Source organism: Leptinotarsa decemlineata, unplaced genomic scaffold (genome assembly GCF_025532065.1).
Source record: "Leptinotarsa decemlineata unplaced genomic scaffold, Ldec_3_MD MMD2_P_RNA_scaffold_2, whole genome shotgun sequence".
Classification (NCBI taxonomy): domain Eukaryota; kingdom Metazoa; phylum Arthropoda; class Insecta; order Coleoptera; family Chrysomelidae; genus Leptinotarsa; species Leptinotarsa decemlineata.
This window is the reverse complement of record NW_027412529.1, coordinates 3,298,288-3,442,466: the sequence shown is the minus strand read 5'-3', so window position 1 is coordinate 3,442,466 and position 144,179 is coordinate 3,298,288. Positions and strand designations below refer to the sequence as shown.

The 144,179-nt window shown below is 35.4% G+C and overlaps 1 protein-coding gene across 1 annotated transcript; it reads left to right on the top strand.

Annotated features, from left to right (window-relative positions):
• The first annotated feature begins 43,295 nt into the window (after positions 1 to 43,295).
• Positions 43,296 to 143,813, top strand: LOC111506920 (uncharacterized). Its single transcript, XM_023162140.2, has 5 exons — positions 43,296 to 43,470; positions 89,315 to 89,459; positions 96,771 to 96,881; positions 136,732 to 139,733; positions 143,113 to 143,813. Exons 1-5 carry the CDS (start codon positions 43,296 to 43,298, stop codon positions 143,424 to 143,426), a joined length of 3,747 nt encoding a protein of 1,248 aa, XP_023017908.2. The 3' UTR covers positions 143,427 to 143,813.
• The last annotated feature ends 366 nt before the right edge of the window (positions 143,814 to 144,179 follow it).

Here is a 144,179-nt window from a genome sequence, read left to right as displayed (position 1 = left end):
TCGTAACTACTTCATTAATAATATTCATACGCTCATTTGATTCAATCCCAATCATCAGAAACTGATTAAAAATGAAAGAGGCATATTTTTGAGAGACATTAGTTTTTATCAAAGAAAAGTTTTGTCTTTCCACTTCCCTATCTTCATACATAGATGTGGGAAACCAAAGCAAAAAAGAAAGAAAATTATTTCAAATCGAACTCCTCACAAAAATATGTAGATCATGCATAGAGGTTTCCCACATTTTGTATATGAACAAAGGACAGGTAAGAATCCAAAACCTCTCATTGAGTCAAGGTCGTGACGTGGCATCCCTGGTAAAAGTTTTTAAATTCAGAAATATCCCTGAGCTATATCCGCATTCGTAGGATCAAAGACGCCCACGTCAGCCGTCTAGATTGTTTCACGACTTCATTGCTGCATCAGGAATGTCGAGAATGCCGGGCTTGTACTCGTTTTCTTTCATATTAAGTAATACAGCAAACGAGGCAATCCGATTCAAACTCCAACTTTGCCGCTTTGCCGGGACAGCCATATTGAACGAGGCCATTATGAAACACCGACGTCAAAGGAAGTCTGGTACTTTGTATTTTTCCTCAGACAATATCAAAGGTATGTGTGTCAATGAGAAACGAGGCCAAGAAATGCATTTCAGGGAGAGATTCGGCAGTTCCGCTGGAAAATTATTTCGAAGTAATATTTCGATATTCATCTTCCCGCATGAATTATGTATAACTGTCGAATTCTTTTTATTTTTTACTCCTAATGGGTTTCCTGGATCTTCTGCAAGTTGGAGACGTGAATTATATCCAGTGTTTCAGAAAGTAATTATGTTTCTACACAAACTTTCGATTTGATACAGTCCATAATGGAAAAAATCGAAAGGAGTTAAATCCGGTTAACGACCAGGCCATTCCAACAGACTGCGCCCACAAATCCACATTCCTGGATATGTCTAATCCAACCAATCCCTTACAGACCTAACACAATGTGGAGGCACACCTGTTGGAAAACGATAGAATGTTTGAACTTCCCGTCACCATTTCTTAAATTCGTGGGTGAATTAGGATTTGACGCGAACCATTTTTTTGGAAATCAAACCAAATGAAATAAAGCGAATTCTTAGTATCAATTATGACAGCTATCAAGCTAACACAATAATCTCTGTTACTTGGGCAACATGATGTTGATTTTTAACTAAACAGACGATCACAAAAAAATCCATAAATCTAATACTTTTTCATTTGTATAATAAATAACTATTATGACAGTTTTATATGTGTTAAACAAGACGTTTTCTTTCAAACTGCGATTTAGTATATTGTAAAATTTAGGCCCGAAAGAGAAAATTGTTGCTTGTGTATGAGTTTTTCGAAAATGGGAATCATAACATTTGAATTTTCGATAAATCTAGCTGTTCTGTTGAGTGAAGTTTTTTTCGTAAGAATTATTTTGATCATAGAATTTTGCATGGCTTGGAGACTGTACAGGTTGCAGTTAAATGTGCCACCCCACCCGGAGTGGGGTGGCACCTAATAACTTAAGATATATATATATATATATATATATATATATATATATATATATATATATATATATATATATATATATATACTTATATATATATATATATATATATATATATATATATATGTATATATATATATATATATATATATATATATATATATATATATATATATATATACTTATATATATATATATATATATACTTATATATATATATATATATATAAGTATATATATATATATATATATATATATATATATATATATATATATATATATATATATATATATATATATATATAAATATATATATATATATATATATATATATATATATATATCTTAAGTTATTAGGTGCCACCCCACTCCGGGTGGGGTGGCACATTTGACTGCAACCTGTACAGTCTCCAAGCCATGCAAAATTCTATGATCAAAATAATTCTTACGAAAAAAACTTCACTCAACAGAACAGCTAGATTTATCGAAAATTCAAATGTTATGATTCCCATTTTCGAAAAACTCATACACAAGCAACAATTTTCTCTTTCGGGCCTAAATTTTACAATATACTAAATCGCAGTTTGAAAGAAAACGTCTTGTTTAACACATATAAAACTGTCATAATAGTTATTTATTATACAAATGAAAAAGTATTAGATTTATGGATTTTTTTGTGATCGTCTGTTTAGTTAAAAATCAACATCATGTTGCCCAAGTAACAGAGATTATTGTGTTAGCTTGATAGCTGTCATAATTGATACTAAGAATTCGCTTTATTTCATTTGGTTTGATTTCCAAAAAGTCCGCATCAAATGGGATTTTTTTTTGTTCATCTCTCCAAGCAACTTTTGATATCTCCATTAGGTTGTGCTTTAAAAATGATGCCTAATGACATGCATATGACCGATCAAGTGATTTTTCTTCCCTGTCCAATTTGACATTTTTTCCAAAAAATGTTCAGTAAAGCAGTCATTGCTCGAAATTTCGAAAATCGGTAAAAAGAAAAGATGATTGTTTTTTCATTTTTTACCCACATACCATTTTTTAGCTCTCTAGTACAAATTCAGTTTTTTACAGTTTTTCGAAAATTTGACATTTGTCGATTTCTCAAATTTAGCCAAACCTCAACAAAGTTAGTGCTTTATGCCTAACTTATCTTTCCAACGCATTTTTATTACCAATTGCAATTCTAAATACAACTTATTTCGCAAAAATTTAAAACACCAGAAAAAATTATGCCAAAAATGATGCAAAGTTGATACAGTTTTTAAAAACAGATTAATATTTCACTTTATTTCTACTTTTCGCGAAATAGCTTGATACATGAGCATAATTAAAAAACAATATCAATGAAAAGTCAATAATTTATTCTTTACTGCACTTTTCAAACAGTTAAACTTTGATTTACTAATTACGAAAAATTACAACGAAATTAAACCAAGGGTACTGTGGAAACAATTGAACTAAACTGAATAAGCAAAATATTTTATTGTCATATGACATTTGTTGAAAAACTCAAAATAGTGTTTATCAGTTTTAGATTTAAAATAGTTTATTCGTTGTCTAGTGTGTTATTAAAAATGCTGAATCTTCAAGAGAAAATTGAAATCGTTTTAATATGCGACGAGAATACCGGTCGCCGACAAGTAGCTGATATTTTCAATGCCAGACATCCTGCAAGAAATATTCATCAGTCAACAGTTAGTAGGATAATAGCTAAGTTCAAATCTACTGGCTCGGCTGAGAGTAATTTTAGAAAAGCACATCAGCCTTCTAGACATACTGAAGAAGTGGGATTTGAAATATGTTTGGATGTCGTAGAACATAAAAAAACAAGTATTCAAGATATTGCAGATAGAACAGATGTTAACCGAGAGAGTGTACGACGTATTTTACATAAAAATAAATTTATGCCCTATAAACCGAAATTTATCAATACATTAAAAGAAAGAAAGGGACTTCGATATGCGCTTGTATTTTTCTTTTTGGTTTCAAGGGGAAAAAAAAGAAAATTATCATTTTCCTTATCAAATTTTATGAACAGATGAAGCGACCTTCTCTTCAAATGGCATTGTGAGCTCGCAAAACTGCTAGATCTTTTTGTCTGTCCATAATATTTTGCATCGCAGTCCTCACATTCAATTTCGTAAATTCCAGACTTTTCCGAATTCTCGACTTTGTCTTTTGGACTTCCCAAAAGGCTCTGTAGTGTGTGACTTGTTTTAAAAACCACCTTCATACCTAGTTCTTAGAAAATCTTTCCAAAGTTCCTCGTATATTGGTGGTATGGAACTGAGATGTATTTATCTTGATTTTTGTCCTTTTTGAAAGTCGGGATTTCCTTCATTCTTAACCTAAACTTCTTTTTCCTTATTATGTCATCTACAATACCCCTCGAGAAACCGTTAGTGGCTGCTATTTCCTGTATTGTACGTCTTTCTTTTGTGAACCTATCATGTGTTAGAGGGAAAGTCAAAAGACGATGCACTAAAAAATTCAACCCAGCACGTCCGCAGTGATGTGAACTGTCAGAAATATACCTGTACATATATATATATATATATATATATATATATATATATATATATATATATATATATATACATACACATATATACATATACCGTACAGGTATATTCCTGACAGTTCACATCACTGTGGACAGCAAACACGTGCTGGGTACGTCATTATCATTTTCATTTAAACTCAATAAATTAAATATGTTACAAAAACTACAAAATCGAGGGATGGGAGTAATCTTGAAAACAAATTGCCGTACTCCCATAAAAAGTATGCTTGATTGTTTGAATTGGTTATCAGTTGAAAGTAGATCTACTATTTTACAATAACTCTAATATACAAAATTGTAAATTGAATGACACCAGAATATTTTGAAGATTACATCAAATTCAATAAAAACATTCATAATTATAATACAAGAAATTCCAAAAATATACATATAAACAGACCGGCAGTCGGAAGTACCATGAATTCGTTATTTTTTAAGGGCTTTCACGAGTTCAATGAATTACCGGAAGAAATAAAAAATACCCATTTTAAAAGATTTTAAAAGAGCTCTTAAAGATTTTTCAAAAAACTAATAGAATACAAATTGTATAGTTATGTGGAATTATTTGGGACATTATTGGCTATCTATTGTTTTTAATTGTTCACTAGGGTATTTGTATCTGTAATGAAACCAAATATCACTGTTTCAATAAAAATTTAATGTATTTTTGGGAAAAAAAGTTTTTGGCTTTCTACTACTCCATCTTGATACAAAAAAAAGAAGGATGAGGGAGTCTTCCAAAGAAAGAAAGGCAGTAACTCTATACATGGATGTGTAGATCATGCAAAGAAGTAACTTTCAGACACAAACTGAAAGAAAGTCCTCCTGAAACGGCTACTTTCATATAAACATTGAATTATACGAAAGAAAAAATTCTTTCGATACAAATACTTCTATATGAACACTGAATTATACAGAAGATACTTTTCTCTACTCAGTTTGTATTTCAAACATACGTTGTGGAATAAAAATCAGATATCATTCACATGAGTTCTACTTCAAATGAATGATAACAAATTGCACTTACATAGAACACTGCCATCCTCACTGGTATACACCGATGTTTCGCTTTAAGACACTTGCCCTAAGGCTATTCAGTACCAAATTGGATAACATTATAGAAAATACACACACTTCATTCATCCTTCTATTTTTTTTTTGTATCAAAATGTTTCCCAAAAATCAATCACTCCTAAAAAATATAACCCCTTCAATTCAATTGTATGTATATGATACTGAAATCTTTATATGTGATTTTCATTGTCTGGCTACATGCTAGTTTAAATCTCAAATTGTATAAATTTAAAATGTTTTACATACATTTTTTTATATTTCATTGTGCTAGTGTTATTATTACACTCATAGATATGTATATTAGGTTTCCTATTTCAATAAAGATTATTATCATGAAACTTATTTTCACGATGGAACAGATTCCGTAAATCCACGCGTGCGGTCGTAAATTACATAAAGAAAACCACGGAAACAAACAAAACAAACACATATCGCAATCTCTTCATGGATGGAAGATTCCAAACTTCGAACATCTGTATATGCACATACATGCATGAAATATAAAACCGGCAACGATTTACGCCGCACAAGCACGCTCCATCTCACGACTGATGTTTTTCTTTGTTCTTCCGCATGGGGATACGGAAAAGCAGGGTTTTGATCCGATTGGAAGAAACAACCGAACAGGAACAATAATTACGTTTTCTTAGTTTTTCGCAGAAATCAGAGAATAATAATCAGAATAGTGAAAAAATAATAATAACAATAATACGTTAATCACAAGAGGTAACCGTCACCGAATAGGATATTATGAGCGGGATTGATTTTTTGAAACCTTCAAACTGTTCAGATGCCCAAAATTTGAACGCTCGTATCATCAGGAAAACCCTACATATTACAATTTCACCTTTAACAGGACTGGTTAACCTCATATTAGGGACAGGTGTTTTTCCTGACGCTTTCAAATATGTGATTACTTCGAAAGTTACAACTTCTTTTCTCAGGGTCGATATGGGTTTCGCAAAAATCTTTCTACTTCTCTAGTTATCTTTGATGTCGTGGGATCTATTGTTGAAGGATTCGAGAAGGGTGTCATAACGCTTTTTGACTTGTCCAAGGCTTTTGATTGTGTATCACACAGTATATTCTTGTAAAAAATTATTATTATGGAGTTAGAGGGGTATTTATGTCACTCATAGAATCATACCTTTCAAATAGGTATCAGGCGGTTTCGTATAATGGTGTTACATCAAATTTTGGACCTATTGAGCATGGTGTTCCACAAGGTTCAATATTTGGGCCCCTGCTCTTTGTTATTTATGTTGATGACATATGTAATTTCATGTCTCCCTATAAGGCCATTCTCTATGCAGATGATACAACTTTAATATATAGCGATCAATCATCATTTAACATTCCACAAGTGATTAAAGAAGTTGAAAATCAAGCCAACACTTATATTTCTAGCAAATAAATTGAAGTTGAATAGTGACAAAACTCAAAATCTTGAGTTCACCACTGTAGGTTCAGCTAACAAAAGTGTAAAATTACTTGTTATTACTCTCGACAGTACTTTATCTTGGCACCAACCTACAGATCTTCTCGCAAATAAACTATCTAGTGCAATATTTATTATTCGTCAACTGGAAAACATCACAAGCGGTGAGATTCTGAAAATCACGTACTTTGCATTATTTCACTCACACATCAGCTACGGTGTTGTTCTTTGGGGGAACTCTCCTGGTTCGATGAGAATTTTCAAACTACAGAAAAAACTTCAAGAATACTAGCAAGTGCAGATTTCCGGGAGCACTAATAATAATAATAATAATATTTATTTTCCAAAAGACATAGTACAATATGTATAGGAATAGTCGGGACGACAAAAGGTATAAAAGTAAAAAGATTGATAAGCTAGACAGTAACAGGCTTATCACCAACTACATATTAAAATATTCATCCAATGAATAAAAACATTTTTCAATTAAAAATTTTTTCAGTATCTTGTTGAATTTCCTACATTTATTGACATTTTTTATATCGTGGGGTAGTCTGTTATAGATTTTCAGCCCCATATGATCAGGTGAGTTATAAGTGATTTTATATTTGCAAAATGGAATGTGACGAGTGTTAACGTCATGCAGGTTTGCATTTCTGTTGAATTTAGTTTTATTTTCATGAACATAATTACAAAGTTCATATACGTAGAGTGAAAATAATGTCAATATGTTATATTTAACAAACAGTCCTCTAGCAGAGTTCGTGGAGGAAACGCCGGCCACAATTCTTACAACTCTTTTTGCATGATAAAAACGTCATTTATTGAAGTGGAGTTGGCATACAAACAAATTCCATACCTGATTCGAGATGCTACTTGGGAGTGATATAAGGATAGCAGTTGAGGCTCCTCCAGGACCTGCTTGAGACTTCTGAACATATAGCATAAAGAATTCATATTTTCATCGACAACTATACCGAGAAATTTTACTTCGTTTATGTTACATATTAGTGTGTCACTATCACAAACATTTAATGAAAGACAATTTTTTTGCCAATTATGAAATTTGACGATTTGGGTTTTCGTTGCATTCAGATATAAAGAATTTAGGCTACACCACTCGTTTAAAGAACTGAGAACTTTTTCGCATTTCTGTTGTGCTGCAATTTCATCCTTGTCCGACCAAGGAGACCACTATTCAAAACATTACGTTGTCAAAACATGCCGTTGTCAACATTATATATTCATCAGATGCTACTGGAAATCATAAAAAATGCTCATTTGCTAGAGAAACAGTCTGACATACACCAACACTTCAGGAGAAATGCGTTATCTTCAGGAGACATGCACAATACAAAATAACTTCAAAGAGCTTAGTATCATCAAATTCAAAAGAGACATCAAGGAAATGCTACTCAGCCAATGTTTTTACTGAGTCTACGATAATTTTATTATTTATTTATTTGTAATACAATACTCTACAGGACATAGCTCAATTACAGAGCAGGAAATAACAGATTATAATAAATACATCACAAACAAGTGACTGTAAAGTCTACAAACAAGTGACTATAAAGACTACACATTTCATATTTATTATAGGTGACAAAACAATTATTTTAGGAAGTGGGATTTTATATTTGCAATTTGCAACTGAATATATCTAAATCATCGCTAACAGAGTTTGTCACTTTACACATGGTATGGATCGGAGAATTCTCCAGAACATTTTACGACAGTTCACGTCAGCTATGTCTACTCGAGATGAAACATACTCACCGGTATAGATTGTACTGTGGTACTTTGCAAATACCCCTATTATCATAAGTGAATATTTATTTGTTTATATATGTACGTAGGCAACCCCTGCGTTCCTTAATATTTTTACAATTTACTTTCTTGTTTTATATGTTCATTCAAGAAAGACTTTACACTTGACTTGCACCAAACATTCTATTCTATTCTATTCTATTCTATTCTATTCTATTCTATTCTATTCTATTCTATTCTATTCGGTTCGGTTCGGTTCCGTTCCGTTCCGTTCCGTTCCGTTCCGTTCCGTTCCATTCTATTCTATTCTATTATATTATATTATATTATATTATATTATATTATATTATATTCTATTCTATTCTATTCTATTCTTTTCCACTCTGAACAGCAGTGGAGAACTGTCTCCGCGGCAAGTATCACCACAAACTCCGACAGATCTAGTCATCGGAACTGTCGAAAAAGAACAAGTCACTGCTACAAATATGCTTCATTTTGAGACAAAACACAAGCACTACAGGAAAATCTTTGTACATCTTTTGTGAACGTATCTATAAAAGAGTGACAAATCTCTAACACCTACCTTCATGTCTTCAATCAGGCGGATGGCTTTTTTCTGGATAGAATCCAGCAGCTTCAGAGTATGCTTAGGGGCGGAGCTTCATACATGAGAACAATGAAAAGAAGGTCTGATCTGAGCTTCATTAAGCATCAAAACTTTAATAATAATAATCTCTTTATTTACTCAGATTGATTTGTATAACTACAGAAGCAGAACTATAAATGGAAAAGAAGAAAACGTCAATGTACAATATTGAAGTCTTTGCTGACTAGTTACGAACAATTCCTTGGAGTTATGTGGGATAGCAGCGAAGCGAAAGTGTACTCTTATAACATTATATTTCCAATATTTCGACACTGGTTATTGTCATCATCAGGGAGCTAAGATGATAGATTTTGAATTAATACAGAACTTAAGTTAACAGACGATTACTTACAATGTTAGTGAGATTGGTCGCAATTGAGTTGAGTTAAAATTAAAATATGAACGTTGTGATCATGATAAAAACACGTAACAACTGTAAAATTACAAGACATATGAATTAAGTGAAAGCTACAATATATATACGTTAAATGAGGAGTAATCATGAAAATTTTTTTATTTGAGAATGAACGTGGTGATCTTAGATTAGAAACACATCACTTGTCAATTTATTAAAATTTTGAAGAAGAAGTAGACTTGGCATTTGCCGCTGGTGCAATTAATCAAAGAGTTACAGTTGTCTCCAGAAGAAAGAGTTTTGTTGTATAATTTTTGTTAATAGGTTGATAAATGAATTTAAGTAATGTCAAATGAGTTGTCTTTGAAGGAATTCCAATTTTTGTCTATAAAAAGTAACACGTACAGTGAATGGCCGAGTTCTTGTTTAGGTACACTGAGAAGTCATTGGCAAAAGTGAATACAAGAAGGGTCCTAGAATGGATCTCTGTGGTACCCCGTCCTCAATATATCTTTCAGTACTTAGACTTTTTCCAACTCTGACTACTTGCCTTGAGAAAATTTACTGCAAATTCAAACCCGAAATCACTGATGTATTCTGGAAAGTGAAAGGGAAAGTGTAGCCTGTTAGAGATGAATAGAGACCAGTTTCAGAGTAAAGGAATAGTTTTCTTCATCTCCTGAAGACGCCAACTTGGTTGGTGAAACACGTGTCGTGAAGAGTTTTGTAGTTCTGATGTTTGGAAGGAGTGCTTGTTTGTAAATTGATTATTCGCCACAGGTTGCAGTTCTACTCATCATCTCTGTTGAATGCTTGTTATATCGTTTTGAATTCACTTCAAGTCTCTGTTGGAAGACCTGTTATAATCCCTTCAAGCGGGCTTTTAAAATTATCTATTGTCGGTACTTTATTGACAGAATGTAAGTTAAAAGTGATTTGGCTACCATACTAAATGAAACAAGTTGGATTATTCTTGGTTGTTTCTTTCATCACCTACAAACTCATACCTCTTCATTTCATATAGCTCGAAAATAACCATGTGCATCCACTCTTCCGAGAAGGCGGATTTCCGTTGAAAACCTAATAGGAAACCAACAACTCGCCATACAGATTCCAACTTCCTCCGGTATAGTGGCAATTGCCGGCACAGTTATTGCGATATTATGCAACATTTACGATACCTATCTACACCCACTACTAAATATTTAAGGATTGTAGATCGTCTGTGTGTCAGAACTTCGGGGTTAACACGAAAACTATGCTAATTCGGTTCATTCGGTAAACCCAACATAGTTAAAGGGGGTTTATTAATATTTAGTGGTGAATATTTCGGGGTAGTTCATCACTCGGGGCTCTCCTATCTGGTTTGATGTTTTTGTTTGAATAAATTTGACATTGTGAGGATGTGGCCAGAACTGTGTTTCCTTCTATTGTTGCCTCATTTTGAATGAACTTGTCGTTTTGATACGGATCTTGCTGAATTGCTAAATTCACAGGGAGGTTAGATTAGATTAGATTAGATTAATATGGGGCTTCTGTGCTGAACATCCACTACACTGCGACCTTTGCAGGACTATTGTGTGCGCCCTCATGTATGCTAGAGTTCCTTGTCTAGACCCGTCCTTGAAACTAGACTCCATAGGCCAGACCTCATATTGAGAGGGTTGTGGTTTTTCCTCTCCTAATGTTGCAAACCTTATCCTTGACAGAAGTTCGCAATAGCATAGTATGTGTACGGAGGTTTCCTCACCCTCTTGGCAAAGCCTGCATAGGGCTGTGTTTGCCAGTCCGATGTTGTTCATGTGTTTGTTGAGTCTACAGTGTCCCGTCAATAGCCCGACCAGAACTCTAGTTGATCGCCTATTCAGACTCAGTGGTACTCTGTGAATTTTGGCTTCGTTGCTCTTGTATCCTGTGTGATCTGGTACCCAGGCTGGTGACAGTCTGTTCAGACTACCTAGTTCTTGTAGCTTTTCTAGGCAGTTCCAGACCAGTTTGGAATTGATCTGCATGGAGCTAATTGCTTTTATAGCCGCTTGGCTATCAGAGTATATTGCAATAGTCTTTCTCTTAAACTCTTGCCTTAGTAACTCTTCTGCGCAGTGACGTATTGCTGCCGTTTCTGCCTGGAATATCTTCACTTTTTTACCTTAGCTTAGTGAGACTTTTGTGTTTGGTTTAGTTATATAGATTCCTGCTCCTACACCTTCTTCAGTTTTTGATCCGTCTGTGTAACAGGCAACCTCTGCAGTGTCCCGTCAATAGCCCGACCAGAACTCTAGTTGATCGCCTATTCAGACTTAGTAGGTACTCCGTGAATTTTGGCGATGGCTCTTTAATGAACTTTTTTGCCTGTCTCATACCCTTATTCCACCATTTTTGAGATTGTTTTTCCTTCCAGTTGCTGTTACAAGTTTTTTGCATCGCTTTTGCTGTACCACAAAAGGCTTCTGGACCAATGGGGGAGCATCGTGCTCCTTTTCGTGCTAGTGAATCAGCCTCTTCGTTGCCCTTGTATCCTGTGTGGCCTGTTACCCAGGCTAGTGACAGTCTATTTTGACTACCTAGTTCTTGTAGCTTTTCTAGGCAGTTCCAGACCAGTTTGGAATTGATCTGCATGGAGCTAATTGCTTTTATAGCTGCTTGGCTATCAGAGTATACTGCAATAGTCTTTCCCTTAAACTTTTGCCTTAGTAACTCTTCTGCGCAGTGACGTATTGCTGCCGTTTCTGCCTGGAATATCGTCACTTTTTTACCTAAGCTCAGTGAGACTTTTGTCTTTTGTTTAGTCATATAGATTCCTGCTCCTACACCTTCTTCAGTTTTTGATCCGTCTGTGTAACAGACAACCTCTGCATTCATTGGAGGTTCTCCTTTCCATGCCTCTTTTCCTGTTATAATTGTTTTGGAGTTTTTTCCGAAGCTATACTGGGGAAGCATCTCTGCCGATGGCATTCCCATTATGGGGTCGTTTTCCAACTCTTTGTTTAGCTCGTTGTACCTCTTACCGAGCAGCATGCTTATAGGCATTCGCCCTCTGGTCAATCTACTGATGACTGACCTCGCTTCCCCTTGAATATATAGATGTAGTGGCGTTAGGTTCAGCAAGACTTCTAATGCGGCTGTTGGGCCTTCAAATCGGCCTCCAAATCGCCCCAGCCTGCTGAGTCTTTGGCCACCATACCACCAAGCCTTATGCTTGATAAGATAATTTGAAGGTGATTGACAATGTTTCATGATGAATTCCACTAATTCGGACTTCCATTGTCTACTATATAAAATGATTTGAAATCCCTGAAACAACTAAAGAAGAAGAATTAAAAAATGAATAGATGAAAACAACAATTATATTAAGCGAAAAAAAACTGAAATGAAATAATAGATAAAATACAAGTAGAATAGAGAAATTGAACAAAAATAAATAAAAATATAGAAATGAAAAAAGGAAAATAAAAATAAAAAGTTGAGAGATTTCAAGTCACGTTAGTTCACGACGTTTCGATTATTAGTATCTACAATCGTCTTCGGGTGATGAGTAGACTGATTCCTCCGAGAGATGACTATTTCTAGGTCGTTCGAGTACTTTCACTAATTCACGCTTTCCATTTTCCGCTTCACTGGTTCCGTGGGAGATGACCGTTTGGCGGGAGTTGGCCATTTTTCGCTTGATGATGGGTTTCCATATGTTGCGTATTTCTACGCTGGCCTGGCTGAATACGTTGTTGGACAACATGTATGCGGCTTCCTTGAATTTTCTCCTAAACTAATGTTCCTCTCTGTGCAAGATCTCAGCTTGGGACCGCTCGATGTTGTGTTGATGAGTCCAAACATGGTCTGCTATTCCTGATTTGCTGGTTTCCCCTCGCTGTGTGTGTTTCTTGTGTTCGGCAATGCGAACATTCAATGGCCTCCTAGTTTTACTTGAATTTATGTAGAACTCGGAAAACTGTAGAAGATGAAACACCGATCGCTCTACTTATTGTTGACAACGATTGGGGTTGTTGCCACTTGGATTGCTTCGTTATTTACGAGTCCCTCTCGCTTATGCACTTTATTGCAAACAGACCCTGTTGTGGTAAATTTCTCCATCAGTTGAATTACATACTTCTGAGTTGCATGTCTTCCGTCATGTAATTCGTTAAATATTCCAGCAGCAGCTCTTGCACAATTATTATTTTGGTAGTATAAACCTACAATTTCAATTCTTTCTTGCAAAGAGTAAACCATTTCAGCGAAACAAAATAAATAACGTATCAGAGTAGGTACACTATCAATAGTGACTACAAATTCTAGTTGACAATGTCAAACTTCAATAAAAAGTAGAGTTTTTTGTTGTTTGGATTTTTGAAGTAGAATAAATAGCACAGTTAAACAGATTAAAGAGTTTGAACTGTTGTACAACCCATTTTAGTACAGGCAAATAAGGTGAAAGTAAAAAATAAGTAAAATTTGTGCTATTAAAAGAAAAATTGTTTATCTCATAAACTAACCACTTTAACCTACAAGTATTATACATTTTTGAAATCAGCTCAAAGAGGAGTATCCAAATTTTACATAAAAAATATGAGAAATAATTTAAAAAAAAAAGGATGATGCTAGGGGTGAGGGAGTGGCTTTTCCAGTAAGTTCAAATAAGCCATAATGCTTGCCCCTTCCAACATAAATTGACGTGTTTTTGGATTTTTCCTAAATACCAGTATTACAAAAGTTATTAAAGGTGGATACTTTTATCTGAAAAGCACTGTATATTAAACTCATTGGGAGTTATTTTTTCTGTAATTATGTGCCGTTTGAATTTCTCATAATTAATGAGCTTCCAGCTGTCCCTAAGTGATTCTGAGCCTAAGTGTACGTGTTTTTATGAAAATTAACAAAATCGAGTATCGTAATGTTATTAAATATTTGACTTTGGAAGGCAATACGCCTACGCAAATCAAAGATGAGTTAGATTCTATATATGGGGAGTCTGCACCATCATTCATCACAGTGAAACTTCGGGCAGCTGAATGTAAACATGGCTGTGAGAGTTCTGGACACGATGAGCATTTGGGACGTCTGATAATCTGACTGGAAAACCTGCCTCACGTTAGCCAACAATTCATCCTCTCTCAAAATCACTAAGTTGAGAAATACGACAAAGTTTTCGCACTCGAAGCATCGTGTTAACAATACTAAGCACTGTACAGCAAATTCTTTAACAGTTGAAGCACAAACAAGAATAATCATTGGAGAAATGGTGAATGCTCACAAAAAAACAACAGATAAAAAACTAGTCAGAATAGCTTCCGATACGGCTGAAATTTTACTGGCTTTTTACTGACCTCAACATAAATACACATACAAAACATTATTGAATTATTTTCAATATAAATGGGTTTTTACATTTCTTTGTCACTCAGTGTATTTCAATCTGAAAGTAGTTGATTGAATCCTACCTGAGGAAGCTTTGTGTAGCGAAACACGTGTCGCGTTTTTCTAAACCTCTCATAGTGAAAATCTAATTCAATCTCATTAATCAACTTGATTCCGTCTTTTTTTTGATTAACCTGGTACAGCTCACTGAATGTGTAAAGAAACTCCTCACCCCCTCAGCCCCGCGCTTTTCGATCTGACGGGAAAATCCCACCGTTTCATAAAACCTATATTTGTATGTAAGCATTCACTTCCTGGTTTGCGACCGAAACGTACTTTACGACCTTATTTTCGCGGGCTCAAGGAGCCTCGCAAATAATTCACACAGCGCGTCCCTAGGGATTATACCTTTGGAAATATCCCGCTAGGTGACCGAACGTATGCACCGGAGTTTAATATAGACCAGGAGAACTGATGAAAAGATATTGGGAAAGCTTTCAGGTGCAGCCAGATTGAAAAATACACTTGATTGGGCATTATTTCTTTCAATGACAAACTTTTGAAAGAGTCTTCTGAGTTCTGAACGATGGAAAAACAGATTGTATCATGTTTAAAATCAATAACAGTATAGAAACACCAAAAAATATAATCTTTTGCAACACTTCAGTAGAGTTTCTAGGTATATACAGTGATGACATTTCAAGTTGAAAAGTGTATAATAGAATATTCGCTGAAAAACCCGGAAAAACCTGCAGCACCACATCATCTGAAGATCTTGATCTAACAATGTCCTCTCTCTTATAAAACAAAATGTAGGGTGTCTCCAGAGGCTCCAATGAAATCAATACATCACCAGAACACTTCGTGACACGACTATCGTCAAACTTAAACCAGTCCATTTCTTCTTCGACCAAGGCGTAATAATGACCAAATTCAACGCCAGAACCACAGTGAACAATGACTGCATGAATATTATATATATATATATATATATATATATATATATATATATATATATATATATATATATATATATATATATATATATATATATATATATATATAACAGAATAATTAGTGACTGGATTAACTATAAATCGATTTAATTCGTGAGGTTGCAGTCAATAGCTGGGCTGTTACAAAGAAAACTCTTTGTTATATGTCAAGCTTTCGGTATATTTCACACCTTCGTCAGGACAACTACAATAATAAGATTATATATCTTGTAGAAAATATATAAATATGGAGAACTTACTAACGTGAGAATAAAATATAAAATGGTTCAAAAACAGATAGAAAAACATTAATAAATGACAGTTGATAAAAATTTTGGCTGACAATGTCAAGTGGGAAAATTCTGAATGATACTCGAATTACTAGATTTTTTATTTTCTTTATCATATTTCAGTAGGTATGTGTAAATTTTGCTAGGACTATCAATATCAGTTCGTTTATTCATTGAATGTTCTTCGTTATTAATATTTATCATTTCCAAAAATATTCTTTTCGTTGTATTGGTTTCTCTATCTAAAATATTTGGATTTTCAAAATTCATTTTATGATCTGTTCTGTTAATGCACAAGAATTAGCATTTCGTCTACAGTCGCTCTTATGGGAAGTGATGCGACTACTTAGAGGTATTATTAATGTATTCCGAAATGATAACCTCAAAATATCTAAAACAAATGTCACTTCTATATCTAAATTATACAGTAAAGTAAAAGCTCCAATTTCAAATAAACAAAAATCCAATTTAGTATACAAAATTTCTTGTATGGATTGTTCTAAAACATATATAGGACAAACATCTAGACCTCTAAGTAGTCGCATCACTTCCCATAAGAGCGACTGTAGACGAAATGTTAATTCTTGTGCATTAACAGAACATGTTAATTCGGAGGATCATAAAATGAATTTTGAAAATCCAAATATTTTAGATAGAGAAACCAATACAACGAAAAGAATATTTTTGGAAATGATAAATATTAATAACGAAGAACATTCAATGAATAAACGAACTGATATTGATAGTCTTAGCAAAATGTACACATACCTACTGAAATATGATAAAGAAAATAAAAAATCTAGTAATTCGAGTATCATTCAGAATTTTCCCACTTGACATTGTCAGTCAAAATTTTTATCAACTGTCATTTATTAATGTTTTTCTATCTGTTTTTGAACCATTTTATATTTTATTCTCACGTTAGTAAGTTCTCCATATTTATATATTTTTTACAAGATATATAATCTTATTATTGTAGTTGTCCTGACGAAGGTGTATATATATATATATATATATATATATATATATATATATATATATATATATATATATATATATATGTATCGTTTATTTAGCACAAGCTAATGCAGTTACAATATTAGTCTTAATCTAATTTAAAAATTTAAATGTCACAATTAAAATTTAAAATTTGAAATCATATACATTGAAACATATAAATAAAAACAGCACAATAAATAAAAAAAAAACTGTATTAGCAGGTTCCTATACTAAACACTTTGTAGGTCTAAAAGGTGCACTTTTAATTTTCTTTCAAATATATTTAGAGAGGTAGCATTCTTAATATCCTCCGGTAGTTCGTTGAATGCTTGAACTCCTTTAATGAAAACTGTATTATTTGAATTGACATTACTAGTCTGACGTATATGAAAGTTATTGCGATTTCTTGTATTGTATTCATGATATTCAAAGTTATACTTTAATTTGTCACGTAGATATACAGGAACATCACCAGTTTTAATTTTAAAAATAAATATTAATGCTAAATAACGAAAGTAATTTTTTACTGATAACCATTTTGATGTATTCAACATTAATGTTATATGTGTTCTTCTATCACAAGATAATATTACTCTCATTCCTCTATTTTGAAGTTTCTGAAGTCTTCCAATTTCATTTTGGTTTAGTAAGTACAAGATGGTTCCACAATATGATGGTTCCACAATATAATAGTGGTCTGCTAGGTTGAAATGTTCATCTATTTCGAACCTTCCAAAGAGTTTCTTGCTTCCGTTAGAGGTTGAGTCTTGTTTGAAAATCATCAGTGTTATTATTAGATTGACTGGAGCCTCAGCTATACTTGTTTCCTTATGACAGTCAGTTAGTTTGGCGCATGTTTGACAGTACAGTCGATCATCACCTGTTAAAAATTCCATTTTTAGATGATGTAACAATAAGCTTTGCACGAACTGGTTATTAGTCGTATTAGGAAAAGCTAGATGAAGTTCCAGAAATTCACATAAATTTTCAGTACTTCTTGAACATTTACCACAAAGTAAACCAGTGAGGATTTTTCCAGCAAAAGATTTACAAACACAAGACGAGATGGGTTGTACGGAATCATTCAATCCAGAGCGGCTGGGAGTATTGATTTTGCTATTGTTTTGCTCACGAAGAGTATTCAACAAGAACCCCAAGAATTCAGAACAATCCTCTTGTTGTCCTAACTAGTATCTAGTGGACTTCAAAGACTCCACGAAATAGGTTGGAGGGAAAGATGATACCTTCTTACGAAACTGCAGCTGTATGAACAGTTGTTTGAGTTTGACCCAGCCGAAGACCTATTGGAATTCTAAAATTGTATCATCTGAGAGGGTACCCAAAGAAGCCACAGAAAGAGCATTTAGCCATGTACCAGATCTTTGGACATCATAACAGCTTTGAGTCTAGCCATCTGAACATCGGAACGTCAGCTGACTCAAGAAGATGATTATGAACCAAATTGATCATTGGATTCCTCAGGCTTCCTAACACTTTTTATTTTCGGTAAGAGTATTTTGAAACAATCTAATTGAACGACCCGAACGCTACAAAATCTTTCATTTGCGACCCGTTTGCGATTCAAAAATAGGGTGCACCGGTAAGGTATAAACTCGCTTATAGCTGCTGTGGCAAATTATAACAAAATCACAAAAAAATTAGCATTTTGCATGAGCATTGCTGTGAACATTCAATATTTTTTACAATCAGGTAACAGAGCATAGAACATGTCGTTCATGTTACGAACAAGTTTTTTCTTCTAGGGAAATATATCTTGTCGGAAATAACATCGCCTCCGGAAAGACGGTCCCTCCTGACCGCCGTAATCGCAAAAGATGGGCGGCAAGTGGAACACAGATCGGGCTCACTGACTCGTATGATCGAAAATCCTGATTCGGCGGCGCGTGCATTTTATTATGACTGTGGGAATACGTTATGTATGTTCGTAAGAGGAAAAAGCGAAAGTTGCGCTGACTTATTCATGAGTGCGGCTTTATTATACGGGAAACGAGGAGATATGGACGCGCAGGTATCGAAGGTGCGATTATGGAATGGCCGAAGAATCATGGTAGGTGGGTATTAATAACGGCAGGATCATCTCTTGGGTTTTCAGAAAAAATTGGGCCTGAACACAAATAATTCACGGTTTTGGCGGACGCAGGAGGGAATTAATTTGACTGTTTTATTCAGAGGCTGGAAAAGTATTCGACAGAATAACCAAAATACAGAGAGACAAGTCAACAACAAAATACAATATATGAATAATATAAAAAAGCGATTCATTTCCAGCAGGAGTACCCAGTTACAGGAAATGCTATTATTACAGAGAATATATGATATAAATATTAAAAATAATGGAATATAGGAATGTATGAAAGTAAATGCCACATTTTATGTGACAGGCAATATCTGGTTTGTTGAAGGAGATACACAAAAATGTTTCATACAAAAGTTTTAGGAGTTCATGAGAGCTATATTTTGATATAATATTTGAATATACAGGGTGTTTGGTGTAGGTGCTACAGACCAAAATTCCATTTTTGAAAATAGGACGCCCTGTATATCATTACATATTCAGATGCTACGTTGAATTCTGATATCATTTCATGTTTGGTTTTTGAAATTTGGTTACGGCGTTGTTGAGTTATTGCACTTTTCCTTAAATATATTTACTCGTACACGAATCCAGTCTATATCTTTTATTGAATTGAACTAGACTACTACTGAATACAAACCATTATTCTCACCTCTACGATACGATATCAGTTGAATATAATATAGAAATTCTTGAGAATGTGACTAACTTGAGGGTGAATTGCTTTATATTGCACAATTTCATCAAGTAGCTTATGCTTGTTGATGCCATAGTAACAAATGTTGTTGAATTGTATCTACTTGTCAGTTCGATTCAGTGATTCTTTGCAAAACAGTAACTGTGTTCTTTGTGCGAAAACTCCAGTATGCCTTTCGCGTTTAGTCCAAGTGATTGCATTGATATGTTATTAATTTTTGGGGAATGTCAGAAAAACTGCCGTCAAGCACAACGTCTATACCAAGAACGTTTTCCAGACAGACCCATTCCGTCACGAATGACTTTTTCGAGAGTTGTAGAAAAATTGCGAACTGGGTCATTTCCTTCTACTATAAAGCATCGTCATCATACGAGATCTGTTAGAACTGAAGATTTAGAGATCAATGTGTTGGCTTATATTATTATTCATCCACATGTTTCTATCCGTACTCTTGCAGAAAAAGTCGGTGTGAGTAAATCTAATGTACAGAGAATTCTGAAAGAAAATAAATACCACCCATTCAAAATTCAGTTGGTACAAGGTTTGAAACCCACGGACTTTGAACGACGACTTGAATTCATTGCTTGTATTCAGGTAATATTACATGGAAGTCCTAACATATTCAGTCAAATTTTGTGGAGCGATGAATCGCGATTCCACAATAATGGAGTTGTGAATCGACATAACAGTCACTATTGGTCTCAAGAAAATCCCCACTGGGTCCGCGAAAGTAATTTTCAAACTACTTGGGGTATTAATGTATGGTGTGGATTGTTCAATGGCCGCATCATAGGACCTTACTTTTTCAATGAAAATCTCAATGGATTGCGATATTTACATTTTCTAGAAAATGATTTGATCCAGTTGATGGAAGATATTCCCATAGCAGAACGACAAGGAATTTGGTGGCAACAAGATGGTGCTCCTCCTCACAATTCACAGGTTGTTACTGAATATCTGAATAGAACGTACCCAAATAGATGGATTGGTAATAAGGGTCCAATTCGGTGGCCGGCTCGTTCCCCAGATTTATCACCGCTTGATTTTTTCCTATGGGGTTATTTAAAAGATATTGTTTTCACTACTCCCCTTTGAATGTGGATGATCTGAAAATGAAAATTCGACTAGCGTGCAGTGATATTACGCCTGATATTATAAGAGCGACTTGTACGAGAGAAGTGATTCGACGTTTCGAATCCTGTATAATATCTAATGGGCATCACTTTGAACAATTTTTATGACTTATTTCTAGGTACCTACCATTCTTATGAAATGATTTATCAAGTTATATTATTTACATTGTTATTAATTGAAGATTTCTTTTCGAATACACCTCTTTCAATTTCGCAATTGTTTCATATTCAAAATGATTCCTGACTGAATTCCACAACTCAAAATTGCAACCATTACTTCGAACACCCAAAATTTTGACTGATTTTCATGTGATCTGATGCAGAGAGAATAATTGTATGAGATATTTTTAAAAATAATAGTCGTTCTCAAGACTTTACATTTTAAGCAATAACTCAACAACGCCGTAACCGAATTTCAAAAACCAAACATGAAATGATATCAGAATTTAACGTAGCATCTGAATATGTAATGATATACAGGGCGTTCTATTTTAAAAAATGGAATTTTGGTCTTTTGTATGAAACATTTTTGTGTATCTCCTTCAACAAACCAGATATTGCCTGTCACATAAAATGTTGGACACCCGGTATATAAAATATCGGTATACGTAGAATTTCAAAATAGGAATGAAAAATTGAGTAAATAACACAAAAAGTTACAAATCATGTAATGTAGCAGTACTGACACAAATGTTATTTATAGTATCATTAAACGTGATTGTGTATACATGATATCAAGGCGCAATATTCACAGATTTCATTGAAGCTACTTCACATAAAATTCGATGGTGATCGTAGAATAAGATTTGTGCGTGATGCTTCGCAATAGAATTTCAGATTGTGTCGACCCTCACTTCTAGGTACTAAGAAATTGATCTCGGGTAAAAGAACCGTACTGTCAATATTGTTGTCGAGTAATTTATGCAGGAATTTTATACCAAGGATAACTCTCCCATTTTCCGAAGATGTTATATCAAATCGTGTCAACAACACGTTATGATCGATGCCTCTCGTGGGGTATTGACCATCAACTTTTGGATATAAGTATTTTAGGAACTTCCTCTGCCAGGCTCTCAATTGATGTTTTTTGGTAGTCGTAAACTGGATTCTATAACACAGAGCCATACTCTAACTCAGATCTGGTTCGCAAAATATAGCAATTTTTAAGTGGCAATACTTTTGAAGTTTTTGCAATTTCTGTAAATGAATCCAAGCATCCTATTTGCATCTGCAGTCATATTCCTTATATGTGTTGTGAATGTTAATTTACTGTCGTATGTTATACCAAGATCTTTCATCTCATGTACCCGGTTGATTGTAGTATTGTTGATTGAATAATCGTACATCATAGCTCTCTTTTTTGTTGTGAATCATATCATTTTACATTTGGATACGTTCAGTTGTAGACGATTATTATTACACCAAAGGTTGATTACATCTAATTCATGTTGTACACGTTGGCAGTCAGTAAAGTTGTCGATTTAATAATATAGTTTCAGGTCGTCTGCAAATAGTAGGCTAGGAATAGTCAAAGAGGTTGCCAAGTCATTGATAAAAATTGAAAATAAAAGAGCGTTTAGGCTTTCAAATTCTCTGTCATTAAAGAAAAATGTGAGACACTTGAGACACTTTCATAGAAAGAGAATAACCACGATACTCATCCAAATTGAAACTGAAAACAACTTTTGAGGTCGACAAGTTGGAAAAATCTGGAGTTGATAAGCTTAAGTGTCCGGAGTGTAATAGTGTTTATGTGGGACAATGCGGACGAAATTTCCAAAAACGGTATGCTGAACATGAAAGGTCCTTCAGACTAGGAAAAAATGATTCGACGTTTTCAAACCATTCCGTGGCATGCAACCACAAGTTTCCGAATCTAAACGATACGGAAATTCTGCGCTATGCAAGGAAGGGTTGCAAACTCAATTATTTAGAATCCTTGGTAATTTACAAGCATAAACATTGCGGGTGCAACCTGTTAAATGATCAAATCGATTTAATTTACTCTCCGGTTTTTAAATTGGCACATTCGCATTGTGAACTGTAAATTCAGGTACTCAATCAAGTACCTGAATGGTATACAGGGCTTTTCATGATGAGCGTTAATTAGCCGTTTCTGACAAACTATCCAACGTATCAACCTGAAAATTTCACAGTATGCATAAATCACTATGACCTACACGCATAAAATATTTCAGACGAAGCGGCGTTGTTGCTTCTACTATAAAGTATAGGCTTCTTTGATTTTTCAAATGGAACACCCCGTATATAATATCATATTATGATTCATTATCACTTTGTTAATAAATTCATATAATATTTCCCTATACCTATCTATTACCGTTCAGAAGATATAAATCAATTTCGATATTTTTTTTACCAAACATGAACTTTTATAAATGCTGATAATCTTGATCTCTCTTGCACTAAAACGATCAAATTTGAAATGGAGTGGAGTGATACAATGAGGATCTTCACACTGAGTCATATTTTCAATTGCCTCATACAGGGTTTTCAAAAAATGCAAATTCTTTGATCTCATGAAAAAATGCGGGGAACTCAATTTTTTCAAATGGAACACCCTGTATATTTCAACATTTTTGAGCTTTACATACAATTTTAGATTAACTTTGTTCAGATAATACTATTTTTATTTTGAACCGTTTTCGGTTCAAACGGAAACTGACGTGGTTTTCTTGCTCGTTTCATCACTTATTTTAGATATTCAACATTTTTTTTCATACTTAGTAATATTTCTTTTTGATCCTTTTTTTTAACTGTCAGATTATTCAATTCAAAATTGGTATGTACCTACCTTAGAAAAAGTTACAGTTTGTATACATTGAGGTATTGGTCTCTAACGTACAATAGTACACATTAATATTTTTTAATAATGTGCTTTGTGAAAATAAATAAACCAATTATTTAATGTCAGACTTTCGTTGGTGGTTTTGACTGATTGTGATAGCTACCAATTATAATAGAATAATGTCAAGATTAGGTTACAGTAATGAAGATTTCTTGAATTTATTAATAATTTATGGTGAGTCCAATAGAATTGCAAGTAGAACATGCCGAGTATTTCATGAAAGATATCCACAACTTCCGAAGCCGAATAATAATGTGATAAATCGACTACTAAAAAACTGTAGGTTGAATGGAACTTTCCGTCCAAAAATCATTCGTAAGAAGACTGAAGTGGATGAAGATGACAATGGTATAACAGTTTTGGGATACTTTCATGCATTTATGTTTCTCTGCACGAGGCTGAAAGGGAGATAGGTATACCCTACGTGACAATTTGTCGAATACTTAATAAGCATAAATGGCATCCCTATAAGTTCTACGTTTGTTTGAAGGTGATTGACAATGTTTCGTGATGAATTTCACTAGTTCGGACTTCCATTGTCTACTATATAAAATGATTTGAAATCCCTGAAACAAGTAAAAAAGAATAATTAAAAAAGAATAGTTGAAAATAACAATTATATTAATCAACAATAAACCTGAAATGAAATGATAGTGAAATAACCTACAAGTAAAAAATATAATGATTGAATAAATAAAAATTAAAGGAAAAAAATAATAAAAAAATTAAAAAGTATAGAGATTCCAAGTCACGTTAGTTCACGACGTTTCGATTGTTGGTATCTACAATCGTCTTCGGGTGATGACTGGACTGATTCCTCCGAGAGATGACTATTTTATAGGCCGTTGAAATACTTTCACTTTCTCTACTTTCCATTTTCCGCTTCACTGATTCCGTGAGAGCTGACCGTTTTGGCGGGAGTTGGTCATTTTTCGTTTGATGATGGTTTCCATATGTTCCGTATATCTACGCTGGCCTGGCTGAATACGTTGTTGGACAACATGTATGCGGCTTCTTTAAATTTTCTCCTGAACCAATGTTCCTCTCTGTGCAAGATCTCAGCTTGGGACCACTCGATGTTGTGTTGATGGGTCCAAACATGGTCTGCTATTCCTGATTTGCTGGTTTCTCCTCGCTGTGTGTGCTTCTTGTGTTCGGCCATTGAATGTTCGCATTGCCGCAAATACTTAAAACAAATAACTAAATATAGACAAAAATAACAGCAAATTTTTTATTTGGACGAAACTTGGTATGACTCTCACGACACAGTTACGAAAGGGTGGACTGATGGTTCGAAAATATGTACGCCTAACATGCTTGCAAACAAAGAATCGCAACTAATCATCATGCATTGCGGAAGAAGTAAAAGATGGGTTCCAAATTCTTCGAAATTATGTGGAAAAAACTTGAGGACTGCAATGTTGACTATTATAAAACCATGGAAGCTAAATTTGGATGCGAATAGTGTAATAGTTCTTGACAACGATTCCTATCATTCGCGACAGCTTATCAACGTATTGAATATAAATGCGAGGAAAGATGGAATACAAAGTTTTTCAATGGATCACAATTTGTATTCTGAAGATTAGATACTAAAACAAAAACAAACTACTTGAAGTTATACAGACAAAAACATTCGAAAAAGTGTATGCCCTTGAGAGTATTGCTGAAAAGTATGGACACACCATACTGAGACTTCCCCCCTATTATTGTGTTTTCAATCCCATCTAATAGATTTGAGGAAAATTGAAACAAAGCATCAGGCGTAAAAATAATTCTCCAAAATTTGATAAGAAGGTTATAGAGCTAATTAAAGAAGAAGTATCTAATATTACCAAAGAACACTGACAGAAAGGGATTAGAAATGTAATTCCAGTTGAAAAAGACTATATGGAGATTGGATACTTCCATATTATTGGTGGAAATGGATTCACTTTTGATTTAAATAACGACAGTGATAGTGAAACATAGAACATGGAAATGGAATTTTCGGAATCTTTCGAAGAAAGTTAGCAGAGTGTTTTTGAAGCGATCGATTGTACATAAATGTATTCTCTCATCCCTTTTTTTTGTATCAGATGGAGTAGTAGAGAGCCAAAAACTTTCTTTCCCAAAAAAATTAATCACTCCTAAAAATATAACCCCTTCAATTCAAATATTCAGTAGTATTCAGAAGTATTTTCAATTATCACCCTGTTATTCGAATCCCTACTATCCCACTCACCTATATAATAATAATAATAAATAATAATAATAATCGTCTTTATTCATCGACATAATATAAAAAATGGAATACAAAAATTTAGAACAATAATTAAGGGTCAATGAAAAGGTGAAGTATCAGCCTAGGCTGCTTTTCAACTTAACCTAGGGAAAAAAAAAGAAAAATATAGGCGAATCATAGAAGACTATAAAAATATAAGTGAATCATAAAAAATATAAAAGTAAAATTTGAGTATTAGCCTATATAAAATCAAAAAAACTTATTTCCAGAACAATTCAAACTCCTGTGAGTATAAAATATAAAAGTACAAATCAAATAAAAATTGAATTTTCAAATAATAATTTAAATATGAAAAAAAGGAATAATTTAATTCTAAATATAGATATAAATATGTGCCTGAATTCTTGTAAAATATTTTCACCTTAGTAAACACTTATTAACATTCATTTATAACCCTAGCGTAAACAATAATAATCATATACCGGTCCGTCTTAAAAGCAACTCTATAGTGACTGAAGTAAGATTTTCAATTTCTTTTTGAAATTGTATAAAGAGAAGTTCCAAAACTCCTTGGGAAGAGTGTTATAGAATTTAGGTGCAGAATATGACAAAGAACGTTGGTACAGTGCAGTTGAGTGTTTGGGAATAACTAGCATATTATTTTTCCTTGTGTTCACCCTATTGAGGTTTTTGAACATAGTAAGTTCATTGAGGAGATACATAGGTTTGCCAGACGTTATAACTTTGTGTGTCAAAGTAAGTAAATGGAGTTTTCGACAGTTATCTAATTTGAGCCATCCTGTTTCTTTAAATTTCATACTATCTGGACCATAAATACTGTCGCAATATGATAATTTAGATATCGCCAGCGATTCGCACAACTCAAGTTTCATTTTAGTATATAGCAAATCACGACTAGGATACAGCTGTCTCAGAATATTGAACGAGCTCTGACAGAGATAGCTGACGTGCTTGGTAAATCTTAGGTCAACATCAAACCAAATACCTAGGTTTTTGATTTCACTTACAAAGATTAACGGCATACCTGCTAACCTGATTTGAAAATTTTGTGTTAGCTGTTCACGTTTTGATTTCGTTCCGAGAAGCATAGCTACTGATTTTGAAGGGTTGAGTGTGAGATTATGTGCGGTTGAGATATTGTATAAAGATGTTAGGTCTTCTTCAATTTGAGAAGTTGCTGAAAGAATTGAATTGCTCGTAAAGTCTAGGTATAATTGAGTATCATCGGCATAGTGGTGGATAGTACAAAATTTCAGACACTCATGAAAATCCGAGATATAGATGGAAAAAAGAATAGGTCCCAAGATTGATCCTTGAGGCCCTCCGTAATTCACTATTTGGGCATCTGACTTTAATGAACCCACTACTACCGACTGACATCGTTCCGATAAATAGTTACGAATAAGCCCACAAGCTTCCTGAGAAAAACCGTAGTATAGAAGTTTATCACACAAAACATCACGATCAATAGTATCGAACGCCCTACTATAGTCTAGTAGAATCAGGTAAACTAGTTGGCCTTTATCAATTGAATATAAACGTAATATTCATATATTATTACATATACAATAGTTATTGTGATTCTTATACAATAAGAAATGATTATTGAATAACAAAATTAGTTAGCTCCCTAACTATATCATTGAAGGGGAGCTGTTGAGATGTACGTTGCACTATACCGTTTACTTGAACTACACTATCAATGTTTTTCTGAAAAATTCATACGTATTGGTTCGATTATGGCTGCAGTTCTTGTTGGCCTTATGCATTATATTCCTAAACAATTATTATGAGGATATTATACCGGTGGAGAATTCAAATAGAATCGTCAATTGAAAGCAACGGAACTTTACTCAATTCTTAATATTTTTGACATGATTCTGTTTTTACTCCGCATCACCACAGAAGTGGAAAACATCTTTGTTTACAATTTGACGATAAGAAGTTTCCAACTTTCAGTGGGAAAAAAGCTCGGCTTGGTATTTACTTTATAACTTGCTTGGAAATCTGCGTAGGCCCCTAGAGCCTCAAAAATACCTACACACTCGCCCACAAACTTTTCGAAACAAATGAAAACCTGAAATAATACATCCCTGTGTATTTATGTAGTTCAACATCACTCGTCAGACGCAGAATCTGGCTTAATTTTATTTGACTTCCGCCCTCTGGCACATTCAGTTTATCAACCCGAAATATATTTTCCCGCCCTTCGCATACAAGATATGTAAACATATTGTGTTTGTTGAATAGTTGCGTAAATATATCGCACTTGCTTGATATGTTATTAATTTTTGGGGAATGTCAGAAAAACTGCCGTCAAGCACAACGTCTATACCAAGAACGTTTTCCAGACAGACCCATTCCGTCACGAATGACTTTTTCGAGAGTTGTAGAAAAATTGCGAACTGGGTCATTTCCTTCTACTATAAAGCATCGTCATCATACGAGATCTGTTAGAACTGAAGATTTAGAGATCAATGTGTTGGCTTATATTATTATTCATCCACATGTTTCTATCCGTACTCTTGCAGAAAAAGTCGGTGTGAGTAAATCTAATGTACAGAGAATTCTGAAAGAAAATAAATACCACCCATTCAAAATTCAGTTGGTACAAGGTTTGAAACCCACGGACTTTGAACGACGACTTGAATTCATTGCTTGTATTCAGGTAATATTACATGGAAGTCCTAACATATTCAGTCAAATTTTGTGGAGCGATGAATCGCGATTCCACAATAATGGAGTTGTGAATCGACATAACAGTCACTATTGGTCTCAAGAAAATCCCCACTGGGTCCGCGAAAGTAATTTTCAAACTACTTGGGGTATTAATGTATGGTGTGGATTGTTCAATGGCCGCATCATAGGACCTTACTTTTTCAATGAAAATCTCAATGGATTGCGATATTTACATTTTCTAGAAAATGATTTGATCCAGTTGATGGAAGATATTCCCATAGCAGAACGACAAGGAATTTGGTGGCAACAAGATGGTGCTCCTCCTCACAATTCACAGGTTGTTACTGAATATCTGAATAGAACGTACCCAAATAGATGGATTGGTAATAAGGGTCCAATTCGGTGGCCGGCTCGTTCCCCAGATTTATCACCGCTTGATTTTTTCCTATGGGGTTATTTAAAAGATATTGTTTTCACTACTCCCCCTTTGAATGTGGATGATCTGAAAATGAAAATTCGACTAGCGTGCAGTGATATTACGCCTGATATTATAAGAGCGACTTGTACGAGAGAAGTGATTCGACGTTTCGAATCCTGTATAATATCTAATGGGCATCACTTTGAACAATTTTTATGACTTATTTCTAGGTACCTACCATTCTTATGAAATGATTTATCAAGTTATATTATTTACATTGTTATTAATTGAAGATTTCTTTTCGAATACACCTCTTTCAATTTCGCAATTGTTTCATATTCAAAATGATTCCTGACTGAATTCCACAACTCAAAATTGCAACCATTACTTCGAACACCCAAAATTTTGACTGATTTTCATGTGATCTGATGCAGAGAGAATAATTGTATGAGATATTTTTAAAAATAATAGTCGTTCTCAAGACTTTACATTTTAAGCAATAACTCAACAACGCCGTAACCGAATTTCAAAAACCAAACATGAAATGATATCAGAATTTAACGTAGCATCTGAATATGTAATGATATACAGGGCGTTCTATTTTAAAAAATGGAATTTTGGTCTTTTGTATGAAACATTTTTGTGTATCTCCTTCAACAAACCAGATATTGCCTGTCACATAAAATGTTGGACACCCGGTATATAAAATATCGGTATACGTAGAATTTCAAAATAGGAATGAAAAATTGAGTAAATAACACAAAAAGTTACAAATCATGTAATGTAGCAGTACTGACACAAATGTTATTTATAGTATCATTAAACGTGATTGTGTATACATGATATCAAGGCGCAATATTCACAGATTTCATTGAAGCTACTTCACATAAAATTCGATGGTGATCGTAGAATAAGATTTGTGCGTGATGCTTCGCAATAGAATTTCAGATTGTGTCGACCCTCACTTCTAGGTACTAAGAAATTGATCTCGGGTAAAAGAACCGTACTGTCAATATTGTTGTCGAGTAATTTATGCAGGAATTTTATACCAAGGATAACTCTCCCATTTTCCGAAGATGTTATATCAAATCGTGTCAACAACACGTTATGATCGATGCCTCTCGTGGGTATTGACCATCAACTTTTGGATATAAGTATTTTAGGAACTTCCTCTGCCAGGCTCTCAATTGATGTTTTTTGGTAGTCGTAAACTGGATTCTATAACACAGAGCCATACTCTAACTCAGATCTGGTTCGCAAAATATAGCAATTTTTAAGTGGCAATACTTTTGAAGTTTTTGCAATTTCTGTAAATGAATCCAAGCATCCTATTTGCATCTGCAGTCATATTCCTTATATGTGTTGTGAATGTTAATTTACTGTCGTATGTTATACCAAGATCTTTCATCTCATGTACCCGGTTGATTGTAGTATTGTTGATTGAATAATCGTACATCATAGCTCTCTTTTTTGTTGTGAATCATATCATTTTACATTTGGATACGTTCAGTTGTAGACGATTATTATTACACCAAAGGTTGATTACATCTAATTCATGTTGTACACGTTGGCAGTCAGTAAAGTTGTCGATTTAATAATATAGTTTCAGGTCGTCTGCAAATAGTAGGCTAGGAATAGTCAAAGAGGTTGCCAAGTCATTGATAAAAATTGAAAATAAAAGAGCGTTTAGGCTTTCAAATTCTCTGTCATTAAAGAAAAATGTGAGACACTTGAGACACTTTCATAGAAAGAGAATAACCACGATACTCATCCAAATTGAAACTGAAAACAACTTTTGAGGTCGACAAGTTGGAAAAATCTGGAGTTGATAAGCTTAAGTGTCCGGAGTGTAATAGTGTTTATGTGGGACAATGCGGACGAAATTTCCAAAAACGGTATGCTGAACATGAAAGGTCCTTCAGACTAGGAAAAAATGATTCGACGTTTTCAAACCATTCCGTGGCATGCAACCACAAGTTTCCGAATCTAAACGATACGGAAATTCTGCGCTATGCAAGGAAGGGTTGCAAACTCAATTATTTAGAATCCTTGGTAATTTACAAGCATAAACATTGCGGGTGCAACCTGTTAAATGATCAAATCGATTTAATTTACTCTCCGGTTTTTAAATTGGCACATTCGCATTGTGAACTGTAAATTCAGGTACTCAATCAAGTACCTGAATGGTATACAGGGCTTTTCATGATGAGCGTTAATTAGCCGTTTCTGACAAACTATCCAACGTATCAACCTGAAAATTTCACAGTATGCATAAATCACTATGACCTACACGCATAAAATATTTCAGACGAAGCGGCGTTGTTGCTTCTACTATAAAGTATAGGCTTCTTTGATTTTTCAAATGGAACACCCCGTATATAATATCATATTATGATTCATTATCACTTTGTTAATAAATTCATATAATATTTCCCTATACCTATCTATTACCGTTCAGAAGATATAAATCAATTTCGATATTTTTTTTACCAAACATGAACTTTTATAAATGCTGATAATCTTGATCTCTCTTGCACTAAAACGATCAAATTTGAAATGGAGTGGAGTGATACAATGAGGATCTTCACACTGAGTCATATTTTCAATTGCCTCATACAGGGTTTTCAAAAAATGCAAATTCTTTGATCTCATGAAAAAATGCGGGGAACTCAATTTTTTCAAATGGAACACCCTGTATATTTCAACATTTTTGAGCTTTACATACAATTTTAGATTAACTTTGTTCAGATAATACTATTTTTATTTTGAACCGTTTTCGGTTCAAACGGAAACTGACGTGGTTTTCTTGCTCGTTTCATCACTTATTTTAGATATTCAACATTTTTTTTCATACTTAGTAATATTTCTTTTTGATCCTTTTTTTTAACTGTCAGATTATTCAATTCAAAATTGGTATGTACCTACCTTAGAAAAAGTTACAGTTTGTATACATTGAGGTATTGGTCTCTAACGTACAATAGTACACATTAATATTTTTTAATAATGTGCTTTGTGAAAATAAATAAACCAATTATTTAATGTCAGACTTTCGTTGGTGGTTTTGACTGATTGTGATAGCTACCAATTATAATAGAATAATGTCAAGATTAGGTTACAGTAATGAAGATTTCTTGAATTTATTAATAATTTATGGTGAGTCCAATAGAATTGCAAGTAGAACATGCCGAGTATTTCATGAAAGATATCCACAACTTCCGAAGCCGAATAATAATGTGATAAATCGACTACTAAAAAACTGTAGGTTGAATGGAACTTTCCGTCCAAAAATCATTCGTAAGAAGACTGAAGTGGATGAAGATGACAATGGTATAACAGTTTTGGGATACTTTCATGCATTTATGTTTCTCTGCACGAGGCTGAAAGGGAGATAGGTATACCCTACGTGACAATTTGTCGAATACTTAATAAGCATAAATGGCATCCCTATAAGTTCTACGTTTGTTTGAAGGTGATTGACAATGTTTCGTGATGAATTTCACTAGTTCGGACTTCCATTGTCTACTATATAAAATGATTTGAAATCCCTGAAACAAGTAAAAAAGAATAATTAAAAAAGAATAGTTGAAAATAACAATTATATTAATCAACAATAAACCTGAAATGAAATGATAGTGAAATAACCTACAAGTAAAAAATATAATGATTGAATAAATAAAAATTAAAGGAAAAAAATAATAAAAAAATTAAAAAGTATAGAGATTCCAAGTCACGTTAGTTCACGACGTTTCGATTGTTGGTATCTACAATCGTCTTCGGGTGATGACTGGACTGATTCCTCCGAGAGATGACTATTTTATAGGCCGTTGAAATACTTTCACTTTCTCTACTTTCCATTTTCCGCTTCACTGATTCCGTGAGAGCTGACCGTTTTGGCGGGAGTTGGTCATTTTTCGTTTGATGATGGGTTTCCATATGTTCCGTATATCTACGCTGGCCTGGCTGAATACGTTGTTGGACAACATGTATGCGGCTTCTTTAAATTTTCTCCTGAACCAATGTTCCTCTCTGTGCAAGATCTCAGCTTGGGACCACTCGATGTTGTGTTGATGGGTCCAAACATGGTCTGCTATTCCTGATTTGCTGGTTTCTCCTCGCTGTGTGTGCTTCTTGTGTTCGGCCATTGAATGTTCGCATTGCCGCAAATACTTAAAACAAATAACTAAATATAGACAAAAATAACAGCAAATTTTTTATTTGGACGAAACTTGGTATGACTCTCACGACACAGTTACGAAAGGGTGGACTGATGGTTCGAAAATATGTACGCCTAACATGCTTGCAAACAAAGAATCGCAACTAATCATCATGCATTGCGGAAGAAGTAAAAGATGGGTTCCAAATTCTTCGAAATTATGTGGAAAAAACTTGAGGACTGCAATGTTGACTATTATAAAACCATGGAAGCTAAATTTGGATGCGAATAGTGTAATAGTTCTTGACAACGATTCCTATCATTCGCGACAGCTTATCAACGTATTGAATATAAATGCGAGGAAAGATGGAATACAAAGTTTTTCAATGGATCACAATTTGTATTCTGAAGATTAGATACTAAAACAAAAACAAACTACTTGAAGTTATACAGACAAAAACATTCGAAAAAGTGTATGCCCTTGAGAGTATTGCTGAAAAGTATGGACACACCATACTGAGACTTCCCCCCTATTATTGTGTTTTCAATCCCATCTAATAGATTTGAGGAAAATTGAAACAAAGCATCAGGCGTAAAAATAATTCTCCAAAATTTGATAAGAAGGTTATAGAGCTAATTAAAGAAGAAGTATCTAATATTACCAAAGAACACTGACAGAAAGGGATTAGAAATGTAATTCCAGTTGAAAAAGACTATATGGAGATTGGATACTTCCATATTATTGGTGGAAATGGATTCACTTTTGATTTAAATAACGACAGTGATAGTGAAACATAGAACATGGAAATGGAATTTTCGGAATCTTTCGAAGAAAGTTAGCAGAGTGTTTTTGAAGCGATCGATTGTACATAAATGTATTCTCTCATCCCTTTTTTTTGTATCAGATGGAGTAGTAGAGAGCCAAAAACTTTCTTTCCCAAAAAAATTAATCACTCCTAAAAATATAACCCCTTCAATTCAAATATTCAGTAGTATTCAGAAGTATTTTCAATTATCACCCTGTTATTCGAATCCCTACTATCCCACTCACCTATATAATAATAATAATAAATAATAATAATAATCGTCTTTATTCATCGACATAATATAAAAAATGGAATACAAAAATTTAGAACAATAATTAAGGGTCAATGAAAAGGTGAAGTATCAGCCTAGGCTGCTTTTCAACTTAACCTAGGGAAAAAAAAAGAAAAATATAGGCGAATCATAGAAGACTATAAAAATATAAGTGAATCATAAAAAATATAAAAGTAAAATTTGAGTATTAGCCTATATAAAATCAAAAAAACTTATTTCCAGAACAATTCAAACTCCTGTGAGTATAAAATATAAAAGTACAAATCAAATAAAAATTGAATTTTCAAATAATAATTTAAATATGAAAAAAAGGAATAATTTAATTCTAAATATAGATATAAATTCTAAATATAGATATAAATATGTGCCTGAATTCTTGTAAAATATTTTCACCTTAGTAAACACTTATTAACATTCATTTATAACCCTAGCGTAAACAATAATAATCATATACCGGTCCGTCTTAAAAGCAACTCTATAGTGACTGAAGTAAGATTTTCAATTTCTTTTTGAAATTGTATAAAGAGAAGTTCCAAAACTCCTTGGGAAGAGTGTTATAGAATTTAGGTGCAGAATATGACAAAGAACGTTGGTACAGTGCAGTTGAGTGTTTGGGAATAACTAGCATATTATTTTTCCTTGTGTTCACCCTATTGAGGTTTTTGAACATAGTAAGTTCATTGAGGAGATACATAGGTTTGCCAGACGTTATAACTTTGTGTGTCAAAGTAAGTAAATGGAGTTTTCGACAGTTATCTAATTTGAGCCATCCTGTTTCTTTAAATTTCATACTATCTGGACCATAAATACTGTCGCAATATGATAATTTAGATATCGCCAGCGATTCGCACAACTCAAGTTTCATTTTAGTATATAGCAAATCACGACTAGGATACAGCTGTCTCAGAATATTGAACGAGCTCTGACAGAGATAGCTGACGTGCTTGGTAAATCTTAGGTCAACATCAAACCAAATACCTAGGTTTTTGATTTCACTTACAAAGATTAACGGCATACCTGCTAACCTGATTTGAAAATTTTGTGTTAGCTGTTCACGTTTTGATTTCGTTCCGAGAAGCATAGCTACTGATTTTGAAGGGTTGAGTGTGAGATTATGTGCGGTTGAGATATTGTATAAAGATGTTAGGTCTTCTTCAATTTGAGAAGTTGCTGAAAGAATTGAATTGCTCGTAAAGTCTAGGTATAATTGAGTATCATCGGCATAGTGGTGGATAGTACAAAATTTCAGACACTCATGAAAATCCGAGATATAGATGGAAAAAAGAATAGGTCCCAAGATTGATCCTTGAGGCCCTCCGTAATTCACTATTTGGGCATCTGACTTTAATGAACCCACTACTACCGACTGACATCGTTCCGATAAATAGTTACGAATAAGCCCACAAGCTTCCTGAGAAAAACCGTAGTATAGAAGTTTATCACACAAAACATCACGATCAATAGTATCGAACGCCCTACTATAGTCTAGTAGAATCAGGTAAACTAGTTGGCCTTTATCAATTGAATATAAACGTAATATTCATATATTATTACATATACAATAGTTATTGTGATTCTTATACAATAAGAAATGATTATTGAATAACAAAATTAGTTAGCTCCCTAACTATATCATTGAAGGGGAGCTGTTGAGATGTACGTTGCACTATACCGTTTACTTGAACTACACTATCAATGTTTTTCTGAAAAATTCATACGTATTGGTTCGATTATGGCTGCAGTTCTTGTTGGCCTTATGCATTATATTCCTAAACAATTATTATGAGGATATTATACCGGTGGAGAATTCAAATAGAATCGTCAATTGAAAGCAACGGAACTTTACTCAATTCTTAATATTTTTGACATGATTCTGTTTTTACTCCGCATCACCACAGAAGTGGAAAACATCTTTGTTTACAATTTGACGATAAGAAGTTTCCAACTTTCAGTGGGAAAAAAGCTCGGCTTGGTATTTACTTTATAACTTGCTTGGAAATCTGCGTAGGCCCCTAGAGCCTCAAAAATACCTACACACTCGCCCACAAACTTTTCGAAACAAATGAAAACCTGAAATAATACATCCCTGTGTATTTATGTAGTTCAACATCACTCGTCAGACGCAGAATCTGGCTTAATTTTATTTGACTTCCGCCCTCTGGCACATTCAGTTTATCAACCCGAAATATATTTTCCCGCCCTTCGCATACAAGATATGTAAACATATTGTGTTTGTTGAATAGTTGCGTAAATATATCGCACTTGCTGAACATCGTTCGCTAATATTTGGAGGAAAGTTATCTTGTTACGCACATAATCAGGAGTATAATGACTAACCTTGTCGATGTTCGTTCTGCTTAAATTATTATTCGACGTATTTCCCAAACTGGCCTTGCTATACACACAGGTATATGCCTGAGTATCGCGTAGTTCTAATAGCAGGGGGGCCCACGATGCAAAATGAGGATTTACTCGAGCGTCTGTTCAAAAAAAAATCTGTTTTCCTGTTAATCAGCTCTCGCCCCCATACGACAACTCTCAGAAGTTGAGAAACTTGTGCTAGCTAAAGACTGGCGAGGTCTTACCTTTCAACGTGTGATTCCTAACACGGTTGCAGAATCATCCCAGCTTCAACCAGATAAAGTCCCCCGAGAAAAAATATCTGATCGAGACAGGAAAGGAATCGAACCCACGGTCTTCCGATTGTGAGTCGGGCGTCATTGGGGCATATTAGGTTGCAAAGCTTAGATGACAAGAAGAAAAAAATGTTACATAATATATACCTTTTCATCGGTGGGGGAAGCGGCTATAGATTTTAAAATATGTAAAAAATACTGTTACATGGACTCGAGCGCGTCAGATAGCGATAGCATCAATGTCCTACGTATTTTTAATAATGTTAATATGTTAATCTGATCGTTTGCATGATGTGGGTGGTTGTACGTAAGGGTTGAAAGTGAAAAGAAAAAAAATTTTCTAAGGGGGTGTTGAGTGCATCAGCCAAAAGGGTAGGGGAGCTGGTCTCCAAACCTGGATGAAATCACGATGACATTCTGGGTGTTGAGTGCAACAGAAAAACTCTTATTCAATAATCTGACGATTTCTATCTGACGCAAACTCGCGGCCATTATTATGATGTGCAAAAAAAATTCTTCATTTTGAAATACTCAAGGGCGTCAGATTAAAAAATACAGTGTCACCATTAAAATGCGCACCATATGGAAAATTTTTTTTCGAAAAGTTTCAATGAAATTTAACTTTGGCACTTGTTTGTGCTTTAAATTCAACTTAAAATGATGCGGACAACTGCGACCCACTGACGTTCAGTGTTTGTCAAATTCAACTTTTTTTTTCAATTGAAAAAGTGCATTTTTAGATCGAATTTAACAAAGAATTACTTGAAAAAGTTGTGTCCACGGCCAAATTTAATGCAACTAGGATGAAGTTAACGTTTTGCTTATTTTTGACAGATATCCCCTTTATTTTCAAAAACAAGTTCGGTTAATTGTCATCAATTCATGTGTACATAACAAACCCATCATGGAGTTTAACTTTTCTGATGAATTTTCACTTATACGGACATTTTTAGAGAGATATTAAAAATTTGCTATAAAAATTTTAACATGACTGGTGCAAAGTTTCAATCACTTAGCTATTTTCTTAAACAAACCTTTGATTTCGAAAAAGCAGAGGCAACTAAAAAAAAATGCAGAATAATTTCGATAGAACTATTATTATTATTATAAATTTTAAACAACAATAATATTATAGAAAATACAAATGGGTACAAAAAATTACTTATTGATCTAAATGAGGTTGTCAAACACTTATAGCCTACATTTCAGTATGTCGTTCTCCACGTTCAATACAAATTATGGTCCTTCTACTGACATCTATAACTACATTTTTAATAAATCGGGGATTTATATTTGCACAGCACTCGCGAATGGTATTTTCCAGATGTTGTATGTCAGTAAATGGTCTACTCCGGTACAATTTTTGTTTCAGGTAACCCCACAAGAAAAAGTCTAAAGGCGTCAAGTCGGGTGATCTAGGTGGCCAATAATGTTCCCAGTTACATCCAATAACTTTGCCTTTGAACATTTTCTGGAGGGACTGTTTTACAGCAACCGTGTGATGTATTGGTGCGCCATCAAGCTGATACCATAGGTCGTATTTGATATTTAAAGGCATATTATCTAAAACTTCACAAACCTCAATATTTGAAAGGTTGAAATAACCGATGGATGATAAATTTTCCCTAAAGAAAAATGGCCCAATTATTTGGTCGTTAAGTATCCCACACCATACATTAGTTTTAAAGGAATACTGATCACCACATTCAACTGTGAAAATGGGATTTTCTTGGGCCCACCATCGGCAATTTTGAGAACTAACCGTTCGTTCCATTTGAAGAGAATGTTGCCTCATCTGTCCATAAAATTTTATACGTAAACTTTACATTTTCTTCTCTCTCTCCTTGAAACCAGAATGAAAACCCCAAACGGACATCAAAATCTCGTTCTTTCAATGTGTTAATAAATTTTGGCTTGTAAGGCCAAAATTTATTCTTTAATGAAATTTTTCTAACACTTTCTTTCTTGTAATCGGTATTTTTTATAATATCGGTTATGCTCGTTTGCCCGTGTTCAATAACTTCCTCCTCATCATATTTACTTGGAGTGTGCTTTTTCTTAAATTTATTTGCTACGGATTCCGTTTCTCTGAATTTCGACGTTATCCTTGACAAAGTAGTATTTTGAACATTGTTTCCTGGATGCCGTTCATTAAAAATGTTAGATACTTGCCGATATGGTGTATTCTCACCACATATTAAAACTATTTCTATTCTTTCCTGAAGAGACAACATTATTGCAACAACAACTGGAAATACTGAAAATTTAAATTTTAATTTGATTTCAACTCTATTAATTTTATTAATACGTATAACAGTTTTTGAGTTGTGTCTGCTTTTTCAAAATTGAAGGTACTGACGTTTGTTTAAGAAAATAGCCAAGTGATTGAAACTTTGCACCAGTTATGTTAAAATTTTTATAGCAAATTTTTAATTTCTCTCTAAAAATGTCCGTATAAGTGAAAATTCATCAGAAAAGTTAAACTCCATGATGAGTTTGTTATGTATACATGGATGGATGACAATTAACCGAACTTGTTTTTTAAAATAAAGGGGATATCTGTCAAAAATAAGCAAAACGTTAACTTTATCTGAGTTACATAAAATTTGGCATATGGATATAAAATTGCCGTAGACACAACTTTTTCAAGTAACTTTTTGTTAAATTCGATCTAGAAATGCACTTTTTCAATTTTTAAAAAAAAAAAGTTCAATTTGACAAACACTGAACGTCAGTGGGTCGCAGTTGACCGTATCATTTCAAGTTGAATTTATATATATATATATATATATATATATATATATATATATATATATATATATATATATATATATAAAGATAGAGGGATATTGAGTGAGATGGTATTATCAATGGAAAAAGGTTATTGGACATAGCACTCATAGGAAGGTGGGCAAACCGCAGACACGTGTTTCTGGCTATTTAGCCAGATGACAACGATGACACGAAATCACAGTTGGCCCCTGATGATGAATCCGCTTGCTTTGTTTGGTGGTGGTGGTGTAAAGGATAGACAAGTGTTGTCTATCCTTTACACTTGGCTGTACCGTACTGACGAAGGCTAAATAGCCAGAAACACGTGTCTGCGGTTTGCCGCATATATATATATATATATATATATATATATATATATATATATATATATATATATATATATATATATATATATATATATATATATATATATATATATATATATAGGAAAATTACTAAAAAAATATATTTTTTCTCAAGAATTTCATCTCAGCTTTCGATGTACTCAAAAATTACATTATATAATTGTTTGTATAATCCAACCCTATGTTGATTATCGTGCTAGTCTTTTATACTCATTTAACCAAAATAAGGTATCGGCATTACAAAAGTTACAGAATCGTGGAATGAGGATTATTTCACACGTAAATAGGTTTTTTAGTATATCAAACATGTTAAGTACATTGCAGTGGATGTCTGTTTCCCAGAGACTGTACGAGTTAGCGATGATATTCATTTTCATACTAACACATAACTTGCTTCCAACTTATTTTGAAGAATTCTGTATATATAAATCTCAAATCCATAACCACTCAACAAGAGCGAGTAGCTTCCAAAAATTCCACCTTCTTCGAACTAATTTATCAAGTACGATGAAGTCTTTATTTCATAAAGGTTTGAATGAGTATAACAAACTCCCACTTTCGTTGAAAGATTCAAAAAATGTTTTCCAATTAGAAAAAAACTCATGAATTATATAAAATATCATCCTTGATTTTTTTTCTGTTTGGTTATATATTTATTATGTATATCCTCATGCTGAAACCATTCTGGAATCATTGAAAAATGGTTTTTATTATTATTTTTTTCTATCATATCATCATTTTTGTCATTTATGTCATTTATTTAAATATTTTTGAAATAATGTATGTATATTAGGATGTCCTAAAGAAATCAATAAATACGGGACTATTCAAATTCGTTTCCGTACATGGGGATCTCGTAAACAATAAGAGATAGAGTATCAGTTAAATCATGGCAAAGTTGCGTGTTTTGGAGACCTATCCAATGATGTAAAGAAATCGAATATAGCTCTTTTGATTCTGGAGATATACAGGAAAATCTCAAATTATTTTTTTGTCTATATCTTCTTTATTCGCAGACATATTGAAAATCTGTCAACATTTTGCTATTGGCACTTAATGTGGGCTCTCAGAATGTATCCTTGAATATTTTATACAGGGTGTCATCTGACTTGGGCCACCCCCATCTTTGAATTTTTAAATACAGACCTGTATTTTGTTGTATTTTTTTGATCGTAGACGTTCACTTCATACTGAGAATTTAAATTCAATTTTATGTTTCTGGATTTTTCGGTAATATTCGATTATAATTGTGTGAATTATTCCCTTTCAAATTACGACCCTGGATATTGGTTGACTGAGTTGAATAAAAACATAATAGCGACTTTCACGTCTCCCTATGTACCATAGAGTTTTTTTTTTCATTTTCAGATACCTATTCATATTTTTTCCATTGCTCTGAGTGTTTTCTACAATGAACTTGGAATAAGAAAACCTCTTATGATTATCTGAAACATGTCTACAACAAAAATATATTATATGTGTTTTGATGAGCAGAAAAAAAAATGGTAGCAATAATAACATCCGAAACGAACACTATGATTATAATGAGAATTGAAATGAAGTAAGTAATTTATACACACAAAAAAATTAATTGTGCAATAAATGTTCGAATTGGAGTCCTTCCATTTCGAGACAAATAATGGGACAATAAGAGATGGTCTGCAATAAATAATATGAAAAACCGAGTTCAAAAATGTCTCGAAATGGAAGAACTCCATTTCGAGACATTTATTGCGCCAATAATTTTTTTGGGTATCTATATAAAGTACTTCTTTTCAATTTTCATTACAATTATAGTGTTCGTTTCGGATGTTATTATTGTTATCATTTCTTTTTCTGCTTATTAAAACACATATAATATATTTTAGATGTAGATATGCTTTAAATAATCATAAAAGGTTTTTTTATTCGAAGTTCATTGTAGAAAACGCTCAGAGCAATGGAAAAATATGAATATGTACCTAAAAATGAAAAAAAAATCTCAAAAACCTCTACGATACATAGGGAGACGTGAAACTTGCTATTATGTTTTTATTCAGCTCAGTGAACCAATTTCCAGGGCCGTAATTAAACAGGGAATAATTCACACAATTATAATCGAATATTACCGAAAAATCCCGAAATATAAAATTGAATCTGATTTCTCAGTATGAAGTGATCGTCTACGATCTAAAAACTACAACAAAAAATACAGGTTCGTATTTAAAAATTCAAAGATGGGCGTGGCCCAAATCAGATGACACCCTGTATAACTGTTGGTTTTTTTCTGTGTACCTACAGAACCCAAAGGGCTATATTCGATTTCTTTACATCATTGAATAGGTCTCAAATATACACAACTTTGCCACAATTTAACCGACGCTCTATCTCTTATCGTTTACGAGATCCCCATGTACAGAAACGAATTTGAATAGCCCTGTATATTATTAATATATTACAATTACATTTTATAAACTACAGTTTTGATATTGCGACTCATCTTTGTATTCAACAACGAGAAAATTCCGGCAAGTGGTAAGTTAGAATTTATTATGAATAAGAATAATCAATTTATTTCATGTATCAAAATATGACATTTTTTCCAGCACGTACTATCTAAAATTGATGAAAATTAGGTTAAGTATTCATTTTGCGCGAGAAATGATTATGGAATCATGTGTGATACGTTGCTGTATTCACAATGAAAATTGAGTCGTATACAGGGAATACTTCAGTTTCGGCCCATATAAAAATACAAAGTTGATGATGTTTTCTAAAAGACGAATCACCGCTGAAAAATTCTGCCTACCTTATCGGCCACGAAAGACTGCTATTTTTTTTACATTCACTTTGGAAATAAAGCCAGGAGAGAATAAAAACGAAATTCTCAAATTTCGGTTCTTCTCGGATATCTCTGAAACTACTAGGAATATTTGAACTTTCTGAATGGCATATTATCAGGTACATAAATGCGTTACTTTTCTCTAATTCAATCGACCTCGTTTCATATATCCCCATGCTGTTCATTCCTATCTTGGACACAGGGTATAATTTTCAATACGGAGGATTTGCTCAGCTATCCTGCCGGAACCGAACAAACAGTTTCCTATACAAAGTTCATCTTTCGTTCCAGATACAATGCTTCCGGTATGGAGCATCCTAATTGTCCTGTCCCTCCGATGTAGCGGGCTGACATCAAACAGTTGCGGTTTCAGCTCGATGTGTTCGTGTTCCTCTGGACAGCAGGACGCATCAGCAGTTAGGACGATACACAGCGTCGCATGTATGGCGGTTCCGTTCTACAAGTTTCCCAGTGAGTATTCGGATTTTCCTTCATTCAATATTCAGAAAACAAATTTGAATTGAATCATCTGAAGCAACAATATTTCAGTTTATGCGGTGTAGCAATTTTCAGAAATGATCACATCATATGAAAAATTCCTCCCTAAATATAAATCACTCAGAGTTATTTTGAACAATGGCAAAGAGGTCAATGTGTCCGCAGCACAGAATACTAAGTACTTGGGCATAATCATTGATCCACATCTCAAATGGCATGATCATATAAACGCCACAGTAAAAAAACTCAGATTTGTGCTCTATAGAATGAGACATTACTGTAATTGTTTGAACCTAGAACAAATGAGGACAATATACTACGCACTTGTACAAAGTCATATCAACTATGGTATCATTGCCTGGGGAGCTGCCTATTCTAACCATATAATACCACTGGAAATGATACAGAAGCGGATACTCAAATTTATCTATAAAAAACCATATGATTACTCGACTGAAATTTTATATCGACCAAAATAATGGACGTCAGACAGTTATACTTTGTAAAAATCGTTATAAGACAGCATTTGAATAAAAACATGTCGACCAGTAGAACACACACATATGAAACGCGAAATAAACATTACACACTCACACTACCAAGAACCAAGAAAAACACATTAATGAGAAATTATAACTTCCTAGCACCCAGGTGTTACAATATGATACCCAACGAACTAAAAATAATCATATCAATGCAATCATTCCGAAAACATCTCATCGCCTGGATTAATACGTTGCCACGCTTAAAAATCCATCAATATATTGACCTGAAAAACACTTATTATTTCTAAACACTCATTATTTCTAGATAAAATGTAAACCATGAATTTGAAAATATAATTTTATTATTGAATATTAAATTTAATTTTATTGTAATACTCCATGATCTCAATACTCCTAGGCTTAAGTTAAATATACCCTTTTCCACACACAGGGGAAACCCTCATGGAATCTTCTTGTTTTACTTGTATATGGAAACTTGCCGTCGAAATAAATTAAAAAAAATATTATATTATGCAATATACCCCCACTTTTCTGCATATATATGTATATATATATATATATATATATATATATATATATATATATATATATATATATATATATATATATATATATACACCGGAAAAGTCTAGGGATATTTTTAAAAATGGCAATAATTTTTTTTAAATCGCTTTAGGGAAAAAAAAGTTGACGGGTGATTATTAAACGAATGTTACTTACAACAAAATTTATTAAATGGTCAAAAATACTGAGTGCGCATACAAGCAAAACTAAAAAAAAAATATGGCTCCTCTTTGGCATTCCGAAAAAAAATCATAATACAAAAAAAATTGGAATCAGTACAAAGTATGGCCTCCACTACCGCGATTGCCTCTCGACAAAGGTGGACATCTAAGTGGCCTTCTGTTGTGGAGATCTGCTTCATGCAGTCGATTTCTGACAGTATCACGACCATTGGTTACCTGGTGCGTCTGCTGCAACACGTTAACCAACTCAGGTACTGTGATTGTCGGTTGTCTTCTTGCGGTTAAGACCAAAAATCGGTCTTGAACTGCAGTTGTAGCGCGTCCTCGCCCTGGATATTGTTCGGCTGGACTGCCAGTTTCACGGAAACGCCGCCACAATCGACTGATAACACTTTGGGAGACCCCCAAACGTAGAGCTACATCATTTTGTCGCATGCCACCTTGAAGAAGCCCTACAGCTCTATTCATCTCAGCCAATGGTAAGTGATGGCGTTCCATGTTAAAGCACAATATTTCCAGTTCAATTGCTGAGCAAGAACTGCATAGAATGGACAAACTCGACACTTTCAGATTATTCATTTCAGCCGAAAACCTACAGTTTGTATATATATATATATATATATATATATATATATATATATATATATATATATATATATATATATATATATATATGTTATATATATATATATATATATATATATATATATATATAATATATATATATATATAACATTCTTGCCAATGTTATATTATCCAATTTGTATTCATATACTTGTACTGATGATTTCCTTGTAAAAGTCATAATTTTACATTTGCCTATGTTTGATGATAGTTCATTTTTCTGACACCAATCATGTAACTCAGTAGCAGTGTTTGTCTCGATGAGACAAACAGACAAATACTCAATTTTTTTTATGATGGGATAATTCTTCCCTTTTGGTCTGATATTTCTTTGATATTCAACGTGAATTCATTGACTATATCCAAAATCATCGAAACCAAGCTTTTAACGCTTCTTTTTAACAATGTAATCATTCATCATCATGATCTGCTGTCAGAGAAACATCGAAGACTACCGTAAAGTGAATCTTTCGTTGCACAAACACCGACTGAATGGAAAATAACGATAAAACTCAGACATCACCTACAATTCGCGATATATCGGCTTCCAATCGAATAGATCGCACATTTATCAACCGTTTATCTACACTTTATGAAGTCATATATAGCATCGAAATGTATTTTTTACGAATTACAAATGGCAGAGGATATTGAAACATTATTCCGGAAGGCATAAATAAAAAAGTGTCGTTTAAAACGAGCGTAAAATGCAAAGCCGTTAAAATATGAATAAATGGAAATTTTAGTGGGCAATAAAAATGTAGAAAGCGGCTATTCGCAAAGGCGTCCGTGCAATGATTAGGAAGCGGAATAACAGCGTTCCAGGCTTTGGTAGTTTCTGATAGTCCTTAATTTGGTTACCTGATTTAATGAGCTGGAATCCTAAGCCGCGTTATTACGCTGGATTTACGAAGAGGTCGCATGTGATCCACATACGTGTTGGACTGTAGGTCAATGCGAATGATATTTTATAGTTGAATAGATACATGATTTTCCAACAGAAATTAGTTTCCTCTGTAACTCAAAAATGGATTTGAGGTCGGGAACTTGGTCTCCAATCACCCATTGAGAAGAATAGACATCACACAATAATGACGAAATAAAAATATTAAATTTTGACCTCTACCTACATAAGTCAGTTGATTTTCTAAACCTTTTCTTAAACAATGTTTTAAAAATGCCAAATTCTTAATGTATGCTGATGATCTGAAAATTTATCTTCAAATAAAATCATTGTCAGATTGCTTCAGAATTCAGAGTGACATAAATAATTTATTTGAATTTTGTAAACAAAACGAATTATATCTCAATTTTTCCAAATGTAGTTGTATATCATTCACCCGCAACAAAAATATTCCTACATATTCATATCACATAAATAATATCTTGCTGTCACGAGTTAATACATTTAAAGATTTAGGAGTTATTTTTGACTCCAAACTTATTTTCGATAAACATATAGATTATGTAATAAATAAGAGCAGTAGAGCTCTGGGATATGTCAAGAGAAAATGTAAATTCTTCAATCAAACAAAATCAATACAAAATCTCTATAATGCTTTTGTATTAAGTAAGTTAATCTGTTTTAAAAATCTGTTTTAAAATCTGTTTTTCCGTTAACCAGCTGTCGCACCCCTACGAACGACAACCCTCAGAAGTCGAAACTTGTGCGAGCTAAGGATTAACGAGGTCTTACCTTTTAACGTGTGATTCCTAACACGGGTTGGACGATAGCAAGTGAAGATCGATCGTTCAGACTAGGGCTTGAACCACCGACCAACACGGCAGTCAATTCGAGTGAGTGAACAAATCACCCACGCCGAACCGCTTGGCTACCGACTGACCATCAATCATCTGGAGTCCACAGTATAATATATACATCGATCGATTAGAACGTATTCAAAATCGATTTTTAAAACTCGTTGCTTACAAACAAGGTATTCGAATTACTGAAAACAGTGATACTTTGCGAATTAGACGAGACCTCCAGTTAGTATCGTTGGAACATAGGCGTAACATATCAGATATTTTATTTTTACAAAAAATAATAACAAACAAAATAAATTGTTCATCGTTATTATCAATCATTTACTTAAATGTTCCAAATAGAACAATGAGAGCACATGAATTATTCAATTTACCTTTCAAGAGAACAAACTGTTCGCAGAACTCTCCTCTATGTCGATGCGTTAAATGGGGTAATTCTCTCGCAAACTACTTCGATATTTTTAATACTTCTTTGCTTACTGCCAAAAAAATATTGAAAGATTATTTTCATAAATTATAACTAACACATTTCGTCAATAACTATTAATCAGTTTTTATTGTTATTGTATTTGATTTTAATTCATCCCTTACTTTAGACACTGTGTACATGTGTAGTATATATATTACTCTAATTTAATATTATTTTAATTATGTGGATACTGTAGTGGATTTTTTTCTGTTTGTATCCCGAATATATAAATAAATAAATATTAGTGTAGTCATAAGGGGATTGTAACCCGCATTACCTACAACCACTTTCTGATGATGATGAAAAACGAGTTTTTTTGTTGCCATTTCTTTTGTTGAAATGAAAATTACAATTCTATTGGATTTTTGCTCTCGGAGAACAACCCAAAACACACTCTCTGTATGATGAAAATAAAATGTATTCATTTCTCTTCGAAATCCTAATGGTTCACATTCTTGAAGACTAAACCGCAATATTTTTCCAACAAAAACGACAATTTTTTTTTACATATAGTAAGTGGGCATACTTGAAGACTGGCTGTAAATCAAATTATCTAAGAACAATTCGTTCAGGCCAGTCTCAACTCCCTACACAGTAGATTACTTGACTGACACCTATCAGAAAACAACTACTTCCCTGGCTAATACAACGAAGGGCGTTGGATTATATCCGACAAGTGTCAGTGCAGGATTCTCCACAGAAGTTATTCCTGCATATGCTGTTGGCGATACAACTGCCGCAATAGATTTTCAATTATTGGAACACACTTGCAGACCGGTTTCGGGCTGTTTGGCCACTCGTCAGTGCAAGGTAGTGTATATCATCAACATAAAGTCGATAATTTCCGATAACTGAAAATCGAATTCCGTCAGAGTATCATTCCTCGAACTAAGCTGAAGCATACAACAAACAACAGGTTTGTCGTCGCCCCATCTGCCTGTGAACGAGGTAACCAACTGCATATCCGAAATTTGCCCAATTCCTCGTATAAGGAAAGAAAACTTTCGCATATAGTCAGTGGGCATACTTGAAGACTGGCTGCAAATCAAATTATCTAAGAACAATTCGTTCAGGCCAGTCTCAACTCCCTACACAGTAGGTTAATGGACTGATACCTATCAGAAAACAACTTCTCCCCTGGCTAATACCACAAAGGGCGTTGGATTGTATCCGATTATCGGAAATCATCGACTTTATGTTGATGATATACACTACCTTGCACTGACGAGTGGCCAAACAGCCCGAAACTGATCTGCAAGTGTGTTCCAACAGCATATGCAGGAATAACTTCTGTGAAGAATCCTGCACTGGCACCTGTCGGATATAATCCAACGCCTTTCGTGGTGTTAGTCAGGGGAGTAGTTGTTTTCTGATAGGTGTCAGTCCATTAACCTACTCCGTAGGGAGTTGAGTTTGGCCTGAACGAAATGTTTTCAGATAATTTGACAATTTTTCTTCGAACCCAACAAATCAACCCAAACTTCGAGTCCATCTACCCCTGATAATATAACCCAACAAGTCACCAATCTAACCTCGTCCAACCCAACCTCGTCCATCCCAAATGGCTTAACCCAAGTCAACCTCACATCGTCCACCACAAATGGCCTAACCCAACAGGTCACCACCCTAATCTCCAGGTCCACCCCAAATAACCTAACCCAACAAGACTACCCAACCACCAAGTCCACCTTAATACGGTGGTTGTCTTACCCAAACTCCAAGTCACCACCCCAACTTCCAAGTTCATCTACCCAACTAACCCAACTAAAAGCCATCCTTCTCTTTCCTCCTCCCTAGTCACTGTCTAACCCAAAACCTAACCTAACCTAACTTATCCTTACCTAACCTCAACTGACTCAATTCCGCTATTTCACATCAGATGGCACTCTGATCGAATGACAAATCCGCTATTTTACATTGAATGGCGCTATGATCGAATAATAATTACGCTACTTCATTTCAGATGGCGCCATCTATATTTTTCCATTTTTCACCCCAAAATGCAACTCTTTCAACATAACCTAACCTAACCTAACCTAACCTTAACCTAACCTATACTAACCTAACATAACATAACCAACTCGATGAATTTCATTAGTTCGGACTTCCATTGTCTGATATTATATAAAATGATTTGAAATCATTGAGAGAACTAAAAACGAAGAATCAAAAATGAATAGTTGAGAATAACAATTATATTTAGCAAATTGACCAGACCGAGGCAGAAGAATTCAGATAAAAAATCAGAGAACAGCTGGATCGAGAATCAGTTCCAACATCTAACATCAGCAATGAAGAACGTATAGCTCTGAACGGCGTACTTAGAGACAACACTATCAAGATCCTACCTGCAGATAAAGGAAACGCTACTGTGGTGATAGACACTGTTCTGTACAAACAGAAGATCGAAAAGGTTCTTCTGAAGAACAATACACCAAGATCTTACGGGACCCTACTGCATCAATTGAAAGGAAGTTGTACCAGATTTTTAAAAAACACCGAGTTTATTTTTCGGACAAGGAGAGACCGTCGTTAACACCACACCACAGTAAGCCCCCTCACTTGTATGAACTACCCAAAATTCACAAGAAGGACGTTCCCCTCAGACCGAACATCAGCTCCAGAGGTTTCACTACCCGTAATACAACCATTACAAGGACAAACATCGTTTTTTGTTAAGAATTCAAGGCATTTTGTCGAACTACTAGGGGCAATTGAAGTCACACAGGAAGACCAAGTGATTAGTTTCGACGTGGAAGACCTTCACACCAACGTTCCAGTTGAAGAAGCACTCCAAATCATAAAGAGGAAGCTATCCGAAGACGAGAACCTGAAAGATGGAACGAATGTACCTATAGAAGTAATTATGGAATTACTGGGATGTTGTGTACTAAACTGTTATTTCCAACTGAAGGACGAATTCTTTACACAAGATAAGGGAGTGCCAATGGGAACGCAACTCTCACCAATCATAGCCAACATATATATAAAGTGGTTGGAAACTCTGGCCATTGAAGAAGCCTACAAGAATCCTCATGTCTGTTTGAGATATGTTGACGACACCTCCATGATATGGAATCATGGGAATACTGAACTACACGCGTTCCTGAAATACAACTACAGCGTAAGACTTTCCATCACTTTCACAATGGAGAAGGAATTCCACAACGAATTGCCATTCTCAGACGTATTGGTGAAGAGGACCGACACTAAGTGGGAAAAATCTGTATATCGAAAACCTACCCACACGGGATAGTACCTGAAAAAGGAATCCAACCACCATAAATCGACTAAAAGAGAAATCATTAAGACTCTATTAGACTGTGCTTTCAGGTTCTGTTATACGAAGGAAGGTCTCGAGAAGGAAATAGACATCATCAGAAATGATCTTCAACGGTATGGCTACTCCAAAGCGATGGTAAAACAGACTTTGGCTAAAAGACAGCAGGAGCCTCGCAAGCAAGAGAAGCCATCGCAACCAGTGCTTGCACTTTCCTACATCAGAGGCCTATCGGAAAAAATAAGAAGAATTGGATCCAAGTACAACATCAAAACCTGCTGTAGATCCGGAAACACTATCCGCAGCAGCCTCACGAAAACCAGGCCACCAAACGCGGACTGCGATGCCAAGAATTGCATTTACCGGATACCCTTTGAGTGCGGAAAATCCTATATCGGTGAATTACTGTTACTGAAAACGCGTCTAACAAACTATTTAAAAAAATATGAATTGATATCGGAAAAACAATTTGGCTTTAGAGAAAATAGATCCACGCAAGACGCCATAGTACACGTCACTTCCAGAATATCTAAATATGTTGACAAAGCCAAACCAACATTGGCCTCGCTAAAGCGTTCGACACCGTCGACCATCATACATTGCTAAAGATATTGGAAAGTATTGGAATAAGAGGAAAACCTTACGATCCGATGAAAAACTATCTACAAGAAAGAATTCAAAGAGTAAGGTTAAATGATAGCCTTAGAGTAAAAAACAGTAATAAAATATGGTGTTCCACAGGGCACAGTCCTGGGGCCTATACTTTTCGATGTTCATCTCAACGATTTGCTGAAACTAAATTCAGAAGGAGATGTGGTAAGTTATGCTGACGATACAGCAATTATATATGTAGACGAGGATAGGCAATCTTAAAAAGAAGCTGAAAGAGACTTAAAAATAATCCAAGAGTGGTTTAAAAATCGGCTTTTAACAATGAACATCGAGAAAACACATTTCATACCTTTCACCTCATACGTGAAGAACTTACCAGAATATGACACCCTTCAAATAGATGGCAACCAAACAATATCGATGGTCCAACATATCAAATATTTGAGAGTATCCATAGACTGCAATTTGAAATGGTACATCCATATCAAAGTTCAAATATCTATCGAATATTTTGAAAATTGATCAGCTTCGGATATTATATTATGCCCTAGTTGAACTACACTTGAATTATGGAATATTAGCCTGCTGTCGCAGTTATGCGACAGCATAGTCACAGAACTACAGTACACGTCACAAAATGAATTCTGTTATACCAAGACCAGAAAAAAACACCCTACAAAGAAGTTTTGTCTACTTGGGACCCAAAGTATATAGCTTGATCCCTCATGAAATGAAAGAATATAATTCCCATCCTTTATTTAAAGCAAAAATTAAGGAATGGATAAGCGCCCAGTCACGCCTTTCCATCCATCAATATATTAATTTAAAAAACATATATTACAATTTGTTATAAAAAAAAATCAAATTGAAAAGAAAAAAATAAATTCACATAGAAATTATTGCTCTATAATATAAGTATTCTTTCATTATAAGTATTCTCTCGTTACTGTTTCCTTGGTATTTATATTAAATATATACAACATTATTCTCTCTTCATTCAAAACTTCTTCTTCCATACATTACTTTTAATTTTATATTTGCAACACCGTTTTTACATTTTATATATAAAACACTATTTTTTCTATATTTTATATACTTTAGACTTCAGATTTGAATTTTATATCAACAGCACTATTTATTACTCTTCCGATACTCTTTCCATGATATTTTATTCAGAGTGGTCCAACGAAAAGTATGCACCTTGCTTTTCCCCTTTTTTTGTAACTTAACGCAAAAATGCTCGGACAGGTCAATTTTGCTTTTGAGGGGGACACATTTCACATGTATTTTTCTACTCGTGCCTTCAACCCCCTAGCGAGGGTAAGTGACAACCCTAAAATTTCAAATGGAAAGTGGGGTCGAGTGATATATCATTTGAAAGGACACAAAATTATCTTTTCAATGATACCTAATTTGTTGTATTTCACTCGAACATGTAGGTATTATGAAAAAAAAAAACAACTACAACCCAGTACTTTGAAATGTGTAATTGACTTAGTAGAATCCTTCTTCAGCAAGTGCTGAAAATGTGACACATTTACTTCCATACAATAATACAGATTTTGTTCAAATCTATTCCTAACATTCTGTAGCATATCAGGTGTTATACTTCTGCACTCTGCTGTAATTCGTTGGCGAAGATCTTCTATAGACTCGGGCTGCGTAGCAAAACATTTATTTTTCAAGTGTCCCCAAAGGAAAAAGTCTAAAGGCGATAAATCAGGTGACCTGGCAGACCATTCGATGGGGCCTCTCCTTCCAATCCACCATCCAGGAAACCGTCATCTAAAAACTCTCTTACCGGAGCAACATAGTGAGGAGGTGCTCCATCTTACTGGAAATGAAGCCGATCATCATTATGATTTTGGTCATTTTCAATTATTTCTGTTATGAGAGGATCAATTATATTTTCGAGCATGTTCAGGTAGACCTCGCCAGTTAAATTCCCAAAAATAAAAAGTGGCCCTACGATATGACTACCTAATATGCCACACCAGACATCGATTTTTTGAGGGTACTGGGTATGGACCTCTCGGAATAAATGTGGGTTACTCTCATCCCAGTAACGGCAATTATGCCTATTCATAGCCCCATTCAAAAAAATGTACTCTCATCGGAAAAGCACGTGTTGAATGATAGGTACGGATCACCAATTAGTAGCTGGCTCAGTTGTTCACAAAATTGCAGCCTTCTATCAGGATCATCTTCATTGAGTTCCTGTACTAACTTAATTTTGTACGGATGAAATTTATAGGCTTTTAATATCCGTATTATGGACGAACGGGAGACATCTGAGGCTGCAGCAAGCTGACGGGTACTTTGAGTATGATCCATTCAACATGTCCCAAAACAGCGACTTCCACTGCTTCATTTCTGATTGGTTTCCGTGGCTGGTGTTTCACATTACAGACAGATCCGGTATCGACAAACTTTTGGACTAACTTGGCAACGTACGAATCATTCACATTTTTCCCGGGATGACTGTTATTAAAGAGGCGAGCAGTAAGTCTAGCACAACTATTATGTTGATAATAAAGTTTAACAATTTCAACTCGTTCAGGAATGGAATAAACCATTTTTACAGTTATTATACAGTATGAGCCATTTTTAATGGAAACACCCCCCTAAAATTTGAAGTTGTAAATCGAGTTTAATATTTTTTTTTTAAATGTCGAGTACTGAAAGGTCTACCTTGGGACAACCAGGGCACACTACGATATTTTTTCTTAGTCGAAAATCGGGATTTTTTATTAGCGATTTTTCCATTGAAAAAATTACTACGCTACTGGATTCAGAGTGCCTCTAAACAGGTGTGACCAAAATTTCATGAAAGAATATTCATTATTAACAAAGTTATGACAACTCAATAATTCGAAAACTCACACAGCTAACAGTCACAAAAAACACCCTATATCAACAGATATAGCCATGAGAATATTTTTGTTATGATTTCAACAATAAAGTGCCGTCAGATGAAAAAAAAAAAAAATAGCGTAAATATTTTTAATGAAAATACCGGAATTACATTCAAGTTTTCACGTAAATTAACTAAAACTAAGACCTAATATTTCAATTTGAATCTTAGTTCCCATGGAAATGATATTACAGTTTGACACTTGTGAAAGATTTAAGTGTACTATTGTCAACAATATTCACTTTACAGTTCTTCGAATTATTTTGTGTCATGGCTGCAAGATTGAGCATAAGAGAGAAAATTGAAATTGTACGCCTTTCGGGAGATGACGTTAGAAGTGCTAGAGAGGTTTGTAGAGTATTTAATGAGAGACATCCAGATCGTCCTCGTATTAGCTGCGGTACGGTAAATAAAATAAATAAAATATTCAATGAAACTGGTGCAGTATCAAAAATGATGTTAAAAATTAATCCTGTACAAAGACGAAACAGGAATGACAGGAATGATCAAATCATTTTAGATTATTTCGGAAATAATCCTAATTCCAGTATAAGGAATGCCACTTCAGATTTGAATATTCCACGAGAAACTATTCGGAGATGTCTCACGGTGAAGAATATTAAACCTTTCAAACCAAAATGTTTACAAACACTTCAAGAAGGCGACGAAGCAAGACGCCTAGAATATTGTTTATGGGCCCAAGGGGAATATTTGAACAATAGAAATTTCCTGAAAAATATTTTATATACCGACGAAGCCACTTTCACTACAAATGGAGTGGTGTCATCACAGAATTGTCGCTATTGGGCAGCGGATAATCCTAACTGGGTAATAAACTGTAAAAGTAAGTACTCCCAAAAAATCAACGTCTGGTGTGGGATATTGAACGAAAGAATTATTGGTCCTTTCTTTTTTGAGGAAAACATTAATGCGCAGAGGTTTCTAGAATTTTTAAACACAGAGTTTTGGGATGCTATTCACGAGCTGCCAATCAATGAACGATCAAATTTAATTGTCCAGTTAGATGGGTGTTCAGTTCATTATGTCAGAGCTGTGAGGCAATGGCTCAACGAACATTTTCCAAACCGATGGATAGGCCGGGGTAGTCCGTTTATAGAGTGGCCACCCAGATCTCCAGACCTCACAGTTTTGCACTTTTTTCTCTGGGGACTTCTCACACAAAAGGTTTACAAAAACCGCTCAAGAGATGGAAATGAACTTTGTGCAAGAATTCGACAGGTATGTGCAGATATTAGCCCTCAAGAACTAAGGAACGTAATCAGAAACATTCGTAAGCGCTACGACACATGTATCGAAATACGGGGTGGATTAGTAGAGGCTACTAGAATATGAGTTAGAATCAATTGTTGCACTGAATCGAAACATTTCAATAATTAGTTATTAGTTACGTTCATTAAAATTTTTTGCTTCATTGTTAGTTGAATTTTTTGAATGTAATTCCGTTATTTTCATTAAAAATATTTACGCTATTTGTTTTTTTTTCATCTGGCGGCACTTTATTGTTGAAATCATGAAAAAAATAATTATATTATGACTTTTAACTGTGTGAGTTTTCGAATTTTTGAGTTGTCATAATTTTGTTAATAATGAATATTTTTTCATGAAATTTCGGTCACACCTATTTAGAGGCACTCTGAATCCAGTGGCGTAGTGATTTTTTCAATAAAAAATCGCTAATAAAAAATCCCGATTTTCGAATAAGAAAAAATATCATAGTATGCCCTGAAACTTCAATAAGCATTTCAAATTTTGTCCCAAAGTAGACCTTTTAGTACTTGACATTAAAAAAAAATTAAAATCGATTCACAACTTCAAATTTTAGGGGGGTGTTTCCATTAAAAATGGGTCACACTGTATAATATCAGACTATTAAAGTCCGAACTAATGAAATTCATACTATTTTATCATTATTTTTCTCTTACAAATAATCCGATGCTCATTTCCTTCATAGTCCTCTGAAGGTCCTTCTTGGGTGTGGCAACGAACAAAATAACACGCCAACTTCCATTCCGTCCTAGATGAGAGTGAATTAGAGTTAAATGAACCATTTTGTTTGTTCCTCTCCCCTCAGAACTTACCTATTTCCTCTGAAAAGAAAATTTTCTCCCGTCTTTTCGCCGAGCACCATGAATGTTAACACGATTTTATGAATTTACTCTGAAATTCTAACGAATCTCATTACCGCACTGCATTATGCGAGTCTCTTTTCTGTTTGTAACCTTTGTGGAAATTGGTATAGTTGCGGCAGTAATAGCCTGGCATATTATAACTATATTTCCGGAAAGCTTTCAAAAGGTTATCTCATTATAATCTTATCTCGTTGGAAATATCTAGGCACTGACGTTATGAGGACACTAAAGACAGATTCAGTTGAGAGTTCATTATGTTTACTTAATCAGTTTTATTCACGTCTAATGAACTTCAGTTGGTATTTCTTTCATTTGGTAATGATGTTTTTGTACAACTGTCATTTGAAGTTACATTTTCACTGGTTGTCAAGAGTATTGAAGGATGATGTTTACAAAGTGGCCTATTAAAAATATTTTCAACACTAGTGATTGAAAGAATGTTTAACACGATTTTCTTTGACCAAATAGCAATGAACAAAACAATTTTCATAGAAGTTTTATTATGAACAATAGATATAGATTGAATTAAATTGTCTTACAAATGTATTATATACATTAATCACATCATTATTTCTATTTATGAACATTAATATGGAAAGTACAATTATAACAACTGCTGATATTAACACCTTGCGATGTTGAAGAGCATCGTAATATTCAGTGTCACCATTAAAGTTTCCCATATGGTGATATGGGAAACTTCTTTTTCGAAAAGTTTCAATGAAGTTTAACTTCGGCACTTGTTTGTGCTTTAAATTTAACTTAAAATGATGCGGCAAACTGCGACCCACTGACGTGTTTGTCAAATTCAACTTTTTTTTTTGAAAAAAATTGAAAAAGTGCATTTCTAGATCGAATTTAACAAAAAGTTACTTGAAAAAGTTGTGTCTACGACAATTTTGTATCCATATGCCAAATTTTATGCAACTAGGATAAAGTTAACGTTTTGCTCATTTTTGAGAGATATCCCCTTTATTTTAAAAAACAAGTCCGGTTAATTGTCATCAATTCATGTATACATAACGAACTCATCATGGAGTTTAACTTTTATGAAAGATTTTTACTTATACGGACATTTTTAAAGAGAAATTAAAAATTTGCTATAAAAATTTCAACATGACTGGTGCAGAGTTTCAATCACTTGGCTATTTTCTTAAACAAACGTTTGATTTCGAAAAAGCAGAGGCAACTAAAAAAAATGTAAATAATTTCGATAAAACTATTATTATTATTATAAATTTTAAACAACAATAAATTATATTAAATACGAATGGGTACAAAAAATTACTTATTGATCTAAATGAGGTTGTCAAACACTTATAGCCTACATTTCAGTATGTCGTCCTCCACGTTCAATACAAATTATGATCCTTCTACTGACTTCTGTAACTGCATTTTTAATAAATCGGGGATTTGTGTTTGCACAGCACTCGCGAATGGTATTTTCCAGATGTTGTATGTTAGTGCCACAAGAAAAAGTCTAAAGGCGTCAAGTCGGGTGATCTAGGTTTTACAGCAACCGTGAATGTATTGCCATCAAGCTGATGGCCGATGTATCAGCCATCAAGCTGATGCCATAGGTCGTATTTAATATTCAAAGGCATATTATCTAAAACTTCATCAACCTCATTAGTTAAAAAGTTGAGATAACCGACAGATGATAAATTTTCCCTAAAGAAAAATGGCCCAATCATTTGGTCGTTAAGTATCCCACACCACACATTAGTTTCAAAGGAATACCGATCACCACATTCAACTGTGAAACTGGGATTTTCTTGGGACCACCATCGGCAATTTTGAGAACTTACCGTTCCATTTGAAGAGAACGTTGCCTCATCTGTCCATAAAATTTTATATGGAAACTTTACATTTTCTTCTCTTTCTCCTTGAAACCAGAATGAAAACCCCAAACGGACATCAAAATCTCGTTCTTTTAATGTGTTAATAAATTTTGGCTTGTAAGGCCAAAATTTATTCTTTAATAAGATTTTTCTAACACTTTCTCTCTTGTAATCGGTATTTTTTATGATATCGGTTATGCTCGTTTGCCCGTGTTCAATAACTTTTAAACAAATGTTAAGCTGGGCCTCCTCATCATATTTACTTGAAGTGTGCTTTTTCTTAGATAGATTTGCTACGGATTCTGTTTCTCTGAATTTCGACATTATCCTTGACACAGTAGTATGTTGAACATTTTTTCCTGGATGCCATTCATTAAAAATGTTAGCTACTTGCCGGTATGGTGTATTCTCACCACATATTAAAACTATTTCTATTCTTTCCTGAAGAGACAACATTATTGCAACAATAACTGTTAAAAATTTGACAAGTAAATCAACAACTTGACACTAACATAGCATGCATTTTGTTTGTCAAGAACTACTTAAAAATTTCATTCAACGTGATTAAGCATCCTTACCGCACTAGTTAGTGTTTATAGATAAATAATCTGTGAATACTGAATATTGAAATTTTAATTTAATTTCAACTCTAGTAATTTTATTAATACTCATTGCAGTTTTTGGGTTGTGTCTGCTTTTTCAAAATTGAAGGTACTGACGTTTGTTTAAAAAAATAGCCAAGTGATTGAAACTTTGCACCAGTCATGTCAAAATTTTTATACCACATTTTTAATTTCTCTCTAAAAATGTCCGTATGAGTAAAAATTCATCAGAGAAGTTAAACTACATGATGAGTTTGTTATGTATATATGAATTGATGACAATTAACCGAACGTGTTTTCTAAAATAAAGGGGATATCTGTCAAAAATAAGCAAAACGTCAACTTTATCCTAGTTGCATAAAATTTGTCATATGGATATAAAATTGCCGTAGACACAACTTTTTCAAGTAACTTTTTGTTAAATTCGATCTAAAAATGCACTTTTTCAATATTTTTCAAAAAAAAAAGTTGAATTTGACAAACACTGAACGTCAGTGGGTCGCAGTTGGCCGCATCATTTTAAGTTAAATTTAAAGCACAAACAAGTGCCGAAGTTGAACTTCATTGAAACTTTTCGAAAAAAAAGTTTCCCATATGGTGCGTACTTTAATGGTGACACTGTATATATAGGTTAGGTTAGGTCCGAAGTGAGTGGGTCTATTTGACCCTCCACCGCAAAGCTCTCGCTCCTAACCTAAATTTACAGTAGATCAGTTGGAGTCGTAAGCTAGACAGCGTCAGAATTTTTTTTCAGTTTACTCTGTCCATAAAAGTTCCACAAGTAGCTAGGGAAAGAAGGCAGAGCCCTGCATTATTGTTACAAAGCGATGCTACGACGAGAGGGCGCCCGGCATCTCGAAGGTTCCGTAGAGACAGCTGATAGACTCAGTGTCATTCATCCTACCGGCACAAATACACACAAGAGATTCTGTCACTCTCGTATCCAGCAGGGATACATGGAAGCAGGCATCTGATGGCCGGTTTGCTCAACCGCCACATCCCAAGCCAAGGCACTCGCCAAAAACAGCATTCACAGTGGTTAAGGCGGTGAAAGATAAACAAGGACAGCCAATCCGCCTCAATATCTATACCTAACAACCAATCCAAAAATTTACAGAGCCACCTTAAGGTCTCCATTGTGATTTTCTGATCACAAACTCATTTCAGTGTTGAGTGAATTGCCGATGAATGTTGGGGAACAATCTAAGCCGCGCAAAGTTTGGCATTACAGATCAGCTGAATGGGAGAACCTCCAAGACCATTTCAGTAATTTCCCCTGGCTAGATATTTGTTTCAGCTCTACAGATCCATCAACTTGTGCTTCTGAAGTCACGGAAGTTATTTTGTCATCCATGGTTGCATTTACTCATTTCGAATGAAACAAACTTATAACGGCAAACCAGGACGAAACATTGCATTTCCTCCCTAACTTCAATTTTATCACATTCATATAGAAGAATAATTTGTGTGTTTAGTTTTCCTATGTGGTTGTTGTCTTCTAGGAAGTTCATGAACTTCGGCTTCTTGAATGGGTGTATCTTCTTCTGATTCTATTTCTTCATCTGGTTTCCTATAATCATGAAAATCTTCATCGTATTCAGGTATAATATCTAATTCAGGATTCATGTGATCAGATTTTACAATCTTTTTGAAGTGAGAAGCATTTCTTGTTATCTTTTTATCTAGCCTTGAGCAGTTACCTTTGTACCACTAATTTTCTCAACAACATATGGATTGGGATCATATGGTGGGGTAAATTCATTTACATGTTTTTGTTTGCAAATTACTAAATCTCCAACATTCAATTCATGATTTTTAGTATGTAATCTTTCATCTGCATACTTTTTGAAATTGAAATTGGTACCAAAAGCAGAATTTCTAGCAATAACTGACCTGGCTTCACAGTTTTTAAGTAGTATTGGATCAACATATATGTGTAAAAAAATATTTCCAGACCTTAATTATATAAAAAATAAATACCGCCCATCCTTAACTGAGCAACATGTTTATGACTTGTTGTTACTAAAGACATCGGATTTGTCACCCAACATAAGTAAATTATTAAAAGACAAACAATGAAAAAAATCACATTGATTGAAACAAAGACTCACGCTAGATTTAGATTTGAGAAGATACATACTTAAGTTAAGTTCAAGTTTCTTCCTTCATTCAGCTGCTAAATTTCAGCATAAAATACTCTCTGTTTGTTCATAATATTACCTAATAAACAAAAATAAAATTTTATTTCTTAATAATGGGTTTTTATTGCGCATGTCCTGAGAGTAACTGAAATAGGAATTGTCAGGAGCCCATCGTGAAGTCTGAATCCACCGTTCAGCCCGACTGTCAAAAAGGTTGAGCAGCCTTGTGCTATACTGTAGAAAATAACTTAACAAAATCTTCCACCATCTCCCGGTCTACCAATTCAAGTCTAGAATTTGAAAAATTTGTCAGTTACTATCCAAAGCCGTTTGATGTGGGGAAAACTAAAACACCCCGGTCGTCCTCTCATCCTTTCGGTTGATTTATATCGCAATTGTAGACGAAACACGTTGCCCAGTCAGTCCAAACCAGCTCTTTTTTCTCTCCACCCCCGGTATCCATCAACCAAAAATACCCTCTGACTACCAACCGCAAAATCCAGCTCATCTCCCTGTGAAATTATATAATAATTCTGGCTGACCCGTCCGCAGTATGCTATCGAAGTTGTCACGATTTTACGACGTAGGGGTCGATCTCGAATTATAGGAGAAATTCACTTTCTCCGACGGTGGCGACGATGGAAAATGTCCCCTTCACCTTCAGAGCGTAAGAGACAGATGACGCTTGACAGATACATTGCAGGGTGTCGCAATCTACGTTAGAGAAACTCTGCTTCGAGGAAGGATTTGCAATCATTTCTGGCACTTTGAAAATATACCCAGAGGATATTTTAGTCTGCGGATGAAATGTTATGGCCGGTATTACATTGACCCCTAACGAGATATTCGATGAGATTTGAGGTTGGATCGGGAATTCGAGGATTTACTGAACTGAATTTTGGAAACAGGAAAGTGAAATATTTTTTTCGCCACTTCATAGACTTCGTTGCTTATATTTTCATTATTATCTAGTGTTTTAGGCAAATTGGTGAATCACGTTCACTAATACCACTTTGAGGAAGTTTTTTCGGGTTTTCACAATTCACTCTCAATTTAAAAAGGGAAAAAATAAAGCAGTTCTTTCGCCATAATAAAGACTTTGTGTAATGAAATAGTAGGTTCTTCAAACAATTTAGAAGCCCGTTTCCGTTATCAATTTTTGCGTTTGAATACATCAGATTTGCCGCCAACACAATCTTGAAGAAGTTTCTTTTGTTTTTCTCAATTCACGCTGAGTTTTGAAATGGGAAAATTGAAACAGTTCCTTCGCCATTATATAAACCCTGATTAATGAAACAAATGTAAAAAATGTGTATGACCTTTTATTTCACTCATAATTTTGGACGTGTGAATATAACAAATTCACCAACACGATTTTAACAAAGCATTTTTTTGTTTTCGTTAATTTACGTTCAGTTTTAGAATGAGCAATTTAACACAGTTCCTTCGCCATTTTATATAATGTGTATTGTAAACCAATAGATGCTTTTAGAACTTCCATTTCACTATGATGTTGAGCGTGTGAAAATATCAGATTCACTAACACAATTTCAACAAAGTTTTTTTTGGCTCTTCCTGATTCAATCTCGATTTATTTAACTGAAAAGTGAAGTAGTTCTTCCGCCATTTTATAAACTTTGCAAAGTAAAGTAGGTATTTTGAAAAATCGAGCTTCCATCTTCATTATAATTTCGAGCGTCTAAATACATCAAATTTACCATCACAATCTTAACGGAGTTTCTTTTGTTTTTCTCAATTAACACTGAGTTTAGAATGGTAAAATTAAAACAGTTCCTTCGCCATTATATAGAGTCTGAGTAGTGAAACAATTAATATAAAAAATGTTTATGAGCTTTTATTCCACTCATAATTTTGGGCGTGTGAATATATCAGATTCACTAACACGATTTTAACAAAGCTTTTTTTTGTTTTCGTTAATTTACGCTCAGTTTAAGAATGATAAATTTAACGCAGTTCCTTCGCTATTTTATATAGTAAAACAATAGGTGCTTTTAGAAATTTCGAAGTTTCCATTTCAATATAATTTTGGGCGTATGAATTTTTGGTTTCTCCCAATTCAATCTCAGTTTTTAAAAGAAAAAAGTAGAGTAGTTCTTCCGCCATTTCATAAACTTTTCATAGTAAAAGAGTAGGTATTTTGAAAAATCAAGCTTCCACCTTTCACCATTTGAGCGTCTGGAAACATCAAATTCACCATCACAATTTCGAAGAAGTTTCTTTTGTTTTTCTCAATTCACGCTGAGTTTTGAAATGTGAAAATTGAAACAGTTCCTTCGCCATTATAAAGACTCTGATTAATGAAACAAATGTAAAACATGTGTATGAGCTTTTATTTCACTCATAATTTTGGGCGTGTGAATATATCAGATTCACTAACACGATTTTGACAAAGCTTTTTTTTGTTTTCGTTAATTTACGCTCAGTTTAAGAATGAGAAATTTAACGCAGTTCTTTCGCCATTTTATATAGTAAAACAATAGGTGCTTTTAGAAATTTCGAAGTTTCCATTTCATTATAATTTTGGGGGTATGAATGTTTGGTTTCTCCCAATTCAATCTCAGTTTTTAAAAGAAAAAAGTAGAGTAGTTCTTCCGCCATTTCATAAACTTTTCATAGTAAAAGAGTACGTATTTTAAAAAATCGAGCTTCCACCTTCCACCATTTGAGCGTCTGAAACATTAAATTTACCATCACAATCTTGACGAATTTTCTTTTGTTTTTCTCAATTCACGCTGAGTTTTGAAATGTGAAAATTGAAACAGTTCCTTCGCCATTATATAGACTCTGATTAATGAAACAAAAAATGTAAAAAATGTTTATGAGCTTTTATTCCACTCATAATTTTGGACGTTTGAATACATTAAATTCACCAACACGATTTTAACATAGCATTTTTTTGTTTTCGTTAATTTACGCCCAGTTTTAGAATGAGCAATTTAACACGGTTCCTTCGCCATTTTATATAATGTGTATAGTAAACCGATAGGTGCTTTTAGAACTTCCATTTCACTATGATGTTGAGCGTGTGAAAATATCAGATTCACTAACACAATTTCAACAAAGTTTTTCTTGGCTCTTCTTAATTCAATCTCGATTTTTTTAACTGAAAAGTGAAATGGTTCTTCCGCCATTTCATAGCTTTGTATATTAAAAGAGTTGGTACTTAAGAAAAATAGCTTTCATCTTTATTATATTCTTGAGCGTGTGAATACATCAAATGTACCATCACAATTCAGACGGAGTTTCATTTTTATTTTCTTCATTATGATTTCCCACCACGTAGTAACGGCTACATCCATCAATTTATTTATAATATTTCTTTCACTCATAATTTTGGGCGTGTGTATACATCAGATTCACCAGCACGATATTAACGAACTTTTTTTTGTTTTGGTCAATTTACAATTAGTTTTAAAATGAGAAAATTGAAGTAGTTCCTTCGCCATTTTATATAATCTGTATAGTGAAACAGTAGGTGCTCTAAGAAATTTTGAGGCTTCCATTTCCATTATCATTTTGGGCGTGTAAAACGGGACTTCATTGGACACATGAATGGAAAATCTCACAAAATTATCAATAATCGAATCTAATTGCCGTAGTGATTACCACTACTACTACACAATTTTCACGAATTTTCTCAATCACGCTTGAGTTTTAGAATAGGAAAGGTAAAGTTCTTTCGCCATTTTATGGACTTTGAATAGTAAAGCTTTTATTTAAATTATAATTTTGGGCGTGTGAATATATAGAGTGTCGGTTGAATCGTGGCAAAGTTGTGTATTTTAAAGACCTATTCAATGACGTGAAGAAATCGAATATAGCTCTTTTGGTTCTGGAGATATACAGGAAAAACAAAAAATCCCGAATTATTTTTTTGACATATTGAAAATCTGTTCACATTTTGCTATTTGCATTTGATCTGGGCTCTCAGAATATGTCCATGAATCTTTTATACATTTGGACCACCCCCATCTTTGAATTTTTAAATACGGACCTGTATTTTTTGTTGTAATTTTTGGATCGTAGACGTTTACTTCATACTGAGAAATTAAATTAAATTTTATATTTCGGGATGTTCCAGTAATATTCGATTATAATTGGGTGAATTATTCCCATCTAAATTACGGCCCTGGAAATTGGTTCACTGAGTTGAATAAAAACATAATGGCAACTTTCACGTCTCCCTATATATCGTAGAGTTTTTCGAGAAGTTTTTTTTTCATTTTTAGGTACCTATTCATATTTTTTCCATTGCTCTGAGCATTTTCTACAGTAAACTTCGAATAAGAAAACCTTTTATGATTATTTGAAACATATCTACTCAAAAATATATTATATGTATTTTAATAAGCAGAAAAAGAAAAGATAGCAATAATAACATCCGAAACGTACACTATAATTGTAATGAAAATTGAAATGAAGCATAGGTACCCAAAAAAAATTATTGGCGTAATAAATGTTCGAATTGGATTCCTTCCATTTCGAGACATTTTTAAACTCGGTTTTTCATATTATTTATTGCCCTTAATACACTCATTTGCTGCATTGTTGCGAAATCATTCAAAATCCTCAAACTCGAGTCTTCCACATTTTCTATCTATCTGCCAGCGCAAATCCTATTTTTCAATGACCTCCATAGAAAATAGTCCAAAATAGTGAGATCTGGTGATTTTGCAGACCATCTTGTTGTCCCATTATTTGTCTCGAAATGGAAGGACTCCAATTCGAACATTTATTGCCCAATTAATTGTTTGTGTATATAAATTACTTACTTCATTTCAATTTTCATTATAATTATAGTGTTGTTATTATTGCTACCATTTTTTTTTCTGCTCATCAAAACACATGTGATATATTTTTGTTGTAGATATGTTTCAGATAATCATAAAAGGTTTTTTTATTCGAAGTACATTGTAGAAAACGCTCAGAGCAATTGGAAAAATATGAATAGGTACCTCAAAATGAAAAAAACTCTCGAAAAACTCTACGGTACAAAGGGAGATGTGAAAGTTGCTATTGTGTTTTTATTCAACTCAGTCAACCAATTTCCAGGGCCGTAATTTAAAAGGGAATAATTCACACAATTATAATCGAATATTACCGAAAAATCCCGAAATATAAAATTCAATTTAATTTCTCAGTAATAAGTGAACGTCTATGATCCAAAAACTACTACAAAAAATACAGGTCCGTATATAAAAATTCAAAAATGGGGGTGGCCGAAGTCAGATGACACCCTGTATTGAAAATTCATGGATATATTCTGAGAGCCCAGATCAAATGCCATTAGCAAAATGTGGACAAATTTTCAATATGTCTGCGAATAAAGAAGATATAGGCAAAAAATAATTTGGGATTTTTTGACTTTTCCTGTATATCTCCAGAAGCAAAAGAGCTATATTCGATTTCTTCACATCATTGAATAGGTCTCTAAAATAAACAACTTTGCCATAGTTTAACCGACACTCTATCTCTTATCGTTTACGAGATCCCCATGTAGAAACGAAATTGAATCGCCCTGTATAAGATATATCAAACCATTACAATTTCTACGAAGTTTTTTTTTTGGTTTTTGCCAATTCACGCAGAGTTCCACAATAGGAAAATTGAAGCCGTTCTTTGGCTATTTTATATAATTTGTATAGTGAATAGATGCTTTAAAATTTGTTGAGTTAGTTTAGGTTAGGTCCAAAGTGGGTGGGTCTATTCGACCCTCCGCCGCTACCCGCAAGGGTTTATTGTCCTAATTCCGTCCTCAGCAGGGCAAGCACAAAGTATGTGCTTCTGCTGTTTCATCATTTTCCAAACAGATGCAACCCACACTATCTTTCGACAGTCTCAGTCTCTGCATATGATGATTCAAATGACAGTGACCTGTAAGAAGGCCTGTTAGACATCGAAGTTCATCCCTACTGTAGTCCAACAACTGTTTGGTATCAAGCTTCGACAGATGTAGGTTCAACTATAAAAGTCGTTTGTGAAGACATATCCTCGCACTTGCTATTATAGTCAATTCTATTCATCAATTCAATAGGCCTGGCTCCAGTTTGAATGAACAATCCGTCACTCCGCGACTATATACGAGGCCTCCTAATTTCCATCGCCGGCTTACATGTAAATGAATACATCAGCGAACGAGAGACAATATTGAGACACCCCCGACGTGTAGAATTTCCTGCAGAAGCTGCAGCAACCAATTATTTCGATACAGTGTATGCGAACGTATAAGGAAATAATTTATAGCCGTGTTTGAGCCTCCGTTCCGAAATTTTACAGTGATTTTCAATTTATATTTCCAATTTTAGCGATGCTCTGCTTCGGATATATACCATAAATGTAATTTATTACTACATCTCTACTATAGCAAACGTGTTCGAGCTGGCGATCGTAATGTACGGATCATCTCCGTATAATATGATATACGGGGATCGCGCCATATTTATTGGCACTAGAATAGATGGCAGCGGGATTGTTAGTGGCGTGAATCGGCTTATTATGAATGGTCGATAGGGAATAATTTGTTATTTGAAAATATAGGGGTGTTTACTTCAACCGCAATGTTATCAATTCAAATTAAGCCTTTGAATATTCATAATATCAATTTCAAAATGGAATCTCGAAACATTTATTCCTCCCAACATACCTATAAAGCACGTTCTGCTGAATGCTTGCCAGAAAACAACTATTTTCTCGGGTAATACCACGACGGTCATTGGATTATATCCGACAGACATTTATGTAAGATACCTCACAGAGATTAAAAAGAGTATATTCACAGGAGAGATTGATTTTTGAAATATTCTCAGAATTTTTGTACAAATATTGAAAAGAAGAAGAACAAAACCTTTGTTTCTCAAAAGTTATTTTTTCTCCTGAAACTATCCCTCTTTCAAATCAAACAAGATTTCACCTCTTTCATTTACTACGAGGGTGATGTGAAAAGTTCCCGACCTAACAAAAATACAAGACATTTCTTCAGATTTATTTCTCAACCTAGTATCCTTTCAACTCTACATACTCTTCCCAGCGATGCATCATCTCTGTAAACCATCTAAAAAGTAATCGGCGTTTTTCTCTGCAAAATCATTGTTCACGAAGGTAATTGTCTTTTCATTTGACGAAAATATCTGTTCTCCGAGCGCAATTTTCGAATGAGGTAACAAAAAAAGTCACTTGGGGCTAGATCGGGTGAGTGTGGTGGATGATCAAGCAGTTCAAACCGTAATTCGTGAATTTTTGCCATGGCAACCGCTGAGGTGTCAGATGTTGCGTTGTCATGGTGAAACAGGATTATTTTTACACAAATGTGGCCGTGTTTTCGCAAGTTTTGCCTTCGGCTTATCAAGTAATGATACGTAGTATGCTCCTGTTATTTTTTTTTCTTTTTGAAGATAATCCATTGGAATAACTCCATGACTATCCCAGAAAGTAGTCTCCATCACTTTTCCAGACAAAAAAATAGTTTTTGCTTTTTTTGGGTCGGTTTTCCGTTTGCAGTCCACTCCTTGGACTGTATTTTTGTTTCGAGCGTCTAGCAGAGTATCTAAGATTCATCTACAGTAACGGTCGGCAACATGCGGACCACGGTCCGTTTTTGCGGACATCGAACATCGGACCGCCAAGTATAAAAAGTATTACGTAGATAAGGTGTACCATACCTTTATTAATTGAAGTAATATTTTTAAGCCACTGTAACGTTACCTTACTCTTTTCTGAACTTAGAGTAAGCAAACGATACAAGTGCCATGACAAGCAATGGGTGATGCGGAGGCAAGAGCGTGGTTCGTTTCTTATATTCTTTATAGAAGCTCAATTCTGGGTTCTGAAAAGGGTTACCAAAACCAAAACCTTGAATGGGCGCCATCTACAGAATTGTATAGAAATAGGGCACCCTTTTCAACACTCGTCACTGTAGATCAACGTTGCTATACCGAGATATGTATCATATCTCATATCCTTCATTTAAAAAAGTATACTGACGTATACTTTTTTAAATGAAGGAAAACTAAACAAAAACAGTGAGTATCACAGTGCTGCAACCCAAGCGATTGAATCATCCGAATCAAATTTTAGTAGTACTTTTTTGAAATAAATTTAATCAAACCTTTGGCGGTTGAGAGCAAAACCACCGTTATCTGACCAACCGGCGAAGCGTCTGTAAAGAACATTCATACGGTGTTACTCGCTAGATCTGAACGGACTCATTACATTTCGTCACAACCGTTGTTCGGCACACTTTATCGTTTATTCCGCCCGATTGTTTCTCTTCGAATATGTCGCTACGCGTACCCGGTTTAATTATGGCCGGACTTTTTTATTTATATTTCCACGAAATTGGCGTCCCGAATTCGACTGAAAAATTGAAGGGTCCCTTAATGAAGTTTGCAATTTCCACATAGTGGGTAGATTTAGTTCTTTTGTTTTCGCGTTGTTTTTGTTTTGGTGAAGCCCGCTCGATATGTCTAATGGTTACTGCTATGGTGTTTACGCTTTTTCTTGTGTAGATGGGATGACGGGTATTAGAGAAGTGAGGAGTTTAGGGTAAAGGGTGGAGGATTTAATAATAATGAAAATAATAATTGGCATTCATAACATATTTTGGCGGAAGTTTATGATGTGAATGAGTAAAGTATCACTGCAAACTGTTCTTCAACAATCTAAAGTAATATTCAAACAATAAAGTTGCACACAAAATTTGTAAACCTATGGGATAGTATTTAATTGTTTCCAAACAGAAGGAAAAACAGAATTAATTAGGCAGAAATTGAAAATGTGAACGATGAATGGCAAAATCAGAGGACAGCAATACAGGTCATCGTTAAGGAAATTTCGTCTTGGCCAGAGGCCGTGGATTTGATAGAAAGTAACTTTTCTTGAACCTTCAATTCGTCAATAGGAGAGAACGAGAGCTGTCTAATATTCTCCAAAGTATGATTAGAAATATTTGACGGTATGTTTGTCAGGGATTTTCGAACCTATACCAGAGATAAAGTTACTGTTCAGTACATTGAGATCACCAGTTGAACTGTCCGGAATGAGAGACCTCTTACTACTAGTAATGATGTTCAGATTTTTCAGTTCCTTCCATATCGAGTGGTCCAACGAAAAGTATGCACCTTGCTTTTCTTCTTGCTTAACGCAAAAATGCTCAGACAGGTCAATTTTGCTTTTGAGGGGGACACATTTTAGATGTATTTTTCTACCTGTGCCTTCAACCCCCTAGCGAGGGTGAGTAACAACCCTAAAATTTCAAATGGAAAGTGGGGTAGAGTGATATATCACCTGAAAGGGCACAAAATTATCTTTCCAATGATACCTAATTTGTTGTATTTACTTGAATAGTTATAAAAAAAAGCAAGAACATCTACTCGATATTTTTGGTGTTGATGAAAATGCGGAAAAACGGCATTTTTATCAGTACTACATTCCTCAATTTCTCTCATGCGTTTTTTGGTTCAAATAACAACAGCAGATAAGTGTACAAAAAGAGTTTAGGCAAACGTTCATTGATTCAGTTTGGTTGCTTTTGAAATTATTTCAACTTTACTGTAAAAGTGGTTTATTCCATTCCTGAACGAGTTGAAATTGTTAAACTTTATTATCAACATAATAGTTGTGCTAGACTTACTGCTCGCCTCTTTAATAATAGTCATCCCGGGAAAAATGTGAATGATTCGTACGTTGCCAAGTTAGTCCAGTGGAAGTCGCTGTTTTGGGACATGTTGAATTGGATCATACTCAAAGTACCCGTTAGCTTGCTGCAGCCTCAGGTGTCTCCCGTTCGTCCATAATACGGATATTAAAAGTCTATAAATTTCATCCGTACAAAATTAAATTAGTACAGGAGCTCAATGAAGATGATCCTGCTAGAAGGCTGCAATTTTGTGAAAAACTGAGCAAGCTACTAATTGATGATCCGCACCTATCATTCAACACGTGTTTTTCGGATGAGAGTGAATTTTTTTTGAATGGAGCTGTCAATAGGCATAATTGCTGTTACTGGGATGACAGTAACCCACACTTATTCCGAGAGATTCATACCTAGTACCCTCAAAAAATCAATGTCTGGTGTGGCATATTAGGTAGTCATATCGTAGGGCCACTTTTTATTCCTGGGAATTTAACTGGTAAGGTCTACCCGAACATGCTTGAAGATACAATTGATCCTCTCATAATAGAAATAATTGAAAAAGACTTAAATCATAATGATGATCGGCTTCATTTCCAGCAAGATGGAGACCTCCTCACTATGTTGCTCCGGTAAGAGAGTTTTTAGGTGACGGATTTCCTGGACGGTGGATTGGAAGGAGATGCCCCATCGAATGGCCTGCCAGGTCACCTAATTTATCGCCTTTAGACTTGTTCCTTTGGGGACACTTGAAAAATAAATGTTTTGCTACGCAGCCCGAGTCCATAGAAGATCTTCGCCAACCAATTACAGCAGAGTGCAGAAGTATAACACCTGATATGCTACAGAATGTTAGGAATAGATTTGAACAAAATCTGTTTTATTGTATGGAAGCAAATGGATCACATTTTCAGCACTTGCTGAAGTAGGATTCTGCTAAGTCAGTTACACATTTCAAAGTACTGGGTTGTAGTTGTTTTTCTTCATAATACCTACATGTTTGAGTGAAATACAACAAATTAGGTATCATTGGAAAGATAATTTTATGCCCTTTCAAATGATGTATCACTCGACCCCACTTTCCATTTTAAGCAAAATTGACCTGTCCGAGCATTTTTGCGTTAAGTTACAAAAAAAGGAGAAAAGCAAAGTGCATACGTTTCGTTGGACCACTCTGTATGTTACTGCTAACGTGGATGAGTTGGAATTGATTATATGCTTTTTTTCACGTTTGATTGCATAGTTCACCTCGTTGCGCAAAGCTTTATAATGTTTCCAAGTCAGTATATGCAGAATATACTGACTTGTACTACTCCGGTTAAGTGAATTACCTTATTGATCACAAAATATTGCCCAATAGTGATATAAAAAATATTGTGCAGATTTCCCAGCAACACTGTCTGAATCTAAATCTTAGTAAATACTCCGAAATAATATACCGAAGATCGTGGAAGATCCATAGATAATATCCATTTGCATATTGACGAACATTCTGTAGAATTTACTAACAAAATAAAATGCTTAGGACTTCAAAGGTAAGGTTAGTTTGGATCTAAAGTGAGTGGGTTTATTCAAACTTCCACCGCAACCCGCAAGGGTTTATTGTGGCTCACACATATTTACAGTCGACCAAATAAACCCAGCTTCTTAACGAAGCCGATTAGTTTGTATGGTGAATGATCTTTCAGGTCAGATAATAATAATAATAATAATAATAATAATAAATCGACTTTATTCATCAAAAATAAATTAGATGAACAGGCGGATTATCAGCACAAGCTGTTTTCCAAATCAACCTTACAAAAATATACAATAAAAACTATAATAATAACAAGTATAGAATAGAAGATAAATCAACCAATACAACAATAAACACAATAATAAAAGCTTGATTAAAATGAATAATAATAAGGGTTTTGCAAAAATCGACATACAAAGCACCAATTACCAGGATTTAAGCAGAAGTTTCAAGCGTTTTTTAAATGTCATTATCGTGTAAAGTCTGAAGTCACTGGGCAACTTATTATACAGCTTAGCGGAAATATAGGAGAAACTTCGAGTAAAAAGTGCCGAGTTGTGTTTGGGAATGACCAAGACAGATCCATTTCGAGTATAATAGTTGTTAGTCTGGGAAAAACTAACAAGTCTATTATATAAATAATCAGGTTTATTTGTTAATAGTAATCTATGTCTATTTGTGAGGATGTGTAGAGTGCGTAGTTTTTCAAGTCTTAACCATCCGGAGTCATCAAACCTACTACTGATGTGATCAAATTTACGTATACTGAAGGAAAATCTCAAACAGGAGTTTTGAATTCTTTGGAGGCGAAGAGAGTCGTATTGAGTAAGTGCAGGTCCATATATGCAATCGCAATAAGATAATTTAGAGAAAATTAAAGTTTCGCAAAGCTTAAGTTTGAGTTGTGTAGAAAGAATGTCTCTATTGGGAAAAATTTGTCTGAGAATGTTATAAGACGATTTACAAAGATGACTGATATGTGTAGAAAATCTCAAATCGGAGTCAATCCACAAACCCAAGTTTTTGCATTCAGAAGTGAAAGGCAAGGCAACATCATTTATGTGGATCTTGATGAGGTTGGAAATAAGGCTCCTCATAGATTTGGGTCCAAATAACATATATGATGATTTTTCAGCATTCAATTTCAAGTTATGTGCGCACGAGACGTTATACAGTGAATTGAGATCTCTATTTATCAGTTCTTGTGCTTCCAGGTTGCCTTCCGGAAAAGATAAGTGAATTTGAGTGTCATCAGCGTAGTGATGGATATTGCAAAATTTAATACATTTGTAGAAATCTGATATATAGATGTTAAATAAGAGAGGTCCAAGAATGGAACCTTGTGGAATTCCAAATTTGGTGTTCAGAACTGCAGATTTTAAGTGATCAAGGCTGATACACTGAGTTCGGTATTCCAGAAAGCTTTCAATAAGATCTACGGCACATTTATCCAAACCAAAGTGACTAAGTTTATTACATAAAAGACTGCGGTCTAAGGTATCAAAAGCTTTACTAAAGTCCAATAAAACTAGACATGTAACATAATTTTTATCGGTTGCTTTGAAAATATCATCCGTTATGGAGAGGAGTGCGGAAGTCGTGCCATGTTGCGAACGAAACCCAGACTGAATGCTAGTTATGATACTGTAAGAAGTGATGAATTCAATCATCTGATCTTTGAGAATCAGCTCAAGCGTTTTAGATAGGGAGGGTAAAATACTAATGGGCCCAAGATCAGAGTAATGTGTCGGAGAGTTACACTTAGCCAAAGGAATCACAGGTGCATGTTTCCAAGGGGAAGGAAAACACTAGGAAATGATACACGAATTCAGTATAAAGGTGATGTATTCCAAGAGATGTGTTTCCACCAAACGAATCATTCGAAGTGAGATGCTGCCCGAACCTACAGCGTTGCTTCTGATTTTATTTAAAAACTTCTGTACAGTATGTTCGTCAACGGGAGAGAATCTGAAAGAATTTGCAGTGTTCTTAGTTTGGTACTTTTCTAGAAGCGATGATTGAAATTGTGTTTTGTCAGGGAGGGTAATATTGCAAAAGAACTGAATGATTTCATCTAGATTTTTCAGGTTAGGTGGTAGTTCAGGGTTTGACTTCTGACGCAAGATGTCTAAATTACGTAATGTGCTCTACGTTGCCTTGGCATCTTTCATCAAAAGAACAAATTGAAGATACGCTTTTTTCTCCCGACGAATAGCAGATGTCGTATAGTTCCTTAGTTCTTTATAGCTATCCCATGCTACAATGGTTTTAGTTTGCTTATATTTTTTAAATGCGCGGTCCCTTAAAGATATCATCTGATGTATGTTGTACGTCAACCAAGGTGCGGGTGGCTTGGTAACTCTGATATTTCGAAAAGAAGCATGGATATCAAATAGAGTAATGAGATTGTGGTTGAATGTTATTACCATGTCGTCAACGTTATCCAACCTATATATTTCATCCCAGTCAATTGATGTAAGATCAGTCAAAAAGCAATCTTTATCAAAATTTGAAAAATCGATATAAAAAATCCACTTGACATTATTCTTTTTGGTGCCAAAATTTTTGATAGTAAACGAAATGGCCATATGATCTGAGATTCCTTGAATATCAGTAATATTCACATTTGAAATTATTTCAGGATGCGAAACAATCAGGAGATCAAGTAAAGTTTGACTTCGAAGGGTAACTCTAGTGGGGGAAGTAATTAACTGGGAGAAGTTAAAGGTCGAAAGAAATTGATAAACGAGATCGGAACGGTTATCGATTGACATAAGGTTAATATTCAAGTCACCCGCCATTATAAAATAGTCCCTCGCAGGTAAAAGATTAGAAATCGTTTCTTCTAATTCATTGAGGCACGTTAAAATATTGGACTTGGGTGGACGATATAATATTCCAAAACAAAAGTTTTTACCCGTCGAATTTACCGAGATCCAGAGCTGTTCGAGCTCAGGGCTGATTTTATGAAAGGCAACATTATAGTTTGAGGTGTTCTTTATATACATAGCTACGCCGCCGGTAAGAGTACGGCTCTGCCGAACTCTAAAAACCTGACTCGGTCCCCAGCGGGGCAGGCACAAAGTATATGCTCTGCTGTTTCATCATTTTCCAAACAGAGGCGACACACACTGTCTTCCGACAGTCCGAGTCTCTGCATATGATGATTCAAATGACAGTGATTGTTAGAACATCGTAGTTCATCCCTACTGTAGTCCAACAACTTGGACTACTTGGTATCAAGCTTCGAAGGGGGAAGGGTGGAGTGAGCCAATCCTGGAAGATTCTGCCAGAAGTCCATAAATCTTCTTGTGTCCAATCTTCGTTTGGCAAAACCTGAAGTGATGCCAATGACAGGTTCTGGTCCAATGAAGCTGCTTGCTGCACCCTCCTTTGCATGGAAGTCAGCAGCTTCATTGCCTTTCAAACCAGTATGGCCAGGAATCCAGACCAGAGACAATCTGTTTAGTCTTTCTATCGAAGAGAGTCTTTTTTGGCAGTTTGCTACCAATTTAAACGTTGCTCGGTGGGAGTCAAGAGCTTCCAACGTCCCTTGAATGCCCGAGAATATTTTTATTGACTAATGTATGAGGTTGGATTCTTCCAATCTCTTTGGACATAATTCAATAGCGTAAATTTCCGCTTGAAATACAGTCGCATAGATTCCTAGGCAGGTATATATCACTGTCCTGGGTTTGCGACTTCAAAGGACTACAACCTCAGATTTGTTCATCAAGTCAATCCTCCCATAAATATTTATTTCATTATAGTGACGTAAGAAAAGTCTGCATATTCGTTGCCACATGCCAATCCTTTTATCCGTCGTATCAATCCCCGTAAAGACACGTGGATCGCTTCATGTAATTCGAAACGGGAAGTAACTCGACTGAAATAGTGGTTTCGTATGTTCCGCGACCAGGAAAATAGCGGTGTCCTCACTTGCAATCGAGATAAACGGCTTTCCATGGACTCTTCCCGGTTTCCGTTCCGATAAATTATTCTCGGAAAATACCTACACAAATGCATTCGATTTTCCGCGATATAACCACATTCAGAACTAGTTACTACAGAAATAAATCTCTCCTCGAACATCGGGAGCTGTTGTTTAATGGGGGCGGTTTGCTAGCGTGGGCGGGGAGCAACAGTGGCGTTCGTACGCAATTGTTATTTAATCGAATTGTTAATTGCATAAACAGATTGGATCCGCTGAATCCGTTTTCAATCAAGTAGGAACTGACATTTTTATTACGTGATTCCGGCTGATAATCAATGAAATAATCTCATATATATATATATATATATATATATATATATATATATATATATATATATATATATATATATATATATAAATACGAAGGTTATGGAGTGTCTTGTTATAGATAAAGGAGTTTTTAATCGGACATAGCACTCAAGGAAGTGGCGAACCATAGACACGTGTTTCGGGCTTTTGGCCCATCATCAGTATGGTGCAGCCAAGTGTAAGAATGGGCAACACTTGGTTACCAGAAGAAAGAAATACAAATGCACGGAGCCACCAGCAGAAGCCAGCCGCACATTTGTGGTTTCACTTAATAGATCTTGTGTTTACAAGAAAACTGATTTTGATAGTTTTCTTGTGAAAACTTGTGTGAAACCACAAATGTGCGGCTGGCTTCTGCTGGTGGCTCCGTGCATTTGTATTTCTTTCTTCTGGTAACCAAGTGTTGCCCATCCTCACACTTGGCTGCACCATACTGATGATGGGCCAAAAGCCCGAAACACGTGTCTATGGTTTGCCACTTCCTTGATTGCTATGTCCGATTAAAAACTCCTTTATCTATATATATATATATATATATATATATATATATATATATATATATATATATATATATATATATATATATATATATATATATATATATATGTATATATATATATATATACATACATATATATATATATATATATATATATATATATATATATATACATGGGAAAAGTCTAGGGATATTTTTAAAAACGGCAAAAATTTTTTTTTAGATCGCTTCAGGGAAAAAAAGTTGACGGGTGATTATTAAACGAATGTAACTTACAACAAAATTTATTAAATATTCAAAAATACTGAGTGCGCATATAAGCAAAACTAAAAAAAAATATGGCTTTTCTTTGGCACCCCGAAAAAAAATCATAATACAAAAAAAATTGGTATCAGTACAAAGTATGGCCTCCACGCTGGTTTATTACGGCCCTACATCTATCCTGCATCGACAAAATGAGATTTTCAATGTCTTGTTGAGGTACATTTGCCCATTCAGCTCTTTCAATTGAAACGTGTGTGAATGTGTGTGTGTGAATATGCGGAGTGATTCTTTGTTGAAGCATGTCCCACACATGCTCGATGGGATTCAGGTCCGGTGATTGTGCTGGCCATGGCAATACATCAACTCCTTCGTTGGTGAGCCAGTCAGTCACTAGACGCGCGACATGTGGACGAGCATTATCGTGCATTAGGTGGAAGTTTTCACCAACAGCACCAGCAAACGGACGGACGATAGGTAGAAGAATGGCGTCGAGGTACTGTCGAGCTGTGAGGGAGCGATTTGGAAAAACGAGATCGGTTCTGCCGTCGATCATGATTCCGCCCCATAGCATTACTGTACCACCTCTGTATGTGTGGAATTCCTGGACGTGTCTCAAACGTTCATTATTTCCAGGTCGTCTCCACAGTGTTACTCGACGAGAATCTGGATGAAATCCAAATCTGGATTCGTCTGTAAACAAAACTGTGGCCCAATCATTTGCATCCCAGTTTTGATATTCTTGACACCACTCTAATCTTCTACCGCGATTGCCTCTCGACAAAGGTGGACATCTAAGTGGCCTTCTGTTGTGGAGATCTGCTTCATGCAGTCGATTTCTGACAGTATCACGACCAATGGTTACCTGGTGCGTCTGCTGCAACACGTTAACCAACTCAGGTGCTGTGATTGTCGGTTGTCTTCTTGCGGTTAAGACCAAAAATCGGTCTTGAACTGCAGTTGTAGTGCGTCCTCGCCCTGGATGTTGTTCGGCTGAACTGCCAGTTTCACGGAAAGGCCGCCACAATCGACTGATAACACTTTGGGAGACCCCCAAACGAAGAGCTACATCATTTTGTCTCATGCCACCTTGAAGAAGCCCTACAGCTCTATTCATCTCAGCCAATGGTGAGTGATAGCGTTCCATATTAAAGCACAATATTTCCAGTTTAATTGCTGAGCAAGAACTGCATAGAATGTACAAACTCGACACTTTCAGATTATTCATTTTACCTGAAAACCTACAGTTTGTAAAAAACTTGATAAAAGATCAGTTACCGTTTTTGCAGGCTTTGTTCAACCCATAGAAATCTACAGGGTGGTCGAGTGTACCAATTTAATCGAAATTAAATGACCTCATGCATTTATTTTTATGATATTTAGTATATTATAAAAATATTCGTAGACTTTTCCGATGTATATATGTATATATATATATATATATATATATATATATATATATATATATATATATATATATATATATTTCAATATTAAATTCTACAAAAAGAATTTGAAGCTTTATATCTTCTATTAATTATCTGTCATCATCTGGCACTCCTCAAACTGAGTTTGAGAAGTGACATGTGGCCATGTTTTTTTCTTTAATCCGATTTTTCGTTCATTATTAATATTATACCGTTATTTTTGTAATTCCACCGCGCCCGTATCTACTGAATCTACTCGATGCTCATTCCATCCTTCTATGCGTCGAACACGTCGCACACGTCTCTTTCACACTCACTACCGTAAGTACGTCCCCTAGAGAATACGTCCCAGTTCTCTTGTATCCCCTCTACTAAGCAAATGATGTATTTTTGTTAATTGATTTTGATTTTATAATTGGTTGACTTGACTGATATATAAATAAAGTTACATTTCTCGAAGTAGTTTCTATTTTATTTTCAGAGAACCTAAGGTGTCCGCCACTAGGACTTCCCCCTACCCATTTCTCCAGAAATGGGCCTCATTGCTGAAGATGATTTTTCGATGAAAATTAGGGTCACTTGCCAACTGCTCCAGTGTCCATTCAGCGAACACATGTCGTTGCCAGTGGTCGTTTGCCTTCAGTTCCTGGGTCAGTTGAATTTTGTACGCGTACAGGCCAAAGTTACGACACAAAATTCACCAAGTTGTGGTGGGCGAAAGGCCGATTTCTTGTGAGCGATGCGAAATAGACTGCCTCGGATTCTCCTGCACACTCTCACAAACAGCAGTGATGTTTTCGACAGATCCTGCGTTTCGTCGACGTACAGGTGTTGGTCGATCATTTAGTGAACCAGTGGGCTCAAATTCATCCACTACATTGCAAATAGTTCTCTCGATAGCACGATTATAGCGACCGTTGAAAGGGCAAATCGAGCGGTACGTTGCTCGAACAGAACACCCATTTTGATGAAACAATTTTAATTTTTGCACATGTTGTTTAATGTTGAATACGTTAATGGTGATTTGGCAAAACAGACTGAATGAATGACAACTAATTTGACACATGTAACTTCAACCAGATGGCCGTTATCAATTGTCAAAAATTCGTAAGTCGCTGTTGGAAGACCCTATATTATGTATTTTCATCAAGTGCCACATGAAATAATAATTATCAATTTACCAAAAGTATCATAAAAGAATCGTGAAATTCGTGAAATAATTCAATAATTTCACATGCAACAAAGAAACAGTTTCCTCTATTCTCCCGTTCAAAAACATCAACTTCCTTATTCTTAAATCGATGTTCTAGAAGATTGCAAAATCAGGAACCTCCTTTCCTGAAATCGGTTAAAAAACAAATTTGTTCGGAGTGACACAATCCAGTCGACGACCTAAAATAAGAGTCGCCTTGCCACCGGGATAAACCCCGTTTCCAAACAAAACCCCAACGAAAATCGCATTTTCAAACATCGACCAGGGTCGGACAGTCCGCTGAGGAGCATTTTCTGTATGAAAATTCGTGAAGGCCACCGTAAGGATTACACTTCTGAATAAATGTTGACGATTGCATATGCAGATGACATAGTTATCATGCAGACAGGCAAATTAATAGAAACATGGTGTAAAGAACACTCACTGCCGATCAATCCCAAGAAAACAGAGATGGTCCTTTTCACCAGGAAAATAAGTTTATCGGGCTTAAAACCTCCCGAAATATTCAAAAGTAAACTTATCTGAAGAGGTGAAATACCTTGGTAGGATGTACAATGGGTTACATGTGACCTAAGTGCTGTGGGTCTACACCCACCCTCCCTACTCTACAGATACAGAGATACAGAAATGTTGACAAAAGTAATACGTTTTCGAAATATTATCCATTACTGAATTATTCACCGATGATTCACATTCATCAGTGGATCATCAAGATGAATAAATCTCTGAAGAAGCCACCCACACATACTGGGGAAACGTCAGGGAGCAGTTCCAAACTACGACGGCCTTCAAACCCGAATGAAGATAGTAATACTGAAAATTTCGCCGGCGAAAGCCTCAACCAATTGATTATGTGTGATATTAATCAGAGTTTCTTCAACTTCATCAAGGATTGTATCTTACATGTAACCTTTCATTTATATATTTTTCTTGCAATTCTCAATTGTTTTATATCAACATTGCAAAGGTTCATTCACTCACAATATGTCTAATTATGTTAATTTTTTCAATATACAGGGTGATTCAAAAGTACTTTGACAAACTTCAGGAGGTGATTCCTCACAATATTCTAATATGAATTTTCTAAATAAATAAATGTCCGGAAACGCTTCGTTTCCAAGATACAGGATGTTGAAGTTTTATTTTTATTTTCGTTTTTTTTTAATAACTTTTGAAATACTGAACTTAATTGAACGAAACTTGGTAATAGGAGGTTTTTGAGGTGTCGAATTCGAACCTGATGTTCTTATTGCTTTTATTCGTAAGGGGCGCCACCTACACGTCTTTTTCTTTTTTAAAAATTCATAACTTTTTTGGGCGTACTTCTAGCACATTTTTCAGTAAAAAAATCGATTCCTCTATTATATCTACGTAAATAAGCTACCCATGTTCCTAGTCGCTGTAAGCAATATTTGGACTTGAAAACTTCAAATCGATTATTTGATAATCGATGCATGTTGAAGTTATTACGAATATTTTGCTTTTTTCACAAGAATGCTATGGAAATGAATTTGAAGTTTTACTCGTTTGGAGAGGTCATTACTGTTGGGTACGTCCCTTCATGACATCCTTAAGCGAAATAGTTATTTTTGTATCAAGGGTGCATAATCAGTATTTGTTTTAATAAAATTTGCAATGAATGTCAACATTTCATTCCAGGAAATTTTGAATATGTAGAATAAACTAAAATAAACGAAACTAAATTGTATTCAAATAAATTGTTGGAAGTGTCCACCTTCAGCAAAGATACAGGCAGTCAGTCGTCTAGTCATCGAATCTCGTACCTGCTCAAAAATTATTGGTGTGTTTCTTATTGTTTCACAGGCGTCAACTATTCGGTTTCTTAGATCTTCCTCGTTCACTACTGGAGTCTTATAAACTAGTGACTTCAAATGTCCCCCAAAATAAAAATCTATCGGGTTTAGATCTGGGGACCTTGGTACCCACACCTGGTTAGTTTCTTCTACACCCTTACGATCCATCGATTTGGATAGAATGTGTTAAGGAATTCCCTGGCTACAACGCTAAAATGGGCCAGAGCCCCATCATGCATAAACCACATGCGGATACGAATTTCTAATGGTACATTCTGAAGTAGTCCCGACAATTCATTTTCTAAAAAGTGTCTGTAAGTTGCGCCATTCAGTCGGAGCGGAAGAAAGAAAGGACCTATCAAGTAATTATCAATTATTACCGCCCATACATTTACAGAAAATTGATACTGATAATGCCTTTCCCTAACTGCCTGCGGATTTTCGAAAGCCCAAACATGGTTATTATGAAAGTTTGTGATAGCATTTCGGGATAAGTTTGCCTCGTCCGTGAAGAGTACATATCTCAAATATTGAGGATTTCCAGCCAATTTTCTCAAAAACCATTGACACATAGTGCGTTGGGGAAAGTCTCGTGGCAAAAGAGCTTGTACCCTTTGAATATGGTATGGATAAAACTGTTGATCGTGGATAATTCTCCAAACTGTGGACTGAGTAGAATTGACAGCTTCAGCAATTACTCTTGTGCTTGTTTCTGGATTCTCCTCGAGAGCATTCAAAACAGTTTCTTCCAATTCTGGGGTTCGGACTGCTCGAGGTCTTCCAATAATATCAGCTGCCCTCTTAAAGCTATCTGTTTCTGCCAAACGACGGTGGAGACTAGCAAATGTTGGAGCATTACTGTTTAAATAATCCATTTTTTCCAAATAAGTGTTTTCTACTTCTACTTACGGAAACTTCAACAAAACATCTAACCGCCACAAATATGTAATTACCTAAACTACTCACAAACGTCAAATTCATTTCCAAAGTATTCTTGAGAAAAATGCAAAATATTCATAATAACTTCAACATGCATCGATTATCAAATAATCGACTTGAAGTTTTCAAGTCCAAATATTTAGAAAACAGTCGCTTACAGCGACTAGTAACAAGGGTAGCTTATTTACGTAGATATGATAGAGGAATCGATTTTTCTACAGAAAAATGTGCTAGAAGTACGCCCAAAAAAGTTATGAATCTTTAAAAAAAGAAAAAGACGTGTAGGTGGCGCCCCCTACGCGTGAGAGCAATAAGAACATGAGGTTAGAATTCAACACCTCAAAAACCACCTATTAACAAGTTTCGTTTAATTAAGTTCAGTATTTCAAAAGTTATTTGAAAAAAACGAAAATGAAAATGAAACTTCAACATCCAGTATCTTGGAAACGAAGCGTTTCTGGACATCCATTTATTTGGACAATTCATATTAGAATATTGTGAGGAATCACCTCCTGAAGTTTGTCAAAGTACATTTGAATCACCCTGTATTTCCTGTAACTGGGTGTTCATCTGTTGGAAGTAAAGTGTTTTTTACGAACACAAGCACTACAGGCACTCTCAGGGTGGTGCTCTACGAAAATAGCGATTCACATTGAATTTGAAGCGCTGGAGATAAAATCCATTCGGAAAAACTTTCTCATGAAATATATTTGAATAGGATGGCGGCCGTTGAATATGATTTTGATTGTCAAGTTGGCGGGAATTTGGATCCCTGGGGAACACCAGCGTTGATGGTGAAAGTATTCGAGAGATATCCATTAATAATAATAATAACTCATTGAATCCTTCATGATCACAAGTTGATATAGGATACTTCGACATTATACATACATAAAAATCTTTACAAAACGTGATATACAACAAATAAATACATGAAAGTGTCACACAAACACAAGGAACATTGTAAAAACAACCGTAGATTGGGAATTTTTTCAAGGTTTGTTTGAAATTCATTTCTTTATTTTCCCTTTTTATGTAATCGGGACGATTATTAAAATTAGTTGAATGTTTTTCCAACCTAATGAAGTTACCATTTCTTGTTGGATATGTATGAAAATCTAAATTGCAGAGATGATTGTGTGAATGTTTTCTAAAATTCAGAATAATTTTGTATATACAGGGCTATTCAAATTCGTTTCTGTACATGGGGATCTCGTAAACGATAAGAGATAGAGTGTTAAAGTGTGGCAAAGTTGTGTATTTCAGAGACCTATTCAATGATGTGAAGAAATCGATTATAGCTCTTTTGGTTCTGGAGATATACAGGAAAAATCAAAAAATTCCAAATTATTGTTTTGCCTATATCTTCTTTATTCGCAGACATATTGGAAATCTGTCCACATTTTGCTATTGGCACTTGATGTGGGCTCTCAGAATATATCCATGAATCTTTTATACAGGGTGTCATCTAACTTGGGCCACCCCTGTCTTTGAATTTTTAAATACGGACCTGTATTTTCTGTTGTAGTTTTTGGATCGCAGACCTTCACTTCATACTAAGAAATTAAATTCAATTTTATATTTCGGGATGTTCCGATAATATTCGATTATAATTGTGTGAATTATTCCCTTTTAAATTACGGCCCTGGAAATTGGTTGACTGAGTTGAATAAAAACATAATAGCAACTTTCACGTCTCCCTATGTATCGTAGAGTTTTTCGAGAGTTTTTTTTTACATTTTTAGGTACCTATTCATATTTTTTCCATTGCTCTGAGCGTTTTCTACAATGAACTTCGAATAAGAAAACCTTTTATGGTTATTTGAAGCATATCTACATCAAAAATATATTATATGTGTTTTAATAAGCAGAAAAAGAAATCGTAATGGAAATTGAAAAGAAGTAATTTATATAGGTACCCAAAAAATTATTGGCGCAATAAATGTTCGAATTGGAGTCCTTCCATTTCGAGACATTTTTAAACTTGGTTTTTCATATTATTTATTGCCCTTAATACACTTATTTGCTGCATTGTTGCGAAATCATTCAAAATCCTCAATCTCGAGTCTTCCATATTTTCTTATCTCTCTGCCAGCGTAAATCCTATTTTTCAATGTCCCCCATAGAAAATAGTCTAAAATAGTAAGATCTGGTGATCTTGCAGACCATCTTATTATCTTATTTGTCTCGAAATGGAAAGACTCCAAGAAAATAATTTGGGATCTTTTTGGTTTTTCCTGTATATCTCCAGAGCTATAATCGATTACTTTACATATTTGAATAGGACTCTAAAATACGCAACTTCACCATGATTCAACCGACACTCTATCTCTTATCGTTTACGAGATCCTCATGTACAGAAACGAATTTGAATAGCCCTGTATATATGCAGAGTACAGGCAAAATTTCATTTCTGATAAAATGCGGTTCACAAGATTCCCTAGCATCTAATTTGTAAATCAAACGCAATACTCTTTTTTGGCCAACAAAAATGTTATTGTGGAGCAACCCCATACAGCGATATTGTATGAGATGTGAGAATTAATTACGGCATAATAAACATTCAAAAGCTGATCAGTACTGAGTGTGGATGAAAGTTGTCGTATAACATAATAACCACAGTTCACTTTCTTTCTGACCTGACTCACAGCTGACTCCCAAGTCATGTTACTATCAACATAGGTACCAAGGAATTTAGTATTGTCTGACGAAATCAGATCACGGCTACTTAGTCCGACTCAAAAATCGGTAATTTTCCGCACAGTTCTAGAGTAGAACTATAAAAGTCTCACTGGAGTTTACAACCAAGGAGTTTTTGCGGCACCAGCTCACTGAGTTCAACTTAGAGTTCCTCCGGGCTATCAGCATCTGCAGCAAGTGTTGTGTCGTCTGCATATGAAACTATTCGGTTTGTATTCACATGTTTTGGCATATCATTGATGAAAAGTAGGAACATCAGAGGTCCCAAAATGGATCCCTGACGGCCACTTGTAGGGAACGTTTTTTCAGGAAGCCATACCCAAAAATGATCCATCAAGCCATAGCATCGAAGTTTGGCCAGCAAACCCTCATGCTACACACGGTCAAAGGCCTTAGAAATATCAAGCGCAACAGCTATTGATTTGTTTTGCGTTTGCGTTATTCCAAATATGGGTGACATATGATAGAAGGTCGCCTGTTGGTCTTTGTTTCCGAAAGCCATAATGATGATTGCTCAAGATGTTGAAGCCTTGCAAATATTTGAGGATATGGTAGTTTACGACATTCTTCATGATTTTTAATATCAATGATAGTAAAGCGACTGGTCTATAGTTATTTGGAATTTTTTTTGTCCTTTTTGGGAATAAGCTGAACGCGAGCAATTTTTCAACAAGAAAGGGAATCCCCTTTCTTGTAAGACAGGTTGATAAGTCTGCAAAATACTGGGGCGAGTTCGCCTTGTTTATATTGAGCTGTTTCAAAATTCGTCTGACTAGACGCTGTCGAAAAATAATTTCCGACATTGTGAATTCTAGTGTGAGAATAGTGGGTGGTGTCTTTCCCAGAAAATCGACTGTGGAGTGGGACGCAAATTGTCCAGTTAGTAGATTTTCTTTTTCTATGGATGTTATTGCGATGTTGGATGATAATGGAGGGCATATTCGGACATTCTCTAGCCAACTAAAATATTTTCGACAATGCGGTGTTGCCGCTTCTATTAGAAAGCAGTAGCAACTTTGATTTTTCAAATGGAACACTCTGTATATAATATTATTTTTGGAATCTCCAACAATTGCCCGACAACTTTTCTTGATATTTCCCTATACCTTTCTGTTACCGTTTTCGAAATAAAAATTAATTTCAATTTTTTTCTTCGAAAATCATGACTTTTAAAAATGCCGATATCTTTTAGTTAAGACGTACTATGATATCGAAATTTGGTTTGGAGTTAGGTGATACTTGGACACTTCCCACACGTCAGCCTAATCTCCGTTACTTCAATACAGGGTGGTAAAAAATACAGTTTTTTCGTTTGCTTGAAAAAGTTGCTGAAATTTGATTATTTTAAATGGAACACCCTGTATATTATTGAAAATTCGGAATGCTGCTGAAATTTGCTTTCTTTCTATGTATATCATGTCTATACCTAACTAGTCAAGTTTTGGACTTATGAACATTTATTTGTGAAAATGTCCCTTCAGAATGGTATTTCTATTCGGTATTTGGTAAGCAGGCCATGATTACTATTTGACAGTAGCGTTGTGACATTCTCCTAATAATATCGACATTTTCGTCACTTCAGAAGTTGCAAATACCTTCAAAACGATGGAACAAAACTATTCAAACGAAGTTCTTATGAATTTGTTTATTATTTTTGGACAGTGTGACAAAATTATCAGCAGAACATGTAGAAAGTTCAATGAAATGTATCCGAATCTACCGCCAATGAACCTCAAGAAATTTATACGAATTCAGAACAATTTCAATGCATTTGGATCAACTTTAAAAGCACCAACAAACTTGCCTCGACCCGTAACTTTCGAAGACAACCAGATTAATGTCTTAGCATATTTTCACGCATTTCCCGAGTCATCGATAAGAAGTGCTGAAGAAGATTTGGGTATAAAATATTCATCGGTTCAAAGAATCTTGCGAAGACATAAAATGCATGATTATAAATTCACCAAAATTCAAGCAATGAAGCCTCAAGATCCTCAACAGAGAGTAGAATTTTGTGAAATGTTGTTGACACGCATTCAAGAAGATCCACTTTTTTTAAATAAAATTATTTGGACTGATGAATCGAAATTTTCGAGAGAAGGGATTTTCAATAGAAAAAATCGTCATTATTAGTCCAGTGAAAATCCTCACGTCACAAAAGAAGCCGGATTTCAAGAAAAATTTAGTTTTAATGTCTTCTGCATGTTGATGGACAACAAATTGAGGTACGTGATATACGAGGAGTCATTAACATCCTGAAGCTACCTGAATATTTTGGAGAATACTGTAGACAGTTTCGTGGATAACCTGCCACTCGAAGATTATCGAAACTGTTGGTACCAACTAGACGGAGCTCCTCTACATTGCACAAGAGAAGTGAGCGCAGAACTGGATAGACTATTTGACGATCGGTGGATGAGGCGCTTGGGACCATGGAATTGGCCAGCGAGATCACCCGATCCTAATCCATTAGATTTTTATTTGTGAGGAATGTTTAAAGAAAATACACAAAATACCCGTGCGTTCGAGAGATGAATTGTTAGAAAGGATTGCCCAAACATTTGAAGATTTGGATCCCAATGAAATCAGATCTGCCACCACGAAAGCAGTCAACACCCGCATTTTAAAGTGCTTGGAAGTGAACGGCCAGCGATTCGAACATATTTTGAAATATTCCACATGATTGTTTTACTTTTTTATAATTATTCATATCAATATTTCCAATCTCAAGTTTCTTGGTGCTTTTTTAAAGTTTATCCAAACATATTGAAATTGTTCTGAATTCGTATAAATTTCTTGAGGTTCATTGGCGGTAGATTCGGATACATTTTATTGAACTTTCTACATGTTCTGCTGATAATTTTGTCACACTGTCCAAAAATAATAAACAAATTTATAAGAAATTCGTTTGAATAGTTTTGTTCCATCGTTTTGAAGGTATTTGCAACTTCTGAAGTGACGAAAATGTCGATATTATTAGGAGAATGTCACAACGCTACTGTCAAATAGTAATCATGGCCTGCTTACCAAATACCGAATGGAAATACCATTCTGAAGGGACATTTTCACAAATAAATGTTCATAAGTCCGAAACTTGACTAGTTAAGTATAGGTATGATATATATAGAAAGAAAGCAAATTTCAGCAGCTTTCCGAATTTTCAATAATGTACAGGGTGTTCCATTTAAAATAATCAAATTTCAGCAACTTTTTCAAGCAAACGAAAAAACTGTATTTTTTTACCACCCTGTATTGAAGTAACGGAGATTAGGCTGACGTGTGGGAAGTGTCCAAGTATCACCTCACTCCAAACCAAATTTCGATATCATAGTACTTCTTAACTAAAAGATATCGGCATTTTTAGAAGTCATGATTTTCGAAGGAAAAAATTGAAATTAATTTTTATTTCGAAAACGGTAACAGATAGGTATAAGGAAATATCAAAAAAAGTTGTCGGGCAATTGTTGGAGATTCCAAAAATAATATTATATACAGAGTGTTCCATTTGAAAAATCAAAGTTGCTACTGCTTTCTAATAGAAGCGGCAACACCGTATTGTCGAAAATATTTTAGTTGGCTAGAGAATGTCCGAATATGCCCTCCATTAAATTTTCAAAGTGATCCGTTGTCTGGTTCACCAGAAACGTCTAATGTGCCATCCACCGTGAATCAGCCTGTATATCCAATCGAAAGTACAAATAAATCATATCAAATGATATTCACTGAAAAATATTTCTCTGTTAACATGGCGCGAAATGTATCTACGTAGACCATTCCGTCCCTGTCCACAACCTCCGGATTTGTCGGTAATGCATTTATTTTGATCTCGCTCTTGTTTCAGACTTGCCCGAGGGCAGTATCAACCAGCTCGAAGTGGCGGGATCAAAGACCGCCATCCTGGAGGCAGAGAGTTTGGCGGGCTGCCAGGTCCAGGCTCTAGTCTTGACCAATAACAGGCTGCAACATGTGGCTGACAGAGCGTTTAGGTGAGGAACTGTAAAATGCGATTTTATTTTAATTCATTGACGTACGAGGGAATGAAGAGGAGTTGTGAGTTTTGGGAAATGATGAGATGAAGTTTTATACAGTGTGTAAAAGCCAAATGGAATAATTTCGTTATTTCGGTTAGTGTACATATTTGAAAAAAATACCGAAACACTTCGAATGTAAGTTATAAAAATATCACCCCTACTTCCAACCCTTTTCGAATGACAGGTTCAACTCCAATTTTTTAAATAGGAAGTATAGGTTTATGATAAATCGTTTGAAAGGTATTTTCATTGTCTATTCAAAAATGTTATCACTTTTGAGTTTATTGCAACAATTAAAAAAACAATCAAAATCATGTGGTCACCGAAATTCGATAAAATACACTCAAAAACTAAAATGTAACGCAAAACGTAATGAAATGTAGAATATGAAAAAGAACTATGGATGTTAACGAAGTAGATGTTCAAAATGTTCACGTGAACGTCTTGGTAACATCCTAATCTCGAATAATAATAATAAAATAATAATATAAGTTATCACCCGAAGACGATTGTGGATACTAGCAATCGAAACGTTGGGACATAACTTGGTTTGAAATCTTTCAATTTTTATTTTTTTATTTTTTGTTAATAATATTTTCAATTTTTTCAATTTTCTCAGCTTTTATTGATATTTCAATTTTTATTTGTTTGGTTGTTGTATGTTATTTTTTGTAATTTCAGTTTTTTGTTTAATGAAACTGTTATATTCGGTCAATCTTTTTGATTTTTTCAGGGTTATCAAATCAATTTATATTATATTAGACAATGGAAGTCTGCACTAATGAAATGTACCACGAAACATTGTCAACCACCTTCAAACAAAATGTAAGTTTATTTATGACATTTTATGATATATACCTCGGAAATAATAAACACTTCTAAATAAACTAATAATAACCTCGAGAAGTGAAACTTGTGCCAAGGTAAGTCATAAAAATAGATACATCTCTATAAATATAATCTCACATATATTCATATACAAAGTATACAGTGTGACCCATTTTTAATGGAAACACCCCCCTAAAATTTGAAGTTGTAAATAGATTTTAATAATTTTTTTTAAATGTTAAGTACTAAAAGGTCTACCTCGGGACAAAATTTTAAATGTTTATTAAAGTTTCAGGGCATACTACGATATTTTTTCTTAGTCGGAAATCGGGATTTTTTATTAGCGAATTTTTTATTGGAAAAATCACTACGCCACTGGATTCAGAGTGCCTCTAAATAGGTGTGACCAAAATTTCATGAAAAAATATTCATTACTAAAAAAGTTATGACAACTCAAAAATTCCAAAACTCACACAGCTAACAGTCACAATATATCATTTTTTTATGATTTCAACAATAAAGTGCCGCCAGATGAAAAAAAACAAATAGCGTAAATGAAAATAACGGAATTACATTCACACAATTTAACTAACAATGAAGCAAAAAATTTTAATAAACGTAACTAATAACTAATTATTGAAATGTTTCGATTCAGTGCAACAATTAATTCATATTCTAGTAGCCTCTACTAATCCACCACGTATTTCGATACATGTGTCGTAGCGCTTACGAATGTTTCTGATTACGTTCCTTAGTTCTTGAGAGCTATATCTGCACATATCTGTCGAATTCTTGCACAAAGTTCATTTCTATCTCTTGAGCGGTTTTTGTAAACCTTTTATGTGAGAAGTCCCCAGAGAAAAAAGTCTAAAACTGTGAGGTCTGGAGATATGGGTGGCCACTCTATAAACGGACTACCACGGCCTATCCATCGGTTTGGAAAATGTTCGTTAAGCCATTGTCTCACAGCTCTGGCATAATGAACTGAACACCCATCTAACTGGACAATTGAATTTGATCGTTCATTGATTGGCAGCTCGTGAATAGCATCCCAAAACTCTGTGTTTAAAAATTCAAGAAACCTCTGCGCATTAATGTTTTCCTCAAAAAAGAAAGGACCAATAATTCGTCCGTTCGATATCCCACACCAGGCGTTGATTTTTTGAGAATACTGGCTTTTACAGTTTATTACCCAGTTAGGATTATCCGCTGCCCAATAGCGATAATTCTGTGATGACACTACTCCATTTGTAGTGAAAGTAGCTTCGTCGGTATATAAAATATTATTTAGGAAATTTCTATTGTTTAAATGTTCCCCTTGGGCCCATAAACAATATTCTAGGCGTCTTGCTTCGTCGCATTCTTGAAGTGTGTGTAAAAAGTTTGGCTTGAAAAGGTTAATATTCCTCGCCTTGAGACATCTCCGAATAGTTTCTCGTGGAATATTCAAATCTAAAGTGGCATTCCTTATACTAGCATTAGGATTATTTCCGAAATCATCTAAAATGATTTGATCATTCCTGCCATTCCTGTTTCGCCTTTGTACAGGATTACTTTTTAACATCATTTTTGATACTACACCAGTTTCATTGAATATTTTATTTATTTTATTTACCGTACCGCCGCTAATAAGAGGACGATCTGGATGTCTCTCATTAAATATTCTACAAACCTCTCTGGCACTTCTAACGTCATCTCCCGAAAGGCGTACAATTTCAATTTTCTCTCTTACGCTCAATCTTGCAGCCATGACACAAAATAATTCGAAGAACTGTAAGGTGAATATTGTTAACAATAGTACACTTCCACACTTTCACTGTCAAACTGTAATATCATTTCCATGGCAACTAAGATTCAAATTGATATATTAGATCTTAGTTTTACTTAATTTGCGTGAAAACTTGAATGTCATTCCGTTATTTTCTTTAAAAATATTTACGCTATTTGTTTTTTTTTTATCTGGCGGCACTTTACTGTCGAAATCATAAAAAAATATTCTCATGGCTATATCCGTTGATATAGGGTGTTTTTTGTGACTGTTAACTGTGTGAGTTTTCGAATTTTTGAGTTGTCATAACTTTGTTAATAATGAATATTTTGTCATGAAATTTTGGTCACGCTTGTTTAGAGGCACTCTGAATCCAGTGGCGTAGTGATTTTGTCAATAAAAAAATCGTTAATAAAAAATCCCGATTTTCGACTAAGAAAAAATATCGTAGTATGTAGTTGATGAAATGTATATCATGTTTTATTGAAATTCATTATATCATGGGGGAAAAATCGTGAGGCGAAGCGTTATTCGTTCTCTTAAGTCATTCAAATCTGAAGGTTTAGTTTTGTTCACATTACTCTTTATATATCCCCATAAAAATAAATCTAATGATGAAAGATCAGGTGATCGCACTGACCATTCAATAGATCCTCGCCTCCCTATCCACCAATTGGGAAATGTTCTATCGAGGTCGGTTGGTAGTCAGGCGGTTCGACGTGGGTGCTTTGTTCACTCACTCGAATTGACTGCCGTGTTGGTCGGTGGTTCAAGCCCTAGTCTGAACGATCGATTTTCACTTGCTACCGTCCAACCCGTGTTAGGAATCACACGTTAAAAGGTAAAACCTCGTTAATCCATAGCTCGCACAAGTTTCGACTTCTGAGGGTTGTCGTTCGTAGGGGTGCGACGGAAAATATATTTTTTTTTTAATATATTGCCGGACATTAATTCGGTAATGGGGTGGTGCTCCATCCTGCTGAAACCATATCGCATTCACTAGAACTTGAGGGTTTCCTGGATCAGGATATAAGTTTGTTAAACTTGGAATGACATCATTTTGAAGTAGTGCCAAAAAATTATCGCCATTCAAGTTGCCCTCAATGAGAAAGGGAGCAATGATATGGTTTCCTACATCCCTGCCCAAACATTAAAATTTTAAGGGTATTGCGTGTGTTCTTCTCTCATCCAGTGAGGATTTTTCGTTGACCAGTAGCGGCAATTTTGCCGATTAGCATGACCGTTAAGACACTCATCAGAAAACATAACGTCTTCTAATGAGTCTCTTTCCTGAGAATAGTACAGCAAACGTGCCACGAGAGGCAGCACAAGTAGTAGGGACAAACAATAAACTATTCACATGTAAAACAGTGTTATTTGCGTAATATTAATTTATTATTCAAAAATATAAATCTGATATAAAAAATTATTTTGTGATAGTATAATACCAACAAAGCATTGCAGTTTTGCGAATTGTACGTCGGATAATCGATATCCGGAAGAAAACGTATTTTTTATACCATTTATAAAACCTCATAATAATGAGGTTATATGTAAGAAATGGATACATGCCTCGAGGAGAGTGGATTTAACAGGGCAAAAAATAAATAAATATATGTAAGTATGCTCCAAACATGAAATGAATAGTAAATTTTTCATAGTTAATTGCCATTGATCAGAATGATATACCTATAACCTCAATCGTTCATTAAATTATATTCATTATATTTATATAAATGTATTTCATTACCATCTATATTTGATTCATATTTCACTCGGAAATTAGTCTGAAATTCATAATTATTTTAAATTTCTTGTATTACAGTTTGAATTTACCACTACTCGTTTACTAGAGTCTGTATACTAACCTGTTTATTAATTCAGTTTTTTCCAGTTACTTTTAAATTACGGCATACAAGCCAACGTTTTAATGTTACACCATTGTTATCCTTTACGGTTGCAAATTTTAGTTTTGCTCCAGGACCATTTTCTTCTGTTAAAAAGATTTTTTTTTAATTGTACTTTACCATATGATTATATGAGGATTAGGCAGTATTGTCCCTACCGAACTACTAGCGCTGCTAGTGACTGATTTTTCGTACTTCAGGAAAAAAGTTCATTGGATGATATTGTTATCCAACATGTACATCTTTTGCTCACAAAAATAAGTTCTCCATGAGCTACTGAGTAGGTATCTTAGGGATGCATTTTATTTTCTTTAAAAATGTTTACGTTGGATGTATGGCTAACATTGAATGTAGTGGATGCCTGTATACACGATGTATAAGGCTTTTCCTCAAACTAATTTGAGTTCATCATCATCACTCATTGCATTGGCAGCTGTTTTTTTTAACTGCCCCACATGACCAAGCTCACGAAACTGCTTCTCTATTTTGCTTATTGTTCCTTGCGATATGGGCGGTAAATTAGAAAATTTCGGTAAATTTTCGTTTTGTGGATTATTGAAGTGAAAAGTGTCAAAGAAGGAGGAATAAGGTGTAGAGGTGACCTTGTGAATAAATGCTTGTGTTTTTAAATAGTTTATTTGGTGAAAAAGAAGGCTGAAAAAGTTGCCCTTTTCTGAACTTTGAAGGGCCGTAGCTTTTTAAATAAGGGAGAGCGCCGCTTTGTTCTTTCGGATTCGTAATCTATGCATCAAAATACGTAAGTACAGTCAAAAATTTTTTCAAAATTGCCGGGTGTCCACAAAACGAAAATTTACCCTTTAAACTTGAATGAAAATACTGACAACTAATATTGTAACATACAAAACAAGTTGACGAAGCGTTTCAAACTGACGTTGCCATGGAAATTATTTACAGTTTTTTTAAAGGATACCATCTAAAAAGAACATTGCTATGGTTTTTGCTCGCTTTTTTATCATCAATAGGTTTTCCAAGGAAAACCAAATATACATACATATCTATAGATTGTTAGGTTAGTTCACATTAAAAAATAAAAAATTACAAATATCATAATGAGCTGTCACTAATTTACTTCTTTAATGATGACTTAAATTGGTTTATTGAATTAGATTCTTTTACAAATTGTGGAAGATTATTGAATTCGTTTAAGCCTTTATGAAATATACTATTCATTCTAAATTTAATGTTAGTTTTATTAATATAAAAATTGTTATTTCTTCTCGTATCGTAATCATGAACTTCATTATTTCTCAATAAGAATTTTTGAAAGTAATTGGGTAGCAATCCTTTATGCAGCTTAAATATAAAAATCATAGTCATATATAACATATGTTCTTCAACAGTTTAGACACTGTAACATCGATTTAATTGCTGAGTAACGGCTACATCCCAATATTAATCGCATGCCCCGATTTTGAAGCTTTTGCAATTGCGCTATTTTATTTTTACCAAGTAGAAAAAGTAATGTTGTACAATAATCAAAATGAGGTTGTATTAGGCTTTTAAAAAGAGTCAACCTACCATACATAGACACTTTTTTACATGTACGAGAGAGAAAAAAAAAGTTTTTTAGATATTTTTTTACAAATAAAATCAGCATGACTATTTAGTTTTAAATTTTTATCAATTATAAAACCCAAATATTTCATTTCAGTCACAATTTCAATGCTAACATTATTAATTTTCATAACAGCATTTGCCCAAACAATTTGATCATACTTATAAGTTGATGTCAAAATCATACTTTTTGTTTTCCTGACATTTAGTTCCAGTTTATTAATAAATAAATATGTTTCAATGCTATTTAAAGACCTACTCATTTCAACAATTGTCTGATCCAAATTTTCATGTATACAATAAACTAATGTATCATCTGCAAGAAGATGTATACAGTGTGATCCAGATATGTGATTAATACCATTTAGGTAAATAATAAAAAGCAATGGACCTAACACACTACCCTGGGGTATGCCACTCTCAATTATAAGTTCATCTGACAATTCTTTTCCAAATTTAGTTTTTTGTCTTCTGTTGAATAAGTAACTTTGAATCCAATCGAAAACAATCCCTGATATCCCATGATATTTTAATTTTTCAAGTAAAATATTTCGATCAATTGTTTCAAATGCCCTTTTAAGGTCGATAAATGTCGCAACAATGTACTGATTTCTATCAATTGTATTTTTCCATTCAGTTATTAAATATTGTAGAGACGTTTCACATGAGTGTCTAGCTCTAAAACCTGATTGGTTGCCTATAAACAATTTATTGGTATGAAAGTACTGAATTAATTGGTTATATACAGACATTTCTAACACTTTTTCAAAAGTTGGTAGTATATTTAATGGTCTAAAATGTTCAGCTTTAATTGAGTTAATTTTCGGTAGAGGAACAACAGTGGAACAGTGGAACAGTTGATCTGGAAACACACCGGTTCTAAGTGATGTGTTAATTAAATTTAATATTGCGTACCCATACCTTTCAAATGACATATCACAAACCTATACTTCCCATTCAAAAAATTGGAGGTTGTACCCGTCATTCGCATGGGGGTTGAAGTTAGGGGTAGCATTTCTCTGTTGAAGTATGTCAAATTAAAATTTAAATTTGACGTGTTTCGGGATTTTAATAAAATATGTACCGTAACCGAAATAATGAATGTATTCCATTTGGCTTTTACACCCTGTAAAGCAGTTTTTTTCTCGAATTTGTTGTTCGAAATAAAAAGAGATTCAAATGTTTCAGCTCCCAGTGGAAGAGTCTCACTTCGCTGGACCTGAGCTATAATCAACTAGACAGCGTTCCTTTCGTCGCTCTCAAAGAATTGCGGAGTCTGCAGTGGATTAATTTGCACGGGTATGTCGACGCGGTTTGCGTTGCTAACAATAAGATGAGATTTTTCTTTTTCCACGTCCTTGTTGAGTCATACAAAAAGAAAAGCCTCAAATGAAGTTGTACGAATTTTTTCTAACGTGAAGCAGTGGAACCACCTGCGTCCTCAGTCTAAACAAAATGTTATTAGAACAGGATCGATACCTTTTGAAACCAAAAAAAAATAATAGTAGGATAAAACCTATCAGAGAAGGAAGGGAATGTGATAAAGATGGAAGAAAAAATAAATTACGGGCAATCTGAATTCGGGAAGTAAGGAGGGGAGGGTTTATGAGGGTAAAAAATGATTTATTTCGATTTCCGGCAAAACTACGAGTCCTATGGAAAAAGTTATATGGCAAAGTTGTAGATAATGAAAAGATCTACAACTTTTGTATTCAAAATTTTTTCACATAACCCCAAAATTTATGTGAAAAAAATAACCAAGTTTTTGGTTATTTTCAAGATCTTCAGATGATGTGGTGCTGCAGGTTTTTCCGGGTTTTCCTGCAGCTGAAAAAGCAAATGCGCCACTGGAATCAATGAAGTCGCCCCGGAGCTCCAATTAATTTTTATTGTTGTATTTATTTTATTTTTATCGTTGTTTTAACACATTGTAATAAATTTAAAAATATATAATATAGTTGAAAGTTTTCAAAAATTGTTTTTTTTACGAAATTTTGTATAAACTCACTTTTTTATCTTCCAAATACAGTGTAATTTATTTGATTTGAAATATTAATTTTTTCACCTTATTTTGACTTAATATCAAAAAAGCACCCTAATTGGAAAAGTTTGTCGAATCTAACGATGAAGAAATGCCATCAAAGCAACAAAAACTAATGGATAAGTGCTTGAAATTCAAGATGAGGTATTTATAAATAACAAGAATAACGTTTTATAAAATATTATAATTAATAACGTGATCAGAATGAAGTATCTGAATTCAATAGTACGATTTACATGTATACAGGGTGTAACTGAATAAGTGTAAAACATTTAAATTGTATTTTCAATGTAACTTTTTGTCTTATTATTTGTTTACCATTTGAAAATTTATTGGGAAAGAAAGTTTTTGGCTTTCTACTACTCCATCTGATACAAAAAAAGGATGAGAGAATCTTCCAAAGAAAGGAAGGATTAATCAATTTGAAAATAAGTAACTCTATACATGGATGTGTAGATCATGCAAAGAAGTAACTTTCAGACACAAACTGAAAGAAGAAAGTCCTCCTGAAACAGCAACTTTCATATAAACATTGAATTACACGAAAGAAAAAAATTCTTTCGAAACAAATACTTCTATATGAACACTGAATTATACAGAAGATACTTTTCTCTATTCAGTTTGTATATTGAACATTTGTGAATAGAGAAAAGTATCTTCTGTATAATTCAGTGTTCATATAGAAGTATTTGTTTCTAAAGAATTTTTTTCTTTCGTGTAATTCAATGTTTATATGAAAGTAGCTGTTTCAGGAGGATTTTCTTTCAGTTTGTGTCTGAAAGTTACTTCTTTGCATGATCTACACATCCATGTATAGAGTTACTTATTTTCAAATTGAATAATCCTTCCTTTCTTTGGAAGATTCTCTCATCCATTTTTTTGTATCAGATGGAGTAGTAGAAAGCCAAAAACTTTCTTTCCCAAAAAATTAATCACTCCTTAAAATATAACCCTTTCAAATTGAAAATTTACTTCCGATAGCCTGTTTCATTCTAAACAAAAAATATCTCTCAGGTTTTTTGCCCAGGTTTTTCGCAGCAAAAAATTATTTTACGAACAACTACAGAAATACATCGTCATAAATGCGAACTGGATTTATTGTTATTTTGTAGTAAGTACCTGCATTAAACGATTAAAGGGTAATAAACAAAACTAATTTATTAATAACAAAACACACAATATGTAGAAATCATAATAAATGTTCAATATGTCTACCTTCAGACATTACGCATGCGTCTAGACGTCGGCGCATTGCGCCACGTATTCTACATCGCGAACAGGAGTACGATGAACCAAATGCTGTAAATGGCCCCGAATAGAGAAATCGAGAGGATTGAGATCCAGGGATCGAGCGGGCCAGTTCTGTGGTCCTCCTCGACCTATCCACTAATTTGCATATTTTTCAGTTGAATGCTGACGTGCTACTTGACTAAAATGGGCGGGAGCCCCATCATGCATAAAAAGCATCCCTTCTGACGCCCAAAGAAACTTCCTCCAGCAGTACTGGATGCACTTCTCTCAAAAATTGAACGTATGCCTCACCATTTAATTGAGTAGGTAGAAAATGAGGCCCAATTAAATCATCCCCAATAACTCCGAGCCACACGTTGAGAGAAAACTGTTTTTGATGGTTGGTTTCGACAATAGCGTGAGGGTTTTCATCAGCTCATATGTGTTAAATATGAAAATTAATAATCTTGTCCCGAGAAAAACTACATTCATCTGTGAATTCTATCGTCTTCAGTCACAATTTCTTCTAATCATTTCCAGCATCCAATTGCAAAATTCAAGACGGTTCGGAAAGTCTCCCGGTAACAGTGCCTGTACTCGTTGCAGGTGGTAAGGGTATAAGAGTTGTTCCTTTAAAATTCGACATACCGTCATATGATCAACATTTAGCTGGAAAGCAATCTATCTAGTACTGGTAGTAGGTTGTTCTTCAATCAAATTAAGTACTGCTTCCTCAAGCTGTGGTGTTCGTACTTCTCGATGGCGACCACAATCCTGCGTTCTTTTGTCGAAGGAACCATATTCTCGTAATCATTGATGAAGTCGAGCAAATATTCTATGTGAAGGATGCTGCCGTTGAGGATACATTTCAGCATATCTTCTAGAAGCTCCTAACCCATTCCCTTGCGACAGACCGTAAACGTGATGCATATCAGTCATTTCCTCATTTGTGTATGCCATTTTAATAACAAGTGAATTATTAAAGTAACAAATTAAGAACAGAACAACAACACACAATTAGTATTAATTCAATTTCGAAAATTCACAAACTGACAGCGTCATACCAATTTAATTGTCACTGTCGCTAATAGCGACCTACTAGATAGATTAGTTTCGTATTTTCGCATTTATGACGATGTATCTCTGAAGTTGTTCGTAAAATAATTTTTTGCTGCGAACTAGTTTATTTTGGGCAAAAAAATCAAGAGACATTTTTTGTTTAGAATGAAACAGGCTATCGGAAATACATTTTTAAATGGTAAACAAATAATGAGACAAAAAGTTACAACGGAAATAAATTTTAGGGGTTGAAATTAACGTCAGGTTGATTTCAATATTGTAACTCCTTTAGTGCTTGTGAAAAAAATTGATATACAAATTTTATGTACCCCCTTCAAGGGGCTGTATCTTAACAAGGGATGCTCCAATGAAAACTCTTTATATGAAAGATCCTCTTTTTTTCGATGAGAAATCACCTCCTTGAATGTTTTACATTTATTTAGTTACACCCTGTATTTATATTTTATGACATTTTCTATGACTTGAATGTACTTAGAATTTAATGAATAAACTTTTCAATTGGATAAAATTGCAACAATCACTTTTTTTATGAAATTGCCCATAATGATAAAAAAATTTCGAATTCGAGTATTTTTTCGATTTTTTGCATTTTCTGAGAACGTTTACTAGAATAATGTATATTTTTCTTACCCCATCAGAAAGTAGAAATTTCAACGGATAGAAAGCACACCGACTTTTTGAAAAAAGCTGATATTTCGATGCGAGAATATTCAATTGAAAATTAGGGTTCTTTTTTGATATTAAGTCAAAATAAGGTGAAAAAATTAATATTTTCAAGCAAATAAATCATGGTGAATTTGGGACATAGAAAGGTAAGTTTTCACCAAATTTCGTAGATTTTTTTTTAAGAAAAATAAAAAACCAAAAACTTGGTTCCTTGAATTTTTCACAAAAGTTTTAAGGTTATGTGAAGAAATTGTGAGTACAAAAGTTGTAGATCTTTTTATCACCTACAACTTTGCTATTCAACTTTTTTCTATAGGACTTGTAGTTTTGCCGAAAATCGAGATAAACCATTCATTATCTACGTCATTATTATTTTATTTCAACTGCAACTGTGGCAGTCTGCTTCAGTGGCGTGATCGAAATATTATTTCTGATGTAACAATTGTTTCAGTTGCCTTCCATTTCATTTGCATATCCCGATTTACTTCAAAGCTGTAGGATAGAAAGTTAATTTTTATGACGAATTTCAACACCCCGTATTTCAGAAAACGAAGCATTTGCGCACAGGTTTCAATAGAAAAAATCTGCAAAAAATTCATCAAATGATGGATTATACAAAAAATCTGATGTCTTCAGTTGAAGACTTTCCATATGAAACAGGACAGTTGTACAAAAAACGTTGTACAACTTTGTATTAAAAAACTAATCAATACAGTTTATTGTATGATTTTCACTAAAAGGGTTTTACAAAAACCTCGACACGTGTTTCGCCATACAATAGCTTCTTCAAGCGAATTATTCAATTCAGTTTGGTTTGGGTTGGCCTAAGTAGGTTAAGGTTCTATAACTAAAATAAAAGAGGATAAAAGTTATAAAACCTCAACCAACCCACTACAAATATTTCAGATTTTCTGCACAGCAAAGGTGTAAAGACTGCTTCCAAAACCAAAAACAACTTGAGCATGCACATTGAAAATAACAAAGATAAAAGTTCAGTTTCAGAAAAATCAGGAGTGTATAAATTATCGTGTGGGTCATGTCCGATGTTCTATATAGGTCAAACTGGAAGAACGTTCAAAGCCCGCATAAAGGAACACAAATATAGTTTTCACAATGGAAAAATAAATTTCACATACGCCAGCCATTCAATCTCAGAGGGACATGAGTTCAACCATGAATACAAACCCCTCCATTTCCAGAAGAAAGGTTTGAAACTTAACCTGTTGGAGAGTATGGAAATACACAAATTCAAAAACTTTCAACATCTTATGAACGATCAAACTGAATTGAATAATTCGCCATTATTGAATCTGTTCATTCGCAGGTAAAAATAGTTAGGAATATTTACAGGTAGACTTTCGAGAAATGTATTGATACCTGACTTTTTCAGGTATATTTTTTCAGGTAGATTTATTACTTAGGTAGACGAATAGGTACTAGGTCATGGTATAAAAGTAACTCTTAGTTATGCTTGAAGAAGCTATTGTATAGTGAAACACGTGTCGCGGTTTTTGTAAAACCCTTATAGTGAAAATCATAGAATAAACTCTATTTATTAGTTTTTTTTTATTAATAAAAAATGTGGATGATATACTTATTTTATTTTCCTACTCTGTTTATAACATAATCATTCCAAAATTATAACCTAAAAAACAGCTCATTTCATAGTTCATTATCAGTGAAATGCACCAAATTCAGCAATTATGTAGACAAATTACGACCTCAAAGGTCAATTCAATTTCCAATAAACTACCAAATGCTTCACAAAGTATATCATATGGGTGAGGCGTGGCTCCGCTGGTCTCCATCGGAACCACTTGTGTCCTTTTGGCAAAACACCCTCTGTAAACATCTCACACCCCAAAGAGGTTACCTATCATATTAAGGCCCTCCTGGATACTTCTTCTTTAGCTCTTCTGGTCATTGACAATCGAAACCAAAATGGTTGCTTAAGAAGTTACGCCATTCCATTCGCTTCCCTCTCCACCCTCATGGTATATTAAGGTCCTTTTGACATTTTTTCTCGTCGACGTCATCGACAACACTCTTCTGGTCATTGACAATATCCTCTACAAGAAATAACAAACTGAATTGAATAATTCGCCATTATTGAATCTGTTCATTCGCAGGTAAAAATAGTTAGGAATATTTACAGGTAGACTTTCGAAAAATGTATTGATACCTGACTTTTTCAGGTAGATTCATTATTTAGGTAGACGAATAGGTACTAGGTTATAGTATATAATGGTGTAATTTAGAAGTAACTCTCAGTTATGCTTGAAGAAGCTATTGTATAGCGAAACACGGGTCGCGGTTTTTGTTAAACCCATTTAGTGAAAATCATACAATAAACTGTATTGATTAGGTTTTTTTGTGTTAAAAGTAAATTTTATTTTGTTCGTGAAATTGCCCAACTCGCTACGCTCGTTCCGCAAACTTTTTCACTGACAAAATAAAACCTTACTTTTAACACTCATATAAATATCCATTACACGCGGGTCAATGTTTTTCAGTGTATTAAATCTACTTGTCTTAATACCGATTCATTTGGGGAAAAATAGTTTTTGGCTTTGTACTACTCCATCTTGAAACAAAAAAATGTGAGGTTCATTCAAAGAAAGAAAGGAAACAATCAATTTCGAAAGAAGTAACTCTATACATAGATGTGTAGATCATGCAAAGAAGTAACTTTCAGACACAAACTGAAAGAAAGTCCCCCTGAAACAGCTAATTTCATAGAAACATTGAATTACACGAAAGAAACATTCTTTCGAAACAAATGTTTTTATATAAACACTGATTTATACAAAAAAAAATTCTCTACTCAGTTCGTGTTACAAACATTCGGTATGGAATTGAATCAGATTTCATTCACAGGATTTCTGCACACTGCTACAAACTTATTTTTCTGTCTTGCGTGATTCTATTATTAAATTCACTGAACATGGTATCAAGACCCAAGAAGTCATATCATAAAAATTTCATATGATCTTTCAAAATTACATTTAAATTTCATTATTGTGCCAAAATTGAAAGGTATAAACCTTCGACGCCACATGTAACACATCAAATTATAAGAAAAATACGATACGAGGGTTAGCTTTTATGTCTCAATAAATGGCCATTAGATGGCGCTACTAAATTTTCATTGCACCTTTTATCATCCTAGCTTTGTATATAGACTACTCTATATGATAATATGATAAATAAGAATTAATGAATCGAAGAGGTTTTGTATTAAAGTGTATAATATTTTAAAATTCTTGCAAAGCGCTTTCGACTTTCGTCATCATCAGTGCTCACCTGAAAGTAAGTGATCTAGTTGAAAAGGGAATTTAGTGAAATTGAAGTTGTAAATTTTTTTAAGGTTAAGAAATTTGGAAAAATTGTTTAAGATTACTTACTCGTCAGGCAACAGGAAGTATCAAGATAAGTGAATTGTACATTGTAATATTTAAATTATATAAAACAAAATAGGCTTATAGCCAAGAAAATACATTTTTGGATTCAGGCCATGTGGTTCAGTCAAAGTATCTTATGAAGAAGGACAACTTGAGACAGAATGTGTCAAGTGTCGTGTTAAATAATGGTACCAACTTGAGGAGGAGTGATCCATTATGGGTTTGATTGAATATGTAGAGGGAAAATATTGAATAAATTATATTAATAAACTGTGATTAATTAATAATTCATAATCCTCTTATGGAGGGGGAAATCTCTGTTTGAGTTTACTTGAGTATTCAAACAATGATCATTGTTGGAAAGTTCTTTAGAAATCTCCAACTCTTCAAACAAGTCAAGTCTAAGGAATTTTTTTTATCTTTTATGTAATAATTTATGAATTGGAATATTATTGGGACTAAAGTTGTGATTGTGAATTTTATGTGGTGGCCAAAAACAGATTTATCAGGTTTTTTATATGTTCATTAATACGAGTGAAAAGAGGTCTGCAGGTTCTACGAATGTAAGATGCGAACAATCAGAACAGAACAGCTGTAGTAGACTCCTTTCTGTTTAATTTGTTGTTTTGTCTTTAGAATTTTAAAGTTACTTAAGTTGTTTTGAGTTTTAAAGGAAAATTTTGTACCAGGTATGGTATGGTATATATAAGGTAAGGAAAAATATCTCACAGAAGGTGAATTACTAATAAGGTGGTGGAGTTGAGGGCCAATCTTCTCTCTGATCTGGAGTTTAAATTTACTAATTAATTTGTGAATAATGGATGGTTGATAACCATTGTTGACAGCAATCTGTTTTAAAGTATTTCTATTTTGAAATTGGAGGGAGATAGGAATGTTCAACAATCTGTTAACATAACACATTGAAGGAAGCCATTGTTATGTTGCATGGGATGAAATGAATTGAAAGGAATGATTGATCGCGGTTGGTTTTCTGTAAATGGAAAAATCTAGTGTTGTTGTTAGTTTTTGTTATAGTAAGATTATAGTTTATTTATTGTCTTGTTCTATTTCAAGTGTAAATTTGATTTTTGGATGCAAGTTATTTGAGGAGTCAAGGACATCATGTGCTACATTAGAGTTGCCATCTATGAAAACCAAGCAGTCATCAACATATCTGTGCCAACTGAGAATCTTATCAATTTTATTAATTATGAATGAATTTTCTAAATTTTCCATGAAAATGTCAGCCAGGAAAGGCTGACATCCTTGATAAATAAGAAGCAAGTGTATGATAATCACTCGTGTGAATTTCCGTTGGTGATTTTTTACGATATAATAAAAGAATATGAATATGGTAATTTGTAATGTAATTTAAAAAAATAAAACGGTGAAAAATAGCAAAAAAATCAAACCAAGATTATTTTTAGGTTACATCTGCGCTTTTTCCATAGACAAATCTTTCAAAATGAATTCAAACAATAGAAATCCAACCCTCTCTCATCCTGAAATTTTCATTACAATTTTTTATTTTGAGTTGCCAATATCAACATTTCATTAGTTCAACAATTTCCACACCAACTCCCATCGCTGATGCACTGTTGAAAACATATCAAGCCCTACCTCAAAAGAACAAAAACAGTGCTGTAAAATTTATATCTGGTCTTTCCAGTCAAGCGATGACACCTCCATAAAGTATTTATTCAGGAGGTTGCACTTATACCGAAAATGGAATGGTTATATAAATAACGAAAATGAGCCGGGGAAAATGAAAATAGCTCGATATTATTTTGGTTCGCATCCTTTTTTGTGTCTGGCTGACAATCTAGACACACACATATTTACCAATGATATGCCTCTGGAAGTGTCTAAACCATAAAACTCAAACTTACGAGGATGGTCTGAAACTTTTCCGACCTCAACATGAAGATAGCCTGGGAAAGACCTGAGAAGTGAGTTTCCATAAGAATCTCAGCGCTCTTTTAGAGGTTGGCGGGTTTGTCGCCATTTTCCCTCGTCAGGATTCTGATACCTCTCATGGTGGTCATTTGACAGTGCATTCTGTAGCCAAGAAGCTAGTGGGAAGTCTTTGACTGCCTCACAATGGGCTCTCCAGGCTTCTCTTTGCTTTTGTCTGCCGACTTTTTGAACTCTCTGAGGTTGGCTTGATATATACCCCAGTCCTCTTCGAGTCTTGTTAAAGGTCGTTTTCGCTGTCTTCCTGAGTTGTTTCAGTTCATAACACCACCATATATTGGTTGTGCCATCTGTTTGAACCATGCTTATCGGACAGGATTCCTTGTAGGCAATGTCTATTTTGTTTTAGATCAGTGGTTCTCAAACTTTTTTAATGACGGAACCCTTTTGGGAAGCAAAATACTTGATGGAACCCTACATAAAACAATTGTTTTTATAAGTTTATTCGTTATTAATCAGCATAATAAAAGTACACTGTAACAGTAACTAATTATTATTTACTTCACCACTTGTCAAGGACAATAATTAAAAATACATTAAAAAAGAAAAAATCTAACTAGTGGGAGGTATGAAACTGTTTTTTATTTTTCATCAATTGGTTGATATCAGGTTTGATGGAAGAAAGTTGGAGTCTCATATCAGCTTCGGCGTCCAGTCTATTGCGATATTTTGTTTTCGTGGCTGCGTAGGTAGAGAATCCTGTTTCGCACAAATATGTAGTTGGGAACGGAGAAGAATATCCAGAGTCATTTGGCCAAGCATTGCATACTCATCTTGGATTTTGCACCAAAAATCTTTGAGAGGCGTCGTTTTGAACAGTGACTCCATACTTGTGTCTGATGACATTTCTGAAAGAGATTCATATATCTCGTTTGACATGTTTTCAGGCTTTTCCAAGTTGGGTAAAAAAGAATTATAAATCCATGAATTCACTTTAATTTTTGTATTGTGTTCTTCGGAAAATACTTTTCAAAAGATGCGCGCATCGAATACTGGACCAATTCTTCAAACACATCATCTTCCAACATTTCTGAGTCGTTTTCGCTAACAAACTCACTGAGTAACGTAAAGCTTTCTATTTCTTTCTTACCAATGCAAATGATCCAAAAATCTAATTTTCTTTTAAAAGCAGTTATTTTATTATAGGCCTGAAACACTGTTGTCTGTTTACCTTGCAACGATAAATTCAATTCGTTAAGTTTTTGAAAGATATCCGCCATAAAAGACAATCGGAACAACCAAGTTTTATCATACAAACCGTCCTTCAAATTAAAAGAAGTATTTGCTGAAAGAAACATTTGTATCTCGGCTCTAAGTTCAAATAGCCTTGTTAAAGTTTTACCCCGAGACAGCCATCGCACTTCTGTATGGAGCAGCAGTGTTTTATGTTTGCTGCCATAATCTTCACACAATAATGAGAACAATCGGGATTGTAGTGGTCGTGATTTGATAAAATTAATTATTTTTACCGCTTCATCCATAACTAATTTTAGGTTTGACGTCCGCGCAACCGCGTCGCGACCAGAGAGAGGTGTTTTGATTTTTTTTTTCTAAATTCTTGCGGAACCCCGGCAGAGGTATCATGGAACCCTAGGGTTCCGCGGAACACACTTAGAGTATAGCTGTTTTAGATAGATACCGTGTACCTTTCCAGTTCTTCATTATTGCCAGGAGTCGGCACCTCTGTTTCCCGCAGTGCTCCTTTTGAGAGTTGATTGTAGAGAGCTCCATCCGTTCTCTTCGGGACACGGGATTTTACAATGTTCCTGAGATTTTGACCTACCGTATAGATTAACCAGCGATGATCTGACTTAGAAATATGATCCGACAATTGCCAGTCCTGGATTTTGTTTGATATTTTGGCTGTCGTCAGCGTGATTTCTATTAATGTTCGGCTACGGGCGTTAATAAATGTCGGCTCCGTGCCTCTGTTCAAGATTGTTAGAACTTTTTTAATTATTTATTCATATAGGGACTTTCCTCGGGCGTTGATATCCTTGCAGCCCCAGCTCAAGTGGTGAGAGTTTGAGTCGCAACCCAATATAAGCTCCACTCTCTGGTTGAGACAGTGATCCACTAGTACCTACCTTCATTTCTCTGGTCGGTGGTAGGGTGACTGCATCTGCGAGTATCATCGCCGTATATTTTCCTTTTCTATCTGGACATTCCAGTTTAACCGCAGTGAGGTCTCAGGTGCTGAATTGTGCCATCGGAAAGGCTCTGTAATTCCTAGGATCGTAAACAGCAGTCCTAGGTTTCTGATTGCTTGATAAGCTGAAAATGTGACCAGTTAGGCTACCGAAACCAGTAATTTTGGTCTTCATTATCCAGGGCTCCTAGATCAAAGCTATTGCATCTCCCAATACATAAAGGTGGCGACATAGTGTTGCCGTTGCCCCTTTTTTGTGTTAGAGGTTGCGTTGTATATCCATTTTTTTTCCAACGTCTTTGCCCATGAGCTGGTTGTTGGATTTAAAGTTACTTTTAGAGGTCCATCTGCTCCAGCGCTAGAGGAGAGACAGCATCGCTGTATTTAGGTGCCTCCTCCGTAAGGTAATCGACTGTCATCTGTTCAGATGATTCGACTTCCATTTCAGAATCCATGGTGGCCTTGGAGTCAATATCCACTTTAGGTGGCTCGACTTCCAAGGATCTAGGGTCTCCAAAGGTACCCTCTGCTTCTTCTTGAGGACATCGTCTCCGATCCCGAAGAAGAAGAGGTGTGCTTGTGGGTTCACCTTCACCTCATGGTGGAAAGTGCACCATCTTGCTACCGTGAGGTCGGGGTTCTGCGCCATCAGCCGACCCAACACCCTTTTCACTGGGTGTCGTCTTGTGGACGTCCTCCGGGATCTAGAGCGAAGCTTTGGAAGCTTATCCACAGTGACGACCAGTGATGCCTCCTTCCACGGCTTGATGTTCATTGTGGCTTTCTTCAGCCACTCTAGCATCAAGTCGTCATCGCAGACCAGTCAGATGATTTCACCGGAGTGTGTCCACGACTTGAACATGGGCGGTTGGCTGTTGGAGCTGGAAACGGGAAAGATGATCTTGTCCAGCTCCTCCAGCAGTTGATTTTTGATGAACCTCTCCCGTTCTGCAGTAACCTTACCGTATGGGTTAGTCTCATTTATGATGGCAACCTTGAGATGACTCACAGCGGCGTCGACGAAGGTTTTGGAAGGTGCAGCGACATTACTGTCATTGCGCGGCTTCTTCAACTTTCTTGGGGTTCCCTCCGTGGAGGTGCTCAAGTGAGGGTGCTTTCCTGCAGGGGCAGCCGGTTCCTTGCCTTTATTCAAGGCGGAGCTCTTGGCGCCCGCTGCAGAAATTGCTCTTGTTGTTGGAGGTGGAGTGGGAGAGGAGGAGAGTGCACTTATAGTTGCCGCCACTCCTACCTCTTTCGCTCTCTTTCTCCTTTTGGCTTCGGCGCCGCAAATGCGCTTACGCTTTGGCCTTTGTGTTAAATCGCGAGTTGACCTCTTATGTCCAGCCTCATTCCGAGCGGTAGATTGGGGTGGACATTTCTGTTCATCCCCAGCCACAGCCATAGATTGAGGTGAGCACTTCTGCATCTTTAATTTTAATCTTTATATTCGAGTTATCACAACCCAAAAAAAAACGTATTCCCAAAAAAAATATGTCCTTGCCGAACTCAAGGAAATTAATGTCTCATATTTTACTTCTCAACCCCCTAGCTATTGCCAAAGTACAACCCCTACTTCCCGATTTTTCGTTTTTTGGTAATTTAACGCAGATTGACCCAAAGCCTCCGAAGGAACGAAATTGCCCCAGAAAATCCCCAATTATTTTCCGGAATTATTGGTGGTCCATGAAAGAATGAATAAAACACCAGAAAGTATTGGACCGGATAATAACGGTTTATGAGATTCCGCACGGAGTGATTTCTTTGTCAATAAAAGCTTTATTAGTTTCGATGGGTTTCTTATAAATCATTTCGAGAAATATCGGAAAGTAGTTTAGGGATTTTTTTGGAGTAGCTTAAAGGGATGTTTACTCTGATCCACGATCGACGGAATAGGCAGTATACGGGGGTCATATGAGGGGTGGTTTTGGAAAAGTCAAAGGGTTGACATGATGCGAGCAACTCGCTTTATTGTTACATTTTTTCCCCGTTGGTTGACCAATAATTGACTACACTGAGCAATAATCAAACTTAACTTTATTTCACTTCAAATACAACAAACACTTCAACTAAAACTTCAACTATTATTCGATTCACTAGATCACTTCGCGTACCGCACTGTAACTTCCACTTGACTGTGTCGATATGCTCGTGGCTAGCGTTTATACACACATCGGAAAAGTCTAGGGATATTTTTATAACATACTGAATATCATAAAAATAAATGCATGAGGTCATTATATTTCGATTAGATTGGTACACTCGACCACCCTGTAGATTTCTATGAGTTGAACAAAGCCTGCAAAAACGGTAACTGATCTTCTATCAAGTTTTTTACAAACTGTAGATTTTCGGCTGAAATGAATAATCTGAAAGTGTCGAGTTTGTACATTCTATGCAGTTCTTGCTCTGCAATTAAACTGGAAATATTGTGCTTTAACATGGAACGCCATCACTTACCATTGGCTGAGATGAATAGAGCTGTAGGGCTTCTTCGAGGTGGCATGCGACAAAATGATGTAGCTCTTCGATTGGGGCTCTCCCAAAGTGTTATCAGTCAATTGTGGCGGCCTTTCCGTGAAACTGGTAGTCCAGCCGAACAACATCTAGGGCGAGGACGCGCTACAACTGCAGTTCAAAACCGATGTTTGGTCTTAACCGCAAGAAGACAACTGACAATCCTGAGTTGGTTAACGTGTTGCAGCAGACGCACCAGGTAACCGTTGGTCGTGATACTGTCAGAAATCGACTGCATGAAGCAGATCTCCACAACAGAAGGCCACTTAGATGTCCACCTTTGTCGAGAGGCAATCGCGGTAGAAGATTAGAGTGGTGTCAAGAACATCAAAACTGGGATGCAAATGATTGGGCCACAGTTTTGTTTACAGACGAATCCAGATTTGGATTTCAGACAGATTCTCGTCGAGTTAGACTGTGGAGACGACCTGGAAATAATGAACGTTTGAGACACGTCCAGGAAGTCCACACATACAGAGGTGGTACAGTAATGCTATGGGGCGGAGTCATGATCGGCGGCAGAACCGATCTCGTTTTTCCAAATCGCTCCCTCACAGCTCGACAGTACCTCGACACCATTCTTCTACCTATCGTCCGTCCGTTTGCTGGTGCTGTTGGTGAAAACTTCCACCTAATGCACGATAATGCTCGTCCACATGTCGCGCGTCTAGTGACTGACTGGCTCACCAACGAAGGAGTTGATGTATTGTCATGGCCAGCACAATCATCGCACCTGAATCCCATCGAGCATGTGTGGGACATGCTTCAATTGAGAGAGCTTTTAATCGCTGAATGGGCAAATGTACCTCAACAAGACATTGACAATCTCATTTTGTCGATGCACGATAGATGTAGGGCCGTAATAAACCAGCGTGAAGGCCATACATTGTACTGATTTCAATTTTTTTTGTATTATGATTTTTTTTCGGGGTGCCAAAGAAGAGCCATATTTTTTTAGTTTTGCTTATATGCGCACTCAGTATTTTTGACCATTTAATAAATTTTGTTGTGAGTTACATTCGTTTAATAATCACCCGTCAACTTTTTTTCCCTAAAGCGATCTAAAAAAAAAATTATTGCCATTTTTAAAAATATCCCTAGACTTTTCCGATGTGTGTAAATCATAATCGACTGCACTGGAGAATTTCGCCGAAATTCCGTCGTAATCGGTAGCATTATTCTTGCTACATCTAGAGCGGCAGCAAACATCTCTGTCACCGAATTGGAACCCGTTCAGCAAAAAGCTCAAATAAAAGCCGCAGAGATCACCTTACTTCTGCGGAAACACAAGGATACGCCAATGCATGGGGTCTTCTTCAATAACATTGGAGACCTTGGCTTATCAAAGCGCCTGACGTTCGCTTTTCTCAGGTCGAGTAGGCTGAAATCGGAAACTGAGGGGTTCATCATGGCTTGCCAGGATGGTGTCTTCAACACCTCAGTCTACCGCAGTCGCGTGATGGGTATAGAGGTTCCTAACACAATGTGCAGGGCCTGCCGCGAAACGCCCGAGACCCTAATGCACTTGCTATCAGCATGTCCAGCATTTGCGATCTCGGCCTATATCCAACGACATAACGCGGCCCTAAGAGTTCTATATTACCATCTACGGCACTCTTACGGTATTGACGATGCACCGGTGTTGCCCTACGCTGCGAGGTATATTGAATCCGTTGTGGAGAACGAGAAGTACTGAATTTATTGGAACTATTCGTTCCCCACCCTCAGGCTCATACAAGCTAATAAGCCTGAAGTAGTCCTTCTCGACTACCAGAGCAACACGATATTTGTCGTGGAGTTTTCAGCTCCTGGAAAGACGAATATCGTCAGAAAAGACGAGGAAAAACGGATAAAATATCGAGATTTTCTCTTCGAACTCCGCAGACTCTATCCAGATCACTCTGTTAAGATGGTTGTTCTGATTATTGGAGTTCTTGGTGGAATAATGTCCTCTCTACTCTCGAATCTTAAAATCATACAGGCCGATGTCCTGGAATCCAAATGGAATTACGAGTGTGCTGTCGTCAAAAATATATCGGATTTTTGTTTTCTCGCAATAAGTCGTTGATATACGATATAAAGAAGATTGGAGACAATATGGATCCCTGGAGAACAACAGCGTTGCTGGTGTTAGTATTCGAGAGATATCCACTTGCAAACAACGTTTTTTCAGGAAGCCATACAAAATAATGATCCAACAAGCCATAGCATCGGAGTTTGGCCAGCAAACTCTCATCATTATTATCACACATATTACCGATATTCTCACCCTTATCCACTCCCACATTCTCCAGTCACAAAAGCTTCATTTATTTGTAACGGAAAACCCTCAATTATCAATCTCTCCAGAGATATCGACAGCTCGTGTATCTGCTCGTACATCTAAACAACCCCCGGGCTATTCAAAGCAACATGAGGCTGAACGAGGCCAGACAAGGCGCTTTAATAATTGAACTTATTACCCATTCACGTTCTGAATATTTCAGTGCGGGCTACGGAATACGTTCAAGCCTAACACGTCATATAAAAATCAGCCCTCCGGTAAGTGGTGGGATGCATTGTTGCAGGGTAATTAGGGTTGGTCTCTCACGATAGGTTGCTGATGGATGGTGGCGGGGGTTTTTGTGATAGTGTCAGAACTGTCACTTTCAGGTTCATGATAATGAATTGAAATCACTTCTCAAAGAGAGATGTCAACAATGAGTTTTCCTGGGAGCATACTTGGAAAAAGCGATTCTTGGCATTTATGTGTTTCCATTTACCTGAAATAAAAAATTTCGTGAAATTTTGATTAGAAGGATTAGATTAGATTAGAAAAAATTGGTGCTCTACATTATTCCCAGAGCTACATTCCTTCGAAGTTTCGACAATTGTAACTTTCCAGTCATCTTTTCGCACAATACAAACTAGAGAAAACACATGTGTTTCGGTCTATTAGACCATTTTTAAGTAACTTATACATCAAGTCAAGACAAGTACTTATATACAGGGTCCTGCAACAGTGGCGCGGTGTTCCATATCTCTATTTAGGAAACAGATAGACATCTAAATTTCTATAATATTACCTTATTACTCGAGCTCGACAAAATTAAAATATTGGTGATCACACAGGGTGTTCAATTTTTTCTGGGCGGATCCCAACTGTGTTTTTTCAAATGGCAACCTATATTTTTTATCGTTTTTTCGGTTTCTACATAGAAAATGAAAGACACTTTATGTATATCTATATGTATATATAGATATACATTATTACACATTACACCTCTCGAAGCGAAGCAGTAACTCGTCTTGATAATGCCATCTGAGATGATGGCGAAACGTCGACTATCAAATAGTACACAACGGATGTTATATATATATATATATATATATATATATATTATATATGTCAAGTTATATGTTGTGAGGATGTTGTTATATGTCAAGCTTTCGGTATATTTCACACCTTCGTCAGGATATATAAATATTATATATATATTATATATATATATATATATATTATATATATATATATATTATATATATATATATATATATATATTAAATTTTACAAAAAGGATTTGAAGCTTTATATCTTCTATTAATTATCTGCGAGCGCTTTCGACAGTTGGTAGTACTGTCATCTTCTTGGCACTCCTCGAAGCAGTTCGAGGAGTGCCAAGTGATTCCTAACACGGGTTGGAGGATAACAAGTGGAAATTGAACCATCGACTCACACATCGGCCGATTGACTGAGTGAACAAAGCATCCACGTCGAACCGCCCGCTTACCGACCGACCGGTCGGTTGGAATCACATGTTAAAAGGTAAGACCTCGTGTGTGTAGGATCTTTACATTATCTTTATCTATTTTATGTTTCGAATTTTGAAGATGTTCGTACATTAATGATTTTTTATCCGAAACGACATGTTCGTGGTACCTTGTATCAAAATTTTTCCCAGTTTGGCCTGTATATATGGCGGGGCGTTCACCACATTCTAATCGATATAAACCAGATCTCTTCCCTTTCTCTAATTTAGGTTTGGCATTAAATAATCTGTTTCCTAAATTTCCGTTGGATGTGTAGGATGTTTGTAGATTGAATTTTGAGAGATAATTTTTTAATATTCTCGGAGATTCTACCAGCATAATTGATACTAACATATTTGTGTTCTGGTCTTGTGGAAATTGTGTATAGTTCTTTCATTATTGATTTCTGTTGATATTTCATTATTATGTTGTTAACTGGAGTGGTAGATATTTTGTTATTAACTGCTATTTGTTTAATGATTGCGATTTCACTTCGGAGGTTTTGATCAGAAAGGGGTATTGTGAAAGCCCTATGGTATATGAAACGCAGGTACCGGGTATCAGGTATATCAAATCATTTTTGATAGAATAAGGAACATAGGTATAAATTACTCAGATTTAAATGTAATCAGTTAGTTTTGAAAATGGTGTAATAGCCGAAACCGGTCAACAATAAAGAAAGAAATATAGTGGAAAATAGACAAAAGTGTGTTTTTGTAGTGTATCCTCAGTGAACATGAATTTCCACAAAATAAACAAGTCGTCAATCTAAAGACATATTATGCAGAGAGAATAGTCTAGTTCACATGTACTTTTTTTGTAACATTTTTCAGCCCTGTCCAAAAATTACGACCTAGGTGTCATTCGATTCGTATTTTTGCCTAGAAAGTTTAAGGGAAGGTCCGAAAACGCGCCGATAAAAATTACAAAAGTCATAAACAATTAAGTGAAAAAATATGGGGCCTTAGTTTTTTCTTAATATCTCGGAAAATTTTCAAAATTTTGAAAATTTGAAAAAAGATTTGAAAAGATCAATGAATTTGCGTAAAAAAATTCCCGAGTCTTGAAACTGTATCTCGATTATTTATAATTTTTACAGAGCCCTGAAAATAGAGCCAAAAGCGGGTAGTCTGGCTTCCGCGCGCCTTTCGTCACTCTGACATAAAAACAAAAAAAAATATTTAAACATATTAAATGTAAATATTAAGGAATGAAAAAATTCATGTAATGTTGAGATACATCAATAAACAATAATCGGCAGTCAAAAAATTTTTATCCCAATTTTAACGTTAATTATAAATGTGTTAATTAATAACTTCTTCTGAATTGAAAGTTAATATAAAAGTCCCTATAATTAATAAACTAAAACCCTGACATTTTTTTCCTTTGGTGAAGTTATCCTTAATAGGCAAAAAAAAAAGATTACCGTTGCCAAAGTAAAAAATTGTTATTTTCTATTTTTTCATTGACAATTGAAAATTATAATTTTATAAAAAATACATTACAAAATATTTTCTTCTAATTTTTTATTGTTTCAATGTCTCATGGCTGAAAACTAATTAATATTTTTTTTTTTATTTTTTACAGCTATTGTTAATAAATTTATTATAAACAAATACATTGTTTATAAGCAATTCGAAAATAATTTTTTGCATTATGTTAATTGTAAAAAATCATGATTTTTAGGAAAAAAATGGTTTTTTAAAAAAATTATTTGTTGCTGAAAAATGCGTTTGTTAATTAACAATCGTTTTTTTGCAACTAAATATTAAAATTAAGGAACCGTTTTTTTGTTCAAAATCATAAATTCTATTGTTCTTTGAGGTTCTGAAACAAACTTTTTTTTATTCTTTTTTTAATTGTTTGTTTAAAAAAAATTTTTGTTATAAACAAATTAATTTTTTTTCAATAGTTTGTTCTATAAAGATTATTAATTAGTTTCTAGCCATGAGACATTGAAACAATAAAAAATTAAAAAAAATTAACATCGCAGAACAATTTACTGTATTTGCAGACGATACCATTATTATATGGGGTAATAAAGAAATTGATCAGGTATTGTATATGATAAAAATTGATATTCAAAAAATTTAAGCCTGTGTAACGCGAACTCTTTGTGCTTCAACCTAAACAAAATAAAACTAGTTACTTTCAAATGTACACTAGACGATTTAGATTTGGATAACCACTGCATAGAAAACAAACAGCACACTGAATTACTAGGCATACACATAGACAATAAATTGAATTTTAAAGAACATGTATCTCATTTGAGTAAAAAAGTATCAAGAGAATATCACTCTAATAGCGTAGGTACTTTGGCTTACTTTGCATTGATCGAATTTCATATTCGCTATGGAATAGCTTTTTGGGGCCATTGTGATTTACAGTTACAGAATACGATATTTGTGCTACAGAAGAGGTCTTTGAGATACCTTACAAAGTCTGAGCCGAGAGATCACTGCAAGCTTTTATTCATCAGCCACAAAATATTAACCGTCACCTGTTTATACATAATGGAAACAGTATGCTTGATTCATAAAAAATAAAACTAGCATGTACACTCCCGGAACAAATTGTCACAATACCAGACAGAACCATATGATATGCTTTACTTACCTATTTCAAAATTCACTTTCACTCAGCATTCTCTGACAGTATCAAAGTATATAATCACCTTCCTACCATTCTCAAAAATAGCAGAGATATTGAAGAGTTCAGAAGTACAGTTAAAGATCTTTTGATCAAAAAAGCTTATTTTTCGATCTATGAATTCTACCATGATACCCTGTAAATTCTACTTGATTTTTCGATGTTCACCTAAACTCATCTGTCTTATCAAAGTTTTATTTGTGAAATTGTAATGTTTGTGCTTTTTATATTCTATATCATGTATTGTATTTTGTATTTTTTATATTTCATGACATGCATTTAAATTTTTTTTACAAGACTTTGTCAATAAGAAACTAATCTTCCGACAATAAAGACACATAAATTCACATATTGCCAGCCCTATCCAAAGTAATGGAAAAAGCTATTTCAATACAGTTTAGTAACTACATGGAAAACAATAATTTCTTACATAATTATCAGTTTGGGTTTAGGATAGGTAAAAGTGCCACGCTATAAACAAATTAGCTAATAACATTATTGAAGCTTTTGAAAATAAACAATCCTGTTTAACTATCTTCACAGATCTTTCGAAGGCTTTCGATTGTGTCAATCATGATAAACTATTGGAGAAATTAGAATGGTATGGCATAAGTGGAATTCCCAATAAAATAAGTGAATCATATTTAGCTAACAGAACACAAAGAGTTTACAATAACAATATGATAAGTCAAGAACGTATTATCAAAAGGAAAGTCCCACAAGGATCCATACTGGGGCCTTTCCTGTTCCTAATTCATGCTAATGAATATATGCATATATGCATCTCAAACTAGAATTACTGACAATATTATACGCTGACGACACGTCATTTTCTGTACATATAGATGATGTTGATAACATATCGGCAAATATTTGTGCTTCTGCTAAACAGTGGTTTGACTCTAATGAACTGTATATGAATGAAACAAAAACAGAAATTTCTGTATTTTCAAACTATCGCACTGATGCCATTTCTACATCAGAAAGTATAAAATTTTTGGGAGTTCATCTTGACTCGTCTCTTGCCTGGACCACCCACATCAGTAATCTTTGCAAAATCTGTTTATGCCATTAGGCGAATAGCTTCAACGGCTGGTCAGAAAGCAACTCTAATGACATACTACGCCTTGTTCCACTCAGCAATGAGTTATGGGTTGCTGTGCTGGGGTAATGCAAGCTACACCCATCTTCAAAGAGTATTTGTCTTGCAAAAAGCTGCTGTACGTAGCATTGTTAAAGCTGAATATATTTAACACTGTAAGCCTTTGTTTGAGAATACAGGAATCATGACTCTATTCTCACAAATTATCTTTGACAATGTTCTGTATGTCAAAGAAAATTATCACACACTCACAACTCACTCGGATATTCACTCCTACAGGACACGCAATGGAAATAATATTGTGCCCCTCTTGAGAAGATTGGATGAAAGCAGATCAATTGGCATCACTTGCTTCAATTTACTTCCTGAAAAAATCAACATCTGCCACTTAGACTTTTCAGAAATACAGTGAAAAAACTTCTCACTAAAATGAGCCTGTATACTCTGAGTGAGTTCAATGTTACTCTTAAGGATTCGCTTAGAGATACCTAGTGCATCTTTTCCACTTTTTATCCTGTTTTTTTTATACGTTAAGAATTTTTAAAATGCATTTTATACTCTACATTTAATTTTATTGTTACATTTACAGCTTTTTTATGTAACTGTATTTGTATTTTTTATGGGCGCAATAAAGTTCTATTCTATTCTATTCTATTCTATTCTATTCTATTCTATTCTATTCTATTCTATTCTATTCTATTCTATTCTATTCTATTCTATTCTATTCTATTCTATTCTCCTCTCCTCTCCTCTCCTCTCCTCTCCTCTCCTCTCCTCTCCTCTCCTCTCCTCTCCTCTCCTCTCCTCTCCTCTCCTCTCCTCTCCTCTCCTCTCCTCTCCTCTCCTCTCCTCTCCTCTCCTCTCCTCTCCTCTCCTCTCCTCTCTATTCCATTCTATTCTATTCTATATTGATTGATTGCTTGATTCCTCACCGGTAGAACCTCCGTCAAACAGGACCAGGAAAAAACGGCCTTCGTTGACTTCATCGAATTCTGAGCACAGAATTTCACAGGTTGACGAAATTAATCGACTTGTGCATGTCCCAAAATGCCCTTCTCCTTTTTCGTCAATTGTTGAAAATCCACTGTGACGCTTTAGATTAGTTGTGGAAGAAAATCCTCCCAACTCCTTCAAACTTCTCAAGTTTCCCAATGTGCTTAGGAACCCTTTCTCTCCAACCCCTCAAGAGAGCTGAATTCCACCGTATAAAATAAATTCGATAATGAGTGTCACTCCATTTTCAAGCTGAAGGCCACAGAATTTCACTTCACTTTCCAGTAATATCGTAGTAGCCGTTTTTGGAAGAACGCTCCAAAAAGAGAAAGTGGAATAAATATCGATGTAATGAAGGATATTTATTCTCCTGGCCTGATGAATATTTCAGTTTTGCCAAAGGATAGAATTACCCCCTCCGAAATACGTTTCCATCCTTACCGTAGGGAAGATGGAAATAATACTAATTACTGAAATATCAGATGAGTCCACACCTCGATATCCATTATGTTTAATTCCCTTTGAGTTCGGTTCTCTTGAAGCTCCATAAAGACTCCAGGCTCAAATTCTGAACCGGCTTTTAACTAATTTATATATCTATGAATAATGGATATATTGTTACGCTGTTTGTCAGTATCGAATAAATTTCAATCACAGGGTTGATTCATTGATTTCTTGAGAGCTCCACTGTTTTGCAGAGAACGTAGGAAGATGGTGAATTTACAAAAAAAAACAGCAGAATAACACCCTGTTTGAATTTCACTAGTTCGGAGTTCCATTGTCTACTATATAAAATTATTGGAAATCCCTGAAACAACTAAAAAAAAAGAATTGAAAATGAATAGCTGAAAATAACAATTATATTAACCAAAATAAACCTGAAATAAAATAATAGTGAAATAAAATACAAGTAAAAATAGAACAATTGAATAAATGAAAATACAGAAATGAAAAAAGGAAATAAAAATAAAAAGTGGAGAGATTCCAAGTCACGTTAGTTCACGACGTTTCGATTGTTAGTATCTACGATCGTCTTCGGGTGATGACTGGACTGATTCCTCCGAGAGATGACTATTTATAAGTCGTTCGAGTACTTTCACTTATCCCCGCTTTTCATTTTCCGCTTCACTGGTTCCGTGGGAGATGACCGTTTTGGCGGGAGTTGGCCATTTTTCACTTGATAATGGGTTTCCATATGTTGTGTATTTCTACGCTGGCTTGGCTGAATACGTTGTTGGACAATATGTATGCGGCTTCCCTAAATTTTCTCCTAAACCAATGTTCCTCTCTGTGTAAGATCTCAGCTTGGGACCACTCGATGTTGTGTTGATGTGTCCAAACATGGTCTGCTATTCCTGATTTGCTGGTTTCCCCTCGCTGTGTGTGTTTCTTGTGCTCGGCAATGCGAACATTCAATGGCCTCTTAGTTTCACCAATATAGGATTTTCCGCACTCACAGGGTATCCGGTAAATGCAATTCTTGGAATCGCAGTCCGCGTTTGGTGGCCTGGTTTTCGTGAGGCTGCTACGGATAGTGTGACTGGATCTGAAGCAGGTTCTGATGTTGTACTTGGAACCAATTCTTCTTATCCTCTCCGATAATCTTATGATGTAGGGAAGTGCAAGCACTGGTTGTGACGGCTTCTCTTCCTTGCGAGGCTCCTGCTGTCTTCTAGCCAAAACCTTTTCTACCATCGCTATAGAGTAGCCATTCCGTTGAATATCATTTTTGATAATGTCTAGTTCCTTCTCGAGACCTCCCTTCGTATAACAGAGCCCAAAAGCACGGTCTAATAGAGTCTTGATGATTCCTCTTTTAGTCGATTGATGGTGGTTGGATTCGTGGTTCAGATACTGTCCCGTATGAGTGAGTTTTCGGTATACAGATGTTTCCCACTTAGTGTCGGTGCTCTTCACCAAAACGTCTAAGAATGGCAATTCGTTAAGGATTTCGTTCTCCGTTGTGAACGTGATGGAAGGTCTCACGCTGTTGATGTGTTTCAGGAAGGCGTCTAGTTCAGTATTCCCATGGTTCCATATTATGAAGGTGTCGTCAACATATATTTTTCAATTCAACAATGGAGAAGGAAATCCACAACAAATTGCCATTCTTAGACGTTTTGGTAAAGAGGACCGACACTAAGTGGGAAACATCTGTATACCAAAAACCCACTCATACGGAACAGTATTTGAACCACGAATCCAACCACCATCAATCGACTAAAAGAAGAATCATCAAGACTCTATCAGACCGTGCTTTTGGGCTCTGTAATACGAAAGAAGGTCTCGAGAAGGAACTAGACATCATCAAACATGATCTTTTACGGAATGGCTACTCTACAACGTATTCAGCCAAGCCAGCGTAGAAATACGCAACATATGGAAACCCATCATCAAGCGAAAAATGGCCAATAAGTGAAAGTACTCGAACGACCTATAAATAGTCATCTCTCGGAGGAATCAGTCCAGTCATCACCCGAAGACGATTGTAGATATCAACAATCGAAACGTCGTGAACTAACGTGACTTGGAATCTCTCCACTTTCTATTTTCATTTCCTTTTTTCATTTCTGTATTTTTATTTATTCAATTGTTCTATTTTTACTTGTATTTTATTTCACTATTATTTCATTTCAGGTTTATTTTGGTTAATATAATTGTTATTTTCAGCTATTCACTTTCAATTCTTCTTTTTTAGTTGTTTCAGGGATTTCAAATCATTTTATATAGTAGACAATGGAAGTCCGAACCAGTGAAATTTAGCATGAAACATTGTCAATCACCTTCAAACACCCTGTTTATCTTTTCGTGGTGTGATTTTCCTGTCGACACTCAGATGGCCAACTTCCAAGAAAAGACATCATCGATATTACATACTCACTCTTATCCTTTGAGAATAGTTGATGATATATACGAGGTCTGCTCAAAAACTGAAGTGAATATTTATTTACCTATCACTTTCTATTTTTTTCCCCTTCAGAGTCATACCCTCAGATATGATTAACTTGTTCCAGCATTGTTTCCAATCCTGAAAGCAGTTCTAATATGCACTTTTTAGTATGTCCTCGAGCTCTCTCAACAATCGTCACGAAATACCGTACTTTCACTGGTTTTCTCAACCTTGGGAACAGAAAAAATCGCTGGGGGCAAATTTGGAGAATAGGGTGGCTGAGGCATGATCACCGTGTTGTTTTTGGCCAAAAAATCACATACAAGTAATGACGAGGTGCGCTGCATATCTTTAAGAAAAAACTCCTCTTTGACCGTACGACCATGTGACAAAAATTCTTGTGCCAATTTAAAAACTCTCCGGTTTTTAAATTGGCACATCCGCATTGTGAACTGTAAATTCAGGTATTCAATCAAGTACCTGAATGGTATATATTGGCGAATGTAATGAATCATTGTTAGTTTATTGTATTCGTTTGAGAATGTCCATATAGGATGAAACTGCAGTCACGTTAGTTACAATTAAAAGTGGTAAAAAACATAGAAATTTTCATTTCTCTTTTCATTAAAAACTCCGCAACGGTTATCGGAGAAAACAGTTACAAAACCTTGATTTGATAGAACTCGGCTTGCTTTTTTGATCTTAACTCTCTTGGGCTCTTCCACTGGGATGATTGGACTTTTTTCGATGTCAAAACAATAAAATAAATGAGACGGATAAAATTGTTGAGAGAATGATAAAAATTGTTATGAAAACGGCACATCGGTTGGGATCATCGGGATCCTCGGAATGAGAGGAAAGGGACAATCTTGGACATGTCATGGTATTACGTCAAGCTTTTGGAAATGTTTATTTCCTTCTTCAGGACTTATATCGTGAGTTTGAAAGAAGTTAGTTCCTTCATAACAATCAAATCTTATCGGTCATCTTATGCACACAAACAGTGTAGAAACATTTGAATGCTAATTGAAATCTTTCAAAACATAATTGTACCGGACAGCATGGTTTAATTATGAAAATTAGTTTTAGGTTAGTCGAAAGGTCCATATCATAACTGCTTCGAGGATAGGAAAAACGCTGGCAAAAATGTATTATATCCAACACCAAACCGTTAATTTCACACCTCGACACATGTTTCGATCACCAAGTGATCATCTTCGAATAAAGATTAAACTAAACATAGATTAATGAGTTCAACAAGAATAAACAGTTTAATATTCCTCTTGGAGATGATCACTTGGTGATCGAAACACGTTTAATTATGGTGATGGTTCAATTATGAAAATTAGTTTTAGGTTAGTTGAAAGGTCCATATCATAACTGCTTCGAGGATAGGAAAAACGCTGGCAAAAATGTATTATATCTGAAATGAAATGAAATTTAAAAAGAAATGCTGAATATAGCAATTTTATTAACCAATGAAAACCCTGAAAAGAAATTACAATAAAATGAAAATGAAGCAAAAATTTGGAAATTGAATAATTTAAATGGAACAAAATCCGAAGATTTCAAGCCAAGTTACTTCACGACGTTTCGGTTGTCAGTATCCACTATCGTCTTCAGGTGATGACTTATTTTTCCCCCGAGAGATGACTATTCATAGGTCATTAGAGTGCTTCCACCTATTCCCTTTTCCCTCTCTCTGCTTCACTGGTTTATCGGGAGATGGCTGTTTGGCGGGAGTTGGACAACACGTATGCAGCTTCTTCGAATTTTCTCCTGAACCAGTGTTCCTCCCTGTGTATGATCTCAGATTGGGACTACCTGATTTGCTGATTTCTTCTCAGTATAATTGTTATTTTCAGCTATTCTTTGTTATTGTTACAATAATAATAATACTCTCGAATCTTAAAATCATACCGGCTTGCCGTACTAAGGCAGAAATCTTAGCTGCCCAGATGCAGAAGGCTGTCATTCTTGGCTCACTGTGCTGGCTCAGGGCACATGTTCTCGGACCCAATGATCACTTACCCCACGGTGTGGGGTGTGATCATTGGTAGATAATGCTGGCGCGCCCTCCCGAATGTATCGGGGCTTCGGGGGATAGGGCCTGACCAGCGCACACTACGGTGAAAAAAAAATAATGATAATAATAATAATATTCATTTGAATAACAAAATATTACAGATATAATGATAACACAGAATTCCAAACAAATAACTTTAACACTCAATAAGTGAAACACTTATTTTGAGTTACAAATCAAATTGAAAGTCAAAAATGTAAAAATCTCTAATCATTACACTAAAATATAATATAATATAATAAAATTCTTTCAATTTGAAAATATAATAATAACACAGAGTAGCAAACAAATACCGTTGTCACTTAATAAGTTATGTCAGAGATTTCAAATCATATCATATTAGTATGAACTAATAAAACTACCACTATTATCATTTTTATATTATTTAATTCATTACTATATACTATACAACGTAGGACATATATGACATATGACAGACAAATTATGAAGTCACTGATCTCGACAAAAATTAATAACGCTAACGATGATAATAATAATAAAATTTCAACAATAAATTTCATTGACCTGCCGTTTTGACCCGTTTCGCTACAGGTGTCATCAGTACTAATGAACACATGAACAGTCATGTTTTCAATACATCAACCTTATTCACGAAAACATAAAATTCACAACAAAACTAAAAACCAATGATTTGATAAACTTTTCAAACCTCCCAATTATGAAAATCATCAACAAACATGAATTCGCAATGAATATTAGATACTGGAGTTTTTTCTCAACACTAAACCGTTATTTTGACACCTCGACACGTGTATCGATCACCAAGTGATCATCTTTAAGAGGAAGGTTGAACTGAACAGAGATTAAACTGAACCTATTTCTAGACCACATAAATGCTCCACACCGTAGCATCAAATTCACCATGGAGACTGAACAGGAACAACGAATAGCTTTTCTAGATGTACTCGTCAAAAGGCGTGGCACAAGACTGACACATAAAGTGTACCGGAAACAGACACACATGGACAGATATCTGCCTGCATTTTCGAACCATCATCCAAGTCGGAAGCGGGGAATTATCAATATCCTCCTCAGCTCACGAACTAGAAATCACTAGTCATCGGTGAACCATCAGGATGAATAGACCTTTGATGAAAACCAGCTGGCGAAACGGCTTTCAAACCGGAACGAAGATTGTAACACTGAAGAGATTAAACAATTTAACGAGATGAAATAGTTTATTCATGATTATTATGATTAAACTCAACATAGATTATCTGATTGATTCGGCCGTTACTTGATGAAGATCCATAATAATTTCAAAAACTACACCTCAACGATTTCAAATAAAGTTTGTGTAGATCAAATCATTGAGGTGTAGTTTTTGAAACAACATAGATTAAACAGTTCAACAAGAATGAACAGTTTAATCTTCCTCTTGAAGATGATTACTTGGTGATCGAAACACGTGTCGAGTTATTAAAATAATGGTTTGGTGTTGGAAAAAAAAACTCCAGTAGCATTCATACTACACCAAAGGTTCCGAACAGTGCATCACAATGACTTCTCAATTTACCACAAACCAATCCATACAGAAAAACTATTAATAACCATTCCAATCACCCTCATCAACATAAATAAGCAGCACATACCTTTTGTAATTTTTGCAAAGGCACCGAATAGAAGTAAACACAAGTTAATTCACTCCGGTCGGCATCTTAGATGTATCGGGTTGAGATTTTATTTTTTGCTAGCATGTGGCGGGGCAGGAGAGTGTAGCCTAAGAGCTGTGGTGCACCTCTGCACGAGGTTCGATCAAAAAATATGTGACCATGATCTGACTTCATCATTGCTACGAGGAGTTCACAATAAATATCTCATATGATTGTGAACTGTTTAGGAATTGATAAAAAATAAGACAAGGTAGTGAAATAAACGTAGGGGAGAGGGGGGTACATTGGGACACGGGGCACATATGGACATTTCAAATTTTTGCGCCATTAAGCATAAAGTTGAGTTGTAATGCTTATCGTTAGAGCGCACCACGTACCTTTTTTATTGTAGAAAAGTTTCGAAAGCGTCAAGCGACTCAGTACCTAGTTACAGTTTGTTACGTGCACGTGTCCGGCGTGGTAAATAAATCAGAAATCGTTTGAGATCGAATATTTTTCAAGTGGATGCTAGAATTAACTCTGTTGAAATTCTGAAGGTAAGTGGAATTGTTTATGCTCATTATGTCTGTAAGTGCTGATGTTATTGTTTATTTTAGTTATTTATATAAACCCATTTTGTTTATAAGAATGATTGGAGCAGATTGGGACATCTAGTCGGGGGCACATATAGACACTGTCCCAATCTGCCCCAGAGAAAAATGTGGGAATTCACTGCATTTTTTTTCAGGCATCAACATGGTAAGGACTTACCATGGAAAACATAATGGCCGCTGTCGAAGATGTTTTGCAAGGAAGACTTTCAATAAGAACTGCAGCCACAACCTACAATTTGACGAAATCGACCCTGGGTAACAGACTGAAAAAAATAAAGAGACGACGTTTCGAAAATCCTGGCCGAGACCATGACGCTCCTAACAGACAAGATTCAGATGATCCAATATCATTTGCATCACCATTCCAGTCAAAGTATTCGTCTCAACAAGTTTTTACATCTGCTCAAGAAGAACAACTGGCCAAATATTTTATCCAGAGTTCGAAAATGAATTATGGTCTCACATATACACAAGCTCAAAAGCTGGCATATGATTATGCCAAAAAACTAAATGTGAAATATCCGCCGAGCTGAAATAACTCGTTATCCGCTGGAAAGAATTGGATGAAATCATTCATGAAGAGGTATCCAATTTTGTCATTGAGGAAGGCAGAAAATACCAGTATGGCAAGAGTCTCGGCATTTAATGAAACAAATGTGAAGGAATTTTTCGATAATTTACAGAGAGCTTTAGAAAAGTATAAGATTACACCAGAACGAATCTACAATTTGGATGAAACAGATGTTGCCACTGTTTTAGATGCACCAAAAGTTATTGCCAAAACTGGCACAAAACAAGTTGGTCAGGCAGTATCCGCCGAACGGGGAGAGCTTGTGACATTTTGCGCTATAATAAGTGGAGTTGGAAATACAATTCCTCCTGTTTATGTGTTCCCAAGAGCCAAATTCAAGGATGTTTTTATGAAAGCAGCGCCTACAGGAAGTCTTGGATTAGCTAACAAGTCAGGTCAGGATGGATGACATCATATCATCTGATGATTAAATACATACAAAAGCATACAAACATACAAATGTACGAAAAATGAACCAATATTGATTGTTTTGGACAACCATGAGTATCACACCAGTCTTGAAACTATTTTCTATTGTAGGGAAAACGGAATCATTTTCGTTACGTTTCCCCCACATTGTACGCACCGCCTTCAGCCTCTTGACGTTGCGTTATATGGCCCATTTAAAACATATTTGAAGCAAGCTTTCAATGATTGGTTAGTAAACCATCCTGGCAAAAGGGTATCTATATATGAAATCGCACCATCAACATCTGTGTTGGTCAGTAGCACTTCATCAACTTCATAACAGTCGGATGTCATATCTCCAGACATAATACGGCCCTATCCCAAAGCAGAGAGAGAAATATCAAATTCAAAAGGAAGACAGTCCAGAAAATCACGAATTCTAACAGAAACGCCAGAAAAAGATAGACTGGAAGAAAAAAAAATAGCTAAGCAAAAGAAGAAGCAAGTTAAACATAACCTATTTGATAATGTTGAGCAACAAGCGAATGATTCAGATGATTCCGGAGAGAAAGTGAGCTATGCTGATGATGAATCTGACTGTTTGAGTGAAATGGACCGTGAAAATTCTGACGAAGAATTCATGCAAGATGTAGAAGCTATCATAGATCCTGAATCTGGGATGCCAAATATCAAAGTCGGTGACTTTTTGCTGGTTAAGTATTGCACGAAGAAAACCCAAAAATATTATGTAGGAGAAGTGGAAGAAATTGTCGACGGAAAATATTTCATGAATTTTCTCAGGAAGACAGGAACTGGATTTACCTTACCCCAAGTACCTGATAAGGACCTAATAGAATTGGAACAAGTGGAACTAAAACTACCTAAGCCAAGAACGTCTGAAACAACTGCATGGTCTAGTTCAATAAAACGGTTTCAAGTTGACTTCCGCGCCTATAATGTCAACTAAATCAAATGAAAATGTTGTTTAATGTATTTTTTATTTTTATTTTACTGTTTATACGATTTATGTTAGATCGTACCACCTTTATTCACCAAGTGAATATGACTCAAAACTTTTTTAATAAAGAAATTTGTTTTTGTCCACATCTGCCCCTACACTGTCCAAATCTACCCCAGCCAAGGGGCACATCGGGACATTTTGAATACTTGGTAAAATCTCAAAATCTGATTTATCTATTAGTGGATAAGCGCTAAGCCTGTGGTGATAGATAGTACACTTATAAATGTAAACAACATAAAATTATTTGATCAATATATCGAAAGCCAAGCTCTACATAGCTAATTATATTTGTAGCGTCCCAATGTCCCCCCCCTCTCCCCTATATTTTGTAAAGTAAGATTATACAATTCAGGTCAAAAACTTATGCTAATCTATTCTGAAGGTTTTTCAGAATGTTGAGTTTTTGATTTTTTTTCAACAGTTGTTTTCAAATTTCTATTACCAAAGTTCAAAGTATAATAAATTCTTATCCTTGTAAAAAGAGAAAATAAATAATAAAAAGGAAAATTAATTGAATAGATTTGGCCGATGCTTGATGAAAATCCATATTTAAACTAATGTATACACTTTTCGTATGATTTTCACTATAGAGGGTTTTACAAAAACCGCGACACGTGTTTCGCTTTATAATAGCTTTATCAAGCATAAACTAAAAGTTACTTCAAAATTACAATCATTTTATACTCTAACCTGATACGGTCAGGTGTGGATTCATTAACTATATCAATAAATTTTTCCAAAGTACAGTGAATATGGCGAATTATTCAATTCAGTTTGATCGTTCATAATATATTGAGAGTTTTTCAATTTGTTTATAAACAAGGTGAGAAATGTTGATTTTTGAAAACATTGTTGTTGGTATCTGATTGAAACTGGCATGAGTATCCATCTCTGTAGCTTCTGAATGACTGAAAACTCAACTGGCTAATTTAACCTTTATTCTTTGCAAGTTAGTTGGAAATAAATGAGAATCAGTGAGTTTGGGTGCTAGTCTGTGTTGTTTCTTATCCAAGTTGTAAAGTTGTTCAAGATGACTTTTGTTCGTTGTATATTCATCAAATTTCGAAAAGTCATCAAAAATGGTTTCGGCAACATTTCAGCAGATGAGCAGTATCAAAAAAGTAAAAAAAGATAAAAATTAGAACCTAAATCTGAAATGATACCCCTAACTCTTAATCCAATTTTTGATAATTGCCTAACGTGACCCCACTATTATGGTCTATAACAATTCATTTTATGATTTTCATAATGTTTATTCCTTAAATCTTACATAATAAATACTAGAAAAACATTCCTTTTTCCGTCAGTTGAAAATCAAAAGAAATTAATGCCGGCATCACCCTGCAAATTACAGCGACCCACAGCTCGACACTTGCTAATTTCAAAACTAGACACAAATTTTTCACAAATACAAAACCACCACTTACAACAACTCACTCTGTAATAATATTCCATGCCTCAATTTGGCTCGCTTGGTAAACGCCTCAGATTCAGTCGGTTGCGCTGTAGATCAGCCGCGCATGAAATTCGAGGTGGGGAATCTTGACCCAAATCTGGCAGAGAGTGAACTTACTTGTGTTTACTTCTGTACGTTGGCAAAGGGAACTTGAATTTTCTCAAAAATAATTTACAGGCTATTCTGAATTGTACGACACCTCGTTCACATTTTTCGGAGGCGGAGAAAATAGTTTGACCCGAATAGCACTTGTTGACCAGAGTATATGCCAATAATTGTGAATATGTTGCCATGTGTTCGACTACCGTGCATGTAAAATTCAACTGACATGACTTACACAATCGTTTCAATTGTTCGATTGTGAGATTCCCATTGTGATGAAGCCCATTCATCTGTATTGTATCCGAATCGACATGGAAATGCAGATATCAAAGAGTTCACCAAACCATACATTGATGTAGGCAGTCCACATATGAATAATCTAGCTTTTACTTTCGGATCGGAGCTTGGATTTCGAGAAATTTCCATTCAATTAATATACCGTCCCTTTCATCGAGTTTTCGATTTAGATAAATGACTAAACAATCCGTACATTATTCATTGGGTATATAAACTAATTGAAAGCCTGTACGGTATTCGTGTTTGAAGTCCGGTTGCAGCTAAATTATTCAGCTGACGGACCGTCGGAATTGATTTCCTCCGATTTCGAGGCACTCAAAATATTCGATTATTGGCATATCCAGTTTAGATATTTGGTGGCAGGTGTGGGATTCATGGAGGTTATTCTGTTTTGAAAATATGTCTAGCCCAAAGAAGGATTGGTGACTCCTGGTTTCACATAGAAACTATCATAATATTTCAAATTTCTCAACATTCAACCTCCTCACACTATCAACAATATCGCGACTACTATCCAGGGAGAAGAAAATATTCACAGATGGATTAAAAAACACCTTCTAGTAAAATCCAACCTCATACATGAGTCTATAAAAATATTCTTGGACAGTCAACCGTCCTTGGAAGCTCTTGGCTCCTACATAGCAACGTCCAAATTGGTAGCACATTGCCAAAAACGACTCTCCTCCATAGGAAGACTCAACCAATTGTCTCTGGTCTAGATTTCTGGCTTCCAGCACTGGCTGGAAGGCCATGAGTCTGTTGACTCTCTTGCAAAAAAAGGTGCTGTAATCAGCTTCATCGGACCACAACCTGTCATTGACATCGCTTTAGGTTTTGCCAAACATTGAACAGCTGGATGGCAAGAAAATTTGAGGACTCCTAGCAAAATATCTCAGGATTGCCCCACTCCAAGGTGTATCCAGGCCAGTATGGCCAGGAATCCAGACCAGAGGCAATCTGTTTAGTCTTCCTATCGAGGAGAGTCTTTTCTGGCAGTTTGCTACCAATTTAGACGTTGCTCGGTAGGAGCCAAGAGCTTTGAACGCCGCTTGACTGTCCGAAAATATTTTTATTGACTTGTGACTGAGGTTGGATTTATCCAACACACATAATTCGCACATAATTCAATAGTGTGAATTTCCGCTTGAAATACGGTCGCATAAGTTCCTAGGCAGGTAGATAACTCTGTCCTGGGTCTAAAAACACCTGCACGTTCACGTGGGGACTGGATTATATCAATCATGTCAAAAGTCAAAAAGTATCCCGAGCTGGAAGCGACTCAACGAAAATTATTAAGTGTTTTTATAATAAAAAGTTTTCATTGCTTCGAGCAAGACCGCTGCGCCATCGCCCCCCCCCCCCCCCCCCGACGAAGCTCCTGTCAATTCTGATAGGAGGAGGATGGACAAATGCGCTGAGAGGAAACAACGTCCAATGAACCTAGAGAGAGAGAAATAAACAATATGATCTTCAAATAGAAGTCAGCATTCTAATATTGATCACTAGTGTAGACTGATCAGAGTAATCACAAATCTGTGAAAATTTCATTTCAGAAAGTAATATAGATCATGGGATTATGAAACAACAATAAAAATTAATTGGCGCTCCGAAGCGACTTTTTTGATTCCAGGGGCACATTTGCTTTTTCAGCTGCAGGAAAACCCGGAAAAACCTGCAGCACCACATCATTTGAAGATCTTGATCTGCCAATGTCCTCTCTTCCATGAAACAAAATGTAGAGTGTCGCCAGAGGCTTCAATAAATTCAATACATCACCAACTGACACAACTATCGTCAAATTTAAACCAGTCCGTTTCATCTTTGACCAAGACCTAATAATGACCAGATTCAATGCCAGAACTACAGTGAACAATGACTGTGTGAAGATTTTGATAGTGGTCTGCTAAATTGAAGTGTTTTATCTATTCCGTACCTTCGTAAGAGTTTGGTGCTTACGTCAGAGGTTCAGTCATGTTTGAAGATCATCAGTGTTATTATTAGATTGACTGGTGCCTCAGCTATACTTGTTTCCTTATAACAGTCAGTTAGTTTGGCACATATTTGGCAATACAGTCGATCATCACCTGTTAAAAGTTCCATTTTCAGATAATAATAATAATAATAATAATGACTTTATTCACATTACAATGAAAATGATTAAATTCACATCAATATATAAAATAGACATTACAGAAAACGTGAAAAAAGTAGGAAAGCGATAAGTGTAACACACTTGTTTCGCAATAAAAATAACAATCTACACATTTTTTACACATTTCAAATAAAATATACCTATGACTAGTTTATATCAACTGAACATATATACATTCAGTACTACACAAATATAATATAGACAGTACACTGAACAAAATTACACACAAATATAAGAGAAATATTGAATTTAAGACAATGAACTTTGGCTACTCTTGATAAAAATTTTGGGAAAAGGCAATAATAATGTCTTTTTGCCATGGTGTCTTCGTTCTATTAAATTTTGAGTAAATTTCCTACCAGCTGTTAACAAAAACTTTTTAAATTTTTTTTGAATAATGCTGGAGATTTAATATTCTGGTATGCTATTATAAAGTTTAATGGCTATAAAGGAGTGAGCTCTTTGTGAGATTGACTTTTTCAGTATCACGGGGTATGTTAATTTTTCGCAGTGACGTGTAGAGTATGGGTGATCACGAGATTTTGCTTTGTTTGAACTAAAATGGTATTTCACGCTTGTACTGAAAGAAAACAACTGTCGCACATCCAAGTTTCCACACTCTTTATACAAACGCTCTGTTGTAAATCGCCGATTTTGTGACATTATGAGTTTGAGGAATCTCTTCTGTAACGTTTCCAGAACCCGAAATCTGTAGAGGACTGTTTGGAGTTTTTTTATAATATATCTGATGTGGTAATCCCATTTTAGATGTGTGTCAATATATACGCCTAAGTATTTCGATTGTTTAACAGACTGAATTGTTATTGTATGGTTTTGTGTAGTCAGAATATTGAGGTTGTCCTAAGGACAGGCATTAGATGCATTGCAACTGAAAGGAAGAAAATTCGTTTTCTCCACATTTACAGTCATGAGTCTGTTATCAAGCCACAGTTTCAATAGTTGGAAATCTGCCTCCACCTTTTCTTTCAATTCGTGCCAACTGTCCGCTTCATAAAATATGGCAGTATCATCCGCATATCCTATAATGGTACCCACGCTATTTACTTTAAATATATCATTTTTATAAAGGTTGAATAATAAGGGGCCCAACACTGTGCCCTGGGGAATTCCACATTTAATTTCTAACTCATCACTAGTTTTATCTGCTATTCTAACAACTTGTTTTCTGTTTTGTAGATAACTTTCAAATAATTTCGAATATATACCTCTGACTCCATTATTGTTCAGTGTTTGTAATAGTAATTGGTGGTCAACCGTATCGAAAGCTTTTTTTAGGTCGATTAAGAGGCAAAGTGAAGGTTTTCCTTTTTCTAAGGATTTGTGTACTATTTCTGTTAGTTCAAGTATCGCATCTTCGGTAGATGTTTTTTCTTTGAATCCAAATTGTTTGGTCGAAATAAGTTTATATTTATTGATAAATGAACATAATCTTTTCTTCACTAATTTTTCGAAGATTTTTGAGAGGTGGGTAATAAGATGATTCAACAATGAGCTTTGCACGGACTGGGTATTATTCATATTAGGAAACGCTAGTTGAAGTTCCAGAAATTCACATCCGTTTCTGCTACCTCTTGAACATTTACTTCAAAGTAAACAAGTGAGGATTTCACCAGCAAGAGATTTACAAACACAAGACAAGATAGACTGTACGGAATCATTCAATCCAGAGAGGTCGGGAGTATTGATTCTGCTAGTGTTTTGCTCACGAAGAGTATTCAACAAGAACCCCAAGAACCCCTCTTGTATTTACGAGTATCTAGTGGACTTCAAAAACTCCATGAAATCGGTTGGAGGGAAAGATGATACATTCATACGAAACTGCAGCTGCATGAACAGGTGTTTGAGTTTGGTAAATACGTAGGAAACATTCTTGTTTTCGTTCATCATTGAAACCTCGTTCTTGAAATTCTTCGTCATGAACAACACTTGTAAAATGCTATTCATGTAGCAAGTGTTTCCTAAAGTATCTAGTCAAATTTTCTTCTCAAGGTTTCCAGTACAACTCTTTACTGATTCGTAATGAAGAACATGTTTCACATATCTAAGTTAAAATTGGCAAAACGGGTTTCTTTGTGTTCAGATTCTCTCCCAAACCATATAAAATGACTCTAATATCTTGCCCTGCTCGAGAGCTCAGAGGTGGGGGATTGTACGTTCGCCCTGTATGATGGAATGAATTCAATACGAAGCAGCTTGTATATTGCAACCGCGAAGCACTTGTTACTGTCATAATTTTTGGAAACTGATAGATTAGAAGTGCTCTCAAACACACTCCCAGATTGCGATGAACCCACAGAGTAACGAACAGGTCACCGCCACATTAACAGTTTCATTATCCAACTAAAAGGAAATTGTCGACTCAGGCAACTCAATTACCTTCAACACAATTGATAATGCATTACCTACAAGTAGAACAGCAATCAGTGAATCTCTTGTGTTCCCGCCCTTCAGAAAAAACTAAATTACTCCCTTGTGATTAGTAACGTTTTTTAAGACTATTACCGGCAGCCTATCCGACAGTTCCTCCCATTAGTAACGGCAATTTCTCAGCGGAAAGTACTCCCACCTGATTGTTTTCGATAAGTGAAATTTCTTTGAGGAAAACCTTTCTTTTCGGAGCTTTACCATCATTAATAAAAATGATTTGCGCCTAATTGTCTTCGTGTTGGCTGCCGGTCGATGCGAAGGGTAAATCTCCGCTTAATGATTCTTCATCGCTGTTGCGAAAGAGGAAGCTGAAAATGGTGGCAGGTGTAGGATTTTTCAGGAAAACGTAAAGGTTCGTATGTTGTTTCAGATCTACATCCACTGTTGGGTGATCCGATGATGACTTTGATTTTCATGTACAGAGTGGGCCAAATTGCACACTTTTAAAAGGAAACTCCTGTTTTCAAACTGGATAGATGAAAACTGATGGCTGTGTCTCAAGTTCAAATATTATGGCAGACACAATGGTGAAAACCGCATATTCATATCTACCATCGTTTCTGAGTTACAGCATGTTTTTCGAACCAGTTTTAAATGAGAAAACAACTCATGTCCAGTAGTGTGTCCTTTCAGTGGAATAAACTTCAAAAGATCTTCTTTAATCGTAAAATCACTAAAAACCATCCTGACGAACACGGCCATCTGGGCAGTGTCAACGACATCTGTTGATTCATCCAGTTGAATTGAAATATAAACACAGTTATCTAAGTCAGTTCTTAACTGTAAAAAAATATCATTGCTCATTACTTCTACACATCTCATCACTGTATTAGCGGAAAGTTGCATAGATTTTATAGCTGAAACTATCTCGTCTTTATTTCTAAAGTTGGCAAATAACGAATCAGCAGCTTTTAAAAACGCCTATTTTATCATTTCCCCGTCTTCATAAGGTTTTTTTTTTTGTGCAATTATCTGGGACACACGGTACGATGCTTCAGTTGCAGCCTTATTTTTGTCGACTGTTCTTTAAAATATTGATTGTTGTCCAATTAACTGCTTTTTAACTGTTTCAGTTTCTCCTTTCTGGCGGCAGAATGTAGTGGGAATAATTTTCAAAATTAGAATGTACAGTTTTATGATGTCTCTCAATATTTCCTTTTTTAGCAACGGAGTCCGAAGTATTACATAACAAACACACATTTTTATCTTTAACTTCTGTAAAAAAGTATTATTCTTCCCATTCCGAATGAAAGTGGTATGTCTTTACCTTCTTACAACTGCTTGCCTCAATATTATTTTTGTTGTTCTCTACTAACCTAACCGCTAGACGTTGGTTACGCGTTCAGTTTTAAACTAAGCGCAATGTCGCCGCGCCGTGCGTATTTATCCCGTTCAAAGCAATCCAGATCGTTCTCGAACACTAACGCGCTGGTCCGGCTGGTCGGTTCTAGCCGATTCTAGCTTGATGGCGTCAGCGGCAGATCGCTCACCGCAACGTTGCGCTGTTTATGTTTAATATTATGACAATTAGATTTTTTTTGTGGAATTTTCGGAAGCTTCTCTGATTTTTGCAGTTTGTATTTTTTAAATTAAAATCGTTGTGAGACCTATCAGAATTGCCTCCGCGAGCTACCGGTAGCTCGCGATCGACAGTTTGGCGACCACTGTTTATTGTATAAGTTTGAGAATGTCCATATAGGACGAAACTGCAGTAACGTTAGTTACAAATAAAAGTGGTAAAAAACATAGAAATTTTCATTTCTCTTTTCAATATCTTTCCCATATTGTCTGTTGTACCATATGCCTGTCACAATTAGCAATTTCTTGATGAAATGATATTTTTCAAAAAGTGAACGTCTATTTCCAATGAACTGACTTTCAATATCAACTTTTGTTTCAGCAATCAAATATCATCGCTGCTGGGAGACTGGTCCCGACTAAGACCAACTGTCGCAACGCTTTTCCTGGGGGAGAACGACATCACAGAAATTCCTGCTGACCCACCAGACTACGAATCAAAAACTCACCACGGCCTAAGTCAGTTCAAATCACTAATATGGCTCAATCTGGATGGCAACAGAATTCACAAAATCCACAAACAATCTCTTCCAACGACCGTTCAAACCGCGAGCATTTCTCACAACCTAATCGAAACTTTTCCTTCGGATCTAGTAGGGACGCTACCTCGCCTACAGTGGTTGTATCTACGAGGAAACCACATCAAATCCATTCCGGACCACAAGTTTTCCAGGCGGCTGTGGATGGAGAAGATAGACCTCGGCGAAAACTTCCTCAAGTCTCTTCCGAGATTTCCCTTCAATAACTCCATCTGTATTAGGGACATTAACTTAGCACACAACGACTTCAGAACGCTGACACCAGAGAGCTTCGCTGGGTTGGAAACCAGGAGAATAATCCTCTCGTACAACCTGTTGGAGAATTTAGACGTCCGTGCCTTCGCTGGCATCGAAGAATCTCTCGAGTATCTTGACTTCGATCACAACAACTTTCGGCATATCCCACAAGCTGTCAGTCAATTGAAGCATCTGAAATACCTCTATTTATCGTCGAACGCTTTGAGTGAAATACCTGACGCAGCCTTCAACAACTTCTGCTCCAGTCTCAAGGCCGTAAGCATCAGTGGGAACAGATTGACGAAGATACCGACCAAAGCTTTGTACAATTGCACGAAGCTCTTTCACTTCAACGTGGCTTTCAATGAAATCGATGAAATCGTAGAAGACGACTTCACCAACTGGGCTGTTAACGTCAGAAGTTTGATTCTCGGAAACAACAGAATATCACAACTGGAAAGCAGGGTGTTCTTCCAGCTGAAGGAGTTGAAAGAGTTGAGTCTTAGTTTCAACCCGCTGCTCCACATCGATAAGGAAGCTTTCACTGGTTTGGACAAGCTGGAGAGCCTAGAGCTGTCCTTTTGTATGGACCCTGACTTTAACTTCGAAAGCATATTCAGCCCTCTGGTCAGCTTGCAGTGGCTGTCACTGGATAACAATAATATCCAGGTGCTTCCAGACGATCTGTTTGAGCCCCTCACTCATCTAAAATACCTCAACCTGGAGTCTAATAAGCTGCGATCGATACCCAATAATCTCTTCAATAATCTTCCTGAGTTAAAGGACGTAAGACTATCAAACAACGAAATAGTGTTCATAAAAACCGGAACGTTCCGGTTGCTCAGTAACTTGGAATCCATCACGCTATCTGGAAATAATATAAAGCACATCCAACGGGAAAGTTTTGAACATCTACCAAGTCTTAAAAACCTGATACTTTCCGGAAATCACTTGGGGCATATCAATCACGATGCCTTTCTGAACTTGTCGTCATTAGGAAAAATTGACCTGCAGAACAATCAGCTAGGGTCACTTAGCTTCAAATATTTCGCCAATGCAACAGGATCATTGGTTCTCAATCTGACGAAAAACCACATCAAGTCATGCAGTTCCGATTCCCAAACTCTCGACGTAGAGGTTCTGGATCTGCGGTACAACAGGTTGGGAGGTGTTCCCAAATGTCTTGAACACGCTGTAGGATTACGGAAGCTTTTTCTGGATTCCAATTCCATACATTCTCTGGAACACAACGCTTTCATGCATTTGGTTGAGTTGGAAATACTGAGTCTGAGGATGAATATTATAGGGACTGTTGGCAGGAAAAGTTTTTTTGGTTTGCAAAACCTACAAGTGCTTGATCTATCGAAGAACTTCATTGCGCAGTTGCACACGAGTCAGTTCGTCAGCATGCCGAATTTGCGTGTTTTAAATCTCGAAGAAAACCGATTAAGCTACCTACCGAGAGATGTTTTCAGCAACACGCTTCTGGAAATGTTGGATTTGAGTTTAAACTCTTTCTCAGTTGTCCCAACATCAAGTATATCAGACGTGGGAATCACCTTAAGGCATTTATCCATACGATCCAACAATATCGAACACGTGGATATCACAACATTTCCCGACGTCCCGTCCTTGCATCACCTTGATATGAGTGATAACAAACTGACTATACTTCCCGATAATGTGTTTACCAGCCTGGGGTTGTTGCAATTCCTCGACCTCAGTTTCAACCCGCTCCGCTCTAACTTCAAAGAGTTGTTCCATTACGCACAGAGCCTCAAGCACTTGGATCTTTCGAATTGTGGAATAATTTCCACGCCACATTTTCCACTGCCGAACTTGATACACCTGAACTTGTCGCACAATCAGATAGAGAGCGTGGGAAAGAACTCGATACAGCAGTTGGTGAAGCTGAAGTCCTTGGATCTGAGCCACAACTACCTGGATCATGTTCCCGCGCATTTGTGGATGCATCTGCCAAATTTGAAGATCCTCAACTTGTCGAATAATCCGATTAAGGAGTTGACAGGAGAAAGTTTCGCTGGGATGCAAGCTTTGCAGGAACTAACTTTGCTCAACTTGAACTACTTGAACAAATTCGAAAGCGAGAGTATCCAACAGCTGAAAGTACTGTCCAAGCTGACTTTAGAAACTTGGCCCAAGCTCGATCACTTTGCTGACCAGTTCTGCAATCTCTTGTCTCATCTAGATCAGCTGAGGGTACTCAAAATTGTCTTTTCCGAAACCAAAGTGGACGAGCAACTACTCTGCGTCACTAACAGAAAAATAAGGTATCTGGAGATTACTGGAAGGAATTTGAGAAGTATCGACAGAGATGCTTTCGCTAGGTTTACTAGGAATCCGGATTTAGTTCTGTCTATTCATGGAACACAAATTGAAGAACTTCCTGCTGGGCTATTCGCGAATATGTACAAGATTGCCTACCTGAAGATTGATGTTAGTTTCAACTCTCTGTCTCATTTGAGTCCGGAAATATTTTACGGAAATTCAAGTGGATGGAGAAATGTTGGGACAACGCTGATATCAGGTAAGTTGAATGTTGAGGCTGTCCTCCTTTGTAGGCTGTTTCAATTCAGCAGCAGTTGTTGAACTACAGTTCTGGTAATTATTTCACTTGGGGAATTGATCAGACCTATAATTTCTATAATTGTATAGTACTTGAATATTTTTACTACGGTCTGAGAGTAGGGTCTATAAACATTCACGTAGTTTCAAGTCAGTTCTACTATTCGAACGGATAGATGATCAATCATAGAGATGATTGGGAGCAGGGAAAACATTACTCATAGACGTATTTCGAGGAATTGAGTGGATCCTGTGGTTAGGATCAATTAACTAGAAGTATTAAATACAGCATCGCTTGAACTCATTTTATATTGACTCAGCTGCCTTTCAGTAACCAACAAAATAATCAGATACCTGGAAGAATCAACAGAGGAGTCACCTCAGCATTTGGGTCAGGTTAGAGCCTAATCACGACGAGTTACTTTCAAAAGTGGGAGTGATTGCCTCGCCCCTGCCTGTATCTCACTATTGCTAATGCACTCGATGGTAAGAGATTCTACTTGTGGATCACTTCCAAAAGTGAGATAATCTGATCTGATCCCAATCTTTTCTGTATCTCACCATTACTATCATCCGATGAACTCTCGAGGGTAAGAGGTTATACTGGGCAGTATAACTGTGGCACGTTCAAAGGAAGATATATAATCACTGATTTGTCTTTGGAGAAAAGGATCGTGAGGATGGTGGAAGAGTAATTGCATGCTTTCGGTATGAAATTCGGGATAGAGAAATGTGCAACGGGCCATCGTCAAAGAGGACGATGGGGGTGTCTCGGATATTGTGGTAAATCATGCCCTAAAGAAAACAACGCCGGCCGCCACTGGCAGACATAAACCAATTGTGACGTAGCTAAAAGAGCGAGAATGTTGCGAGAATGTTCGCTACCATTCTAGATGTAGCGAGAATAATGCTACCGGTTTCAATGGAATTCCGAGGAATATTCCGGCGCTTTCGATTTACAAATATAAGCGCCATCCACTCGCCCATCGAGACAGTCAAGTGGAAGTGTCAGTGTGGTACGCGGATCGATCTAATGAGGCGATAAGCATTCAAATAATAGTTGAGGTTCAAGTTGAAGTATTTTGTTGTATTAAAAGTGAAATAAAGTTGAGTTTGATTATTGTTCAGTGTAGTCAATTATTGGTCAACCCACGGGAAAAAACGTAACATTTGGTGTCGGGTGTGGAATATGTTACTGAAAGTTTTCTGTTTTATGGTGAAAACAAGGAGCGTCGAGTACGACAGGATGGAAAAGCTTGAGAAAATGTTTGAGGCCTTGCAAGCGGGCCTGGCGAGAAAGGAAAATCGCATAAGAGAAGAAGATGAACGCAGGAGAGAAAAAAGAGAGAAAAAAGAGAAAAAGAACGAATAAAGTGAAATAAAGAAGATGAACGAAGAATAGAGGAAGAAAGATAACGCCGAAATGAAGACCGTGAATTACTACTAAATATTCTGGAAAAACAAGAAAGAAAGAGAGAGGAATATCATAAATTATTGGTAAATATTCACATAAAACAAGGAAAAGACAATAAGATGTACCTTTATTCATTCGAAAATTCAAAATCATCCCAAGTGAGTAAAGGAAAGGTACAGGAATTGATTCAGGAATAATTTCGAAGGAGGAATTGAAAAGAGTAGTCGATGAGAAGTTTCATGTGGTTGAAAGGAAATTTGAAAAGGAACTTGAAGGATTCAGAAGAAAATTTGAAAATAAACTTGAAGGAGTCGAAAAAAAACTGAAGAGGTTTTTCTGGAAATTGCGGAAAGGAAAGAGTCACGGGAACATAGATAGACTCTCAAGGAGACCATACCTGACATCCGGATGCAAATTTTGTCAACGCCAGGTGGACAAGGATACCCAGCTACCAGGAGAAGAACTTTCCACCAAACGTGACAAGATAGCGGACAGAGACTTCTTCATGAACAGCTCTGATAGGGAGATAAGCTGAGGAATCACCTGACCACGGTGTGGTACGGTGACTGGTTAGTCATCACCCGTAGGCATAATCAAAAATGACCTTCAACGCAATGGTTACTCCAAAGCGATAGTGGAACAGACTTTGGCTAGAAGACAGCAAGATCATCACAAGGAAGAGAAGCCGCCACAGTCAGTACAGAGGACCTACATCAGAGGATTGTCGGAAAGGATAAGATGAATTGGGTCCCAGTATAACATCAGAACCTGCATCAGATCTAGGAACACTATCCGTAGCAGCCTCACGAAAACCAGGCCACCAAACGTACACTGCGATTCCAATAATTGCATTTACCGGATACCCTGCGAGTGCGGTGAATCATACATCGGTGAAACTAAGAGGCCATTGAAAGTTCGCATTGCCGAGAACAGGAAACACACCCAGCGAGGAGAAACCCGCAAATCAGGAATAGCAGAGCATGTTGAGACTCATCAACAATCAAGTGGTCTCAAGCTGAAATCATCTACAAGGAAGAACACTGGTTTAGGAGAAAATTCAAAGAAGCCGCATATATGCTATCCAACAACGCAGTTATCCAAGCTAGCGTGGAGATACGCAACATATGGAAACCTATAATCAAGCGGAACACGACCAACTTCCGCCAAAGGGTCAGCTTCCGCTAAAACCGATGAAGCAGAGAGAGGGAAGAGGGGATAGGAAATGACCTATGAATAGTCTTGGCTTAGAATCTTTTAATTTTCAATTATCATTTCTTCTTAATAATTTTTATCTCCTGTTAATAGTTCAATTTTGATTGTTGCTTGTATATTATTTCATTGTAATTTCGGTTTTTTTTGCTTGATATAATTTTTTTTTCAGCTCATCATACTAGTTGTTGCTCGCGGCTTTGCCCGCGTAAAATTTGGTAGTTGTAGTACTAATTAGTACTATGTTGCTGTATCTCTGCTGTTCCAATGTTTTGACAGAATCAGAATCAACGTGCGCAGCGTTATAGAACAGTGCTTTCAAAAAATTGTTCTACAGCGCCATCTAGTGGCGAGTTACAGAAAAATTGATAGCCTAAAAACCTTCTCTATGAAAAATTACTCATACATGTCAAATTTCATCACGATCGGTTGAGCGATGTAGAAGTTTATCACTTACCAACCAACCAACCAACCAACAAACATCCATTTTTATATATATGATTAGACAATGGAAGTCCCAACCAATGAAATAATTATTGTATGGTTAGTCTATATACAATGCTAGTACATACGGCCTAAAATGGGAAAGGAATTGAACAAACCTAGTATGATACTACTACCTTAGGGTAGATGGCGCTAGTTGCATCTAGTATTCATTAGTTGAAATGTGAAGTGTGAAAACGAGTGTTTCCACTCTTACTAAAACTCTTATTTCCAGGGGGCCTAGTCATCTCCCAAAACCCCTTCCGGTGCGGCTGCCACCTGGCGTGGCTCGGCCACTGGTTCCGGAGGTGGATCAGAGAGAGCTTGCAGTCCCACAACGCACCCGTGGAGGCGGTCATGCGAATGTATGCCATCGTGAAGGCATCCACCTGCGTGGACATCGCTACGGGGGGCACCGTCCCCATCGTGGAGCTACCGCCCGAAGACAGCAGTTGTCACGCAAGCGCGTTGAGTAACGCGGCCCCGTCGAAAGAAGATTCTGTGATTTTTATAGTTTTGTTATTGTTTCTCATCGGTTTTGGCAGGTAGTCGATGTAGGTTTGTAAGTAGGTTTGTAAATAACGTTGTTAGATTTTTATACGGCAGTATTATTAGCATAGTTTATTATAGTTGATTGTTATAGAAATATTGACTTGTTCTCATGTTCCTAAGTCGTCACTCTTTGAAAGACTTTGAAGCAGAGAAATCTGTAATATCCATTACATTTTATCTAATGAAATTCTTTCTCCTTTTGAACTTCGACGAACATTCCGGCGGCAATTATGATTTCTGCAATGCCTGTGGAAGTAGACAGTTCTCATAGTTTTCTACTCTTCACTGGAAGCACCCTGGATTACCTAGTCCGGTCAATTTAGACATTCGAAGCTACCTAAAATCCCACAAAGCTGAAAATCAGTAAGATTGTTTAAAATATGATTGAAAATGTATGGAAAAATTTTTATTCAAGGTCAAAGGTCGAAAAATGAATTTTTCGCGATTTTCAGCAAAACCGTAAGTTTTATCATAAAAATACTTCAGACAAAAATTGTAGATCATAAAATTATCTACAAAAAATATATTAGTACTTTTTCCTACGGGCCACTGTTTTGGAGAGATATAACTATTCAAAAAGTTGTAAAAGTTGTATTATCGTCATAATATGCACACCTTTCCACGCCACCTATGAGTGTACTTAGCACGTTTTTTAAAGTAGTTTCCCCAGTAGGCCTATTCCACAGGTGAGTTGTGATCCTGTTTAACTTGAAACTAATGCAAAATAATGAATATTAGCAGAGATTGAGA

Bases quoted from the DNA above. Each gene is read 5' to 3' on its own strand.
- LOC111506920 (XM_023162140.2), top strand. From the start codon at position 43,296: ATGCTTCCGGTATGGAGCATCCTAATTGTCCTGTCCCTCCGATGTAGC. The intron at 43,471-89,314 runs GTGAGTATTCGG...CTCTTGTTTCAG, and splicing joins TCCGTTCTACAAGTTTCCCA to ACTTGCCCGAGGGCAGTATC. The intron at 89,460-96,770 runs GTGAGGAACTGT...CAAATGTTTCAG, and splicing joins GTGGCTGACAGAGCGTTTAG to CTCCCAGTGGAAGAGTCTCA.